We start from the raw sequence: 144,179 nt of genomic DNA on the forward strand, positions 1-144,179 counted from the left end.
AGCAGAACCATTTTTTCTTCCATACAGACAATTCAATGGGATTTATTAACATCAAAATATTCTTTGCCCAGTATAATTCTAATATTAAAGAGCTTCTTCCTAACAAAATAACTAAATTATTTCACTTTTTACAACTGGTGTAAAAAGTTGCAAGAAATTTAAGGATGAATATATTATAATAGTGGTGGGAGAGTTATCAAGCTTTTCTTCCCTAGTGAAATGATTATTGCTATGTCAAACTATAGTTCTTAAATCATCAGTGCTGCTGAATAACTTGCAGTCAATTCTGTTATGATTTCTTGCCAGATGCACAGTTAGACAGCATAAAAATGCACTTGCAATTTTGATAAAATTTCTTGGTACAAAATGTTCAAAGCAACTGAAAATCTGCCACTATATATAGGATATTTTAGGATTAGATTAATGTTAATTTATGTAAAAACTAAATGTTCAAGAAACTGCATTTGTGAATAAACTGAGGAAAAGGGATGCTATTTTGTTAATTCCAAATCAACAGCACTTAAGAAGGTATATTTCTATATCTGTATTTCAACTTAATTGTTATTTGATTGAAATATTAAAAGTCTTGACATTTTATAAAATGTGTTGCTGATTTTGGGGTGGGGAAACCAGTGGTAAATAAATTATTTCATACAGGAACCATCAAAAAGTTCTAAAAAACAGACAAATGATAAAAACCGAAAGAACTGTGCAGAAATTTCAGTTAAAACATGCTACTGATGAATTATGGCTTTCAGCTTCTTTATGTATCTGTGACCGTATTTTCTGGACTACAGCTTGAAAATTTATGTTCAACTAGTAGCTCTTACGCCTAACTCAGAATTTCCTGGAAACCAATCGATAAATGACACAAGTTGTAATGTATGACCATCCTCATGTTTACTTTCCCTTCAAAGTGTTCACACTGTTTGGCATTTTAACATTATAGTCAGAAAGGAAAGGAAACTTTATCCTTTTTGCTTCCTACTCCATCCCAACCCACCCAACGCTGCTACTGCTGCTATCCCCACCCCCAGCCAAAAAATCAGAAAACTCCCCAGGTCAAGGTAACATGTTGGGAGGTGGGGGGGAGAGGGGGAAGAATCCTATTTTGTGTGTAAAATTTCTTAGCATATTAGCATAAATATACTTTGCCAAAGGGCATTTTTATCAAATATTATTCAAGACTATCTAGTTCAACATAATGTTATATCTGCATCAAGAAAGTATCACTAGTGAAAATAACATTAATATAAGATGTCCCATAATTGTTAATGCAGTTTAAAGCTATCTAAGGTACTAAAACTTAAAGCTAAGCTAAGCTAAGATTTTATTTCATCTTTGAGAGTGTGTGTGTGTGTGTATAAGATGTTGTTCTTTAAAAACAGGGTCTATAAAAAACTTTCACATTTTTTTAGATTCCACAGAATTCAATTATAAAGTACAGAATCTAATTTTCTAAGATACTTATTAAATAAGGTAATACTTAAATATTGGATGAACCAAAGAATAACAGAAAAAGCACCTAAAATACTTTAAATCCAATGAAGCAGCAGCTTAAAATTTTTTATTGAATTGTAAAAGTCAATATGTTTTCTACTGGAAGAGATTGGGGAGAAGGCAAATACCAAATGAATATTGCATGCAAGTAGAAAAACAAAACTCCAAGTAGTCTAACCATTCTGTCCCAAATGGGTATGGTAGAGTTTTAAAACATTATTCACTTTTAACTATATAGAAGTAGCAGCTGCTTTAGTTAAATTTTATAACAATTTTTACAAATGACAAAAAAAATTCACTTTTATCAGTTTATGAAAAAGTAAAGTTGTATTTATTTTAATGTGTTCAAATAACTTAGGCTATTCAAGACTAGAAATCACTCTATATACATTTGCCTGAACTTTCTGATGCCAGTTAAATCATAAGATTATTTATTAAAACTTGAAACTATGAGTTATAAAAATCACTATAGATGAGAAGGCAACAGTCTAAATAAAAGAATTTTACCAGAAATCAGTTTATTAAAATAAAAAAATTAAAAAATTTTAAAAGTGCCTTTTAATCCTCAAAAAACAGGAGAAATCAATTTTATAAATTTGTCAAAACACATACCACTAAAATGGCAAAAGAAAATCAAGGGTTACTATGCATAGAAATTTTAAATGTCCCTTTTGGAGTCAATAGTGAAAAAAAAACATAACAATACTGGTTTAAAAATATAACTAATATGAATTTATTATAGTCATAGATTAAGCGATTTTAAGTAGCTATCTGCAATCTTTTAAAACAATGCACTGAAAAGAAGTCTTAATTTCAGACTTTTATTGTATTGCACTAAAGAACAGCAGGATAGTTACACAATGTTCTCTTTCATTTTCTGTTCTGAACATCTAAGGTATAAGTTTCAAGTCCTTAAGAATATCTTATCACTAGATTGTAACAGTAATTTGAATACCGAATTTCTTACTAAGTGATTGCTACAAATGAAAACATTTAAAATAACTTTAAATGCATTCCAAGATAATTTAGTATATATTCTCAATAGATTTACTTATGCTTAAGAATTAAAGTATATGAATTTTAATGAGCTATTATGGGAAATTTCTAGATCATGCAATACACAGGGCTAATATTCAAATGTTAAGAAAAAAAAAAAAATCCCACCATCATTACTTCTGCAAATATTTCCATGTAATCTTCTACATGATATATAAAGAAACTTATGAGGCTTCCTATAAGGTCAAACATATACAAAATTTTCAGTCCTTCAAAAGCACTTGATCTCCAATAGCTATAATCAATATTTCAATAAAACCAAAATAAACTACTATAGGCTCCTGTAAACAAAAAGTTCCAGACTAAGGACAGTAAATAATTAATACAATTATTTAGAAAATTATGGCTGTTCCTAAGGAGTACAAATTCAAACCTGTCAATACCAGAGGTACTCTTTTTTATATTCATTTATACGTAATTCCATTTAATTTGTCTAAAGCATAACATATGAAAACAGTCTTTCCACAAAAAAAAAGTGGAAACATTTGAAAAATAAGGAGTCTTTTTTTTTTTTTTTTAAGTAACATCATATTCCATAAACTAATCTTGCAAACAGGTTCTTCTTGGATAGAATCCTTTCATTTTGTGGCTTTTGCATGCACTTAACAGGACTGAGTCTGTCGTATATCATCTTAAGAACTCACCAAAACATAAATCATGCTGAAAAGAAGAAGAAAAACATTGTTAATTTAAAGCAATTTCTTCCCAATTATGAGTATTATTGGTGACAGTATTCCTTATTGAACAGCAAACTATGAAGGTAAAACAGCTCATTTTCATAGTGGTCCTCTATGTCCTCAAATTTTAACTGTTTAACAGCACTTTAGGATAGACATGGACTTATTTATATAACGAGACTGGAAGACGTAGCCTAAGGGTACACTTTTGTTTTCCCCAAAAGGAATAAATAGAATGGCAGTAGAATAGTACATTGCAAGAATATAGACAACAGTGTAGAAATTTATTAAGCTGAAGAAGCAAAATATAGTATAAAACATTTGAGCAAGTATTAAAGGGATTAAAAAATTTATAGCCATAAAGCTGCATTGAGGGAAGAGAGATAGCTTTGTTAAGGCTCTTCAAATATTCAGATATCTACTTAAGGTCCTATTCTGTTAAAGAAGTGCATTAATCTTGTTGGTAATTTCAGCTTTTACAAAGGTGGTGGAAGTGCTGTCATGGATCCAATTATGATAAATAAGGAAGAACTTATTGCTCAAGTAGAAATGATACTATGAATTCGGTATATATCTGTGTGTGTGTATAGGTATACACAGAGCAAGTAAGAGCACATGAAGAGAGTTAACTATAGCCAAATATCATGCTAAGTCTAAGTACTGAGAAGACAAATTTTAAAGAGATGGACCCTCCCCTCAAAACATTTTTATATTATTAAAAAAAAAATACATTCAAGTGGAGACAATCTATAGGGAGCAATGTTTTGATCTGGTAAATCAAAGGACTATCAAGTAAAACTGAAAAGCTCCCATTAGCTTAAGACTAAAAGTTGGCTCAAGAAGAATGGAAGACTCCAAGGATGAAAAATTCTGTCATTACATATTGGTAAGCAAGTTTTGTTTTTTTTAAAAATATCTCAAGTGTCTAGTTTGGTGCTTTACTTATAAAAGTACTTTATAATCATCCATGCATGTGTTTTGAAAATAAAAAGCTGTAATTAAAAAAAAAATGTAGTATAAGCTTTAACACCAAGTAGTCTAGAACTGATAATTTTATTAGTTGTCTTATCAGAATTGGAAAATTAATGGAAAAACCAGGCATGTTCATTAATTCTGAGAGATAATTTCTCAAAATAAAAGAGTTATGGAAGATCTAAAACTCCTGACCAAAGAATATACTGATGTGTATGTGAAATAAATATTAAGGAAAATCCATATAATAAACAGACATCTTTGGCAAATATTTTTAAAAAATACTTTATAAAGCTTTATTTATGATCCTTTATTTGAATATCTTTTAAAAAAACTTATATTAAAAAAAAAACAACCAGAAAAGGAATACAAAATAAAACAGAAGAGAACATTGTCATGTGCCCAGCAAAACTTCAGGGAGGATTCAAAATATGTAAAAACGAATTACCAGTTCAAGAAAGTATATGTAAGACCACTGTGGCTATATACAAGGAACTCATTAACAACTACAGATTTTTAAAAGCCATTTACAAAAGATGGATGAGCAGGCCTGGATAGGCTGTGATATGAATTAGTGAGAGGAACATCAATACAGACAATATCATATATCTAAAAGTACCTGATGATTTTAAAATACTGTACTTCTCTTTTATTTGTATTTTGTGTACTTCCATCTTTCATACATGGCCTTAAAAATTTGAATTTGTAAACTGCTAAGAAAGTGACTTAAAAGCATATCTTCTGACGCAGTTTCCATATCTAAGCACATAGCCAAAGGAGTCTAAGAATAAAAAAAATCTCATATCAAAAAATATGTAACAGCATTTTTTGTAGTAACAAGAAATGGAAACAAAGATATAAAGGCTTTCTGAGCAGAGTAGAAAGTAGATATATTCTGAAATGAAAGTGATGTAAAAACAAAATATAAATTTATAAATCAAATCTGAGCTTGTTAATGCTTCTTGTGCAGCCATATTTTTTTTCTTCTTGACGACTAAATCCAGTGTGAATTAAGGCTTTCAATAAATACTACAGAAAACAATAAAAAAAAGTCTGCTAAAGCTATAATCAATTAAAGATTGATTTTGAATTAGAAAGAGCCTTAGAAGTCATGAAGTCCAACTCTCTATTTTATATATAACTCAAGGCCTGGCAAAGGGAAGTGGTTTCTTTAAATATCACACAAGTAGTATGGGTCACGATTAGAACTCAGGTTATTCTAAATACTACCTTGCATCAGTAACCAAGATCAGAACCAGAAAGATGTCAAGTCAAGGTCAGGGCTTCCTGCTTTTGACTATATAAGAAGCATTCAGACACATCTATGGAATCTTGCTGACAACTGTCAACTTTTTTTAACGTATGGAAGCTCTGTCATGGCCTTAAAAGGGCTCAGGTAAACTGGGAATTTTGGCTTTGATAGGGCAGTAGCCTTTTTTCTTTCTCAGTCCAGGAATTGTTCATGTTTGTCCCTGGGATTGACAAGGATTATCAAGGTATCAAATGAGTACAACCTCCAAAGTCTTATAGATTGTTTTTATAAGGAAAGAAGGCATAACTATTCCTTTTTGCTACATCATTTTTATCAGGGAAACTAATCTTCAGTATAATCTTCAGTGATCTGACAGGAAACTGAAATCTAAGGCAATTGAGATAATAAATCCTCAATTACTTTTGTTAGAAAAAGCAAAACAATTACATCCCAAGTACTGATAAATTGATATTCTGAAAACTAAAGGTGAAAGTATTAATTTCTTGGAGAAAAAAATTAAAATTTATATTAGGAAGACAGATTTTTGAGTACTTTGTAATAAAAATAACAATTACTCCAAGTCTGTTTCAGTTCATTGGAAACATCTGCAAAGTGCTGCAGTCAGATAAGAATATCTGGGGTTCAAATTCCAATTCTGAGGTTTTCCCCATTGTGGGATTTTGAGGAAATCACCTAATCTCTCAGATCTCAATTTTCTTATCTATAAAACAAGGGCACTAAACTAGACTGCCTTTGAGATTGATTACGGAATTACAGATTTAAAGTCGAAATCTAAGAACTACCATAAATATATGTAGATCTAATCTATTTCAAAAAAGTAATTCAGAACACTGTTTGGTTCAGCTGTTTGAAAGACCAGACTAAAAAAATGTTAATTAATGAACGGATTTGTATTAACTTTAGTAGAAAGCTGGCATGGATAGTCAATATAACATGTCAGATGACAAGAACTGTGTAATACTCTGGAATAATGGGCCACATCTAATGAGATCAAATTTACCACAGGTAAACTCTTATACTTAGGTTCAACTATACAAGGAAATGATGGGGGCTAAACAACAATTCACATATAAAAAGATCTGGAGGAAGAAAAGAATGATAAGACCATCATAAGTATTTTTAAAAAATATACATGACGGGAGCAGCTACGAGGTGCAGTAAATAGAGCACTAGCCCTGAAGTCAGGAGGACCCGAGTTCAAATTTGGCCTCAGACACTTAACACTTCCTAGCTATATGACCCTGGGCAAGTCATTTAACCCCCATTACCTCAGCAAAAAAAAAAAAAACAAAACTGAAGTAGGATTAAAGGGAAACAGACAAGCAGAACAGTTTTGAAGATGATGAAGCAGGGGGCAACAACCTTGGGAGCTCTCAGCATAGAGATGGGAAGGGGGGGATCAAACAATTGATTAGAAGTTATAGGGGACCCATTAATGGCACTGGGTATAATTGTCACTGATTGGCAACTCTATTGTCCATATATAGTTCTGGATTGCAGTTCTAGGGAGGAAAGGAGTACTTTTGGTTGATCAAAAGTGAAAAGGAATCTGAGGAGCGCAGTATTTGTGACTGCAGAGAAGAAGGGGGTCATTCCTTGATAAAGTAGTAACTATATTTCTCTCTTGATTACTTTGGAAGCACCAAAAAACTTTCATATTCCACCCCCTACCCTTTCCCAGCAAGATCCCAAAACAGCAGGACAAAAAATGCCAGAAACTTGGGGCAATACCACCCCATTCCCAGTTGAGAAAAGTCTAACTTTTAACATAAAGTTCAAAGTCAAGAAATAGGTTGGAAAAATGAGCAAACAATAAAAAAATGAACTTGACTAAAATAGGTACTATGTTGGCTGAGCCAACCAAGACATAAAATTAGAAGACAAGTGAAAACAATTTACAATCAAAATCTCAAAGAAAAAAGCTAATTGGTCATTAAGCCCCAATAAGAATTAGTGAAGGACTGAAAGAGATAAAGAGTGGGTAAAGGGGAAATTGAGAAAAGAAATGAGAGTGATGTAAGAAAATAGTGAAAAAAGAATTGAATATCTTGGTAAAAAAGACACACACACAAATAACACCTTGAAAAATAGGCCTAATGTCACTTAATTGCAACTGCCTCAGCAAAAAATAAAAAAAATAAAAATAAAAATTGAAAGGCTCCACTGATCACCTCCTGAAAAGAGATCCCAAAATGAAAATGTCCAAGAATATTATAACTAAATTCCAAAACTCCCAGGTCAAGGAGAAAATATTGCAAGCAGCCAGAAAGAACTTAAATACCATGGAATCAGTCAGTATCACAGATGATTTAGTAGCTTCTACATTAAATGAACAGACGGCTTGGAATATGATATTTCAGAAGGCAAAGGAACGAACCTATCTAGTAAAACAGCTTGGAGGGGAGGAGAGAGAATGGATATTTAGTGAAAATAAACCTTTCTGATGAAAAGACTAGAGACAAACAGAATATGACATTCAAATATAAGACTCAAGAGAAGCATAAAAAGGGAAACATGACGGAGAAAACATAGAGGACTCAATAAAGTTAAATTGCTTATATTCCTATATAGGAAGATCATACATGAAACGCTTAAGAATTCTATCATTAAGACAGTTAAAAGTAGTTTATATAATATAGTCTACCATGTTAGGATGATCTTAAAAAAATAAAGGGGTAAGGAAAAGAGGAACTAGAAGGGTTTAAATTTTGTCCCATAAAAGGGGTGCACATAAGGAATAGCTTTTGCAATGAAGGGAAGAAAAGTGGTGGTAGGTAAAGCTTGCCTCTCACGAGAACTGATTCAGAGGGAAAAATAGGCATTTACATACTCAGTTGAGTATAGAAATCTATCTTATTCAATAGGGAAATAGAAGAAGAAAGAGATAAGGGAGGAAGAGGGAATGATAAAATAGAGGGCTGACTAAAGGAGGTAGTGGTTAAAAAGTAAAATAAGACTTTCAAAGAAGGAGAAGATTAAAAAAAAAGAATGGGAGAAAATGAGATAGAAGGAAATACATAGTAATCATAACTGAATATGAATGGGATGACCTCACATGCAAAATAAAAGGATCAGAAACAATAATTTAATAATATAAGAGAGAAACTTGAAACAAAGACTCATATAGTTACACTTAAGAGAGCAGGATCTAATAAGTTTCAGCTGAAATAAAAAAAAGGCAAGAGATCATGATTTCAGACAAAACAAAGGAAGATTCAATTAAAAGAAACAATCAAGGAAACTACTTTTTTATTAGAAGGTAATCTAAATAATGAAGTCAATATAAGATTTTTTATATTAAGTTCCTCTGATGTAAGACCTCATTTTTGAAATATATAGAGAATTCAGTCAAATTCATAAAAATAAAGCCATTCTCCAAGTGATAAATGGTCATTGAATATATGAACAAATAGTTTTCAGAAGAAAGCAAAGTTATCTAAAATCATAAAATCACTATTACAATGCAAATTACAAAAACTCTAAGGTCCTACTTTACATCTATCAGAAATATCAAATGCTGAAGGTGATAAAATGTACATAACTTTTGATCCAGCAATAGTATTACTAGTTCTATATCCCAAAGAAATTTTTTTAAAAGGAAAAAAGATCTATATGTACAAAAATATTCATATCAGCTCTTTTTATGGTGGCAGAGAAGTGGAAAGAAGAGATGCATATTGATGAATGGTTGAATAAACTGTGGCATGAGGCTGTCTCAGAAAAACCTGAGAAGACTTTTATGAACTGATACAAAGTGAAGTGAGAAGAATCAAAAGAACATCGTATATAGTAACAGCAATGCTGTTAATGATAATAAATTGTGAAAGACTTGGCTTATCTGACTAATAACCATGATCCAAGAAAATTCTAAAGGACTCATGATGAAAAAAATGCTATCCGTTGCCAAAGAGAGAACTGATGAACTCTGAGTATAAAACTGAAGTATAATTTTCTCATTCTGAGGGGAGGAGATGGGAGGAGAGGAAGAAGTCATCTGGCTAATGTGGAAATATGCTTTGCATTATATCACATGTATAACCAACATCAGATTATCTGCTTTTTCAGTAGGTGGGGAAGAAAAGAATTTGGAACTTAAAATTTAAAAAGTTAAAATTATTATTAAAAAAAAGAATAAGAAGAACAACTAGGGAAGATTTGGGAGAGAAAATAACGAATTCAGTTTTGGACATGCTAAATTTAAGATGTCCATAGGACATCTAATTTGAGTTGCCAATAGGCGATTCTACATCTGAGACTGGAGGTCAGGAAAATAGTGTAGGGAGTTTAGGGATGTACAAACAGTTCTAAGAAATATCTGCATAAAAATTGAATCAGAACAGATAGTGGACACGAAGAGGGGACACTTACAGAGAATGGACATGGAATGGATGAAGATCCATAAAAAGGGGTAGAAAAAAGTAGTCAGGAGGAGAACCAGAAGAGAGCAATATCATAATAAATGGGAAGTAGAAAGGAATAAGCATTTAAGTAACTATCATGTCAAAATTTCTTAAGCCCAATATAATGTTAATTTTGATCATTTGAGACAAAGACTAAATATATACAAGTGCAAAGTATTTTACAAATATTTCAATAACCAGAAATAAGGGAAAGAATCAAGGAGAAGAAGGTGATTTACATTGTTAAAGTGGTCAATTAGAATGATGATTGAGAAAATGATATAAAATTTGGAAATAGATAATTAATAAATTTGGAGAGAACTGTTTAAAAAAAAGATATCTGTATTTTTATTTTATGCATTTAAAGCATAATTTGAGGTATTCATAGGCTTCATGAGACTGCCAAAAGGATCTCCACTATAAAAAGATCAAGAATTCTTGCCCTAATGAAAAGAAAATATGTCCACTGGAAACAGGGTGGAAAAAAAGGCAGTAGAAGCTAACAATTACCCAAACTTGCAAAACATGACTAATTTTTTTTTTAATCTTACAAAATTGGTATAAAGGAAACAAACCTTATAGAAATCATTAGGACATGTGAATACTTTCAGTTTCTATTGGGTTATAAAGGAGTCAGATTTTTTTTCCTCTCTAATATCCAACAGCATTCTTTCATTACCATTAAAAAAAAAAAATCAAGGTTTCCCAACATAGTTTTAAATTTCAAACTAGTTCTTCTCCCAGTTTTATATATGTGTAATATGTTTATGTACATACGGATACATGTACACATATATGTTTTAATGTTCATGTCCATTACATCGTATGATTCAGGCACTCTCTATTATTTATGTGCTAAAATTTAAAGTGATAAGCTTAATGGCTACAAAATTTTCACGTACTAAAATTATTCATTTTCATTATATTTTTGCCAACTTACCCATATAAGTAGTAAAAAAATGATAGTAGATAAAAAGCTAATTTGCACCATCCTTCTTTCTGACAGTATGCTAGAATATCTGCATTCATGATGGTTGTAGGATCATAGAGTCCTGGTCCACTCATCACTGGTCTACTCATATACCTGTAATGAATATAGTTTATTAGTCACTCAGAAAGGAAGGTAAACCTTTTTGTAGAGGTTTTCTTTCTCTCAAAACCAGGAAAGATGATGTACTAAATCACAAGCTTCTAATTCCATATAACAAATAAAAAGGAAAGATTTATAATAATTTCAGTAATAAAACTGAACCTTAAAGAGTCAATGTAAATAATATAAGGAGTTGAACAAATCGTCTCTAGTGCCAAATGTCTTCAGAAATCCAAGAAAAAGGTGAAGGACTAATCCAGAGACAACAATATCATTTTAATGTGTCCAGATAAAAATATGAAAAGTTTTAACAATACTGCAACATATCTAACATATATAGGATTGCTTGCCATCTAGGGGAGGGGATGGAGGGAGGGAGGGGAAAAATCGGAACAGAAACGAGTGCAAGGGATAATGTTGTAAAAAAATTACCCTGGCATGGATTCTGTGAATATAAAGTAATTATTAAATAAAAATTAAAAAAAAAAAAAAAAAGAAAAGTTTTAACAATTAGAATTACCCTAGCATATCCCAGTTCTGATTACTGCAATAAAATATTAGATGACTAAATATCCTTTTTGTCATAGATTTCTAAAAAAATTTTTAGTTTTAAATGCTACAAATAAAGTTATATGCCCACCTACTTGATTATTAAAATGAGCACTTATAAACTTTAAATTTGGGCTAATGTAATTATAATAAAAAGGAATATTAGTTTATCTAAATATTACCTCCAAATATGATATGCCAAGAGTGGCATATTGAGACCCAGTGTAAGCCACTCTGCTGCACAGAGAAACATGACACAGAAGAAAGCGTGGATGAGATATTCTGGAAGTACAAGCTGGGAGAAAAATATGTAATCAGTTATCAAAACAGCCTGTCTAGAAGGTTAATGTTAATATTAAACAAATATAAAATTAATTAGGAATAAGGTAGAAACAAATTTCATTCAATTAAAAGCTTCAAGAATTAAGAATGAAAAGGGGCTGCTCAGGATTTTATGTCTATGCTGACTTTTCCCTCAACAGCGGGATTTCTATGTACAAAGAAGACACAGCCTATATTGCTCTGAGGAAGAGACCTAGACATTTTATTACTCATAGGTCACCCAGATTTTAGGTATTAAAAGTTGTTAGGTTCCCAATCCCTCTATTTTTGTCCACCTGCATTTTTTATTTTTTTCACAGGCTAAGTACACTTCTTTTTGGACAGCAAAATAACTGTTAGGACATGTATGCTTATATTGTATTTAATTTATACTTTAACATACTTACATGTAATGGTCAACCTGCCATGGGGGAGGAGGGGATGAGGGAAAGGAGGGGAAAAATTGGAACAAAGGGTTTGGCAATTGTCAATACTGTAAAATTACCCATGCATATAACTTGTAAATAAAAAGCTATTAAAAAAAAAAAAAAAGTTGTTAGGCACATGACTACATCTGTGCAGGGAACATATGGTAACAAACTTCCTTTCCCAAAGCTGATCAGCCCCTTACAATGCTGGAAAAATCCAAAAAACCCTCACTGGGAGGGTTCTCTATCCATTATATTATGCTGCTTCTCCTCATATTTAATAGGACAGTAAGGATAGAACAAGTCCACTGGGATAGGGAACTCTTGGATAGGGAAAACCTTTTGACCAATACTTTTGACTGACAGAGAAACTGCCTGGAACATGGAGAGGTTAAAGGACTTCTCCAGGGTCACAGGATCAGAATTGTCAGACTTGCAGAGCTTCTGAGCTTCAAGCCTAGACCTCTGTCCACAATCTTACACTATTTTCTCTATTACAAAATAATGATATTCAGGAATGGATAAGGGAATGATAATTCTAACTAGATGGTAGCAAAAGTGACCATAATTTTTAGATTATTTTTATACTGTTTTAAAAAATTAGTATATACTAATTTCCATTTCTACTACTACATATGACATAAAATAAAAAAATGAAATATTTGACCACATGCAACGTAATAGATAAAATCAAAGCTTTCCTGGAGTGTGCATGTTTAGAATTTTAAGCTTTTAATTTTTGAAATGCTATATTTACAAACCATATAACCACCTTAAAATTATATTTTCTATGCAGTGATCAGGCAATAATTTCTGCACAATATCATGGGTATCACTATGAACAAATGCAAACAAACTTTCTGCAATGTAGGAGGGAAATTATATCAAAACAATGAAATTAATTACATTTCTTAGTACTGCTAAGTTCATTTATTGGGTAACAACTCAGAAGTTGCATAATGAAAGCATAGCACATATGGACAATATTTATTAATAAAATTTCATTAAAATAAATGAAAATAAAATTTTACTTGGTACATCAAAATACGAATGATGTAAACTTTAAAGCATTATAGAAAATATATGCATGTAAGTAACCTATGTAAATACTACAACTAAAAAAATTTATATTACTTTTATTTTTTATTAAAAATTTTAGTTATATAAATGATTTTAAATGAAAAACTTTTTTAATTAATTAAGGTTAATTTTTAGGCATTCAGCTGAATTGAACTAGGCAACTTCCCTACTCTAAATTTGGGTATTCTCTAATGTCTTTAGTTTAAAATATAAATTCCTTTTGTTGGTGTTCAAAGCCTGACTTCAGTCGAGTTTTCTAGAATATATATGTATAACTGACCTTGATGGTTCAGTGAGGCTAGCCTTCCATCCGTCTTTCACACAGAACACTCCATCTTTGTCTTTTTTTCCCCCCCTAGGTGTTCCCTATTCCTGGAAAGTATTCTAATTTCTGCCTCAAAAAATTCATCTCTTTTTAAAGCACTATCTTCTATAGGAAATCTTTAATTCTGTCAATGCCCTATATCCCCAAGTTGCCTTTATCTTGAGTATCATCAGTATACATCAACATATTGTCTTCTATGATAAATAATAAGCTTCCAGAGTGTAGAGATTATTTTACTTTTTGTCTTTCTATCCTCATGCCCTAGTATATATCAGTTAATTAATATGTTTAAGGATGATTAATTATACCATAACCTTACCTATAAAAATATTTTAAGGCTATACCACACATTTAAGACCATGTTCTAAGAATCCAAAAAGTTTAGCTTTATTTCTCTAACCCAAAACAGTTATAAAGAATTTTAATAACAATAAAACCTAGCTAATAATAGCTTATTATTCTGCTATATAAGTTTTTTTCATGATTCAATTTAGACTAATCTACAATAACAACTAACTCATTGAATAAATCTTTAAACATATATCTATCTTCAAGTTAACACTTATAAGCTAACACACAAATAATTATGTATTTTAAAATCTGACATCTAAAAATATAAAAAGCCAAGCATCTCCACAGAAATGTTCCTTGGATAAAACAAAGACTTCTATACAGTATCTTTATTTTAAATTTAAAAAATATACTCTATATATCTCAAAAAGCTGCATTAGTGATACTAATTAAATCTAAATTATAAGAAGTCCAATTTAAAGATTCAGTTAAAAAGAAAAAATTAAGAATTCTTATTTTAAAGGGTTAAAACACTATAAAAATATCTGTCCTGACTTGTATATTTAGTCATCAGGACAATAATATAGACTGGAAACTATGATTCTAACATAAAACCACTTCTCTCCATAAAAATCTAAAATATATTTAGGAAAAAATGTATTTTCAAATCATTTTTTGTGATCATAGTTTTTTAGGAATTTCAGTTAATAGAAAGCTAATACTCTTCAAAATTACTTCATGCAAATATGATTAAAAATGATAGAATGTTTAATTTAAATATTAAATTGTCCTTTGTTAAAAGATTACACAAATGCAAAAGATATATTATTTCCTTCCCCCATACTTTGGCAGAATGAACTTTCAAAACAAATTTTAAATAGGGAAAACTGTCAGATGCACAACTATTATGTCAACAGTCACTACACTTTCCCATCCAAAAGAAACTATGTGCATCAAAATAATCCTTCTTTTACTTCTTCACTGCAATATACGTGTATTCCAAGAACGTATATATTTTTAATCTGAGAATTTTTCTTTTTATTAAGAGAAACTGTACATTTTGTCATTAATATCAAGCAAGAATTGTTGTGTAAATACTTCTTAAAAAATGAAACATGTAAGAAAGGACAGACTTTACAGCAGTGGTTCTTAAAGTCTGATCCAGAGCATCCTTGGAATCTCTGAAATCCTTTCAGAGAGTCTACAAATTCATAATTGGTTTTTATTTTTAATGTGATCAATATCTATAACTATAACCCACATAAACAAAAACTCTTTGGACAGATCCTCAATCATTTTTAATAGGATAAAGATATTGAGAACAAAAGTTTAAGGACCACTACAGTATTAAATAGTCTTTTTTGTATCTATTCTATATTTGGACCCAGCAAAAAGATGATCATTTAAATAAGAGGGGCTAAAAATTAAATAGAAATTCATAATAAAGTATATATCTTAAAACTATATAGTGATAAGAATGTTTCAAGTACTCCTCCCCTGAAAGCCTATGAACTGTTTTTCCCATAACTCCAAAGAGATATCATTTCCAATAAGTATTTTCTTAGTTTCTAATTAAACACATGTAATCAAGCCTGTTACAAACTAATCTATCTAAAAAAAATAATATCTAGTATTCCTGGCATCAACAAAGTTCCAATTAAGGTATATCTGTTTAGGAATCTCAACAAAGGATTATATATCAGGAATACCAAAAGAAGTTTTCATCACACCTATAATATATGTGGAATTACAGCATAGGCACCAAGTACAGTATCAAAAGATTCCAGGATATTCATGAGGGTGGGAAGGGGAAACTCAAAGCTATAACAGAGGTTAATTTTACACTGTAGATGCCTGTTGCATATGAAAACACACTTACATGGGACCATAATCTTATTATTATTCAGACTATTACTATTAGTTACTTTACTTTGACCAAAATCTCTAGAATTCCCCTAATCAAAAACTAAAGAAATTTATAGAATAACCTAAATATGATTACAGTCATAGCACAGAAAAATAATGTGCCTAAATAAGCATGTAACAGTTTTCCCCACTTGATCAGCAAGCATTTTCACAGAATATGAAAAAATTTGAAATCACACACCTGAACAGGCATGAAAGAACACACCAAACAAAACATTTACATAAATACAATGTTCCTGACCCTCCCCCACAAAATGAAGGTGGCATTAAAACATTAAACTAAAAAGCAGTACACACCTTTAATGCAATTTTGACTCTTTTAATCTTTTTGACCTTTTCAACTGTCTTTGTGCCGACAATGTAAAAAGCAGATTGGGAGAATGTTAGTATGACAGCTGACAAGATCACCAGCAGATTAATAAGTCAGAATATTTAAGCATGAAAGGAAAATTTTTTTTAAAAAAAGTCTGCCTATTTAAATAAATACATATGTACTACTTAGATTAAAAATGACCATTTATAATTATATCAATGTAAAAGTAAAGACCTTAAAAGAAAAATGAGAAGTACTTTGTTATATTGTAACTTACAGGATTGAGTGTATTACATTGGTCTATGGGATTCTTGTAATCAGTCTTCAGTTCATCAAATGCTATAATCTAAAATAAAATTAAAACAATTAGGATTTTTTTCATCAGTGAAAATGTACTTAATAGCTCCAAATAATAAGACAATAACTAAAGTATTTTAACTCTATATCAATATACTAATAAATACTTTGTAACCAACTTAATTTTATAATTTTAAAATTATTCTGGGATCAAAGATTTAAAGATGAAAAGGAACCCCAGAAGCCTAGCTCTAGTCCAATCTCTTAATTTTACAGATAAAGAAACTGAAGATTAATGAACTTGTCCAAGTTCAGGTGGCTAATAAATGTCAGAAACAGGATTGAAACACAGATCTTCCTGCCTCCAAGTCTTGCAGTCCTCTTCAACATAATGCCTCTAAAAATAACTTAAGACATGGCTTGCAAGATTATAAATACTTCTTTTAAGTTACCATTACCAGTATTTCAGCATTACATTGACATTTACATTCGTCTTCATGAGCTCAATCCGTTCCTAATTTCAACCCAACAAGCATTTATCACGCACTTATATGCCAGACACTATACTAAGAACTCGAAATACAAAGGAAAAAAATACAAAAATTGTTCCTTCTTTCAAAGAAACCCATCTATTAATGGGGAAGACTACATGTAAACCAATAGACACATATAAGACACAGAGAGTGTAGAAGGAAGGTAATTTTAGACAGGGAAGTTCAAGTGGATAAGGAGGCATGGAAAGGTCTCCTGCAAAAGGTGATGTTTGACTTAGACCTAAGTCTTAAAAGATACAATGGTGTCATAAGGTAGAGGAAAAAGAGATGAAGTATTGTAAGTGGAGAACGAACATCAAGAACGTTATCATTAGATCATAGAATGTGGAAGGAAGTGAAGTGTGAAAAGACTGGAAAGATAGGAAGGGACTAGCTTGTGAAATTTCACTTTATATGTTCCCTTGGAGTAAAACAACCCTGGATTTTATAGAGCAAGAAAGTGACATAGTCAAATATATACTTAAAGGAAATCATTCTGAATATTGAGACTGGAAGACCAATAAGAAGGCAATTGCAAAACTGTTATTGCAATAACGAATTGTTTTGAACACACTGAATTTTGAGATATCTATAGATCATCTAGTTCAAAATGTTCAACAGGCAGTTGGAAATGTGGGATTTGAACTCAGAAGACAGGCAAGAATTGGGATCTGATAAAAAAAGGAGTTCATATGATCACTAAACACAAGTATAGAAGGAAAAGAAAAAAGGGCCCAGAGACAGATCCTTGTTGGACAGGTACACTCATGGGGTATGACGCTGATGAAGATCTAGCAAAGACAACTAAGGAGGATTGGTCAGACAAGGTGCAGGATAACCAAGAACAGCTACATGAAAACCTAAAGAGAAAAGATTATCTAAGAGAAGACAATTAATCAACAGAGTCAAATGTTTCAGAAAATTCAATGAGGCTAAGAACTGAGGAACAGAATATTAGATTTGTCAGTTAAGCGATCATTAGTAACTTTGGAGAGAGTAGTTTAAGTTGAATGATGTCACAAGCCAAGATGTAGACGCTTAGAAAAGAGGCAAATAGAGGCACCTAAGTACAGACCTATTTTTATTAAAGAACAGGTTTTCTAGCTACCATAGTATAGTACCTCTAAGCATCATCATGCTGACAAGAGAAATTTGCCAGAACTTCCTGGATTAAATTCTGACTTTAAGGAAATCATAACTTTTCCCCCTGAGAAGCCTCAGCTGTAAAATGAAAGCATTGGTTCATGATAATCTCTATCATCACTCTGAGCTCTAAATCTATGATCCTATATTCATCTTTCGATTAGATGTGATCACTATTATTATCAATGTCTAACAATGTTTATCAGTGACTATTAGATTTATCTTTGAAGACATTTTAAAATATTTTTCAATATTAAATATATTAAATATTTCATTTAAAGTTCTTAGAACTTCAAAAGATGCTATGTGAAAAACTAGGCTTATAAATAAAAGAATGCACACAAACATTTTGTGGTACTAAAATGAAGACCAAAAAAAATTATTATTTAAATTTTAAAACATATGGAGAACATAGTTGTAAAGGGAATAATAAAATAGTTCATTACTTATGAACATCAGCCGGCTGGCAACTCTGCATTTTAGAAATAAAATACAGAAAACAAAGTTGTTCTACACACAAAGACTATGTGGGTGAACAGCAAGTTCTGGAAAATTCTGGCAGGCAGACTAGACTTAATTCTGACTGGTCTGGCGATTCAGATTGGGGACTAGAATGAAGTAAGCCATTAGCTGATTATCTAGGAGTTAAAGCCACATGGAAAGGAGAGTTGGCAAAAACAGTGCTGTCAAGTAGAGGCAAACTTCCCTTATACTCCACCTTGCACTATATGAAAATACATCTGATAAGAAGAGTGAGCTGATTCACAAAGCAGTGGATCATCCCTCAAGCTTGAAAAGCACTTATTCCTGAATTTTTTTTTAATAACCCAAAAGGCAGTGAAAGCATGTGAACACGCCCACTTGGCCCAATTAAACCTCAAGGATAGTTTTTCTACTTTTCAGGGGAAAACTAGCTCTGAAGATGCAGAAAATCCTTTGGAGAAACTCGATGAAACTACAGGGCCTTATGATATTGCTCTTATCCTAAACTACTCCTTAATAGTAATATTCTAAAGGTCTTGATCCCAAACATTCAATAACCCTAATTCTCTCATGTAATAAGTATAATAAGTAGCAATGTAAGAGAAATTTAGCGTAGAGAAAAAGAAAAAAGCAACCAAAACAAAGACATGAGGGGGAAAAGACCAATTAGTTAAAGGGTCCCTGGAAGATGCAAAGTAACAAAATGACAGAATATAAATAACAACAAAGAATCAAACCTGTAGTGTGAAAGGTGATTTGGACAATTTCTAATTAATGTCCTGATATGAATTTGTGACAAGTAGAAGGACTATATGGGGCCACAGTGCATACCTCTAGCACAGTCAATGTATATTATAGGTGGGTAAATCATCTTTAATAAAGTAGCTCAGAGGACATTACTTTCTTATGTGGAGCCTGTCCCAAAGTGAAGACTGATACTTAACAGTGGAGGTGTAATTTCTCTCAATGTTTTCCAACCTACATCCAGGACATTTTCCCCTGTGGTGGGCACCCAAGTTCTTTCTGGGAAGGAATTGTTTTTGTTTTTATTTCTTCTTCTGAAAATTGCCTGTTCATATCCTATGTTAAAGTTGGGTCTCATTTTTCCAAATTTGACAGTTACTTAGATATTTGAGAAATGAGGCCTTTATCAGAGAAATTTACTGTAAAACATTTTGATATCCCTCTACTGTCCATGAATAAAATGGAGTTTTCCTGATTAGCTTTTTAAATTAGGTCTATTTTTGCTCTTGCTTTGTCTGAGATCATGATTGCTACACCCAACTATTTCAGCTGATGAATAATTTCTGCTCTAGCTCTTTATTTTAGGTTAGGTCTTTATATTTAGGTTTAGGCCTTTCTGTTTAGTGTGCCTCTTGTAAACAACATACTAGCACTCTGGTTTCTAATCCATTCTGCTATCTACTTATGTTTTATAGGTGAGCTTTTTCCTTTCCCATTCATGATTACTGTGTATTTCCTTTCATCCTATTTTCTTCTGTTTATGGTTCTCTTAATTTTTTTTATCCTATCCCTGTCTGTTTTGCTTCTGATTAAAGCCTCCCTTTTTATCATCTTTCTCATCTCTCATCCCTTATATACTTACTAGATAAGGTAGATTTCTATACTCAACTGATCTCTTTTTGGATCACTTCGATGAGGGAGGTTGAAGCATTGCCTTCTTCTTTCCACTGCAGAAAGTCTTCTTTCTTTGTCTCTTTGAGAAAAATTTTCCCATTCTACCTCTCCCTTTCCTAGTACATTTCTTTCTTACCTCTTTTTTTTTCACCACTACCCCCATTTTGGAGATCTTCCTCTCATAACCTACTCACACTCTGCCCTCTTGTCTACGTAAACTCCTTTTAACCACCCTAATAATGATAAAGTTCTTAGGATTATCAACAAAATGAGCCATGTAAAGTTTAATTTTGAGTCTCTTGACTACTCTTTCATGTTTATCCTTTAATGCTTCTCTTGAGTCTTGTGTTTGAATGCCAAGTATTCTACTTCATTACAATTCCATTTTTTCCCCAGAAGTTTTGCTAGGCATGTTATTCATGTTTTAATCCTAGTTGTGTTGTCTTCTGGAATATCATATACCAAGTTCTCTGTTTATTTAACACAGAAGCTAGCTAAATTTTCTATGATCCTGACTATAGCTCCACAATATTTAAACTGTCTTTCTGTTTGCTTACAATATTTCCTCCTTGACTTAGAAGCTCTAGAATTTGACTATAATAGTCATCAGCATTTTTACTTTGTCATCTTTTTCAGGAGATGATCAATGGAGCCTCTCAGTTTATATTTTACTTTCTGGATCTAAGATATCAGGGCAGTTTTCCTTTATATTCTCTTGAATATGATGTCAAAGGTCTTTTTGGGAACATAGTTTTCACAGAGCCCAATAATTATTAAATGATTTCTCCTTGATCGATTTTCCAGGTAAATTGTTTTACCAATGAGATGTTTTATATCTTCTATTTCTTCATACTTTTGACTTTGTTCTATTGTTTCTTGAGGTCTCACGTGGTCATTAGCTTCCATTTTGTCAATTCTAATTTTTAAGGAATCATTTTCTTCATTGAGCTTTTTGTAAATCTTTTCCCACTTGGCTAATTCAGCTTTTTAAAAAAGGATTTCTTTTCTTCAGCAAATCTTTGTGCTTCTTTTATCATTAAGCCAATTTTATTTTTTAAGGTTGCTATTTTTTTCAGGTTTTTTTGGGAGGGTGTCTCTATTTACTACTTTACCAAGTTGTCAATTCTTTTTTCATAATTTTCTCTCTTTCACTCTCAATTATTTTCCCAATTTTCTCTTTATCACTATTATCTTTTTCTTTAATTCCTTAAGGAGTTGTTGAGCTCAATGTCTAATTAGCACTCTTTGAGGTTTGCTTGTAACTTTTCACAATGTGGTCTTCTTTTGAGTTTATGGCTTGGTCTTTCCTGCCACAAAGTGTCTTTTTTTGGTCAAGTTAATTTTTTATCATTTATTCTTCCAGATTGTTTTTTGAGTTTGAACTTTACGTTAAGGTTGACCTCTGCTCACCTGGGATGGGGAAGCAACTGCTCTAAGCTTCAGGCTTTTTTGTGCTGCTTGTTTTCAGAACTAGTTGGGGAGAAGAGATGGTTTCAGCAAGTTTTTAGAAAAGCTTTCAGGGTAAGTGTAATTTAGGTAGAAGTGTGGTCTCTACTCTGGTCTTTTCTTAGGAAGAGACCCTACACTCCTGAACCTCCTTAGCATTTCTCTTGGCCCTGATGACCAGGTCCCTTGATCTTCTGTAGCCAAAAGTGCCAGTGCTCCTTTCAGCCTTGAAACTGCAACCTAGGCCCCTGCTCCCTCACACTTGGCTTTCCACACTAGAATGATGATCCAGAACTAGTTGTGGGCAAGAGAGTTGCCAATTAGTGCCAGTTGCTCTCAATGCTAGCCAAGAGTCCTCTATAATCTGTTTTTGATCAGTTTTCTGACTCCCTTCTATCTACTGGTTGAGAGTTCTTCAGACTGTTATTATTGATACTGCTAAAATTTTTGTTTTTTCCAAAAAAGAATGTTGTTATATCGAGTTCCATAAAGTATCCTTTTGAAAGTTTGATGAGTAGAGAATCAAAAGCATATGTAAATTAACTTTGGTAGTACTGTCATATATTAGAATAACTGCAAAGTCATATAGCTATGAACACTGAATACTACTCCCGCTATTAAGCTGTCCTTTATTTCTTTAAAAATTACTGTGAAACTAATGTATTGTTGATGGAGTTGTAGAATCAGTCTAACTCTGGAGAGCAAGTTGGAACTACGCCTAAAGGGCTAACAAACTGTGCATACCCTTCGATCAGTAATCTCACCACTAAGTCTGCATCTCAAAAAGATCATTAAAAAGGGGAAAGGACCTACATGTGCAAAAATGTTTATAGCAGCCCTTTTTGTAGTGGCAAGGAACTAGAAATTGAATGGAATGGCTAAGTTACAGTACATACACTCTATAAGAAATGATGAGCAGGCTGATTACAGAAAAGCCTGGAAAGAATTACATGCACTGATGCTAAGTGAAGTGAGCAGAACCAGGAGAACATTATATACAATAACATAAGATTATATGTTGATTAACTGCAATGGACATTGAATCACAATGAGGTGATTCAAAGCATCCCCAACAGACTTGTGATGGAAAGAACCATCTGCCTTGAGAGAGAGAACTATGGTTTGAATGTGCATCAAAGCATAGTATTTCAACCTTTTTTGGTTGTTTTTCTGTTTTTCCCTTTTGATCTATTTTTTCTTGCACAGCATAATGAATATGGTAATATGTTTAGAACTGTACAAGTTTGACCAATGTGGTACTGCTTGCATTTTCATTATACTCTGACCCTCAAAGAGCAAGGACTATTTTTTGCCTTTATATTTCTAGAGCAGGGGTAAGCAAAGTCCAGCAACACCGATTTGCCTAAAATAATTGCAGGCAAGGATGAGCTGAAAGCTAGACACTAGAATCTTCCACTGTTTGAATTCCTTAAGCTGATAATAATGTTATGTCCAAATGGCCTTGGCAGAAAAGTTCTCCCGCCCTACCTGGTACATAGGACTGTAGGTGCTTAATAAATGCTTATGATGTGGCTTGGTGAGGAATCAGACAAAAGATGATTCTAGTACTGAATCCTCCCGCCCTACCTGGTACATAGGACTGTAGGTGCTTAATAAATGCTTATGATGTGGTTTGGTGGGGAATCAGACAAAAGATGATTCTAGTACTGAATCCTTTAGGAAGAAGAAACTCTCAAGAAGGGAAGGCAAGAAGGTGGGATGACCAATGAAAAAGCTTGGAAACAGTAGTGTCCCCAGAGAGGAAAAAAGTAAGGCTATTTGCATAAAGGAGGATGAATTAAAACCCACAAATGCTATATACTCTGGGTGCACATAAACAAGGTTTGTGCTGTCCTCAAAAACAGTAAGAAAACAGTTTATGAGAGAGCCCGGCACAAAGAAGGAACTTAATAAATGATTGCTGACTGACTGTAATTAATGATGAACAGAAGAAACATAGAGAAATATGGCAAAACATATACTAAATAAAGTAAAATGAAACAATATTAAAAAAGTAAGCTGAAATCTGAGTCATTAAAAAAAAAATCTAAGGAGTAGGTAATGAGGCACAAGAAGGAGAATACCACTAAAGCAGATCACTATCAGATGGTTTTAGTTGTTTAGTTATTAAATAAGCATATTTTTTAAAAAAGCCAAATGTACAAAAAAATCTTTGGAGGATGGTCCCAATATGCCAATAAAATAAAATTGAGAGGAAAAAGGACTACCAGAAAATAAGCCAAATTTTCAACATTTTGATAACAATGTATTTTCATTATCAGTGACAAAGAAACAAGTCTCTGTAGAGTTACATAAGGGAGCTGAAAAAGCACTTGAGATTACAGAATTAGGAGGAGGGACTGACTATACAGCATGGAAAACTGCTCAAAGTTACAATTGTGAAAGGAAGGAACTGACTTCAAAGAGAAAATATATCAAAAAAATGTGGGAGCAGGAGTAGGAAATCATGAAAACACTAGTAACTATTGACTTATGTGTATGCTTTTCACCTCCATAAAATTCTTGTGATCATAATTTTTTTGTTTATCCTTGATTAAAATACGGGAAGGGATAAAGCAGGGCTTTCACAAACGATTCCCTACAGCAAACCACACCTTTACAGTCATACAACTGACATAGGCATCTTATGTTAAAAAAAAAAAAAAAAAAATGTTTTGCTTGAGTAAACCATAGCATCAGCAACTGTCCTCTTACAAAGAGTTTATCATGCAAATGTGAGTCCTGGATAAATTCAACCAGAGAGTTGTATCATAAAAAAGTAGGGAGATGTAGGCATTTGAGAGGAACCACCTGCTTCTCTCTGAGACAGGTATTATAGCGACTGAATCAAACTCAGAGTATTATAGGGCATTTTTTGATCAAAGGATAACAATGAACCTAACAAGTCACAGTAGAAACTGAATGAATTAAGTATGTTTATTGTTAAATTATAACATGCAACTGGGCAGCCAATTTATTGAGTTTACATTGGCAAAGAACGTACGTCCATGATATAATTGGATCAGAGGAAAATAGATGAATGGCCTGAAAACTGAACTGACTAATTACTGGTAATTATAAAGAAAACTAAAATTAAGGAAGGCCAGGCACTCTGGATGGATCTTTTATGGAGGATCGATAATAAGGATAAGAATGATATAGAAGAAGGAATGGATAGTATGTCACTATTAAAAGATCCCTTACATATAACCTGGAAGCCTTCTCAAAAAACTTTTTAAAAATTGTTCAGAACTAAACTGTAGCAAAAACAATATTCATCAAAGTTGTAAAACCAAGTAGCACGTTAAATCTATTAATTTTACTTTAAATGCTCATAATCAAGTATCTGAAATTCAATTCATATTTATTAAGCACTCAAAGTACAAGGAACTATGAGGAATCAACCACAAAAACAAAATTAGCCACGCCCTTCAAGGAACTGTGCCTTCTTATCCACTGAGTGATAGAGATCTACTAGGTAAAAGTACACAGGTAAGTAAATACAAGGAGGAAGGCAACATTAACTCGGGGTGCTTAGGAAAACCACCCGAGTACTCTAGGAAACTCACAATAATTCCTATAAAAGGTCCAAAATGTAAATTGCTGTTCCACATCCTGGTCTTCCAAAAGGAGGAGCTGCCAACCGGCAAATTACGAGCTTGGAAAACCTCCCCCTCACTTCCTCATCCCTAAATAGACACAGATTTCCCAGGGATCAGCGGGCAAAAAGCTCCCTTAAAGTCGGAAAGTTAAGGGTTAATTAAAAAAAAAAGCAAACTCAAGTCGTGGGCGCAGGGACCAAAAACGTAAGTCCTAAAACTGGACAAGCGGGGGAGGTGGGAAGGTAAGAGGACTACTTGCACTGGTCCCGGGGCTTTTTACTAAGAATGGGTGGCAGGTTTGTCTGGGGGCAGACAGAGAGGGCGCGAGAGGCGTGAAGTTCGCTACGCTAGCGGTGGCTCCTCCCTCGCCGCACCCGGGATTTCCTCAGGGCCGATTCCCCAAGGGGAGCCGGTGACTGAGTCCCAATGGCGGACCGGAAGCGCCGAAAGCCGCCGCCTTCTTCTTTCTCTCTCCCTCGGCCCCCCAGCTCGCTACTCACGTGCCAAATGGCGAAGAAGATAAGCGCAGCGGTGAGCAACAGCGCCAACATGTAGCAAAAAGCAGCGAATGTGAACGCCATGGCCCAGTGGAAACAGGACAACGGCCGCACGTACTGCGACCTAGGCAAGGGCCGACGCTGGGCCCGCTGGGTAAAACCATTCACTTCCCCCAGGCCGCCACCTCCGCCGCGGCCCTCACAGTCCTGCTGTACTGCGTCTGCGCCACCGAACGCGACCCTAGGCGTGGCCTCCAGAGCCAGCCCTCTAGCTGCGCCCTCTGGCGGCCAGAGTTTGCGGAAGTCCGGAGAAAGTTAGCACGTCTTAACACGTGTTGTATTGTTTGGGGCTGTTGTGAGACTACCTACGGTACTAAGCCATATAAAGGAAAAACAAAGAAAATAGAGTAGTTCAAATGACGTATTTTAATGGAAGAAGGGGGAATTTACAATATAACCCACTGCCTTTGACCATATAAAAATGCCTAGTTGGGACTCAAGTGCAAAAAATGTTCATGTCAAAAGAAGATATCTGGTCTGCAGTTTTCAGTCTCTGTTTCTCTCCCCTTCCTCTTACCTCTTCTCTCTCATCCCCATCCTTTCCAAGGTTAAGTGACTTGTCTAGTGTCATATTCATATGTGTACATATTCCACATTACTTCTTTGATCACCAACTACTGCATTTTTCACTCCAGATAATAAAACAAGCCATAGAATTATAGGAGAACCTTTTCTCCCTTCCAGTTTATAATTTATCATCCTTCTCTCAGGTCTACCAAAGCCTCAATTATCCTTCTTTCTTTCTTTTTTTTTTTTAATATTTTATTTTATTTTATAATAACTTTATATTGACAGAATCCATGCCAGGGTAATTTTTTTTACAACATTATCCCTTGCACTCACTTCTGTTTCGATTTTTCCCTTCCCTCCCTCCACCCCCTCCCCTAGATGGCAAGCAGTCCTATATATGTTAGATATGTTGCAGTATATCCTAGATACAATATATGTTTGCAGAACCGAACAGTTCTCTTGTTGCACAGGGAGAATTGGATTCAGAAGGTAAAAACAACTCGGAAAGAAAAACAAAAATGCAAATAGCTCACATTCGTTTCCCAGTGTTCTTTAATTATCCTTCTTTCAAAGAACCACTGGAGTACAACACAATGCCCCAAATCTAAATAAATAAAATACCTTCTCATTTGCTGGATCTTCCTCCAGATCACACTCTACCCATAGATGTCCCAGAGAGGCTTCTTCTGTCTTGGGCCCTCTTCTCTTCTCCTTCCATATTTCTTCTCTTGGGGATCTCATCAGCTCCATGGATTTAATTGCCATTTCTATGCTGATGATTCTCAAATCTACCTTTCATGCATTAATTTCTCTGCTGACCTACTTCTCACATCTCCAACTGCCTTTCAGTCATTTCAAACTGGATGTCCAGTAGACATTTTAAATTCAGTAAGTCTAAAATAAAACTTTCCCCCCAAATCCTCCTCCCATCTCATCTTCTCTATTACTGGAGAAGGCAATACCATCCTCTCTCTCACTTAGGCTTACAATCTAGGAATCATTTTTTCTCATTATGTCTCAGCCCCTTTTTCCAAACTGTTGTAAAGCTTGTACATTTTCCCTTTTTGATATCTCTTAAATAAGCTTCCTTCTTTCTTCTGACACTGCCAGCATCACTGCCCTCACCATTTCATACTATTGCAACAGTTTGCTGGTGGACTAGTCTTTTTTTTTTTTTTAAATTTAACTAAAGCTTTTTATTTTCTTTTTTTCCTCAAATTTTTTTTATCATAGCTTTTTATTTACAAGACATATACATAGGTAATTTTTCAGCATTGACCCTTACAAAACCTTCTGTCCCACTTTTTCCTTCCTTCCACCCACCTTCTCCCCTAGATGGCAGGTAGACCAATACATGTTAAATATGTTAAAGTATATGTTAAATGCAATATATGTATACATATTTATACAGTTATCTTGCTGCACAAGAAAGATCAGATTTAGAAATAAGGTAAAAATAATCTGAGAAGGAAAACAAAAATGCAAGAGGACAATAATAGAAGGAGTGGAAATGCTATATTGTAGTCCACACTCATTTTTCTTAGCTCTTTCCCTGGGTGTAGCTGTTCTGAATATTTTACTGAATTTTTATTCAGTATTACTGAATAATTGGAACTGATTTGGTTCATCTCATTGTTGAAGAGAGCCATGTCCATCAGAACTGATCATCATATAGTATTGTTATTGAAGTATATAATGATCTTCTGGTTCTGCTCATTTCACTCAGCATCAGTTCATGTAAATCTCTCCAGGCCTTTCTGAAATCATCCTGCTGGCCATTTCTTACAGAACAATAATATTCCATAACATTCAATTAACCACAATTTATTCAGCCATTCTCCAATTGATGGGCATCCATTCATTTTCCAGTTTCTAGACATTACAAAAAGGACTGCCACAAACATTTTTGTACATACAGGTCCCTTTCCCTTCTTTAAGCTCTCTTTGGGATATAAGCCCAGTAGTAACACTGCTGGATCAAAGGGTATGCACAGTCTGATAACTTTTTGAACACAGTTCCAAATTACTCTCCAGAATGGTTGGATGTATTCACAAGTTCACCAACAATGTATCAGTTGGACCAGTCTTCTTTAAGTCTCTCCCTGATCCATTTCACCAAATCAATTTTCCTAAAGCAGAAATCCAACCTTGTTACCTCTCTATTCTTTTTTTTTATTTATTTTTTTTTAAATTTTTATTTAATAATTACTTTATATTGACACTCGTTTCTGTTCCAATTTTTTTTCCCTCCCTCCCTCCACCCCCTCCTCTAGATGGCAAGCAGTCCTTTATATGTTGGATATGTTGCAGTATATCCTAGATACAATATATGTTTGCAGAACTGAACAGTTCTCTTGTTGCATAGGGAGAATTGGATTCAGAAGGTATAAATAACCCGGGAAGAAAAACAAAAATGCAGATAGTTCACATTCGTTTCCCAGTGTTCTTTCTTTGGGTGTAGCTGCTTTTGTCCGTCATTTATCAATTGAAACTCAGATCTCTTTGTCAAAGAAATCCCCTTCCATCAAAATATGTCCTCATACAATATCGTTGTCGAAGTGTATAATGATCTCCTGGTTCTGCTCATTTCACTTAGCATCAGTTCATGTAAGTCTCGCCAGTCCTCTCTGTATTCATCCTGCTGGTCATTTCTTACAGAACAATAATATTCCATAACATTCATATACCATAATTTACCCAGCCATTCTCCAATTGATGGGCATCCATTCATTTTCCAGTTTCTAGCCACTACAAACAGGGCTGCTACAAACATTTTGGCACATACAGGTCCCTTTCCCTTCTTTAGTATTTCTTTGGGATATAAGCCCAATAGAAACACTGCTGGATCAAAGGGTATGCACAATTTGATAATTTTTTGGGCATAATTCCAGATTGCTCTCCAGAATGGTTACCTCTCTATTCAATAAACTCCAGTAAACTGCTCTAGGACCAAATACAAAATACTCAGTTTGGCATTCCCTTCTATCTTTCCAAGTTTCTTATACTTTACTCCCTAATATATTCTTTGATCTGGTGACACCGGTCTCCTGGCTATTGATGATTCATCTCTAGGGCCAGAGCATTTTCTCTGGTCATCCCCCATGCTTGAATGCTCTTCTTCCTCATCTCTGGCTACTGGCTTCCCTAGCTTTTAAGTCTCATCTTTTACAGGAAGCTCTTCCCATCTCCTTAATTCTAGTCTTTTAATTATTTCCTACTTGTAACAGTGCCTGGCACATAGTAGACACTTAGTAAAAGTTTATTGACTGATATAGCTTATTTTGTATATATTTATTTGCATGTTGTCTCCCTGATTAGATTGTAAGCTCCCTGAGGACAAGAACTCTATATTGCCTCTTTTTTGAATCCCCAGCACTTAGCACATTTCTTGGCAAATAGCAGGCACTTAAAACATATTTATTGATGGAATGATTAGCAATGCCATCAAAATTTTAGGGCCAGTGTAAAGAAGAAAAATGTTCCTTAAGAATTTTTACATTAAAAAGAATCTCATGTTCAGGGTGCTTTATAGGTTCACTCTCTCATCAAGAGAAATCCTATACCTGTACACACACACACACACACACACACACACACACACACACACACACTTTTTTTTTTTTTAAGAAAATGTTAAATAGATGTTCAGTAATATTTAAGCACTTTTTGAGGATTGCCAATGAATTTGAGGGGTTATAGGCCATAAGGATACTTGCTGGTCAGGACTCAATGTGGCATGACATAGTGATTGAATGAATCCAGAATGTGTATATACACTAAAGCACAGTGGCTACACAAGAGCTTGATCTGGCTCCTGCAGAGATGAACAGATAAAAAAGGGCCATCAGATGAAGGTTGTAAAGGGTTTTGAATGCCAAGCTTGAGTATTTTCTATTTGCTCCTCGAAGGGAAGCACTGGAGTTTATTGAATAGGGAGATGACATGATTGGATTTGTGCTTTAGGAAAATCGAGAATTGGAGTGGGAGGAGATTTGAAGGCTGACCCACTAGCAGGTGTTACAATATTCCAGATGTGAAGTGATGAGGGTAGTGATAGTGTCAGTATCAGAAGAAAGAAACTTATTTGAGAGATGTTACAAAGGTGAAATCTACAAGCTTTGCAACAGTTTGTGTATGGAGATGAGAAATAGTGAGGCATCTGTGATGACCGCGTTAGCATCCTGGATACCTTAGAATGAGCCGGAGTCAGGATAAGCAAAAGTCCATAGTCTTTATTCTTGGTCTTTAGAGGTAGGATTGAATTGGATGGAAGCAGAATCTCCATGACCTTCCTTCTTCGTCTCCCACCCAGAAGTGACCCTGGCTAGTCTTACTCCCCCTCCTAGTCCCTCTTACAATTCTCTGTCCCTCTTACACCAATTATCGAGCCAGCACAAGATAGTGGGAAGGCCATTTTCCAAGCATATGCTTATAGAATATTGTCCAATCAGTAATTAGCCTTAAGTGCTTGAATTGATTGCACTGGCATCGACTCAAAGAGTTTCAGCCCTTTACAGGCATCCAGGATGACTTGTAAATTATGAGCCTGAGGAATTGGGAGAATGGTGCTGCCCTCTATAATAACAAGAAAAGTAGGAAGGCAGGGCTTAGAAAAAAAGACAATGAAGTTGGTTTTGGACATGTTAAGTTGAATACATATAGTAGACATTCAATTTTTTTTTTTTCTTTTTTGGTCTACAGCAAAATCTCCAGAGATTTAATCATAGGCAAATTTTAACATATTAACTTCTGTCAGAAGATATAGCTAGGAACAATAGGTACAAGTTTCAAAAAATACATTTAATTCAAATATAATAGGAACAAATCTACTATTTCCTAAAAATGACAGCTATTCAAAAGTAGAATGGAAGGATTTGGATTGGGTTGTCTACTCAATTTCTTTTTTTTTTTTTCTCCCATTTTTTATTCTTTGTTTTATTTTATTCTGACCTTCCTTTTTTTTTAAATTATAGCTTATGTTCCATTTTTCTTTCCTTCCCTTTACCCCCTCTCCTAGGTGGCAGGTAGTCTCATATGTTAAACAAGTTAAAGTATATCTTAAATAAAATATATGTGTTCATATTTACACAGTTCTCTTGTTGCACAAGAAAAATCGGATTTAGAAAGGTAAAAATAACCTGTGAAGAAAAACAAAAATGCAAGCAGTCCACACTCATTTCCCAGTGTTCTTTCACTGGGTTGTAGCTGGTTCTGTTCATCACTGATAATTGGAAGTTTTCATTGCTGAGGATAGTCACACCCATCAGAATTGATCATTATATAGTATTATTGTTGAAGTGTATAATGATCTGGTTCTGCTCATTTCACTTAGCATCAGTTCATGTAAGTCTGTTCATGCCTCTCTCTATTCATCCTGCTTACCATTTCTTACAGAACAGTAATATTCCATAACATTCATATACCATAATTTTACTCAGCTATTCTCTAATTGATGGGCATCTGTTCAATTTTCAGTTTCTAGCCACTATGGAAAGAGCTGCCAGTAGACATTCAATTTTGAGATGTCTGAAAAAGCAGTTGGAGAGGTGAAACTGGAGGTGAGAAGAGAGGTTAAATCAAGATAGGTTGATTTGAGATAATCAGCATAAACTTGGCAATTAAATTTATAGGACTAATGAGATCACCAAGTAATGTAATATAGAGGAAGAAGAGAACCCAAGATGAATTGTAAAGGACACCTACAATTTATAGAGCATGATCTGGATGAAAATTCAGGGAAAGATATTGAATAGTAGTCAGATAGGTAGGAGATTCCCAGGAGGGAATCATGTCTTAAAAACCTAGTGAGAAGTAAATACCAAGGAGAGGATGATTGGGAGAGGAGAAAGAGGACTCAGAAAGGTCACTGGATTTGGCATTAAGATATCATGGGTAAAGCAGCAGTCATCAAAATCATATGGTACTGGCTAAGAAATAAGAGTGGTGGATCAATGGAATAGGTTAGATAAACATGACACAATCAATGATGATAATCTAGTGTTCAGAATTCTAGCTTCTGGAATAAGTACTATTTCACAAAAATTGCTGAGAAATATGGAAAATATGTCAGAAACTCGACATAGATCTACATCTCATATTCCATGCCAAAATAAGGTCAAAATGGATAATGCCATATGCAAATTAGGAGAGCAAGAGATAGTTTATCTGTCAGATCTTTGGAGAAGGGAGGAATTTATGGCCAAAAAATTAGAGAACACTGTGAAATGAAAAATGGACAACTTTGATTGCAATAAATAAAAAAACTTTTTGCACAAACAATGCAGCCAAGATTAGAAGGGGAAACAAAGCTGGGGAAAAATTTTTTCACAGCCAGTGTTTTTGATAAAGACCCCATTTCTTTTTCTAAATAGCTTTTTATTTACAAGTTATATGCATGGGTAATTTTACTGACAATTGCCAACCTTTTGTTCCAATTTTCTCCCTCCTTCCCCCCACCTCCTTCCTTAGATGGCAGGATGACCAATACATGTTAAATATATTAAAGTATCAATTAAATACAAAATAAGTATACATGTCCAAACTGTTGTTTTGATGTACAAAAAGAATCGGACTCTGAAATATTGTACAATTAGCCTGTGAAGGAAATCAAAAATGCAGGCGGGCAAAAATATAGGGATTGGGAATTCAATGTAATGGTTTTTAGTCATCTCCGATTCTTTCGCTGGGTGTAGCTGGTTCAGTTCATTACTGCTCTACTGGAACTGATTTGGTTCATCACATTGTTGAAGAGGGCCACATCCATCAGAATTGATCATCATATAGTATTGTTGTTGAAATATATAATGATCTCCTGGTCCTGCTCATTTCACTCAGCATCAGTTCGTGTAAATCTCTCCAGGCCTTTCTGAAATCATCCTGTTGGTCATTTCTTACCGAACAATAATATTCCATAATATTCATATACAATTTATTCAGCCATTCTCCAATTGATGGGCATATACTCAATTTCCAGTTTCTGGCCATTACAAAAAGGGCTGAAAGGCCCCATTTCTAAAAGAACTAAATCAAATTTATGAAGAATGAAAGTCATTCCCCAATTGAGAAATAGTTAAAGGATATGAATAATGAAGAAATTGAAGCCATTTCTAGTCATATGAAAAAATGTTCTAAATCACATTAGAGAAATGCAAATTAAAACAATTCCAAAGTATAGTCTCACATCTCTCAGATTGCCTAAGATGATAGGAAAAGATAATGATTAATGTTTAAGGGGATTTGGGGAAACTAGGATATTAATGAATTGCTGATAGTATTTTGAAATGATCTAGCCATTCTGGAGAGCAATTTGGAACTATGCCAAAAGCAATTTGGAACTGTGCAATACCTATTGATCTAGCAGTCCCTCTACTGGTTCTGTATCTCAAAGAGATCATAAGAGGAGTACGGCTCCATATGTACAAAAATATTTGTAGCATCTCTTTTTGTGGTAGCAATTTATTGGAAAATGAGTAGGTGCCCATCAATTGGGGAATGGCTGAATAAGTTATGGAATATGAATGGAATGGACAGGCTATTTTAGAAAGGTCTGGAAAATTTTCCATGAACTGATGCTAACTGAAACAAGCAGAATCAAAACATAGTACATAGCAACAGCAAGACTGTACGATGATCAACTATGACAGACATGGTTCTTCTCAGCAGTTCAGTGATCCAAGACAATCCCAATAAATTTTGAATGGAAAAAGCCATCTGTATCTAGAGAGAACTATGGAGATGGAATATAAATCATCATATGCTATGTTCACTTTTTCCCTCTTTTTTTTTTCCTCATGGTTTTTCCCTTTTGTTCTGGAAATATGTAAAAAAAAATCAATATACATGTATAATAATAATAAAAAAGATATCATGGGTAACTTTGGAGAGAGTTTTGGTGGAAGTATGAGGGTTAGATGCATTTACTGTAGATAGTCTTTTCTGTCTGTGGAATTTAACATAAATAACAAAAGATGTACCAGACAATAGTGGGGATGGAAGGATAAAATGAAGTGTTTTGAGGGCATGTTTGTAGGCAAGAGGGAATGATGCAATAAAAAGGAAGAGATTGAAAATAAGTTAACATGAGAATGATAGAAAGAACACTATTGGAGATGGTATTAGATTAAATTGCTTGGAAAAAGTAGAGGAGTTGGTGGTGGAAAGCAGTAAGGGTACTTCATCACAGAAAACAGGTAAAGGAGAGAATGACATTAGGTTTATGATACTGAAATAAGGAAGAGAGGAGAGGCAATTCTCAATGAATAGGTATAATTTATTTTTCATAAAATATGAGGTAAGGTACTCACTTGAGAGGTTGGGGGAAATGGGAGCAATGGTACATTTGATGGATAAAAAGATTCTGAAGAGCTGCTATGGATAGTCAGTTCATAAGGGAGGCCACACACAAAGATGGTCAGATTGGTTTTTTACCTTTTCCTCTAATAAAGCAATAACAAAATTGCCTAGCAGGCAGTGAAGACCTAGCTGAGGTGTTCTAACAGATCTGTCATGAACTCAATTAGAATGATTGCATGATTTTCTTTACCTTTGCTCAGCAGGCCATGTATTAGGAGAGAGAGAGGGGCAGATAGTGGGAGTCAATCAAGGCTAAACCTTGGCATAGTCCAATTACTGAAATAAGGAGGTTCAGGCACTAGAGAATAGAATTGAATTGACTCACCAAAAGCTCAAAATGATAAAAAGGAAATTGGACAGTACAGGGGAGATGACTTGGGCAGGACTGAAGGGTTGTAGAATTAAGTCACAGGGTAGATGAAAAGTAAAAGAAGGCAGAGGGAGAATGGAAAGCCAATAGATTATAGTCAGATAAGATTTCAGAATTCTTTACAAGGAGATGGCATATTTGAACAAGGAGATACTAAATGATGGAGGCAGGGAGAAAACCCAGACGTGACAATGAGAATTTCAATTTGCTTGCCTTGACTAATGAGTCAGAGGAAGCTGTTATCAGGGAAATACAAGAGTTCAGTATTAGAAAATGGAAGGAGAGGAAAAGATTTGGGACAAGAGGAAATTTGTTATCTATACAACGTCTGCAAGTATGTCCATTTATATGCATATTATAGACACAAATACATGTACATATATATAATATATGTGGTGATTTTCTTCTTTTAGAATAATAGTTCTCTCTGGGAGAAGGTTAGTTTCTCGGGGGAGGTTTTCTGGAGGCAGCCTTAGTTTCAGTTAAGAGTAATAATCACCCAAAACACAGCCAGGTGTTAAAAGTTCAGGTCTTTTATTGCCTCCAATATAGCCCGGTTAGCTTTTTTTTTGAGGCCTCTCTCTCTCCTTGGTTCTAAGAGCTCTTGCAGCTTTGTCCTTTGCTTCTGCCTCTGCTTTCTTCAGCCTCCAGAGCCAGTACCAAGTTGAATCTGTCTTGCCTCTAAGAGAGGGCTTCTGGCTCTCAATCTCCCAGAGTGCTCCTCTCCAACCCCAGTCAATGTTCCGAAGTAAAAATCCTCACTCAGAGAGGGCTTCTGGCTGAATTCACTTGATGCTCTCCTCTCAATCTAAATTCAGCTGAACTCCCTTCACTGGGCCTCTGCTTTCTTCTTATATATCAAAGAGTGGGATTATAGGTTTTCTTCCATAGTGCTCTCTGGCCCTAAGAGCTTCAAGGGAGGTGTGAATTTGGACATCTCATACTAAACCCTGAAATCTCCCAAACATGTGAACTCCAATGAGTAAAGGTGTGAACACAAGCATTGTATCAATTAGTTCTACTTAGTACCTTGTTTCAGGTTCTGGCCCAAAACATCTTCTTGTAAGATTAGATCAATAATCTATCAACTCTAATGAGTTAGCAGTTTGTACAAAGATTCCAACAATATATATTAGAAAAAAGCTCAACTACAATGAGAAAATAAAATCCAAATACTATAAAGTGCAATAGTACAGGGAATAGGATTTTAATCTTTATCAGATGTTATTGAGTATAATTTTTAGATGTCATGAATTTCATTAAGTTACTGAATATAATTTTTAGATGTCATGAGTTTTATTAATTTTGAGTGGAACTTTGGGATAGGAATATGGAGTTGGGTGGTAGTAGGGATGGGATTTTAATCATGAGAGATTGATAATCATTGGGATGTATAAGGGTATGACTAGGTATGAGTATATCAATAAGAAAAAGGCAACATTCCTTTTCCCAAAGGTGGCTGGAGATTGCGCTGGCAAGCACTAAAGCATGAGATGCAAAGCACATAATCAATTGGTCAGATATGAGGTCTGGTTTTACTACTCTTCTCTCTGAAGCTTGGAGATTAATTAAGCAGAAAAACAGCATTAGTGAATCTGCAAAACACTAGTCCCACTCTCCACTGACATTCCTCTTCCTCTTTCCCTTTTCTAAAAAAACAGGCACAGGAGATACAGGGCCTGAGGTGAAAAAAAGTTCTCTGCACTCAAAAATGCCTATGACTGTAAAAAGGTACCCCAAGCAAAGATTTCATTTTTTAAAAAAGTTTTTTCATTTAGTTGGATTTTATTGAAGCTAAACATATACAGAGATAACAAAATCCACTTGAAGTTCCACATACAGAATCGAACTTGTCAGTGAAGTTACTAATTTTGGATATTTTCACTGCTACAAATTACAGGTAAGGTCAGCCACTAATTTTATTGAGAGTAAAAAAATTTGGGAGAAGACTGATTCATTCAGTCTTTGATTCAGTAATTTATTTTACAGAGATATTCATGCCACATTGTATATACTGCACTCTTTTGAGAAAAAGGCAAATGAGAAGAAAACTGCTGTTAATATTTTTGAAGGTTGCAGCATATTTAGTCTACAACATATTTATGGAAATGACTTGTAAGCTTTTGCCTTTAGATTACATATCTAAGGTTTTATTTAAAGTATTTAAGATATTAAAAAACAACAAACACTTTTCATGAGGCAATAAGAGGTCACAATTTTCATATATACATATAGTTAATATTTACAATAATAGAAGGTGCAAGCATATCCATGAAAGGTGAGAAAATATTAATATCACATTATATACAGATATACATATTAGTGAAATACCCCTTCCATACATTCATATGTGTATATGTAAATCTGTATATCTATATACACACACATATAAGTATATGTGCGCATGTGCACGAGAGAAGGAACAATAGAAGTTGGCCTAATTCCCACTTGTTATGTAACCCTTGTCAAATCTCAAAGTCTACAAATTGTATAACAATTGAAGAGAATTGGTTTTATTCAAAATATAATTTTTAAGAGCTAAATGACATACCTGTAAAGAATTAATATAACCTCATTTTATTTCACATTTGCTAAATAACCCAGTTATAAAATCTTGTCTTTGAAATTAGAGAGTCTTCTACTTGTTACAACCATTGGTTCAATACTCTATAATATTGGCCCTCAAAGAAATGACTACTATTCAAATTCACTAGACAATCAGAGATTTTTTTTTCCTGGAATATTCTCTGCCTTTTGATTCCTTACCTCTTTACAACAAAAGGTCAAATCTTTTGACCAATATTCTATTCTGGTTCTATTTATAGATAAAATTTTAACTTCTAGGCTAACAGTTTCTATATAGTGTGTTATATAAATGAACGATTTTGACATCTGGGGAAAATTTATAAACCTCTTTACAACTTGAAAAAAAAGTTTTTTTCCTACCTTCCCATTACTCTACACAATTCTCCTTTTCACTTACTTACAAAAGAAGCTTGTGGTATCCAATTACAATACTCCTAGATAAGTTATTAAAGATTTCAAGTGGTGGAGGAAAAAAAAAGATGAAACATTAAATTCTTTCATGTTAACATTTTATTTAAACCAATACATACATCATGCTTAGCTAGAGACCATTTAAAATAAACATGCAATATGAAATAGAGAAGACTGACATAATGTAAGAAGGTTGAGCCAGTTGATATTGTTAAACAACTACATGACACTATTAAGATATGTGAGAGTGAGTTTAATGTTTCAAGCTTTCTTAATAAGGTTGTATTTAAAACATTTCTATCACTGTAAGCATAACTCCAGCATGTCAGAATTCTCAAAATGTTCAAGTAATCTTTCTGGCTATAGAAACTTATACTTTCAATGAAAATTTAATTAAATCCTTTAAATCTAAATATTGCAGCTATCTAATTATTTTTATATGTATGAAGGCATAAGAGGAAACAACCTTAAGTTTTGTTTAAATACATTCTACTTAGGACCCTAATTAATTGTTACTAGATAAAAGGTTGATTTCCCCCTCTCCCCTCCAAATATAAAATACAATTTGACCCAAGGATTTTGAGATTCATCTTTATAAGCTGTGAAGGCTCAAATTCCAGACTCCATAATGGTCAATCTAATCTAATGAATTAACAGAGATAACACATGGTACTAATGCAGTAATCACAAAACATGAATTATACTCATTTCCACCAAATACTAGCATTCGAACTTTTATGAAAATATCCAAATCACTAGTTCAACTTTATGGATTGATAATTTACAATTATGCTTGCTGGCCATTTTTTATTAGTAAATGCTTAAAAAAGCCCCACAAACTTTATTTATTTACTCAATGAATTTTTAATAGTAAAATCAAACTTGGTAACGAACTCCCAATATTAAAGATTTTATTCAAGATTCAGACCTGAGCACACCAATTTTTTATGGCTGTCTGACTCCTGATAATAGGAGTTTTTAATAGGGAGAAAAAGTGTTGTCAAATCTTTTGCTACAAAGGCTATTATTAATATTATTATAAAAATATTTGTAATTGCATCAACACTTGCTTAAGTGTAAGAGGGTACTTAACTGTATTAAGTATATATACATTTCCAAAAACAATAAGACAAAACTCATATCTTAAAAAAAAACCCTGAAATTAAGTATAATAAATTAATGACAAACTCTTTCTTAGATTTGCTCCAATATCAGAAAAAGAATGATACCCAATCCTTGGAGAACATTTTGACATTACTATACTGCAATCAATTAATCAACCACCAATCATTTATTAAGCATCTACTATGTGCCAAACTGTATAATATTTAAAGATAGGTGACTTTCCCACACAAACTTAACATAGAAGGGGATAATTAATTTGTCCTATCTTTACAAAATATACTCTTCCTGTAATAATGCAAAAAGTAAGACAAAATGAATTGCTATTACTATTGCAAAATAAATGCTTTGACAGCAAGTAAGTAAAGTCATGCTTGTGAGGCAATTATTTCTTGGAAGTGTGATCAGTATCATTCCCAACAGTCTCAAGGTCTGAAAGTGCTACCAGATGAAGGATATGTTAGGAACTATTATGTATAAAGATTAGATTACGAACTAGATGGGATCAGTTTTTATTTGGAAGGTGGGAAATATTTTAAAATGAAATGGAACCATAAAATAATGAAGTGACAAAGGAGAATCTGGCCCAAATTCTAAGAACATTTTAACTCAAAATGTCTCCACTAAAAGCACTGTGCTATGGTCACAGATTTAATGACCACTTATCATAGAAGAAAAAAAAAATCACTTCCATTGAACTCATTACTACAACTAGCTGTCTTTAAATGTATGTATGCCATTGGTCACAAAGGGAAAATCAAGTTAAAGAATCTGGATTGTTTATAATCCAGTGCCACAATTAGATAAAAAATAAAAGCAACAATTTCACTGACAGGAGGTTAATAAATTGCTTAAAGGATCTTAGTATAAAAGACAAAAATTTCCTATATTTTAAGCTCACAGCAGGTAAAGTAATTACATTCTTTGACAGCATTACTTCCTTTTATTGCTGTGACCTGAGACAAGACTATTACTTCTTCAGTCAAAAGTATGCTTGCAACTAATATTAGCATAGAAGGTAAAACTCCTGCTGATTCTGGAATCTAGGTTGTGATTTGAGTCAGTGAACTTCTTAACTTCACATTTCTCATTATAAAATGAAGAGGTTGGACAAGATGACCTGTAAAATCCCTTCCAGGTCTAGATGCATGATCCTATGAATTTAAATGATATTTCATTTAGGATTCTAGATTCATTAGGATTCTGAAGAATCCTAAAATTCTCAAGTTTTTTTTGAAATAATATTTTATCTGGAAGAAATAAAGAATCTTTTCTAACTCTTATACAACCACAACAAAAATCTCTCTTTTCCTTTTTTCATCTGTTTTATATCCTCTTTTCTTTAATTTCTTGCTTTCCTATTGAGGAAGACACATAGAAGAAAATCTTAATGTTAATCTCTAAATGTAGTTGGCACATACATTTGACAGAGAGAAATTATTAAATAGAATCCATTGTAAATAGAAAACCATTGTTTTTGCTTATTTTTTTAGAAAATGACAGAGACACAAGATGAATCATTTACTTGGTTGTACCACTGGACTGAGGACATTTTGGCAAGTCTTTGTAAAATGTTCAGTTTTCAACATTTTAAAGCAATTTTATTGCTTAAAAGTATACTTCATAATAGGATTTATGCTGATGACATTTATAAAGACTAGATCAACTATTCTTTATTTAGCCTACAATGACACTCTGATAACTAAAGTATTATAACATCAATATGAATTTAATTGACATATTACTTTTGTTGCCTACAACCAAAGTTTAAGGTTAATACTACTTCTGAATGATACAAATCTAAATCAGACACATACAAAACCCTAACTTTCAACTGCCAGGCATTCACCAATGCAAGGAAATGGCTGGAATTTACAGAAATGTAGTTGGTTTTATTACAAATTTCATTTATAGAATTAGACACTATAAAACATTTTACTTGGACCTTTACAAAAGTATTAATTTCACCAAGTCTGGATTATTGGTGGTGTAAAACTCTCAAGATAAATTTTAAAGCTAACAAATCAAAGGCACAGTATTAACAGGTTTAAAATGACTAACATTCATATGACATTAGGAGATACTCAAGTTTATAACTCCATAGGACTTAATATTGGTTGATAGTTATGTATATTGGAAGTTATGGAATAAAAATGTAGGAAACTAAATAAGTTCCAGAACTAATGAAAAAGGACTTAGAACACATGATACTCTACAATCTTATTATTTATAGGCTCAAATTTGAGTCATTCTAAATCCTGGAATCAGGAGGACATGAGTTTAAATTTGGCCTCAGTTACCCCAGGCAAGTCACTTAATCCCAAATGCCTTGAAAAAAGAAAAAAAGGGCCATTCAAGCCTTTTAAGCATTTCACATATTTGCCAAGTAACAATATGTTAATATCCAGTATTTGTCAAAAGGAGGCAATGATTGCTCATACAAGCAAAACACCTACTTTCCAATGATTTCTGAAAATAGTAACAATTCTGAACCAGAAGTTATAGAAATTAGTCACAAAGAGTGCAAAAATTCCCTGCAGAAGTATTTCACTAAACAATTACAAAATACGAGGAAATGCTTTTAAAATTTTCATTACTATAAGAAGAATCTTCTCCTTTATACAAACTTTATAACTGAAAGTTTTTTAATTTACTGCAGGAAACAAAAATGTAAATAACAGTGCATTTTTAGGCATAAATAAGTATTTATGTCTGGTTCCAGTATAAATCAGGTTAGTATATAAATACCACATTAATGGAAAAATCCAAGTTTTTCACATAACCATTCTTCAGTTAGGTCTTCAGTATTTCTTATTTCAAATACCTTGAAAGATAAAAACTTCAAGTTAAAATGTAAAACTCAGAAGAAATGAAATAGTACATTGTTTATATCAAACTTTAGTTTCATTTTCCTAATCTGACCTCTATGAATAGCAAATTTGGTCTCTTTTGTAATGTTCAATTACTGATATTTTATGTTTGGAAAAATTAATTTAAAGTATTCACTAAAGCTTGAAAGAACTGGAAAAGGTGTCAGTCAGGTATGTCCATTAGCTGGGTCTACTCTGCCCTTGATCAAAAAATTACTGCTTCAAGGTAAAAGGTAGAGAAAAAGTGGCATAAATGAAAAGTAATGGTGGTAAGCCTCAAAGGGAGATGGAAGTGAGCAGAAAGAGGAAGTAGAAGAAAAGATCACTGCTACTATATTAAAAAAACAATCCCCCCCCCGTTAATCTATTTTTATTAAGATAACAAGAATAAAAAAACTATCAACTAAAAATTGATATAGGAAATTGAGATCGAGAAACATAAATTTTTTATTTTAGTCTTCAATAAGACAGTAGTTATTAAATCTTACATTAATTTCCTAGTATAAGAAAAATGGTGTATCATTTAAAAAATCATTAATAATTTTAGTTAATCTTGGATTCTAAGAAACTATATAGTCTTAGGTACATTTAATTGAATAGTAGCTTACTATTACTAAGTAGCTTACTTATTGAACTGGATTCATTTCAATATCAATAATAAATTTTCTAATCTTCTATAATGACTTAACTTTAGTTGGTATATTCTCAACAAACAAGTCAAATATTAAAACGATACCTTGGTTAATTCAGCTGTTTGAACTAGTTTATTCTTACTCCCAGCATACATCATCTGTTGTTCAGGCTTACATCCTGTAGTTCAGAAAATGGGTAAGCAGGAAATATGAGAATTTGAGAAATAAAAAGTAAAGAATTGATTTTTTTTACTTACATTTAATGTAGTTACAGAGATATACAATTTTTGATATATTTTTTTAATTTAATTTTTATTTAATAATTACTTTATATTGACACTCGTTTCTGTTCCGATTTTTTTTTCCCTCCCTCCCTCCCCCTGCCCCCTCCCCTAGATGGCAAGCAGTCCTTTATATGTTGGATATGTTGCAGTATATCCTAGATACAATATATGTTTGCAGAACTGAACAGTTCTCTTGTTGCATAGGGAGAATTGGATTCAGAAGGTATAAATAACCCGGGAAGAAAAACAAAAATGCAGATAGTTCACATTCGTTTCCCAGTGTTCTTTCTTTGGGTGTAGCTGCTTTTGTCCGTCATTTATCAATTGAAACTCAGGTCTCTTTGACAAAGAAATCCACTTCCATCAAAATATGTCCTCATACAATATCGTTGTTGAAGTGTATAATGATCTCCTGGTTCTGCTCATTTCACTTAGCATCAGTTCATGTAAGTCTCGCCAGTCCTCTCTGTATTCATCCTGCTGGTCATACAATTTTTGATATTAAGAAAAATTAAATTCACATGTTCTATATTTTGAAATTTTCATTAAAGTATATACATGAGATGATATAAAAAGATATGTTATCATCAGAAACTGGATGTATAGTGAGAATGAGGAACAAGGAATAAAAGGAGGACAGGCTTGTATCATTGTTACTCCTACAGTGTCAAGAGATAACAAGTGCTGATTTTAGCACTAAGTGTTTATAATACCTTTTACGAACATCTTTATTTGACCCTTAAAGCCCTGTGGAAAATGAATTTCTTGTGTATCCATAACTACATCTTTTTCTTTCTTGTCAGAACTTTTTTTTAGTATCTTCAGAATTTAATTCCTCAGGTATTTCCTTCAGACTTTCCCTACAAGGCTGACTTCCTCTATAAAATTTTAGTGCATGGGATTCAATCTATTCTCCTGCACTTTTTGAAATCTGCCTTTCTAATATCTAAGGAACATGTAGAAGTAGCATGGTATAAGGCACAGAAAACTGGCCTAGGAGCCATAAGTACTTGAGTTCAAATCCTGCCTCTCATACTTAGTGGCTGTGTGACCACTTGCTACCGACATAAACCCTCTAAGACTATATTAAGGACTTTTATTCTTCTTGTTAAGGTCTTTGTGTACTGAAAATTTATTTCCCTATAGATCTCAGTTAGCATGTTTTAATTTGAATCCCAAGGGGAAAACCATAAAAATATCTTTAAACTCCATGGCTCATCACTTGAAAGAATAATCCAAGGCTATTCTCCTGACATTTTCCAAATAATTTTTTTTTCAGTTCTATCCATATCAGTGAACATGTATCCAGTAAGTGTTAACAGTCTTTTTATTTTCACAACTAAAATCATCCCCTCTTTTCCCAATAATATCTTCATAGAAATGTCCATCCCCTGGACAGAAGCAGCTACACCCAAAGAAAGAACACTGGGAAATGAATGTAAACTGTTTGCATTTTTGTTTTTCTTCCTGGGTTATTTCTACCTCCTTGTGCAACAAGAGAACTGTTCAGTTCTGCACACATATATTATATCTAGGATATACTGTGACATATTTAACATACATAGGACTGCTTGCTATGTAGGGGAGGGGTGGAAGGAGAGAGGGGAAAAATTGGAACAGAAGTGAGTGCAAGGGATAATATTGTAAAAAATTATCCTGGCATGGGTTCTGTCAATAAAAAGTAATTATAATAATTAAAAAAAAAAAGAAAAGAAAAGAAAAAAGAAATGTCCATCCCATCAAAGGGCTCCAGTGTGCCTGGCATCACATATGCCAAAATACCTCCCGTACTCCCCATATTAGTTCATTTTGAGTAAATAAGATAACACTGCAATCTCAATACTCTCATCTTCCTCAACCAACTCTTTAAGAATAGATCTAGAAGCACAGATAACAGAGGATAAATTTCTCCCTACTAACCACAAAGCTAGAATACCCCAAAGATGGGACCATTTTTAACATGTCAGAAATGGGACTTTTCCTTTTTAAAAAAAAAAAATCAAAAGCAGGGGCAACTAGGTGATGCAGTAGATAAAGCACTAGCCCTTTGGTCAGGAGGACCCAAGTTCAAATCTAGTCTTAGATACTTAACACTTCCTAGCTGTGTGACCCTGGGCAAGTAATTTAAGCCCAATTGCCTTAGAGACACACACACACACACACACACACACACACACACACACACACCCCAAATCAAGCTGGTAAGCCATTTTTAAAACTGTCATATCATTCCAATATGACAAACTACTACACCATTCCCCAGTCTAGAAAAAAACTTGGAAACCTGTAGCATTATAAATATAATATAATAAATAAAATAAAGAATATTCTCTAATAAATCTCTTTAGGATGTCCCTTTTCCTTTACTTAGTAGAAAAACCAAGTTACTACATAAAACATTCATTTGAAGGAGCATATACCATCAAAAGTTAGATTAAACTAACCAAATTAACAGGAAATAAGTGACAAAACAAAATCATTAGCTCTTTGTATTACTGATGTGGAATTAGCATATTTTGATTTATTTTAAAATAGAGACATACATTTTAAAATTGAATTGTAAAGAAAAAAATCTGCCAAAATGTTTGTGGCAGCCCTGTTTGTAGTGGCTAGAAGCTGGAAAATGAATGGATGCCCATCAATTGGAGAATGGTTGAGTAAATTGTGGTATATGAACGTTATGGAATATTACTGTTCTGTAAGGAATGACCAGCAGGATGAATACAGAGAGGCTTGGAGAGACTTACATGAACTGATGCTAAATAAAATGAGCAGAAACAGGCGATTATTATATACCTCAACAACGACACTGTTTGAAGATGTATTCTGATGGAAGTGGTTATCTTCGATAAAGAGAGCTAATTCAATTTCAATTGATCAAAGATGGACAGAAGCAGCTACACCCAAAGAAAGCACACTGGGAAATGAATATAAACTGTTTGCATTTTTGTTTTTCTTCCCGGGTTATTTATACCTTCTGAATTCAATTCTCCCTGTGCAACAAGAAAACTATGTGGTTCTGCACACATATATTGTATCTAGGATATACTGTAACCTATTCAAAGGACTGCTTGCCATCTGGGGTAGGGGGTGGAGGGAGGGAGGGGAAAAATCGGAACAGAAGTGAATGCAAGGGATAATGATGTAGAAAATTACCCTGGCATGGGTTCTATCAATAAAAAGTTATTAAAAAAAAAAAAAAAAGAAAAAAAAAATCTAGAATCTGCTTTCAACAAATATTTCATTTTAGTAACAACTGTTTCATTTAAAAAATATTTAAAGTAAATGTAACATTTGAACTGTGTATTTATATAGTATATATACACACACACACACACACACACTTCTTTTAAAATAATACTTTAGTAGGAAAAACTACTTTTAAAAACTATAAATATATTTATTTGAAAAACAACCACTTTCATCAAATTTCAATTTATTGTACATAATGCACTTAAAAAAACCTTACCAATAATACTTCTATAATTGTTACATCTACAAAATATCACAAACAGACTCAAAATTTCAGATTAAGGAAAAAATACTAATTCAGTATTTTGAAAGGTGCTATCTGTAATACAATTATATATTATCCTTTCTAATCCTACAGATTAAAAATTACTCTGAACTCAAATAGGCCAGTATATGAAATAGGATATTTGCAAATGGAATGGCCAATCTCTAAATAAGCAAACAAAACTTACTATTTACAGAGAAAAGTTTTGAGAAATTAGTTTTGATTATTTTAATTTTTTGAAAAATTCTCTGAATCTGAGAACAAATTTTTTTTTTAATTTTATTTTATTTAATAATAACTTTGTATTGACAGAATCCATGCCAGGATAATTTTTATACAACATTATCCCTTGCAATCGCTTATGTTTCGTTTTTTCCCCTCCCTCCACTCCCCCCCCCCCCCGCCAAGATGGCAAGCAGTCCTATATATGTTAAATATGTTGCAGTATATCCTAGATACAATACATATTTGCAGAACCCAACAGTTCATCTGAGAACAAATTTAAAACTTATAGTAACTGATCTTGAACTCAAGAGAAAAATTCATAACTCAATAATTTTAACAAATAAAACAAATAAAAATGTAGTTTAAAGTTCAAACTTTTCTACTTGGAAAAAGTTCAAATTCTACAGTATATATCTCATTTAGCATACATGTTGTTCACAAAGTCTATGCCATGGGACGACCTCATAATATACTTCATTAATGACCCCCCCCCGGATGAAGTTCAAAATAGGCTGACCATAAAGAAAACTCTGTTGTTTTTATCATATACACAATATGACAAATTTAAGAAATTTTTCGCATTTCATCTTCTATATATTACTCAATATAATTCACCTTTCTAGAATGGATTTCTTTACATACATATATACATTATATGACAATAATACTTACCAACAGGACTAGAAAATATAAAGCATAGAGGGTATGAAACTCTTCCATCATCATGTAGATATTTATAACTATATACAATGAAGGTTTTTCTTAAGTTAAGGAAATGAAAGAAAAACAACTATTCTAGTACTTAGGAATCTTTTTAAAAAGAATACTTGATTAGAAAAATTAGACTCCTTTTTAATCAATTTAAACTAGGTCCCTATACATCATTTTACATTCTTCCATGATATTATAAAATAGTAACTTTAAAAATGAATATTGCAAAATAAAATTATGATACAACAGAAATGTACAATAATATAGATTTTTTCTGAAAGTACAGAACAAATAAAAAACATATTATGTGTACACCCAAACATGGAAAATTTTTCTCCCAGAAGAAAAAATAACTACTTTTAAAAAGAAAAATGAAAAGGATATCGAGGTTGTCGTTCAGGTAGTTCATCTTTAAGCTCATCTGGTGAAATGCCCTGGCAATTTAACAAAAAGCAGAGTTCAAGAATGTTTTTGCACATAAGTAATTAGTAGAATAAAATGTAACAATATAATTATAGACTTACAACCTTCGGGAGTAAAGCAAAACTTGACTAAACTGGACATCTACAGTAGGAACTAATAATTTCTAGGTGAGAATAGATAAAGTTCTTTTCTATGCAGCCAAGCATCTATTCTAACCACTATATATTCTAACCTCAACTATGCTGACTAAATAACAAGCTGATACACAAATATAAACTCTGCTAGGTCTTCAATTTCAAGACCCTATTGCTGAATGAATGAATATTCTTTCTTCTTCAAGTAACATGAAAGTTTCACTTTACTAAATTGATTCTTTTTGAAAAAGTCAAATCAAAATGAAATTAAAAAAAATTTTAACTTAGTTCATAAAAGGGCAATGAAATTGGCCTTGGAATCAGGAATACCCAATTGAGTTTAATCTGGCACTTGACAAATTGTAGCTTAGTAGTAATTGTCACTATGCCTGAGTGAAATGGTGATTTGAATTGGTGAACTGTTTTTGAACAAAATCCCAGGCACAATTCCTGTCTGTAATTTATAGAAAGTCAATTCATACTGGCTGAGCAGAAGTTCAACAAAAACTTAACTTAAGGGCTTGTTAATATCTCATTTGATAAAGGACTGCTTTCTTGATTATGTTTATTAGATGAGATTTCCTTAACACTTAAAATAAGATAATTTTCTTTACTTGGCAAAACAATATAATTATTACAATTTTTTTTCATGTAGTTACCACACATTTGAAAAAGATAACTAAATTTTATATGGGAAAATACATATAATTTAGATGATATTTTCAAAAGATAATATAATGAAAGATTATCTCTAATTAATTTGACAAACCTCATGCTCTTCATCCAGTACTACCAGCCGTTTATCCTTGTCAATCTTCACTATAATAAAAACACAATATATATGAGTGTGTATACCTAACATACGTTTAACTTTCCCATCTCTTGGACTTATTTTCTTAGAATTTAAACTGGAAACTGATCAAAAAACATGAATCAAACTCACTGATGACATAGTATTCTAATAACTGTTCTCTGGGATAGTTTATATTTTTTATACAGTCAAATCATGAAAGCAAGAATCTCACAAATAATCAAGTTTGTTGGTAGTATCTGTAAGTAGGTTTGTTTTATGAACCAATGATACTTAATTTTTTTTTTAAATATTGCTGTCTTAGCTACCTCAATATATTTTAAAATACCAATACTTTATTTTTCACCCTAATCCTGGGAAAATCTGAAAAGGGCCAAACTTTGCACCAGGGGGAATAATTCATACCCAGCATGGAATGAATGAGCAGGAGACAAATTTGACCTATTTTGGACAATGTGGAGAAAAAGAATGGCTTACTCAATCTTCCTGAATTAGAACATCAATACCACCTCTTTATTTTATTTGACAATTTCCCCAAGCATCAGATATCTACATTCAAATATTTGGACTGATACACATTCCAAAGTCAAATACATACAATTTGTTAAATTCGTTTCCTTTGGTGCAAACAAGTATTAAGGAAATGAGGGGAAAAAATCTACTACTTTATTTAAGCAAGTGACATTATGTCAAGCCTTTATTTTATTTGAAGTAAAGTCTCTTATAAAGTGTTTCAAATAGACATTATAAATCAAAAAGATTTGGAATAGCTTCCCTTTTTGGGGTAAAAACTGATTTTATTATAGCAAAAAAAGCACAGTTTCATTTTTCACAATTGTGTGCTTACACTAGCTTGGAATTTTTAATTTGTAGCATAAGTATAGTCACAAAGTTATTACTATAAATTTGCTTTAGATAAGCACAAACCACAGAATTTAAATTCTCCTCCTTCTTGACCATCGTTTTTTCATCATTACCAAATAGTACAATTTCAGACTCTCAGATTACCAATGAAGACGAGTCTTAAAAGTCAAATTCACTGTTGATGAGAAATGAAGGAAGCAATGCATAAACTACTATTACCATTTTTGGTAGATTTAGAAAAAAATTATTTATTGTTAAATAGTAGCTAGTTACTACTTCTGAAAAAAGTGAACATGCTTCCAAATATCTAGATAAAGCTAGACCACATCTCCTCTACTCTTGGAGAAAAAAACACACTTAAAAGTATTTGAGATACACATATATTTTTTATATTAGAACATTTCAGTCTCAAATAGAAGGGAAGCCAAAAGCCATTTGGAATGAACATAAACTAGTTTTTACTATGAGTTGTTACAATTTTAGAGTATCATTCTTCCCATTTTGTGACTTTTAGTTGTTTTCCTGTGAAAAATAAAATGAAAAGAAAAAAAATTGGGAAGGGAAATTACTTTAGAAAAATTTAGGGAAGGATTAAACAAGTATAAGACTATAACTTTGCTGACAATAATTGAGCTTACTTATAATAGCAGCATTGTTAGTTTCTTTGCGAAAACGAAACTTTCTCAGTTTCTCCACTAGATCTTCAGCAACATCACAAACCACCAGAGATTCACTCTGGGAAAAAAAAAACACACACACACACACACATACACACAAATGAAATAGTTTTAATATGTAATTTTAAAAGTCATACATGTAAATAAGCAATATATACATGGCTAGACATTAGTTTTAAATGAACATGAATACCATATATACAAAAGTGAAATAGCTGAAAAGTTTTAAATTTTTCATAATTTTAACTGTTAATAACTTATCCACACAAACTTTTTTCCTAACTGATATGATAAACTATGTGGAGATGGATAGGATTACTTAATTCTCCTTGCCCTGATCAAGGTGGATAACAAATAGTGGATATTTTCCATGTGGAGAAAAAATTCCATAAAAATAAAACTTCATTAGAAAGTTTTCCTATAGTAAAAGGACAAGGGTTTAAGTGAAGTGGCAATATTTGGGATTTAAAAAAAAATTCAGAAATCAAGCCATTCTCCAATTGATAAATGGTCAAAAGATATGAACAGACAATTTTCAGATGATGAAATTGAAACTACCTCCACTCATATGAAAGTGTTCCAAATCACTTTTGATCAGATAAATGCAAATTAAGACAACTCTGAGATACCACTACACACCTGTCAGATTAACTAAGATGACAGGAAAAAATAATGATGAATGTTGGAAGGGTTGCGGGAAAATTGGGACTTTGATGCATTGTTTGTGGAGTTGTAAACGAATCCAACCATTCTGGAGAGCAATTTGGAATTATGTCCAAAAAGTTATCAAACTGCATACCCTTTGATCCAGCAGTGTCACTACTGGGCTTATATCCCAAAAAGATACTGCAAGAATGTTTGTGGCAGCCCTTTCTGTAGTGGCTAGAAATTGGAAAATGAATGGATGCCCATCAATTGGAGAATGTCGGGTAAATTGTGGTATATATGAATGTTATGGAAATTATTGTTCTGTAAGAAATGACCAGCAGAATGAATACAGAGAGGCTTAGAAAGACTTACATGAACTGATGCTGAGTGAAATGAGCAGAACCAGGAGATCATTATTACTACAACAACAATACTGTATGAGGATGTATTCTGATGGAAGTGGTATCTTCGACAAAGAGAAGATCTAATTCAGTTCCAATTGATCAATGATGGATAGAATCAGCTAGACCCAGAAAAGGAACACTGGGAAATGAGTGTAAACTGTTTGCATTTTTGTTTTTCTTCCCAGGTTATTTTTACCTTCTGAATCCAATTCTTCCTGTGCAATAAGAGAACTGTTCGGTTCTGCATACATATATTATATCTAGGATAGACTATAACTTATTTAACACGTATAAGACTGCTTGCCATTTAGGGGAGGGAGTGGAAGGAGGGAAGGGAAAAATCAGAACAGAAGTAAGTGCAAGGGATAATGTAAAAAATTACCCATGCATATGTACTGTCAATAAAAAGTTATAATAAAAAAAATTTTCAGAATACATACAAAAACCCATAGACATAAAAAATAATTTATAACTATAGTTATACTTTATATATAGTGCAGCAAAATTCAAAAAGGGTCTTTGAAAATATCAATGATTATTAAAGATTTGGAAAATAGACCATGTTAGAAAAGACTAAAGAGAGTTAATATAGTCTGAAGAGAAAGGAAAATTTGGAGCTACTATAAGTTTATTTAATGTTGGAAGTGAACCTTAGAAATGAGTTTAACTTCCTCATTTTTCAGAGGAGGAAACTGAGACCTAAGCGATTTGTGCTTGGTCACCCAAATAGTTAAGAGCAGAGTCAGGATTAGAAACCAAATCCCCTAAGACTGAAGCTTTCCAACATATCAGAATATCTCTTAGATAGTCTGAAAACTAAAAAATTTATTCTGTGCAATGAAGAGGAAAAAAAGTGGGGGTGGAGGTGGAAAGAGGGTTTAAATTTCTATTGAAGGAATTTAATTGGATATCACAAAGAACTTATTTCCTAACTAAAACTATACCAAGAATAATTATCAAGTAAAGTCATGGAATTTTCTTCATCAGAAATTCTTGAGGAAGTAGTCAACAGCTATCATTTCAGAACAATTGAAAAAGTTTTCAATTTTGATCATTTAAATTTAAAAGTTTTTATGCAAACAAAAACAAGATTAGAAGGGAAGCAGAAAATTGGGGGAAAATTTTTATATCCAAGGTTTCTGATAAAGGCCTTATTTTTAAAATATATAGAGAATTGATTCAAATGGATAAGACTATATTACATAAGAATAAGTTATTCTCCAGTTCATAAATGTTCGAAGGACAATTTTTGGATGAAGAAATTAAAGCCATTTCTAGCCATTGAAAAAATGCTCTAATTCACTATTGATTACAACTCTGAGGCAGGTTGACTAAGAAAACAGGAAAAGATAATAATTGTTGAGGGAATATGGGAAAATTGGGACACTAATACATTGTTAGTGGAGTTGTGAACTGATCCATTCATTCTGGAGAACAATATGGAAGTATGCCCAAAGAGTTATCAAAGGGTACATACTGTTTGATCCAGCAAAGTACAAAGAGATTATAAACAAAGGAAAAGGACCCACATGTGCAAAAAATGTTTGTAGCAGCCCTTTTTGTAGTGGCAAGGAACTAGAAAGTGAGCAAATGCCCATCAGTGGGGGAATAGTTAAATAAGTTATGGTATATGAATGCAATGGAATATTACTGTTCTATAAGAAACGATCAGCAGGATGATTTCAGAAAGCCCTGGAGAGACTAATATGAACTGATGCCACGTGAAGTTAGTAGAACCAAGAGAACACTGTAAACAGAAATAAGAAGATTATACGATGATCAACTGTGATGGAATTGGCTCTTTTCAACAATGAGGTGATTCAGGACAATTCCAATAGTACTGTGATGGAGAGAGCCACCTGCATTCAGAGAGGATACTATGGGGGGTGGGGGGGTGAGAGGGGCACTGAATGTGGATCACAACATAATGTTTTCACCTTTATTGTTTACTTGCTTTTTTCTTTCTCATTTTTATCTGATTTTTCTTGTGCATCATGATAAATGTGGAAATATATTCAATAGAACTACACGTTTAACTTATATTGGGTTGTTCGTTGTCTAGGGGAGGATGGATGTAAGTGGAAAGGGAGGGAGAAAAATTTGAAACATAAGGTTTTGCAGAGGTGAATGTTGAAAACTTATCTTTGATGTATTTTGAAAAAAATGAGAAGTATATTTTAACAAAAGAAAAGCAGTTTTATGACAGAACTAGTAAGGAAAAATATTTTAAAACTATTAGAAAAACTAAAAGGGTTAAATTGTTCTGGATTAAAGGGACATATTTATTGCTTTTTGTTTCTCTTCAAGATGCTTTACTGAAGTGTGAAGGTGACTCTCAAAAGGCTTTACTAATGGAATGTTAGCTCTGCCTAGGTTTTACCATCCTGGTAAGGCTTCATTCTGGATCTTAGTAACAGATTAAGTATGGATGGGTTAATTACTAGTATACCAACCTGTCATTACATAATAAATTATATGGCTATGGCAATTCATGTAACAAAGAACAATACAAATGTCTCATTCCTATATGGCAAAAATAATAGGGCTTCTATTACACTTAGAGTTTGTGAAGCACTTTATAATTATCTCATTTTATCCTCATCACAAACATAAGTGTTATTATCTTTATTTTATAGATCAAGGAATTGAAGCAGACAAAAATTATGTGAGCTTCAAAAGATACTTTTGTTTTTGGGGTTTTTTTTTTTTTTTTTTTTTGAGAGATAATTGAGGTTAAATGCCCAAGTATACACTAAGGTCAAATTTGAACTCTCATTCTTCTGACTCCAGTGCTGGTACTCCATCTAGTGTTCTATCATTGTACCACCCTATCTGGGATATGTCTTAAAGCTGGATTTGAAGTTAGTTCTTCCTGGTTTGCTGCCTATGTGCCTCCTTCCTGAGGTTATAAGAACAAGAATTAAGAAAAGGAGGCAGAGAATATCAATTAGTTTTTAAACTATTTGTTAACATTAATTTAATTGTTGGTACTGCAAATATGAAATCCTTGTCTAGGGACCAATTAGCTAACTTATTACTAGAGGAAATGAATCTTAAGAACATTGACAGTTTCACTATAAAATGAAACTGGAAAACAAAATGAAGTTGCAGCTAAATGAAAAGTTGCAATCAGGTTCCTCAGGAATACAAATAATGGAATGGACAGAGTTTGTTTTATTTTGCATACAAAAGAAAATAAACATTTCAAAAAACACTTGGGGGCATCTTGTATTTCTTGATATGTTTGCAAAAAACCACAATAAAAATACCTGCAGTTTGTGGATCAAATTCTAATGAAGATAATAAAGTATAGAAGGAACCTACTAAGAGCTTTCAAATTAAACTGAAAATACACTTTAATACTTGCTAACTTAAATGCAAATATAGGTACGAGGAAAAAACATCAAGTAAGCAAATTAATAAACAGATAACAGAAAATGTATTCACAATTAAGAAATGTACACAGATTTTCTCACAGATGCATATCATGAATACCAAAATGAATACCAAATAACTTTTAAAAAATGAAATTAACTAAACCACAAAAACAACTAGTTAAAAATGAATTAGCTCTGTGCAACATGGCCATCCACTTGTTAGAATGAAGATTAAAATCAATACCAGATTTAGAAGACATAGCATAGTTAAAATAGCTCTAACCTATCATATTTATACAAACTATTGATGATGAAAAATAGGAAATGGATAAAAAATAGACATCAACACAGATTATTATCATTTCTAAAGGAAATAGTAAACCAATCACTATAATGAAATGGCCAAGAGAGTTTAAAAATTACTTCAGCAAGAATGAAATCAGAAAAATTATCCTCTCAAAAAGATGAAAAATGGAAAAGATTTCTATAACAAAAATTTACTCTCCATCTATGACATGGATGATTCTATAGCCACCATATCTGGATTGTGTCATAGTTTCTATTGTGCTGTAGAAATAGTACTAAGAAAAATAAGTAGAGAAAGAGTAGCTGGGACTAGACTAAGGGTAAGAGAAATTTCTTCAGGATGTGATACAATTTGGTGAGCATTAAGAAACCAGTCGTTGAGCTACTATCTGAATGACAGGATGATATCAACACTTGGAGAAAATCATGATTATTATTTTTTTTCCTTTTAAATAAAACCAATCAAGAAAGAAAATCTTTAGGAGAATTATCTACAGCTACCCAGGGTATCTTTCGAGGGAGGTATGAAAAAGAGCAGGCTTTCACAAATATTCTAAAGCAGACCTAATTTTTAATCAGATATAATTTGCTGAAAGATGCAAAGAATATATTGTTGGAATCCTTACAAAGTGCTAAGTCATTAGAGTTGATAGAGACAATAATTATCTAATTTAGCATGGTTCAGTATGATTAATCTAATCATACAAGGAGATGTTATGGGCCAGAAGAAACAAGGTACTAAGTGTAACTGAGAAACAATGCTTGTGTTCACACTTTTACTCATTGGAGTTCACACATTTGGGAGATTTCAGGGTTTGGTATGAGATATCCGAATTCACATCTCCCTTAATCTCTGCCTCCAGAAGGAGGAGTCAGCCTTTGGGAGATCACATAGATAAAGAGGCTCTTAGCTTCGGGTTAGAGAGTTTTACTTTGGAATATTCCCAGGGGTTGGAGAGGAGCACTCTGGGACAGACACAGAGCACTCTGGGAGATTGAGAGCCAGAAGCCCTCTCTCCGAGGCAAGGCAGATTCACCTTTGTGCTGGCTGAAGGCTGAAGAAAGCAGAGGCAGAAGCAAAGGACAAAGCTGGAAGAGCTCTTAGAACCAACGAGAGAGGCCTCTAAGAAAACTAACCGGACTATATTGGAGACAATAAAAGATCTGAACTTTTAGCACCTGGCTGCATAGTGATTATTTACTTTTAACTGACACTAAGGCTGCCTCCAGAAAACCTTCCAGTGAAAACCATTATTTTAAAGAAGAAAAACACTACAATATATAATTACACTGTGCTTATTATTTTTTGCTGATTTGACTCAATAGAGCAAAATGCCATTAAAAACTTAAAAAACAACAAAAAAAAACCCTTAAAAATTCTTCTCCAATAAAGGAACTCCTATGCTTGGTGTTAAATTTTGCCTCATAAGAGGTAAGATACAAGAAGTAATTTGGATACCCTCTGATTATGAATATCAAGCACTATATAAAAGGTATTCTCACCAAAGATGGTTTTATGGAAGATGTTCTGTATGGAGTTCAAGTGAAAGATTACCTGCAGATCACCGAATCATAAACCTTAGAGGTCACTCAACTCATATATCTAAAAAAAAGATGATGAGGGTCTTCACATGTTCCTCTTTGTAGATCAAATTGTGCTAAGCATATGAAGAACTAAAACACTGTCCAGTCTCTTAAATATGATTCATAATCACTCTAAAGACTTGGGACTAACTATCCATAAAGGGGGGAAAAAAACACCACAAGTGAATAAAGGAGCTCTCTTATCTAAGCCAAACATCTTCAATATTTTTTAATCATATAAAGACTTTGATCTTTTTTTCTGATCAGTAACAAATTTTTGATATCCCAATATGTTATTTATAAATCATATACAATCATCATTCCAGTATATTATATACATAACAAAACACACAGAAAATAGAAAAATTTAAACAATTTTATTTCTAAGCACAAAAATCTTTTATCCTCATTAAGATATTTTACTAATATAATAGTTTTTAAGATCAATATGTTTAAATATACTTCATTATTTTTTAAGACCTTGGCTTAACACTTTATGACATAAAATTTATCTATTGTAAATTCATAGCTATCATGGCTAAATAATGTAGCTCATGTAGCCCTACAATGAAGAAGTACATTATTATCTATGCTGATTAAACACATTTTAAAGGTTATCTGTCTCTAATTTCATTGGAGGAGGGGAGAAAGAGGTAGCAACTTATTAGATCCAATGTGACTGACAGTGAATAGTATTTTCAATCTGGGATTTCTTTGCAGGAATCTTTTTGAAACTACACATACAATTGAGCACGTTTATGCTAAAAGCAAATTAAACCCCTCTATTATTACAAAGAATCTCTTTTTTAATACCAATAGTCTTTTAAGAATGACATCATATAGCTAGGAATTACAGGATACCAGAGTCTCTAATGAATTAAAGTTAAACATATTAGTGGGTGAATACCTCAAGGAAATCAAGACAAAAGGAAGTAACAATAGCAAAAAAAATGAAAACAAAGGAGGCATACATTAATTAGAAATTAACCCTAAACCAATACAGAATAAAATAAGCAGAATCAAGAAAATACACAAAATAACCACAATAACATAAAGAAATATAAAACATCAATGAAATGACCAATCTTGAATTTAGAGAGTGGAAAATGATTACCTTACTACTTTCTGAGATAATCTACAGGTGTGGTGCAATCTTATGGTTAATGTCAGTTAGGGAACTGGTTATTGGGAACTGACAGATTCTTGTATGTGTTGTATACACACACATATACATATTCTTAAGCACCAATAAAATATATTTTAAAAATCACAGGTCATCCAGTAGATATAAATAGCTTATTACTTAGCAAGGCAGGTGTTAAAGATATTGGCAAATACATAAATGACCAGAAAATAATATGAATCAGTTAGGTGGAAAGAGTAAAGATGGGTAATACAATTACTTCACAGATAATCCACATACAATGAGGAAATCCAGAGGCAATTTGGAATGTTGGAAGATTAGTGGGAGAATATGAATAAAAGATACAAAATGAGTACATGACTAGGGGTTATGTGATTTGTACTATTAAAGAGAATAACCGTATGGATGAAATCATTTGTTCATTGAAGCACTAAAGAACTATCCCTAAAATTTGTTTTTTGTATTTTTTTTTGGAACAGTTTTAGATATATGTCTTTATTTCAAATACAAACATATAAATTTCTCAACTCAATATTTACTCTCCATAAAGAAACCTGGATGGATTATGCTTTAAAATTGATGAATGAATTAAAATGATTTGAAGGATACAAATACTAGCCAAAGAAAGGAATCACACATTCTGACCTTTGAAAGCTAATAGGACTATGTGCATTATGTGTGCTCATAAAAGAAACTTAAATGCACTTAATCATTAATATAATTAGTTAGATCAATTTAAATCTAGAACTGAAAGGGAGCTCATGCAATCGAGCTCCCTTATTTTATAGAAGAAGAAACTAATGTCCAGCAAGATAAAGTGACTTGTATCAGGCCACACAAGTAGTAAGTGTGCTTTGAATGTAGGTCTTGTGACTCCAGAATGAGTAGTTTTTCCACTACTATTCTAAAAGCTGAATTCAGATGTTTAAAATGCTCAATTATTTTAATATGCTTAACCTATGGCTTAATAACTTCCAAAATAAAACATCACTTCTTAAGTTTCCAAACAAGCACTGAGAACTAATAATTAGAATAGAAAATATGCCACTATAAAAAGTAAATTAAAATTTACTTTCATTTTTTGTGAGGTAGAATCTCATCTCAATAACCCACTCAGTTCGGTAATTTTCTTTTTTTTCCTTTTCCTTCCTTCCTTCCTTCCTTCTAAAATTGGGGTCAAGTGACTTGCCCAGGATGATCACACAGACATGAAGTGTTAAGTATCTGAGGCCATATTTGAACTCAAGTCCTCCGGACTTCAGGGTTGGTGCTCTATCCACTACACCAACCAACCATCCCTGTCCCGTCCTCTTCCCCTGTTCTCTCCCCCACCAATAATTTTTAATAGGCATTACAAAATACTTGTGAAATCCTGATTTATTATCTAAATGATTTAATATTTGCCAAAGTATCTTAAAAAACCCAAAAATTTCTTTGCCCTATTTGCAGATAACCACTCATTAAAAAAACTTAAAAGATATTTAAAAAGGAACCTGTCACAGAATCATTTTCTAGTAGGGTTACTATCTGCCTGGTCACATGGGTTAAGAGGCTGTCTTTTCTGTGAAAGATGACAAGGCTATTCCTAGGTCTTGACTGGCCCAGAGGGTTATATCTCAAGCTGTGCCTCCAATGAAACACTTTTTTTTTTTTTTTTTTTTTTTTTTAACACCTAAAGGCATAAAAAGAGCTCACCTATATTGGGTCAAGATTCATCAGCCTTGGTTCCCAAGCCCATGTTTCAGAGGGCAGGGAAGGAGAGGGGTGGCAGTATTGAGTTATATCTATTCAAGCCAATCCTTGTTGAATAATACATTTCCTGTATTAAGCTAAAGCTAAGTAAACCTCATTTTGTTCAATAATGTTGAATGCCTCATTTCATTTCAACATCCAATCTAATCCAACAGGATTCTGGCCTATTTCAGGAATACTCCTAAGAGAACTGTCACCTGCCTCCTATGCTACTTATCATACACTCTATCCACATTTAATGAGTCATACAAATAAATATAAAATGTACCTCCCATCAAGTGCTGTCATTACTGAAGGCTCCAAATGAATAGCAATAATATAAAAAAATTGAGAAGAGATAGGAAAACATTAGAAAAAGGTATAATGAAAAAGGCAGGAGGTAGTAATTCATTTTAAAAAACCAAAAATACTATTAAGAAATGGGCTATGCTAAATAAGATAGAATTTCGTGATTTTAGCAGCACTTAAGGTAGACCTATATACTTTTTGAAAGTTACTAAGTTAAAACTCCCAACCCTGACAATTACAGTTGCTTAATTTTAGTTGTAACATTTTTTGGGTCAATTGTCAATTTATTGGTAGCAGGAAATTTTTGGTGAGGAAACCCCCTCTATCAATTAGAATTCAACTGCTCTGTAATTTGGTCTTATAAAGTTAAAGTTAAATAACTTGCCTAGAGTTAGGCAAGCAGCATATGTTCTATGTGTTAGAGACTTGGAATCATCTTCCTGTTTAGCAGGTAAATGCTCTATCCACACATTACATTTATTTCCTACTCCCCAAATGCTTTGCTACGAAGATGAGAAACTCTAAATAGAATGTTTAAACCTTTCATTTTTGGAATGCTGGGGCCTTGATGGTTTCTTTCACTGTTACCTATCTCTTCTAGCCTACAATCTCAGGAAGGCATGATGGCCATTTCATTTAATGCCCTACTCCACAGCCATGTCCTCACCACATGTGTTTGCCTTAGCATAGATATCTTCCTTACCCCATTTTTACTTGTCCAGTTCTGAAAGGATGATCAGATCAATTTTCCCATTACTCCTATCAGGGATATGTCAAAATGTTCCCTAATAGGCCTACTCACCTACCCAGTAACTTTCCGAGTTCCTTCTTATACACAATTAACTCCTTAATTCATGTTGCCTCTCCCCATGAGAATGCAAATACCTTATGGGCAAAGGAAATCTTAGCTTTCGAATTTGTTTACTTAGTGCATAGTATATTATGTGTAATAAATGCTTTTTAATTCATGTTTTGCTTTTCAACAATATTTCAATGATTACAAACCATACACTCTCTAAGAGTAAAATTAAAAACATTTAAATATATAGTGTGCAAAGATTTAGGAAGAGGGGTGTGGGGAGAGGGGTGAGATAAAAAAGCATTAGTTCCGGAGTTAGAGAAGCCTGGTTAAAATCCCACTTCTGCCTCTTACTCTTATTCCGATTGTTCAGTTCCTATTTGAAATTTTCTTGGCAAAGATACTGGAAAGACTGGCCATGAGGAAGCTGAGGAAAGTCAACTTCTTGCCTCAGTTTTTTCATCCGAAAAATGGGACTAAATATTGTTGTTATGAGGATAAAGTGCTTTAATGTTATTTAAATACTAATTAGTAATCCTATTACCCTTTCCAAATTCTAAAATAACTTCCATAGCCGAAATTAAACCTAAAACGGTTAAGAGGAGTCAATGCAATTTCCTATGATATTTAAAACCAAAATACCCAGATGATCAAGCCGAGAGAGACACGTGGGCTTGAAGCGTTACAATAACACCTCAATTCTATACTTTCTTTCTCGGGGAGAGAAAGACCCGGATTAAATGACACGAAGACCAAGTCACCGAAGCCCACTGGGCAGTTTTTGCTACCACTTCAGGCGCTCCTTGGCTTCGGGTGGCGGATGGCTCTCGGCCAGTACCTATGAACAGGAGATCAAGAGAGGATGGGCGGAGGCACCGCGGAGCAAGGCGGGGCTGGGAAAAGCATAAAGCACGAGACCTCTCCCCCCTTCCCCTCCTCCCCGAGCTCTCCCCTCTTCTGTCTCCACTCTCAATCTCGGATTCCTTTCTCCATCTCCACCCCATGGAGGCGCCAAGGAGCCCGCGACAGCTCGGGAGCCGGAGAGTCGGGAAATGTGGTCTCGCTAGAGGCCACATCTATTAAGAACCGGGAAACCAAAGCCTCAGGGCCCATCATTTTGCAAAGATGTGACTGCTGCAGCCAAAGGGGAAAAACCCGGGCACACCAGAGCAGAGCCAAGGCCTAACGAGGCGGAGGAGGTTCTCCCGCAACTTCAGGGCGGCCCTGCACTTCACAATCGAATCCCGCAGACCAGAGAAAGCCCTATCAGCCAGCCTAATCCTTCGCCTCCGCCCCGCTTCCCAGGCGGCAACTCACCATTTTCCTTCCGGTAGGATAGCACCCGGCCAGAGACCTTCCCTTGATCCTTTCAAGAATGGAATCTCCTACCGCCTTCTTTCCGGCAATGGGCTATCCGGAACCGACGCCCCCCATCCAATCAACAAGCGGAGGTTGGGCGGAGCCTGCGGTTGATGACCAGACGGTGTGCGGTACTGCTCAAAGTTAGCTGATGGGCGATTTCTAAGTGAAATTACCGGTTTGGTTTAGTTTTTATTCTCTAAAGCCGTTATCTTCAAACTTTTTTGATCCTGAGCATGCTCAGTGGGAAATTTTAGGACGCCCCTTCATGTGTTTGTATTTATTTGTGTATAAACTTTGTAAAACTAGAGTCAGCGCGGCAAAGTATATTGGAGAGTCAACCTTGAGGGCAGAAGGACCTGACGCTATTGACCCAGTACCTCTGAGCAAGACTCTTAACTCTCATTGCTCCAGGCAACCGTGAATAAGCCTGTGAATTACAGAAAAGGGCCAATCTACGTCAGTAAAGGGTGTTTCCTCACCCAGGAGTTCTATAACAATGAAATCACAGACCTACTTCCTGTCTCTAATTGTTATGTAACTTAATTTTTAAATAATAGAAAATTTTAAAAAGGATTAGATAATGATGAAATATTTCATTTTGGAGTCAATAGGAAGCCACTGAAGCTTATTGAGCTAGAAGGAAATATGTCAGATCTGTCCTTCAGGAAAATAACTTTGGCAGTATTGTATACGATGCAGTATGGCAGTGAGAGACTCGAGAAAGACCCAGGGTTTTGGGGAAAATAGAATGAGTTCAGTCATGTCACAAAATCCCAGAGAAGAGAATAGTATCTAGGATGAGAGAATAGTCAACAGTATCAAATGAAGAAGAAAGGGGGAGAAGTTTGAAGATTAAATTTAATTTGTCAATTAAAAGTTGGTAACTTTGGAGAAAGCAGTTTTAGTTAAGTGATGAAACGGGAAGCCAGATTATAACGAGCTGAAAAATAAGTGAGAAGAAATGGAGGAGGCAACTATGGATAGCTTTTTCTAGAAAGGGGAAGAAATATATAAAATAGCAACTTAAGGGAATGGTAGAGTCTAGGATAGACTTTTAAGGGTAGAGAGATCTTAAGGATAAAGAAACATTTTAGGAGTGAAAGAATTCATTCATTCCTGAATTATTAGTTGTAAAATGAAAGTTTATTGTTAGATAGAAATCAGTTTACCAAGAGACTGACTTCTATAGTGACAGATCTATGGAAAATGGAGTTTTGGCACTGAGAATGCTTTCTCAGTGGGCAGAAGGGTCCTGGCAGCTGAGTGCATTATCTAAATCCATCTGCAAAAGACTTCCTAAATGGAAGCTATTATATTGGGTGTCTTAGTGGGGGCTGGGATAGCCCAAGCAAGTCAGACCCAATGGGGGCTGGGGCACCCCAAGCAAGTCAGATCCAGTGGGGGCTGGGACAGCCCAAGCAAGTCAGACCCAATGAGGGCTGGGACAGTCCCATCTTCTATTGGAATTAACAATACTTCAAAGGGGTGCTTTTTGACTAGAATTTCTAATTGAATCAAAGGGTCTGGCATCCTGCAAAGATAACTTATCTAGGGGCTTATGCCTTCCCCAGGAGGGGCTGAGAATCTGAAAGGGATCACAGATCAATAGGAAATACAGTTTCTTAAAGGAATCACCATCTGTTTCAAATCCACTTGCTTAAACAATACCTGATAGTAAATGAGCAAGTCCAGTGTGGTGGAGGTGACTCAACGGCATGGAAAGTGCTCCCCCTCTACCCCATAACTACTTCACTCTTATCCCTTCACTAGGAAAAAAGCCCTATGGCACTTGATCAACAAATCCTATGAGTACTTGATTAATGGGTGACCCTATCTTCACATTAAAGGAGCTGCCTGTGAAATCCATTCCTCAATTGATTACCCAACATAGGGCCAATGAAAGACCATCAGGATATTTGGATATCCTCTATTATCTAATCTATGACAAGCTTTAGCTGAAAGTTCTCCTGAATGGTCAAAATAGAAATCTAACAACCAATGAGACTTTGTATTTTACTTTGCCTCTTCTGTGTCATAGTCTGGGTAGCAAGTATTTAATACAAACTTATTTTACTTAAAAAATTTTTTTTACTACAAAACTAAATTGTTAAGAAAAGAGGGTATCTCGGATCATGATGAAGATCTGAGATTTCCTTCATTGGACAGGGGCGTGGACCATTTAATAAAATGCTATTGGCTCAGAGCTCTGCCTCAGTTTCTTTTATTGTAGATTGAATCCCACAGGTTAAAGACAGTATAGAAGAAACCTCTATTATTTCCCTCTCTAATCAGTTTTCCACATAGCTGCCAGATTCATATTCCCAAAGCAAAGGACTACCTGTCAGTACTCTATTTGAGAAGCTCCAATGCCTCGCTTGTCTCTAGGATAAAACATGAAACACCTTCTTTGGCAATTAGAGCCCTTTATAAAGTTCTAGATCCAGAGTATTGCATAATACTTTCATAAGCTCAAAGTTTTGGTCAATCTGGTCAATCTAACCTCCTTGTTCTTCTTTTTATACAATATTCTATTTCCTATCAGTATGCCTTTGCATAGGTTGTCCTGTGATGAGTAGGGGACAGGATGATCTCTCAGTCAATGCTTACAAGAGTCCTTGCCAGAGTCCTCTGACTGATTCTTTATTTGGAATATGGTCATCTCCCTAAGAACCAGTGTAGCTTAAGAAAGGACTGAGGAATGGTTGATACGGTGTTTATGTTCACTTCATGATGATGTGATTGCTGGATAATGCTAGATAATGGATGATGCTTTTGTGATTTCCCAGCATCAATAGAGTGAAGCAGGCCTATTTGTTCCTCCCATGCTTTTTAGCATGATGTTTTCAGCGATACTGTCAAATATCTTTAACAAGGATGAAAATGGCATTAAGGTCAACTAATGCACTTTTTTTTTTTTTTTTTTTTTTGGCTGAGGCAATTGAGGTTAAGTAACTTGCCCAGCGGCACACAACCAGGAAGTGTTAAGTACTTGTCTAAGGTCAGATTTGAACTCAGGTCCTCCTGACTTCAAGGCTGGTGTTCTCTCCACTGTGCCACCTAGCTGCCCCAACTACTGCACTTTTGATAAATTCTTTCATTTGAAAAGGCTATCAGCTAATGAAAGTGCAAGAGAGTTGACTTTTTCTTTTTAAATGATTGTACACTCAATGCTGCCTCTGATGCGGAGATGCAACAGAGTATGGCTAGATTCTCTGCTGCTTGTGTCAATTTTGGCCTCACAATTAACACTAAGAAAACAGAGATTCTTCACCAGCCAACACCACACTAATCATACATAGAAACATGGGTTACAACAAATGAGAACTTTTAAATGCCGTTGAATAGTTCAGTTACCTTGGTAGATTTTCTAGGGATGTACACATAGACAATAGGGTTGATGTACATATTACCAGAGCTAACTTGGTGTTTGGAAGGTTCAGATAGAAAGTGTGAGAGAGCAGTATTAGACTGCCTACCAAACCGAAGATCTGTAGAGCCATTGTGCTGACCTCATTGTTGTATTCCTGTGAAACATGGACAGTATATCATTAATATGCCAAGAAACTGAATAACTTCCACTTTAATTGTCTTAGGAAGATTCTAAAGGTCATTTGGCAAAATAATTACTGGACACAAAGGTCCTCTTTTGAACTGAATTACAAATGTTCAAATTCTGTTGCAGACTACACAACTCAGATGGACTGGCCACATTGTTTGAATACCAAATGTATATTTTGCCTAAAAGATACAAGGATCAGATACTTCATTAATACATATTAATTGCTTGAAGGCAGCAGTTTGAAATGGGGTGGGGGTTGGAAAGCCAATGATAGTAAAGAATCCAGGATGATTCCTAGAGTTCAAGTCTGGGGGACTGGGAAGATGCTGCTGCCTTTTACAGTAATAGGGAAAAGGATGGGGAGAGAAAATAATGAGTTCTGTTTTAGACATATTAAGTTTAACATGTCTATAAGATATCCAGTTCAAGATGTCTGACAGACAGTTACAAGTGAGAGATTGAAAGTTCAGCAGAGAGATGGGGACAGGAAAGATAGACTGAGAATCATGAGATGAATGTTTTACATAATTTCACATGGGCCTTCTCGATGGGGGAGGGGGGCAAGGGAGAAAATCTGGAACTCAAAAGTTTTAAAAACAAATGTAAAAACTTGTTTTACATGTAACTGGAAAAATATTTGTGTACACACACACACACACATATATATATACACATATATACAAAAACAAAATGAGAATCATAAGACGATAATACCTTTGGTTCCTAATGAGGATCATCACCAAGTGAAGTAGCTTAGAGGGAGAAGAGAAAAAGATTCAGGACTGAACACTAAATAGTGGAGTAGTCAATTATAATGAATAAAACACTACCTTCGCAGAGAATATGGATCAAATCTGAATTCAAGAAGACTCATCATCTTGGATTCAAATCTGGCTTCAGAAACTTACTAGCCATGTGACTCTAGGCAAGTCACATATATCCAATTTGCCTCAGTTTCCTCATCTATAAAAATAAATTGTGAAGACAAAATTCTGCAAGTTAGTGCCTATGTGACCTTAAACAAGTTACTACATTTTTAAATGCATTTAGAAATGGATTGGTGGGATTGTAAAATAATTTAACCATTCTGGAAAGCAATTTGAAACTATACCCAAAGAGCTATAAAACTACAAATCCTCTGATCCAGCAATGTCACTATTGGGCCTATATTCCAAAGAGATCATAAAAGAGGGAGAAGGACCCACATGTGCAAAAATGTTTATATTAGCCTTTTTTGTAGTGATAAGGAACTGGATACTGGGTAGATGCCCCTCAATTGGGAAATGGTTGAATAAGTTATAGTATATGATTGTAATAGAATATTATTATTCTATAAGAAACGATCAACAGGAAGATTTCAGAAAGGCCTAGAGAAACTTATATGAATTGATGCTACGTGAAGTGAGCAGAACCAAGAGAACAGTGTACACAATAACAATGAAATTATGTAATGATCGCCTGTGATGGGCTTGACTCTTAGATTCAACAATGGTTCAAGGTAATTCTAATGGATTTGCGATAGAAAGAATTATCTACATCCAGAGAGAGAACTATGGAGACTGAATATGGATCAAAGCATAATATTTTCACCTTTTTTTTTTTCTATTGTGGTTTGTTTATTTTTTCCTTTTTAATCTGATTTTTTGTGAATGTGTGCAGCATGATTAATATGGAATTATGTTTAGAAGGATTGTACTTTTTAACCTATATTGGATTGGTTACTGTCTTGGTGATGGAGAGAAGGAGAAAATTTGGAATACAAGTTTGTTGAAAACTATTTTTGCATGTATTTGAAAAAACAAAATACTATTAATTTTTAAAAATTTTAATAGCTTTTTATTTACAAGTTATATGCATGGGTAATTTTACAGCATTGACAATTGTCAAACCTTTTGTTCCAATTTTTATCCTCCTTCCTCCTCACCCCCTCCCCTAGATGGCAGGATGACGAATACATGTTAAATATGTTAGAGGATAAATTAAATACAAAATAAGTATACATATCCAAACCATTATTTTGCTGTACAAAAAGAATCGGACTCTGAAATATTGTACAGTTAGCCTGTGAAGGAAATAAAAAATGCAGGCAGGCAAAAATATAGGGATTGGGAATTTGATGTAATGGTTCTTAGTCATCTCCCAGAGTTCTTTCTCTGGGCATAGCTGGTTCAGTTCATTACTGCTCCATTGGAACTGATTTGGTTCATCTCATTGCTGAAGATGGCCAGATCCATCAGAATTGATCATCATATAATATTGTTGTTGAAGTATATAATGATCTCTTGGTCCTGCTCATTTTACTCAGCATCAGTTTGTGTAAGTCTCTCCAGGCCTTTCTGAAATCATCCTGTTGGTCATTTCTTACCGAACAATAATATTCCATGATATTCATGTACCACAATTTATTCAGCCATTCTCCAATTAATGGGCATCACTAGGTTGCTTATTAGGAGTCTATATCAGTAAACCTGATGCTACTGCTTCTCCTGGGTGATAAGTCACACATTGTCTACCTGTATTAGTGACTGGGATATTATCTACACATTCCCCAGTTTCTCACATCAGTGTGTGGATGGATACTGTTTTGTAAGTGCTCTCAGGAGGTGAAATAGTCAAGCCTACTGTTCCTGGAGGCAAGGGCTCCATAGGCTGGAGAGGAACAGATTTCACCTCTCCAGGGGGTATCTCAGTTGTCCCAGATGCATACAACTCTATTTTCCCCAATTATTATTCCTTTCTCCCATCAGATTGTTTTCTGGCTGGTTGATTGTGTAATCCCCTTTTCCCATCAGATTGCTTCCCGGGTACTGAACTTCTAGGCACTCTCTGGGTGTAGCAATAGCTGCCATCATGCCCCAAGTATTTTTTTGTCTTAGGTCCTAGCCTGGGCCCCTCATCCCATTTCCCTGAATCAGTATACATTATGAGGCCCAGTGGAAGCCTCTATTGCATTTTGGACATGGGGTTTTGGGTTTTGTTCTGCTACCCTGTTTTCCCACTCTGTCTCTAGGCCAACATTGAGCTTTCAGATGCCCTACTTTACCACACTGAAAGCATTGACGAGTCTCTTTGGAAGTCCCTTGCTAAAAGGGACCCTGTCTCCCCATGTTTGAATTTTGGGAAGTCTGTATCATAGCCTGGCTATAAAAGGCATTTGTGCCCACTATGGCACAGAGTCTTATGAGCTCCTCTAAAGGAGCATCCTTGCGCAGTCCTAGTATAATTCTTCTACAAACCTCATTAGCATTTTCCTTAGCAAGTTGCCTTATTATAATGTCTGTTACTGCATTTTCACCATTAATTCATACGACAGCAGTCTGTAGACGTCCCACAAAATCAGCAAAGGATTCATTTGGCCCTTGTGTTATTTTTGTGAAGGCTTCACCCTTGTCATTTTCATTGGGAAGCAAAGTCCATGCTTTGATAGCAGCAGCAGCAATTTGCCCATATGTTGCTAAGGGATAATTAATCTGTACTGAAATTTCTGCATAAGAATCTACACCTGTTAGTTGATCACAGGTGATTGGAGGATTAAGTCCACTTTGACTGTTTTGTTGGGTTTGTATCCTACAGAGCTCACTATATTCAGAAAGCCACAACAAGTTTTGTCCAGGTTCTAAGCATGTCCTCGTTATAGATTTCCAGTCCCTAGGGCTTAAGACTTCATAAGCCAAATTCTGTAATAACATCTTAACATAAGCTGATGTAGCCCCAAAAAGAGTGCAAGCCTTTTTTAGGTCTTTGAAAATTTCTATATCAAAAGGAGTGTATCTTCTATTTTCTTGACCTGCAGAGTCAAACTCTTGAATCATGGGATACATTTCCAGTTGCAAATCACTTAAAATCTGGCCTTCTTCCGTGGCTTAACTACTGCCTTTTGTAATCTAGTCATAGGAGGGAGTGATTTTTTTGGGGAAAATGCTGGTGGTGTCACAGCCCTTCCTATTACTCCTTCCCCCTCCCTCCCAGAAGGTGAAGTTGATGGGGGTGTGTCAAGAACCAGTTCAGGTGTAGGTGGGGTTGAAGCTGCTTTGTGAGAGCCAGAATCACCATGCCCTTCACCCTACCCTTCACCACGCCCTTCATCCTCACTTAACCCCTCATGCCCTTTGGTGATATCGCTGTTAATCCCTCCTTTGTCCTCATTTTCCTCACACTTCCTCATCTGGCCATTTTTAGAATGTTCCTTTTTTCTATAACTAGCAGGATTTTTTAAAGGCCAATTATATTATATTGCATATATATATATATATATGTTTCTTTGGTAAGTGAATCATAACCATTGTCATTATAATATTCGCAGAGTTGATTTCCTACAAGTTTCCAATTATCTAAGCTTATCTCTTCTTCCTCAAAAAACCAAGGGGATGTACATTCTAATGTCTCCACGAATCCATCAATCTGCTCTCAAGTCATAAATAAGCCCTGTCTCTTTATCAGTCTGAGCATGCTTCCCACAGATCTCCTTTGGGGTGGGGTTGGGATTGGGGCTGGGGCTGGGGCTGGATCTTTTCCTAATATCTGCCCCATTGTAGCTAGAAAAGGTTACTAGTTTAGCCCTTAACAAAGTAAGTTCCCTGTTTGTCTATTTAAATACTCATCCTATTTACTGGTTACTGGAGACTTCTTCAGAGAAGTTAGGGTCCTTCGTTCCCACCAAATGTAATGACTGCGCCTAGTATCAGAATTAGCCGGAGTCAGGATAAGCAAAAGTCCGTTTTTATTCTTGGTCTTAGACTCAGGATTGAACAGGATGGAAGCAGAATCTCCGCGACCACCTTCTCCCTCTTCTACCACTGAGAGTGTATCTCTGGCTAGTCTTACTCCATCCCTTAGTCCCTCCCACAATCCTCTATACGGCAATCATTGAGTGAGTACAAAGAGTGGAAAGTACCATTTTCCAAGCATATGCCCATAGAGTACTGTCCAATCAGTAGTTAGCTTGAAGTGCTCAGCAGTCCTGATCTCAGTGCTTTGATTCAATAGTTCCAGCCCTCTACATTATCCCACCACATTAATTATAGAAAGCAGCTATGTAAAAGATGAATGGGAAATAATTAATAGAAGTACTAGAATAAGGAGGAATTTGGGAAAGTCTTTCTATAGCAGTGGGGATTTTAGCTGGGACTTGACAGAAACCAGGGAAGCCAAGAAGTGGAAGTGAAGAGTGAGAACATTTCATGCATAGAAGACAGCTAGTGAAAATGCCCAGAATCAGGAATTGGACTGTCTTTATCAAGGAAAAAAAAACCAGTGTCACTAGATGTAAGAAAACTTGGGAAACAGAGTGTAAAGGTGATGAGATTAGGGTTAGGATGGTCAGGGGGTTAAATGATGAGGTTAGTGGCGGGTTCAGGTATCAGTGGACCAAATGAAGAGATTTGGCTCCCCTAAATTCCTTTTAGGATTCATTACATAGCAGGGAGTTGCCTTCTGATGGCTCAGAGGTCTTTCATAAAGGAATTTACCAATCCAAAAGCTAGACTGATAAAAAGAAGTTTATTATTGGCATTGGGAAGTCAACCTTTTCTATGCATGAATAGAAAGACTGAATTCCTTAGTGGAAAGGTCCCAGAAGAGAAGTAAAGTTTCTCATAGAGAAATCCCAACAGAGAGGTATAAAGTCTTATTAAGGAGATAAGTAAGAAATTAAAGTGAGGGTAACATTGAAAGAGAATATCATTTCAGTGGGCAGAGGGTTCCTTGGTATAGGATAGCATGGCATGGCATGTTAGGTCCTCTGCAAGGATTGAGCACAAAGTTGCTGTTTTTATAAGGAAATCTGAGACAGAAGTTTCAATTGAATTAGATTCCCTCAATGCTGTCACTGCCCCCAGGCCTAGATGAGACCACTTACTGGGAGTGGTTTTGAGTCAACAATAAGGGTCAATAGAAATTAAGATGTCCAGCTAAATGAGATTACTTCTTTATTTTGGTTCCTTGGGGTGGATCTCAAAGAGTCAGGGTTCAAGAAGAATTTCTCCTTGAAGGAGTTTTAGAGAGTTTCAGGGCTCCCCTCTTCAAAGGAAGATGGAAAAGGTGGAATTAGATATTGGTTTTGAATGTCAGACAGATTTTATATTCACTTGCTAAGAGGCAGCTCTGGTTAGGCCCTCATTAATCAGACATTAATAAGGCAAACTCAGGAAAACAAGACTTAGAAGTTTATTAGTCTACCAAGGCAGCAAATAGTTAAGAGTGCAGTTAGACTGGATTTCAGACTGCTGCTGCTTTTGTAGACAGGAGTAGACTTCCATATAAAGGCAAGAGTACTTGGTTGGAACACAAATTATGAGAAGATGGAGTCAGTTCCTTTTCCATAACAGTGTTGATGTAGTAAATAAAAGCACAAGAAGTGATAATATGAAATAGAAATATGAAGTAGATTTGGGAGAGCATAGTACTTAGCAACATGGAGCAATCATGACAAGCCATCCATCACAGGTAACAGAGATTTACCATTTATGTGAATTTATGTGAAATTTCTCATAGACTCAACCAACCACAACAAAGCAAGACAAAATCATAAGTGACTGAGCAACTTGCTTTTTGGGAGGGATGCGACTTTTTACAGCTCAGAGGGAGGAGGGGAAAATAAGGGTGAGATCTAGGGAGTAACAAGGTTATATATTGAAGTGTTGAATTCCCATCAAGGTTGTCTCAAATATGGTAATCAAGATAGCCTAAAAGATTGAAGACTGAATGGATGGATTAAACAATGGACTCTGGCTTCACATCATTCTATGCAAACAAGAAAATCTGGGAGATTTTGTGATTAATAAGAACAGGATTTGCCCGTTTTAGCAATTCCTGAGAATAAGCTGGTTTAGGGTTCACATTGATACATTTGGGATTTAGTGAAAAATAATGAGATTGATGGTCAGGAACAAAATGTTAGGGTTTGGTCATGTGAAATATTCACAATGGCCATTTTCTTTGCTAAAAGATTTTTTTTTTAGCTTCTTTTAGCTAAAAAGTTAAAAACAAAATTTTTTTTTATTTAGGAAAAAAAGGTTACAGACAAAATAAAGAGATACAATTAGACACCAAGAACAGTAAATATGAAATAGAGTTAACAATTAACAATGGAAAAGACAATTTCCCTAGTGGAACTCACAATTAACCAGGAGAAAGGTAATATGCCATAAGTATGCCTTTAACTGAAAGGCTAAATACACAGAGGAGTTTAACACCCTAAAAGAGTTAGTTATAAGAAAGAAAAAGATACCATGAGGCAAGAGAAGAGTGAGGAAAAAGACACTATAAGGCAGAATGTCATGGTGGTATTAAACTAAAGAGGTCCAGCAAAGATGGCATGGACTGTGGATAGATTTTTAGGGGAAATTTAACCTCGGTAGTTTGACATTTAATTTGAATTTGACTGGACACAGTAAGGTAGGGCTACCTCCACAGAAATTGGGACTATAAGATTAAACTGATCACCATCAGTTCCCTTCCTTGCTTGCCTCAGGGAATAATTTTATCAATACTTCAAGCTCTCTCTATTAACCCCACTTAGTAATCCAGGACCTAATCATTTCCCCATTCTTTTAATTTGTTAAAGAAATCTTTAGCAAAGTAGGTTTCCTAATAATAGGAAAGTATTAGGGGCCCTACATAGGAAGGGGTTTAGTAGATAGACACTAAAATTTTAGAGACTCAGTCCTGAGATACTTGTTAAGTAGTATTTAAGAAGCTGGAAGTGAAATACAGTGGTCTGAGGGGAGGGAGTATTACAAAGATGAATAGAAGCCAAAATTTGGTGACACCATAGGGCTTCAAAATTGGTTATTAGGGCACAATAACAGAGATTATCACAGGGTCAGTTTGCACCTTACTGGAAGCCTACTCAGATTCTGGCCAATATTTTGCTGTGGTCCATTCACCCCAACAATCAATTTCCCCACAAACAAATGGGACTCAAAGTCCTTTGTGTTAAGGGGCAATTATCTTATTTCCTGAAACTACTTCCTGTTAGGAATGGATGTAGAAATGAGTGATCCTACAGGATCTGAATTTGCCACATGTTTATTTTGAATGTTTGAGGAGTGGGCCAGCATTCAGTGAATTCTAAGTCAGATCCTTGAAGCTGATTGATACAACTATCTAGTTGTGATCATTCCGACACTAGAATATATCTAGTCTAGAAAGACTATCAGTCTAGAAGAAAACAAACCTAACAAGCAGAAGTTAGGGACTGGCTGAAGGAGTTTCCTGTTTGAAGACACTTCAAAAATATTTAGAGAAAGCCAGTAGTTTGACCAAAAACTTGTGAGAGCCCACAAAGTGAGGCAGACGAGAGAGAGAGAGCGAGAGAGCAAGAGCGAGAGAGAGCGAGCGAGAGAGAGAGAGAAAGAGAGAGAGAGAGAGAGAGAGAAAGAGAGAGAGAGAGAAACCTTTTAGAGGCAAAACCTTTATTCTTGGGCAGAATAGACTTCTATAAAGAGCTAGATGTCTCTCTCTCTCTCTCTCTTTTTTTTAAAATAAAGACTACATTATTTGTAAGGAGAGACCTTGCACTCAGTTGATAAAGAAAACCCAGAAGTAACAATTTAAAGGAGAAGGGATGGAGTAGAGCCTCCAGAGACTTCCACCAAAACAAAAAGTCTACTTAAGAACAAAAACCCACTTAAGTCTGGGATGATGTTAGAAGTGGGGTTCCCTGGTAGGTTGCCACTTAAAGAGAATTGTCAAGATCCATACAAAGGAGACTGTGTTGGGGAGATGAAGTAAAATTTAACTCAAAAGCAATTTTCAGAAAGGAAGATCCCACCAGACTAAAGAGGTATTCACAAAATCCTTCTTTAACAGGTCTTAGGTCATTCAGTGGCTGAACAAGCTCACAAATTATTGTGTACAATCTAAACTATATTTGGGCTGGTATGAAGGCAGGCATTTTCATGCCATGCTTTCTTTTCACATGTACATGAACTTGCAGTTAACCAGAAATAAAAAATATCTAACAAACTTTTCTTAAAAGTTTCATTGCTAAGCAGTGGAAGTAGTAGTAATAGAAGAAGTAGAAGAAGAAACACTATACAGTATCACAAATGACTTTGCTTTAAAACAACCACAGACTAGAGATGTGAAATTAGCCCTTTAAATAATGGAAGCAAATTAAAAGTGAAGAAATTTCACCTAACTAGCAGGGGATCCAGAAAAGGGTTTGAGCACCAGTGAGTACAGGTTTTTCTCACCTCCACCAATCAATGAAGGCGGAAAAGCTCAGGTGGGCTAAAACTATACTCAGTGAGAGAAGGCCAACTAATCTAAAATAAAACCATGAAATGATGCAAATAACAGTAAATAGTTTTCACCAATCTCAGATTAACTTCCAAAAATCCTAATCAAGAGTTTTCAAAAATTTAAAGGTAAAGAGATTTCAAAACTATTTCACCTTTGTAAAGGAATAGTATCTCTAATACCAAGTTTTTTTCCTAGGGCTGATGCTAGCAAGAGCAGAGAAGAACTAAACCTGAGGCTGAGAACCTGGGTGGAAGGAGGAGGAAAATGCATCCTGTTCAAGCTTTTCCTTTCTGTCTCTTTAAATAAATGTCTACCTTTGTTTAAGGAAGAAAACAAAATATCTTAAAGATAATCTTAAAATTCAGAACTTAGACTATAATTAAAATCATTTTGGGTAAAACTTATACCACATGTCCATCAGGGCTGACAGAATTTTAAAACATAGCTCATAACAATTTTACAGATTGCACAATATACAATTTAGAAAGCAAACATGTGTTAGGTTAAGTTAGTTATCAGAGAATTTTGCTTAAATACAGATTTAAATTTTCAATAGTAATACTTTAATATTAAAGATTGATACACACATATTTCTAATATCTTATGCCCAAATTAATTCACAATTGTAGAATCTACCTGTTAATAGTGATTCTAGTCTCATACAATTTAGAATCACATTTCCGATTTAAATACATACAAATTTAAAACTGCTTCTTTGGGAGAAACTTTTTGAATGCCAATTTTTTTCCAAAGTGTAGGCCTTCACTTTGAAACTTTCTAACATTCCCATTTGTTCTCTTGAAGCCCCCCCATTTTTTTCAGTGACAGTAAACTATTTGAAGCCTGAGATGTAGATACAGGTCTATACCTGGGGATAAAATGGCAATGGCTCTGATCTCTTCCCAAACCTTGTGGATGGCTTATATTCTCCCCTCAAACCATGTGGATGGCTTATATTTTTACCCTCCTGTCTATTCATCTGGAGAGAAGGGAGAAAGATCCTAAAAAGTGCTAAGCTGCCTGCCCAAGCCAAGATACACTCTTGTCTAGAGAAGTAGGGAAGACTGCTTCTGTCTTTTATATTGGAAAACTGAAAAGATCACATTCTTCTATATTCTTGGAGTACCTTGAGGAAGATTTTAAGACTATAAATTGGGGACATAGGAGGTAGCCATCTAAAAAGAAGCCAAGGGTGATTCCAGATCATGGGCTGGGGAAAGGTGTTGGGAAGCATACCTTTTATTGGAGATACTATCTTACAAATGGGACCTAATCATCAAATCAGAGCATTGGCTTAACAATTTCACAAATCTCTTTGAGAGAAGTTAAAGAAAAGAGCATCCCCCTTTTCAAGCTGGTAGTCTAGGAGGATAAGCCTTTATCTCTTGAAAACTTAGCTTTTAAGAAAATGCAGGTTAATTTAAAGCACAAACAAAAGGAGACTGTCACAGAGACTCAAAGAAGGCAGTCAGGCAGACACAGAGACAACACAGAAAGTGAACATTTTAAATCCTAGATGGCCAGATGTTATATTAGTTCCTCTTTGCAACATGGGGGAGTGCAAACTCCCCTAAAAAAAACAAAATCCTACTATAAAGTGGCCTCATCCATTCATCTAGCATCCTGGTTCTCTAACTGGGGATATGCAATTATTCTCAGAAAAGGACACAGCCTATTCGGGAGGGATCCCCCTACTTTAGATTTATCACTTACCAGTTTTCAGAGCAAAATGATAACAAGTGTACTCCAAGATTTTTTGGGTTCCTGGTTATTCCCCACTTTAGTTGAGGAGTAGGAAAAATATTGGGATGTACATTTTTTACCTTTTGTCAACAAGGCCAGAGGGGTTTGAACACTAAATGGTGGGATTAGTGCACATGATTGTTTCCAGATTGCTATATTTTGTAAGTTGGTTGTGAAAGTACTTAAAACCTGGTTGATTGTTGAAGAGGACCAAAATGATATCACTATGTTAGAGTTCAGTTACAGTGTGTTTGATTGTGGCTGATTAGACCAATATGAACTCTGAATACTCTACCGCAGATCAGACACAAACAGTACCTGTAAACATTTAGGGTGGTTTCTCTAACTTTTTGTGTAGCATGCACTTCTTTTGAACTAATTCAATTCTGCTTTGCTCACAGAGTACAGCACCTTTTCTAATGCGGTCACACCATACTTGGTGATTCTGTGCCAATATCTCCCATGTCATATAATTGGTTTTAAAGTTCTTAAAAGAGATCTTGAGAGCATCCTTTATCACTTTTTCTGACTACCTTGTGAGCACTTGCCCTGTGTAAGCTTTACATAAAACAGTTCCTTTTGGCAATTTTATATTTGGCATTTGAGTAATGTGGTCAGTCCAACGAAGTTGTACTTTCTGCAGTAGAGTTTGAATGCTTGGCAATTTAGTTCGAAAAAGGACCTCAGTGTCTGATATCTTATTTTTTCATCCATTTTCTAACTCTATTTTATCTACTTTGATCACTTCAGATGAAAGAGCGACGGAGAAAGACAGAGACAGAGAAAGAGAGATATCATTGTGCCCTCTGATTCTAAAAGATCTGAGTGGTTTTCTTTCATGATCACTTCACATAAAATATCCAAGCTCTCTTTTATTTTTGGTTATGGCTTTCAGGTCACTACCTGAGAGATTATTAAATTATTTCTCCTTTGATCTGTTTTCCAGGTCATTAAAAAAATTTTTTTTTACATTTTCTTCCAGTGCTTCTGGCAAAATTGCTTTCTCTTAGCTGTATTCTAAATAAATAACTACAGCCTCAATCAACATTTATTGGAAGTTACTATTATTTATTAAGACAAAATAAATATTTAGAACAAAAAAGTAAATAATTCCTCCTCTTCACACTCTTCCCCCTGACCAGTGTCCAAAAGAGAAATCTTTATTATGAAAGAATACTACCCTGCCCTATACAGAACTATTATTTTGAGATCTGTAGCCTAGGGTATTTCATTAATATATATTACAAAATAGGATTTACAACTGCATTAAGCCTCTATTTGTTGCTTCTGCTCTGAGTCCTAGATAGTTCCTTTTCAGTTGCTCTATTATTTATCTAGCTCTATTATTCTTCTGCTTACCCCAACTGGAGTTGATTCCTTCTTGGATTTGTCACCTATATTCAGAATATTGACTTTTAAATGTCACTCTGAGATATAACTTTTTGTATCTAAAAGTAAGTTCCAGAGTTAGGCAAGATAGGGACTTCCTGGTGGCAATCCAATTTTAATTAAGCCACATAACTTTTGTGCAGTTTATGTACTCTGCTAATCACCTTGTGAAAAGTGGTAAAAGTTGCACACATGTCCAGGCTATAAGCCACACCACTTCTCACTTGTTTTGGTAAGATGAAATCTCTTATGCAAGTGTAAGTGGCAGAACTCTGGAAAGGTATATTTGAATCAAGGACAGCAGAGTGCTTATAGTTAAGAACCTACTCTGATGGATGGAATAATGGTTCTCTAGTTAAACATATACTTAATATGTAATGATGTAATTACTTGTAGTTGGCATATACTTAGAGTGATATAATGATGTAATGGGCAGTTGGCATATGCACAGTTGTTGTAGTGATGTAATCGTACTGAGGTATTTAAGGGCTGAAAGGACTGGGAACTGGGAATCTCAGTCACAGACATAGAGAAAACTTGTCTTGTGGTGGCTCTCCTGCCTTCATCACTCCTTTACTAAGACCAAAGACTCAGGCTAGTCTAGAAATCCTCTAGAGAGTTAGTCCGGACATTACACTCGAGTGCTACTGTTCCTCTACATTTCACTTTCTGTGTAGCCTGGCTTCTGTCCAAATCACAAAATCAGTTGTCTTTTCTCATTCATACTTATTAGATGAATGATTGAATGTTTCTTATAGGTTTCATATGTTTCTTATGGAATTTCACTGTCACCTAATTGATTTTCTAGATTTATAAGCATTCTTGTTATGTTATGTTGTGTTCATTAGCCTGTCCTTTTGATCCTGCATCTATATGCCTCTCAAATATTGGCTTTCCACCAATATTTTCCTCTTTTCTAGACTAGAGATCTGCCAATTCTGTAGTGAACTAATAACAGAGTTTTTAACAACGATTAACTAAATTTTCCATGGAACTTCCCCAAGGAGACATGGTTCTATTTTTGGAAAGATTCCAAGATTGTGATTTTGATATTCTTTTAGAACTCAGTTTCTCCCCCAGAAGATATTTTCTTATTTTTCTTGGAGGATCTGGTTTCAGTCTAATATATATGAATAGCTTCCTTTTTTGGCTATGGGAATCTTTGTCCTTCTTTACAAATGAGTTGCCATTTTCTGACTTAATAACTTCTCTCAACCTTTTTGTTATCAGCTTCTCTTTTCCTCATTAAAGTTTATACTTTATCTTATACATGAATTGCTGATAATCACAAATTGGGTTCAATGTTTTAAGAGAATTAGCATTTAAAGAAGATTCTAGTTTTTAAAAAAATAAACTTTTATTGATATCTTTTGTTTTTTATGTAACCTAAAATTTCTTCTATACTCTTCCCCCTCCTCTTGCCAGAGTGACATCCTTTATAACAAATATATATATTTAAAAGAAAAAATAAAAACAAGAAGATAATAAATTTAATAACAATCTGCAAAGCATATTAGTACTTTTAAAAAATGGACAATATATGCATTGTTTTACACCTATGGATCTTTGCTCCCCCATTACTACAAAGGAATAGGAAGAAGTATCATCTCATATCATTTTTTTTTTTTTTGAGGCCAAACTTGTTCTTTGTAATTTTGCAATATTCATTTTAAAATTTATCTTCTGATAGTTATTTTCACTTACAGTGATGTACAGATTATATTTATTATTTTCTTAGTCACTCTATAATAACTCATAAATCTTTTGAAGTTTCTTTTTATTCATTATGGTTGCCATTTCTGACAGCAATCATAGTATCACATCATATTTATGTAATTTGTTTGGCCATTTTCCAATTGATGCTTTCAATTATCCTCTTACTTTTTACTAAATCCTAAAGACATTTAGTTCTAATAGCCATGACTGAAATGTTTTCTCCTAAGTAAAGAAACATTTTCTTACAATAATCATTGTCCTGAAGTTTTCTGGCTTACCTCAGGAAAGAGTTCTTTGTTACTGAAAGTCTTCAAGAAAAGAAGGAAGGACTTTTTATTGTGAATTCCTGAGTTGGTTCTGTAACCCAACTTCTTACATAAAATCTAAAGCTTTCTCTTTTAAACATTGATGGGAGTTGGGAGCAGAAGTTATTTATCTTTTTTTTTATTCTAAATATTTGTTTTATCTTTATAAATATAGTAACCAGCAGCAGAATTGTCTTGAATCATTGTATTGCTGAAAATGATATTTACAGCTGATAATCTTATAGTTTACTGTGACTTTGTGTACACTACATTTCACTTTGCATTAGTTCATGAAAGTCTTTCCAAGTTTTCTGAGAGCATCTTACTCATCATTTCTTATAGTATAATAGTATTCCATCATAATTATATGCCACAATTTATTCAACCATTCCCCAATTGATAGATATCCCTCCATTTTCCAATTCTTTGCCACTAGAAAAGAGCTGCTTTAAATATTTTTGTACATATTTTATACTTTCTCTTTTTGTGTTTTTATCTCTTTTGGGATTCAAACCTAGTATTGGTATTGCTAGGTCAAAGGGTAACCATGGTTTTATAAGCTTTAGGGCACGGTTCTAAATTGCTCTACAGAATGGTTGAATCAATTCACAACTCCAGCAACAGTACATAATGTCTCATTTTCCCCTCATCCCCACCAGCATTTGTCATTTTCCTTTTCTGTTCTAGTAACCAATTTAATAGATAAGAGACAGTATCTCTGAATTGTTTTAATTTCTATTTCTCTAATCAATAGTGAGAACTTTTTTTCCTTCATATGGCTATAGCTTTGCTTATTTCATCTGAAAACTTAATATCTTTTGATCATTTTTCATTGGGGAATGGCTTTTATTTTTATAAATTTGATTTAGTTATCTATATGTTTGAGAAATGAGGTCTGAATCAGAGAAAGTTGCTTCAAATTTTTTTCACATCTATGATTGCTATATTTCTCTCCATCCTATTCTCCTCCATTCTGTTTATTCTATTTTCTTTCTTCTTTCACCCTGTCCCTCCTCAAAATTGTTTTGCTTCTGACTGCTCCTTCTTCCAATCTGCCCTCCCTTCTATCAACTTCTCCATCTCCCTCTCCTTCTCCTATCCCCTTTCTCTCCAACTTTCCTGTAGAGCAATATAGTGTATATGTCATTCCCTCTTTGAACCAATTCTGATAGAATAAGGTTCACTCATTTTTCCTTACCTCTCCTATCTTCACCTCTTTTATGTGAGATAATTTAGCTCATTTTATATCTCCCTTTCCCATTCTCCCAGTGCATTCTTCTCACTACTTAATTTTATCTTTTTCATTCATTCATTCATTCATTCATTTATCTATCTATTTATTTATTTTTTGCTGAGGCAATTGGAGTTAAGTGACTTGCCTAGGGTCACACAGCTAGGAAGTGTTAAGTGTCTGAGTCCTCCTAACTTCAGGGCTGGTGCTCTATCAAATTTTATCTTTTTTAAATATTATTACTTCATATGCAACTTACATCTGTGCCATCTGGGTCTAAATATACTCCTAACTGCCCTAATAATGAATAAGTTCTTATGAGTTATAAGTATCATCTTTCCATGTAAGACTATAAACAGTTTAACCCTTAAGGTTAACTGTCTCTCATGATTTTCCTTTCCTATTTACCTTTTTATGCTTCTCTTGAGTCTTATATTTGAAAGTCAGATTTTCTATTCAGGCCTCTTCCTCAAGAATGCTTGAAAGTTCTCAGTTTCATTGAATGTCCACTATTCCCCCTGAAGAATTATACTAAGTTTTGCTTGGTTGAAATATTAGCTCCCTTGCCTTCCAGGAAATCATAATCCAAGTCTTCCAACCCTTTAATGTAGAAACTGCTAAGTCTTGTCTATCCTGATGGTGGCTGCATGATATTTGAATTGTTTATTTCTTTCTGTTTACAATATTTTCTCCTTGACCCCAGAACTCTGGAATTTTACCATAATTTTCCTTGATTTTTTCATTTTGGGATCTCTCTCAGGAAGTGATCGGTAGATTCTTTCCATTTTTATTTTACTCTCTTATAATATCAAGGCAATTTTTCTTGATAATTTTTTGAAAGATGATAAATAGGGTCTTTTCTTGATCATAGCTTTTAGATAGTCAATAATCTTTATCTTAAATTATCTCTGACTTCTATTTTCCAGATCAGTTCTTTTCCCAATGAAAGAGTGTTGGAATTCTAGTGTTAACTCAACTTGAAACAAGATGATAACTCAAGGGAGATGTTAGAATCTTAGTGTTAACTCAATGTAATTGATATAATGCTTGTGTTTACACCTTTACTCATTAGAATTCACAAGTATGGGAGATTCACAAAGTTAACTGTGTAACTTTGTGAATTCACACCTCCCTTAAAGCTCTTAGGGCCAGAGAGCACTCTGGGAGAAAACCCATAATCCCGCTCTCTGCTATATAAGAAGAAAACAGAGTCCCAATTAGGAGAGTTCAGCTGAATTGCATTGGAGAGGAGCACGCTGGGACAGATGCAGAGCACTCTGGGAGATTGAGAGCCAGAACCCCTCTCTCCAAGGCAAGAGAGATTCATTCCATTTTCCACTTGGCTGGCTAGGCTGAAGGATAAACCTTTGGATTTGGAGACATTTGGAGGGAGCTCTTGGAACCAAGCAGAGAGATAGGCCTCTAAGCTAACTAGGCTATATTGGAAGCAATAAAAGATCTGAACTTTTTATCACCTGGCTGAGTTTTGGGTGATTATTTACTCTTAACTGAAACTAAGGCTGCCTCCAGAAAACTTCCCCGAGAAACCTGCTCTCTCCCAGAGAGAACCATCTTATATTATTATTATAAAGAAGAACAAGACTCCAACAAAAGAGTTCAAATTATCTTCTATTTTTTCATTCTTTTGTTTTTGTTTTACTGTTTCTTGATAGCTCATAAAGTCATTAACTTCAATTTGTTCAATTCTAATTTTTAGGAAATTATTTTCCAGTCAACCCTTTTCTGCTGACCTTCTAAGTTTTTTTGACTGGAAAATTATTTCATCCCATCCTTTTGTTATTTCTGCTACTTCAAGAATTGTTTTATGGCATTATTTAAAAGTGCCTTTTCTCTGCCATTTTGGCTTCACTCTTGATCCCCACTCCCCAATTTCCAATTCTTTGACTGAACAAAAAGTACTTCTATAAATATTTTAACATATATGGCAGGTTTATTTGACATATATACCTAGCAGTGGAAACTCTTGGGTAATGCCACTTTATTTGAATAATTACAAATTGCTTACCCAAAATGTTTGTACTAATTCAAGGCACCACTTTAAATGTATTATTGTTTCTCTCTTTTCAAAATCCCTTTAATATTAATTATCCCCATCCTTTGTCATTTTTGCCAATTTGCAAGATGTGAAGTGAAACCTCCAGTTTATTTATATTTGCACATTATTTCTTCTGAGTGATTTGGAACATTCTTTCTGGATTGTTAAAAGTCTGAAATACTTTTTTCTGATCTTTTTGCTTCTATCTTTTGGATTAGGGAATGTCATCAGGCATTTTAGATTTTAAACAGGATATATATATTTAACCTAAAGATATTAAAATAATAGGGGAAGGTAGGTGATACAGTGTATAGAGCACCAGTCATGGAGTCAAGAGGACCAAAGGTCTTAGTAATCCTAGACAGTATAGTAAGCCAATAGGAAATATTTTTTTGAAGGGAACACTGCAAATGTGTTTCAAATAACAAAACAAGGGCAATAGCTTATCTTAACTCTGCATAAAACCATCTTTATTTTTTTTAATTTTTATTTAATAATTACTTTATATTGACAGAATCCATGCCAGGGTAATTTTTTTTACAACATTATCCCTTGTACTCGTTTCTGTTCCGATTTTTTTCCCCTCCCTCTCTCCACTCCCTCCCCTAGATGGCAAGCAGTCTTTTATATGTTGGATATGTTGCAGTATATCCTAGATACAATATATGTTTGCAGAACCGAACAGTTCTCTTGTTGCACAGGGAGAATTGGATTCAGAAGGTATAAATAACCCGGGAAGAAAAACAAAAATGCAGATAGTTCACATTCGTTTCCCAGTGTTCTTTCTTTGGGTGTAGCTGCTTTTGTCCGTCATTTATCAATTGAAACTCAGTTAGGTCTCTTTGTCAAAGAAATCCACTTCCATCAAAATATGTCCTCATACAATATCATTGTTGAAGTGTATAATGATCTCCTGGTTCTGCTCATTTCACTTAGCATCAGTTCATGTAAGTCTCGCCAGTCCTCTCTGTATTCATCCTGCTGGTCATTTCTTACAGAACAATAATATTCCATAACATTCATATACCACAATTTACCCAGCCATTCTCCAATTGATGGGCATCCATTCATTTTCCAGTTTCTAGCCACTATAAATAGGGCTGCTACAAACATTTTGGCACATACAGGTCCTTTTCCCTTCTTTAGTATTTCTTTGGGATATAAGCCCAATAGAAACACTGCTGGATCAAAGGGTATGCACAATTTGATAATTTTTTGGGCATAATTCCAGATTGCTCTCCAGAATGGTTGGATTCGTTCACAACTCCACCAACAATGCATTAGTGTCCCAGTTTTCCCGCATCCCCTCCAACAGTCATCATTATTTTTTCCTGTCATCTTAGCCAATCTGACAGGTGTGTAGTGGTATCTCAGAGTTGTCTTAATTTGCATTTCTCTGATCAATAATGATTTGGAACACTCTTTCATATGAATGGTAATAGTTTCAATTTCATCCTCTGAAAATTGTCTGTTCATATCCTTTGACCATTTATCAATTGGAGAATGGCTTGATTTCTTATAAATTTGAGTCAGTTCTCTATATATTTTGGAAATGAGGCCTTTATCAGAACCTTTAACTGTGAAGATGTTTTCCCAGTTTGTTGCTTCCCTTCTAATCTTGTTTGCATTAGTTTTGTTTGCACAAAGGCTTTTTAATTTGATGTAATCAAAATTTTCTATTTTGTGGTCAGTAATGGTCTCTAGTTCATCTTTGGTCACAAATTTCTTTCTCCTCCACAAGTCTGAGAGATAAACTATTCTATGTTCCTCTAATTTATTTATAATCTCGTTCTTTATGCCTAGGTCATGGACCCATTTTGATCTTATCTTGGTATATGGTGTTAAGTGTGGGTCCATGCCTAATTTCTGCCATACTAATTTCCAATTATCCCAGCAGTTTTTATCAAATAATGAATTCTTTTCCCAGAAGTTAGGGGCTTTGGGTTTGTCAAACACTAGATTGCTATAGTTGACTATTCTGTCTTGTGAACCTAACCTTTTCCACTGATCCACTAATCTATTTCTTAGCCAATACCAAATGGTTTTGGTGACTGCTGCTTTATAATATAATTTTAGATCAGCTACAGCTAGGCCACCTTCATTTGATTTTTTTTTCATTAATTCCCTTGAGATTCTCGACTTTTTATTGTTCCATATGAATTTTGTTGTTATTTTTTCTAGATCATTAAAATATTTTCTTGGAAGTCTGATTGGTATAGCACTAAATAAATAGATTAGTTTAGGGAGTATTGTCATCTTTATTATGTTCGCTCGGCCGATCCAAGAGCACTTAATATTTTTCCAATTATTTAAGTCTGACTTTATTTGTGTGGAGACTTTTTTATAATTTTGCTCATATAATTCCTGACTTTCCTTTGGTAGATAGATTCCCAAATATTTTATGGTATCAACAGTTATTCTGAATGGAATTTCTCTTTGTATCTCTTGCTGTTGGGTTTTGTTGGTGATGTATAAAAATGCTGAGGATTTATGGGGATTTATTTTATAGCCAGCTACTTTGCTAAAATTATGAATTATTTCTAATAGCTTTTTAGGAGAATCTCTGGGGTTCTCTAGGTATACCATCATATCATCTGCAAAGAGTGATAGTTTGGTTTCCTCATTGCCTACTCTAATTCCTTTAATATCTTTCTTGACTCTTATTGCCGAGGCTAGTGTTTCTAATACGATATTAAATAATAATGGTGATAGTGGGCAACCTTGCTTCACTCCAGATCTCACTGGGAAAGGTTCCAGTTTTTCCCCATTGCATATGATGCTTACTGATGGTTTTAAATATATGCTCCTGACTATTTTAAGGAAAAGTCCATTTATTCCTATGCTCTCAAGTGTTTTTATTAGGAATGGATGTTGGATTTTATCAAATGCTTTTTCTGCATCTATTGAGATGATCATATGGTTTTTGTTTGTTTGGTTATTGATATAGTCAATTATCTTAATAGTTTTCCTAATATTGAACCAGCCCTGCATTCCTGGTATAAATCCTACTTGGTCATAGTGTATTATCCTGGGGATGATTTTCTGTAGTCTTTTTGCTAATATTTTATTTAAGATTTTAGCATCAATATTCATTAGGGAGATTGGTCTATAATTTTCTTTCTCTGTTTTCAGCCTACCTGGTTGAGGTATCAGTACCATGTCTGTGTCATAAAAGGAGTTTGGTAGGACTCCTTCAATTCCCTATTTTTTCAAATAGTTTATTTAGCATTGGAGTTAATTGTTCTTTAAATGTTTGGTAGAATTCACATGTAAATCCATCTGGTCCTGGGGATTTTTTCTTAGGGAGTTGATTGATAGTTTGTTCTATTTCTTTTTCTGAGATGGGACTGTTTAGGATATTTACTTCTTCCTCTGTTAGTTTAGGCAAGCTATATTTTTGGAGGTATTTTTCTATTTCATTTAAGTTGTCGAATTTATTGGCATAAAGTTGGGCAAAGTAACTCCTAATTATTGCTCTAATTTTCTCTTCGTTAGTGGCGAGTTCTCCCTTTTCATTTTTAAGACTAACAATTTGATTTTCCTCTTTCCTTTTTTTAATCAGATTTACTAAGGGTTTGTCTATTTTGTTGTTTTTTTCATAGAACCAACTCTTAGTTTTATTAATTAATTCAATAGTTTTTTTACTTTCAATTTTATTGATCTCTCCTTTTATTTTTAGAATTTCAAGTTTAGTGTTTGACTGGGGGTTTTTAATTTGTTCCTTTTCTAGCATTTTTAGTTGCAAACCCAATTCATTGACCTTCTCTTTCTCTATTTTATACAAATAGGCCTCTAGAGATACGAAATTTCCCCTTATTACCGCTTTGGCTGCATCCCATACATTTTGGTATGATGTCTCATTATTATCGTTTTCTTGGGTGAAGTTATTAATTATGTCTATGATTTGCTGTTTCACCCAATCATTCTTTAGTATGAGATTATTTAGTTTCCAATTATTTTTTGGTCTACTTCCCCCTGGTTTTTTGTTGAATGTAATTTTCATTGCATCGTGGTCTGAAAAGGATGCATTTACTATTTCTGCCTTACTGCATTTGAGTTTGAGGTTTTTATGTCCTAATACATCGCCAATTTTTGTATAGGTTCCATGAACTGCTGAAAAGAAAGTGTACTCCTTTCTGTCTCCATTACATTTTCTCCAGAGATCTATCATATCTAACTTTTCTAGTATTCTATTTACCTCTTTGACTTCTTTCTTATTTATTTTGTGGTTTGATTTATCTAATTCTGAGAGTGCAAGGTTAAGATCTCCCACTATTATAGTTTTACTGTCTATTTCTTCTTGCAGCTCTCTTAATTTCTCTTTTAAGAATTTAGATGCTACACCACTTGGTGCATATATGTTTAATATAGATAGTGCTTCATTATCCATGCTACCCTTTAGCAAGATATAGTGCCCTTCCTTATCTCTTTTAATTAGATCAATTTTTGCTTTAGCTTGATCTGAGATCAGGATGGCTATCCCTGCTTTTTTGACTTCACCTGAAGCATAGTAGATTTTGCTCCAACCTTTTACCTTTAACCTGCATGTATCTCCCCGCTTCAGGTGTGTTTCCTGTAAACAACATATTGTAGGATTCTGGCTTTTAATCCATTCTGCTAACCACTTCCTCTTTATGGGGGAGTTTACCCCGTTCACATTTATGGTTAGAATGACCAATTCTGTATTACTTGCCATCTTGTTAACCCCGGTTTATGCTTTTCTCCCTTCTTTCCCCTTTCCGCCCTTTCCAGTATTAAGCTTGTGAGCACCACTTGCTTCTCACAGCCTTCCCTTTTTAGTATCCCTCCCCCCGCCTTAGAGTTCCTCCTCCTATCTTACCCCTTTCCCTCCCAGTTTCCGTATTCCCTTCCTCTTAGCTTATTCCTTTCCTTTTCACTTTTCCCTTCTCACTTTTCAATGAGGTGGGAGAAGTTTCACCATAGATTGAATATGTCTTAAGATTTTTCACTTAAAGCCAATTCTGAAGGCAGTAAGATACCCACTATATTCATCCCCCTCCATTCTTTCTCTCAGATATAATAGGTTTCCTATGCCTCTTCATGAGATGTACTATCCCCACTTTACCCTTTTTCTGGTACCATGTCCTTTCCACATCAATTTCTAGAACAAGGTATACATGTATTCTTTATACATCTATATAGTCGAAATATAATTCCCAAGATTAATCTTTACCTTTTTAGATTTCTCTTGAGTTCTATATTTGTAGATCAAACTTTTTGTTAAGTTCTGGCTTTTTCATCAGAAATAGATGAAATTCGCTTACTTCGTTGAATGTCCATCTTCTTCCCTGGAAAAAGATGCTCATTCTCGCTGGGTAAGTTATTTTTGGTTGCATACCACGTTCCTTAGCCTTTCGGAATATCATATTCCAGGCCCTTCGATCTTTTAATGTGGATGCTGCCAGATCCTGGGTGATCCTTATTGTGGCTCCTTGATACTTGAATTGGGTTTTTCTAGCCGCTTGCAATATTTTTTTCTTCATCTGAGGGTTCTGGCATTTGGCCACTATATTCCTTGGTGTTTTGATTTTAGGATCCCTTTCAGTGGGTGATCGATGAATCCTTTCAATGTTTATTTTTTCCTCTGTTCCTATGACTTCTGGGCAGTTCTCTTTGATAATTTCCTGGAAAATAGTGTCCAGGCTCTTTTTTTCATCATGATTTTCTGGAAGTCCAATGATTCTCAGATTGTCTCTCCTGGATCTATTTTCCAGGTCTGTTGTCTTCCCCAGAAGGTATTTCACATCCTTTTCCATTGTTTGATTTTTTTGGATTTGCTTGACTGATTCTTCTTGTCTCCTCGAGTCATTCAATTCCAATTGTTCAATTCTGATTTTCAGTGAAGTATTTTCTTCACTCACTTTTTAAAAATCTTTTTCTAATTGTCCCATTGAGTTCTTTTGTTCTGTGGAATTTTTTTCCATTCCGCCAATTTTGTTTTTTAGAGAGCTATTTTCTGTTTCCAGTTCACCAATCCTATTTTTCAAGGATTTTACTTCTTTATCCACTCTCTCTTTAACTGACTTCTCCAGGCTCTTTTGCCAAGCCTCCCTCTCTTTTTCCCAAGCTTCCCTCTCCTTTTGCCAAGCCTTACTCTGCTTTTCCCATTTTTCTTCTAGCTCCCTTGTGAGAGCCTTTTTAATTACTTCTATGAGGTTCATCTGTGCTGAGGAACAGATGATCTCCTCCTTTGGGGATTCACCTGGAGACAGTCTGTTTTTAGTCTCCTCAGGATTTAGAGTCTGCTCTCTATCTGTATAGAAGGTGTCAAGGGTTAAAGTCCTCTTCAGTTTCTTGCTCATTCTGTCTAATAATCAAAGACAAACTAGCAAAGAAAAACAGAAAAAACTGGAGTCTTTCTTTGGGGGAGGGGCTGGGTGGTGTTACCGAGCTTCCTCTACAGACTGCGGGGGGCAGCAGTGAGGCACTAGCCCGCCTGTGCTGCGCTTGTGCTCTGAGATCCCTGAGCGTGCTGAGTCACTGTGTGGGGGAGAAGGGGGGGGGCGGCCAGGTCCCGAGAGACTCCAGCTGTTTGGGGTTGTATTCTTCACCCCCCGTGTTTTTAGCTTCTCTGCTGGGCTGCTGACTTGCTGCCGGAGCAAAGTATCCAGTGTTGTAGCGAAGCTCTCCCCACAGAGACGGCTGCGATCACTCCCCACTCCCTCTCCAGTCTGCTCCCGGGCTCTCACTGCTGCTGCCCGCCGCCTGCACCCAATCTAAAACCATCCCAGCCCTCCAGTAAAGACAGACCTTTCTTGTCGAATCTCAAGGATGGCTTCTCTTTGTAACTATTTGTGGGTTTTTTTTCAGTCAAGCATTAATTCAGAGGCTTGTAATGAAATGGATAGTGAGAGAAAGTGTGGAACTACACAGCTATGTGCCTCCTCTCCGCCATCTTAACCGGAAGTCCCATCTTTATTTTTTTTAATTTTTATTCTGAACTTAGTAAAAAAATTTCCATGACATAGAATAGAAAAAAAAAATTGTACATGAAACAGCAAATCTATTAAATGAAACTTCCTATTCTTTTAAATATATGATTAAGTTATCATATAACACTTTTTTCCTTTTTTTCTTCTTTCCCACATACCTTAAAGAAGGCTACCATTAGATACAGATACACACACACACACACACATAAACACACATATACATATGTATGCATGTAAAATCATTCTACATATATATTTATTGGTTCTTTCTCTGGATGAGGATAGTGTCTTCCTCCATAGATTCTTTATAGCTAATTTAGGTATTTATAGCTAATTTAGGTATTTATAATAGCCAAAAAGTTAGTCACTCAGAATTGTTCTTAAAACAATATTTTTGTTATTGTCTACAATGTCCTCTTGGTTCTCCTCATTTTGGTCTCTGTTATTTCATGCAAGTTTCTCCATGTTTTTCTAGAGGCACTGAGTTCATAATTTCTTATAGTACAGTAATATTCCATCACAATCATCTACCACAGTTTGTTCAGCCTCTTCCTAAGTGACAAGAATACTCACATGCTCCAGTTTTTTGACACAAAAAGAGAACTATAAATATTTTAGAGCATACAAATTCTTTTCCTTTTTCCCTCTTTGAAAACACATCTAGTGATATTTCTGGGTCAAAATGTATAGGCAGTTTAATAACCCTTTGGGCAATGTAACAAAATTAACAATTTTACCTAAACTAATTTACATATATATTCAATGCTATCCCTGTTAAATTACCAACAATTATTTTATTGAATTGGAAAAAATGAGATTAAAATTAAAACAAAAGATCAAACATAACAAGGACCAGACATTAAACTATATTATAAAGCAGTAATCATCTTTACTTCTTAGAATGCTTATACATATTACCAGGGTTATTTCTTACATCTTAGACACAATTCATGATTAAATTGTCTTGAAACAGTTGTCTCTGAAGATGTCCTGTTTAAAACACTGAATTTCAAGAGAAACAAATAGTGGCTGTAGTACTATTTGGATGTCAGAGTAGCCTTTCTGAGAGAATTTAAGAAAAATATTCAGAGAGGCAAGATGGCAGAGAGGAGACACGTCTTTTTCTGAGCTCTCCCCAAGACTCTCACACTAACAGCAAATCCAGCTTCTGAACTGGTTTTGGAGTGACAGAATCCATGGATATTGAGAGTGTAACAAATTACCAGCAGAAGACAATTTTGGAGATTTCCAGAAAAGATCTGTTTCAATGGAGCACAGAAGACGGCAGGCCAAGTGCAAACCTTCCTAGCATAAACACTGAGTGCAGGCAGCACACAGGTGATGTGGGCTCCCCACACCAGAGAATCTACTGGGAGATTTCTACAGCAGTGTTGGCTTCTCTGCCCTGGTTGTAAGCCTCTAGATCAGCAAACGTTATAAGACATCCAAACAAATATAAAAAGCAAATAGTGAACTCTCAAAGGCCAGAATTTCATAGGATTTGGCCACACCCACCCAGCACTGGAAGTCACACAGTACTGACCCCAGTGCAGCCACTGTGGCTTGTAGAGGAAGTTTGGACAATCCCTTGCCCTAAAAGCAGATCTCAACTTTAAAAAAAAAAAAAATGAACAAAAAAGCAAAAAGAACTCTGACCATAGATAGTTATTATGGTGAAAGAGCAGATTTTAAATCCTGAGGTCAATAAAAGCAGATCATTTTCAGATGAAGCCCCAAAGGGTGACATAAATTGGTCCCCATTTCACAAGGCTCTCTTGGAAGAAATTAAAAAGAATCTTAAAAGAGAGCTAGAAGAAAAATGGAAAAAAGAAATGAGAACTCTGCAAGAAAGTTTGGAAAAGGAAACAGAAATTATCTGAAGAAAACTCCTTACAAATTAGATTTAGTGAAATGGAAAAAGCATATAACTCCATTCAAAATAAAATTGACAAAATGGAAAAAGAAAACAATTCCCTAAAAAACAGAATTTGTGAAATGGAAAAAGAAAATAATTCCTTAAAAAACAGAATTTGTGAAATGGAAAAAAAATCCATAGAACAAAACAACTCATTTAAAAATTCAATTGGCCAAATATAAAAAGAACTTAAAAAGGGAACTGAAGAAAATAATTCACTAAAAATCAGAATTGAACAAAAGGAAATGGAATGAATACAATTGGGCAAATACAAAAAGAACTAAAAAAAATAACTGAAGAAAATAATTCACTAAAATTCAGAACTGAACAAATGGAAATCTCATTTTTTTCAACGAGACATCAATAAAGAGTCAAGCAAAATTTAAAAAAAAATGAAAAATATAGAAGAAAATGTAAAATGCCTACTTGGAAAAACAATTGACCTGGAAAATAGTTCTAGGAGACACAATCTAAAGACGGACTTTCTGAAAACCATGATAAAAAAAGAGCTTAGACATAATCTTTCAGGAAATCATCAAAGAAAACTGCTGTGTTGTCCTCGAATCAGAAGGTAAAATAGCCATTGAAAGAATTCACCAATCACCTCCTGAAAGAGACAGCAAAATGAAAACCCCAAGGAATATCGTGGCTAAATTTCAGAAATATTGAACCAAGAAAAAATAGTGCAAGCAGCCAGAAAGAAACAATAAACTATGGAGGAGCCATAATCAGCATTACCCAGGACCTAGAAGCTTCTACTTTAGAAGATCAAAGGGCTTGGAATCTGATATTCCAAAAGGCAAAAGAACTTGGAATACAGCTAAGAATAAACTACCCAGCTAAATTAAGCATTTTCTTTCAGGGAAGAAAATGGATATTCAATAATTCAGATGAGTTTCATTTATTTCTGATGAAAAGACCAGAGCTGAACAAAATATTTGACCTTCATATATAAATCTCAAGAGAAGCATAAAAAGGTATAAAGGGAAGAACTCTTGAGAACTGTATCTCAGTTATGGGTATACATAGAGAATGCAGGTATAATTTGATTTTATTGTCATAATATAAAAAAGAAACTAGAGGTGAAAAGGGAATTGTACTTGAAAAAGGGGGAAATTGAGGTAACATGAGGGAAATCACATCTTATATAGAGGTAAAGAAAATCTATTATAATTTAGGGAAAGAAAGGAGGGGGATAAACACTGTGGGAATCTTACTCTCATCAGATTTGGCTCAGAAAACATTAGACATTTGTTTTCACAGAGAAACTTGTCCCTCCTTATAGGGAAGTGGGAGGGGAAAGGAAAAAAGAAAGGGGAAGGCTAATAGGAGAAAAAACAGAAAGAGTAGGGGAAAGGTATAAGAAAGGGGGATGGGCTATAAAAGGAGAGAGATGTTTGAGGGAAGTGGTAATCAGAAGCAAAATTCTTGAGAGGAGGAAAAGGAGGAAAATAAAGAAGCATAATATGGGGTAAACAAGATGGTGGGAAATACAGAATTAGCTGTTTTAACTGTGAATGTGAATGAGGTGAACTCTCCTGTAAAACGGAAGTGGATAGCAGACTGGATTAAAAGACAGAATTCTACAATATGTTGTTTATAAGAAACATTTAAAGCAGTGTGATACATACAGAGTAAAGGTAAAAGGCTGGAGCAGAATCTATTATGCTTCAGCTGAAAAAAAAAAACAAAACAAAAAGCAGGGGTAGGTATCCTGATCTTAGATCAAGCAAAAGTAAAAATAGATCTAATTAAAAGAGATAAGGAAGGAAACAAAATCTTTCTAACGGGTAAATAATGAAATAATATCACTAAACATATGTGTACCAAGTGGGATAGCATCTAAATTCCTAAAGGAGAAGTGAAGAGAGCTGTAAGGAGAAATAGACAGCAAAACTATAATAGTAGAGGATCTCAACCTTGCTCTCTCAGATCTAGATAAATTGACTACAAAAATAAATAATAAAGAAGTTAAGGAATTAAATAGAATATTGGAAAAGTTATACATGATAGACTTTTGGAGAAAATTGAATAGAGACAGAAAGGAATACACTTTTTTCTTGCTGGTTCAAGGAACCTACACAAAATTGACCATCACATCAGGGCATAAAGACCTCAAAATCAAATGCAGAAAGGCAGAAATAATAAATGCATTTTTTTCTAAATCATGATGCAATAAAAATTACATTCAATAAAAGGCCAGGGGAAAATAGATCAAAAATTAATTGGAAACTAAATAACCTAATCCTAAAGAATGAATGGGTAAAACAGCAAATCATAGATACAATCAATAATTTCACCCAAGAGAATGACAATGTGACAACATACCAAAATTTGTGGGATGCAGCCAAAGCAGTAATAAGGGGAAATTTTATCTCTCTAGATGCTTACTAGAATCAAATAGGGAAAGAGAAGATCAATAAATTGTGGGCTTGCAATTTAAAAAAAAAACTAGAAAAAGACCAAATTAAAAACCCCTAATTAAATACAAAACTTGAAATTCTAAAAAATAAAAGGGGAGATTAATAAAATTGAAAATAAAAAAGTATTGAATTAATAAATAAAATTAAGAATTGGTTTTATGAAAAAACCAACAAAATAGATAAACATTTAGTTAATTTGATTAGAAAAAGGAAAGATGAAAATCAAATTTTCAGTCTCAAAAATGAAAAGGGAGAACTTGCAGCCAATGAAGAGGAAATTAAAACTATAATTAAGAGTTACTTTGCCTAACTTTATATCAATACATTTGATAGCCTAAATGAAATGGAGGAATACCTACAAAAATATAGATTGCCCAGATTAACAGAAGGAGAAACAATTATTTAAATAGTCCCATTTTAGAAAAAGAAATAGAACAAGCTATTAATTAACTCTCTAAGAAAAATCTCCAGGACCAGATGATTTTACAAGTGAATTCTACCAAACACTTAAAGAACAATTAACTCCAATACTACACAAAGTATTTGAAAAAAGTAGGGAAAGAAAGACTCCTATCTAATTCCTTTTATGACACAGACATGGTATCGATACCTAAAAAAGCTAGGATGAAAACAGAAAGAAAATTATAGACCAATTTCCCTAATGAATATTGATGCGGAAATCTTGAATAAAATATCAGCAGAGATTAGAGAAAATCATCCCCAGAATAATACACCACAACCACCAAGAATGTAGGGCTGGTTCAATATTAGGAAAAGTATTGGCATAATTGACTATATCAATAACCAAACTAACAAAAACGATATGATTATCTCTTTAGAAGCAGAAAAAGCATTTGATAAAATCCAACACCCATTCCTATTAAAAACACTAGAGTATAAGAATAGTGGAATTTTCCTTAAAATGATCAGTAGCATCTATTAAAAACCATTAGCAAGCATCATATGTAATGGGGACAAACTAGAACCATTCCCAATAAGATCAGGGGTGAAACAAGGTTGCCCACTATCATCATCACTATTCAATATTGTATTAGAAATGTTAGCTTTGGCAATAAGAGAAGAAAAAGAGATTAGAGGAATTAGAGTAGGTGATGAGGAAAAATATGGGAGGAAAAATAGGATAAATCCATGGAGGAGGAAGAAAATTATTATTCTTTGCAGATGATATGATGGTATGCTTAGGGAACCCAAGAGAATAATAACTGACTTAGCAGCTTGTAAGAATTCTAATACATGACTATAGTAATTTAGTGTCTGACAAACCCTAAGACTCTAGCTTATGGAATAAGAACTCACTATTTGATAAAAACTGCCAGGAAAATTAGAAACTAGTATGGCAGAAACTAGGCTTTGGCCAACATCTAACACTATATACCAAGATAAAGTAAAAATGGGTTCATGATCTAGACAAAGAATGATATTATAAACAAACTACAAGAACATAGGATAGTTTACTTTTCAGTTCTATGAAGAAGAAAGGAATTTGTGACTAAAGAAGAACTGAAGATCATTATTGATCACAAAATAGATAATTTTGATTAAATTAAGTTAAGAAGGTTTTGTACAAACAAAACTAATCCACATAAGATTAAAAGGAAAACAGTAAACTGGGATAACATTTTTACATTCAAGAGTTCTGATAAACGGCCTCATTTCTAAAATATATAGAGAATTGACTCAAATTTATAAGGATTCAAGGCATTTTTCAATTAATACATGATCAAAGGATATTAACAATTTTCAGATGAAATTAAAATGATTTCTACTCATATGAAAAGGTGCTCTAAATCATTATTGATCAGAGAAATGTAAATTAAGACAACTCTGAGGTACTACTACACACCTGCCAGATTGGCTAAGATAAAAGGAAAAAATAATGATGAATGTTTCAGGGGATGTGGGAAAACAAAACTACATTGTTGGTAGAATTGTGAACAGATCCAACCATTCTGTGCATACCCTTGACCCAGCAGTGTTTCTCCTAGACTTATACCCCAAAGAGATCTTAAAGGAGGGAAAAGGACCCACATGTCCAAAAATGTTTGGAACAGCCCTTTTTGTAGTGGCTAGAAACTGGAAACTGAGTGAATGCTTATCAGTTGGAGAATAGCTGAATAAGTTATGATATATGAATATTATGTAATATTACTGTTCTGTAAGATACGATAGCAGGATGATTTCAGAGAGGCCTAGCGAGAGTTACATGAACTGATGCTAAGTGAAATGAGCAGAACCAGGAAATCATTGTACACAGCAACAGCATGATCAGTTCTGAGGGACGTGACTCTCTTCAACAATGAGATGATTCAAACCAGTTCCAATGGTCTTTTGATCAAAAGAGTCATCTACACCCAGAGAGAGGACTGTGGGACCTGAGTGTGGGCCACAAGATAACATTCTCACTCTTTGTTGTTGGTTGCTTGCATTTTATTTTCTTACTCAATTTTTTTCAGGTGTAATTTGATTTTTCTTGTGAAACAAGATAATTGTATAAATATGTATGCATATATATTGGATTTAACATATATTTCTACCACCTTTAACAGATATTGGACTACCTGCCATCTAGAGGAGGGAGTATGTGTGTGGGAGGAAGTGGAACACAAGGTTTTGCAAGGATTCATGTCGAAGAATTATCCATGCATATGTTTTGAAAAATAAAAAGCTTTAATAAAAAATATAAAAAAAGAAAAAATACTCACTTACCATTTAGTTTAAAGTCACTTTAATGATTTAGGTGCTAGAGCTACTGAATTTAAAAAGAAATATGGTAAATAAATAAATAATATAGCGAATTTCAGCTTGCTTATGACTATTAATCTCAATATTTATCTATACAGAAACAGCTTAGAGGTTTTGTTTTGTTTTTGTTTTTTCACCCAATACCTACCACATAAGCAAGTGCTCATGAAGCTCATTTTTAAAGATGAAATTCCAGTTTAATATCATTTTGATATATTATTTAACAATTGTTTCCATTTTAATCCTGATTGTTTTTCTAATAATTGACTTCAATCTCTGATATGTTGAATTACAACTGCCTTTGTGTTTAAGGAGTAAGCTCTCTGATTATGGACAAAGCTAGAAAAAAGGACAACATAATTTATCAGGAAAAATAAGAGCTCAAGAATATTAAAAGAAGTAATTAAAAAAATATAGAAGGCAGCATGACAGTTCCATATTTCAAACTATATTACAAAGTGTTAATCATCAAAACAATTTGATATCTTGAAGCAAACTTTTAACTTTTTTAGTTTTCTTTTTTTTAATAGCCTTTTATTATTATTATTATTATTTACTTTTTGCTAAGGTAATTGGGGTTAAGTGACTTGCCCAGGGTGACACAGCTAGGATGTGTTAAGTGTCTGAGACCAGATATGAATTCAGATCCTTCTGACTTCGGGGCTCTATTCACTATACCACCTAGCTGCCCCAGTTTTTTATTTTCAAAATATATGCAAAGATAATTTTCAACATTCACCCTTCCAAAATCTTGTGCTCCAATTTTTTCCCCCTTCTTTCCCCCATTCCCTCCCCTAGATAGCAAGTAATCCAATATATGTTAAACATGTGCAATTCTTCCATACATATTTCCATAAATATCATGCTCCAAAAGAAAAAAAAAAAGATCAAAAAGGAAAAAAAAGAATCATTTCATTTTTGAAAAGAGTCAATCAAGTCCATCAGAATTGATCATCACACAATCTTATTATTGTTGTGGATTATGTTCTCTTCACTTAGCATCACTTTATGCAAGTGTTTCCTGGTGTTCATATACCATAACATAGTGTTCCGGTTGGTTTTCTGGAGAAACCTTCATTTCAACAGAGTAATCACCACAAGAATAGCCAGGAATAAAGTCCAAATTCCTTATCTCCTTCACAATCTAGTTTCCTGGCCAGGGACCTAGTCTAGCTTTCTTGGAGGCCTCCGGAGTCTTGGTTTCAGTGGAAAAATGAAGGAAGACAGGCCTGCCACCATGGTGGTGTGAGATGGAATGAATGAAAATGGCTGTTTGTCCCAGCTTATACACTAATTATAATTACATCATCGTAAGTGTGAATCTTGTAGAATAGGTGTCAATCTTGTAGAACTATATTAAGTACTAAGTACATGTACTAAACTAGAGAACTATTAATCACCATGCTAAACTGGATAACCATTGTCTTATCAATTCCACTGAGTTAGCACTTTGTAAGAATCTGATTTCACAGTTTGGGCCCATTACACTATAACTTATTTAGCCATTCCTGATGGGTATCTACTCAGTCCAGTTTTTTGCCTCTATAAAAAGGGTTGCTAAAAACATTACTGCATCTCTGAGTCCTTTTCCCTTTATTATATCCCTTTGGGATAGAAGCCCAGTGCAGACACTGCTAGATCAAAGGGTATGCCCAAAAGGGCATAGTTTCAAATTGTTCTCCAGAATGGTTGAATCGATTCACAATTGCACCAACAATGCATTAGTGTTCCACTTTTCCCACATTCCCTCCAACATTTATTATTATCTTTTCCTGTCATCAGCCAATCTGAGAGGTGTGTAGTGGTATCTCAGAGTTGTATTAATTTGCATTTCTCTAATCAATAGTGATTTAGAGCATTTTTTGATATGACTAGAAATAGTTTTAATTTCTTCATCAGAAAATTATCTGTTCATATCTTTGACCACTTATCAATTAGAGAATGATTTATATTTTTTAAAAATCAATTTGAATCAATTCTCTATATATTTTAGAAATGAGTCCTTTATCAGAATTCTTGAATGTAAAATTTCCCCCCAATTTTCTGCTTCCCTTCTAATTTTGTCTGCCTTGCTTTTGCTTGTACAAAAGCTTTTAAATTTAATATAATCAAAATTATCTATTTTGCATTTCATAATGAATTCTGTTTCTTCTTTACCCATAAATTCCTTCCTTCTCCACAGATCTGTAAGGTAGTTTATCCTTTTAATTTTAATATCTTTTAATTTGCCTATAGTATCACTCTTTATATATAAATCATGAATCTGACCTTATCTTGGTGTAGGGTGTTAGATGTTGGTCAATGCCTAGTTTCTGCCATATGCATTTCTAATTTTCCTAGCAATTTTTGTCAAATAATGAGTTCTTATCCCAGAAGCTGGATCTTTGAGTTTATCAAACTCTAGATTAATATAGTCATTGACTATTGTGACTTGTGAATCTAACCTATTCCACTGATCCACTATTCTATTTCTTAGCCAGTACTAAATGGTTTTGATGACTGCTGTTTTATAATACAGTTTTAGGTTTGGTACAGTTAGGTCACCTTCTTTTGCATTTTTTTCATTAGTTGCTTTGAAATTCTTAACTAAAATTTTGTTCTTCCAGATGAAATTTATTACTATTTTTTTCTTGCTCTGTTAGGAGTTTTATTGGCATGGCACTGAATTTTTTCTTTTCTTTTTCTAATCATATTAACCAAGGGTTAATCTATTTTTTTTTTCATAAAACCAAAAACAATTTTGGTTCCTTTAGTTTTGCTCATTAGTTTATTGAACTTATTCTTTGTTTCAATTTTATTAATCTGCCCTTTTATTTTCAGAATCTCAAATGTGGTATTTAATTAGGGGTTTTAAATTTGTCCTTTTTTTAGCTTTTTTAGTTGCATACCCAATTCAGTTATCTTTTCTTTATCTATTTTATGCAAGTAAGCATTTAGAGATCTAAAACTTCCCTAAGATCTTCTTTGGATACATCCCTTAAATTTTGGTATGTTGTCTCATTATTGTTATTCTCTTGGATGATATTATCAGTTGTGTCTATGACTTGTTATTTCATCCAATCATTCTTTAGGATTATATTATTTAGTTTCCAATTAATATTGGTTCTGTTTTTCCATGGCCCTTTATTATATGTAATTTTTATTGCATCATGATCTGGAAAAGATGCATTTACTATTTCTTTTTTTCTGAATTTGATTTTGAGGGTTTTTTTTTTTATATATATACCCTAATACATGGTTGATTTTTGTGTAGGTTCCATGTAGCACCAAGAAAAAAAATTATATTCCTTTCTGTCTCCAATCAATTTTCTCCAAAAGGCTATCATACATAACTTTTTCTAAAATTCTATTTACCTATTTAAGTTCTTTCTTATTTATTTTGCAGTTTGATTTATTTAATTCTGATAGAACAAGGTTGAGATCCCCCACTATTATAGTTTGCTGTCTTTTTCTTCTTGCAGCTCTTCTAATTTCTCCTCTAGGAATTTGGATGCTATACCACTTGGTGCATTTATGTTTAGTATTGAAATTACTTCATTCTTTATGGTACCCTTTAGCAAGTTGTAATTTCCTTCTTTATGTAAGGATTTAAGTAGATTTAATCTAATCTAATTTAAGTAGATCTATTTTTGCTTTTGCTTTATCTGCTTTTTTTTTTTTTTTTTAATTTTAGTTGAAGCATAATGGAGTCTGTCTCAGCCTATACTCTGTCTGTTTCTCTTTGCTTTAAATATATTTCTTGTAAACAACATATTGTAGGATTGTGGCCTTTAATCCAATCTGCTATTTGCTTATTTTATGGGAGGGTTCAACCCATTCACTCACAGATAAAATTACTAACTGTATTTCCTGCCATCTTATTTTCTCCAAGTTATATTTTTCTCTTTCCTTTCCTCCTTTTCCTCCTCACCAATATTTTCCTTCTGACCACCATCTCTATCAATCTGCCCTCCCCTTGTATAGTTCCTCTCCCCTTTCTTTTCTCTTTCCCCTTCTACTTCTGTTCTTCCTTCTCGACCTCCTTCTTTTCTTTCCCTTTTCTTTTCCTACTTCGATTTAGGATAAGACTAGTTTCCATATAAAACTAAGTTTTTTAGAGCACTTTTTCATATGACTAGAAATGTTTTCTATTTCTTCATCTGAAAATTGTGTGTTCATAACTTTTGACCATTTATCAATTGGAGAATGACTTGAATTTTTATAAATATGAGTCAATTCTTAATATATTTTAGAAATTAGGTCTTTATCCTTGATGATTTCTTGAAAGATGTTGACTAGTCTCTTTTTTCATCATGGTTTTCAGGTAATCTAATAATTCTTAGATTATCTCTCCTGGATCTATTTTCCAGGTCAGTTGTTTTTCTGATGAAGTATTTTACATTTTCTTCTATTTTTTCATGTTTTTTGATTTTCTTTAACTGATTCTTGATATCTCATTGAATCATTCACTTCCATTTGTTCAATTATAATTTTTAGTAAATTATTTTCTTCAGTTAGCTTTTTAATCTCCTTTGCATTTGGCCAATTGAACTTTTAAATGAATTGTTTTGTTCATTGTATTTTTTTTTTTTCATTTTTTTCATTTTAGAAATTCTGTTTTTCAAGGAGTTGTTTTCTTTTTCCATTTGGCAAAACTGTTTTTAAAGGAATGGTTTTCTTCAGACAATTTCTGTTTTTTTTTTCTCCCAGAGTTCTCATTTTTTTCCCCCATTTTTCTTCTGTCTTTTAAGATACTTTTTCAATTTTTTCAAGAGAGCCTTTTGAATTGGAGACCAACTCATATCACTCTTTGAGGCTTCATTTGAAGATGGTTTCACTTTAGTGTCCTTAGGATTTGACGTTCTATTCTTCCCTGTCTCCATAATAGCTATCTGTTGTCAGAGCTCTCTTTGCTTTTTTGCTCAGTTTTAAAGATTGAGGTCTCCTCTAAGGGCAAAGAAGAAATTATCCCAATTTTCTTCTACATGTGACAGTGTCTTCATGCTGCCCCTGGGGATGATGATACTGGCTTCCTTTTAGTGCTGGATGGGTGTGGCCAAGTCCCACATTATGTTGGGGTTCAGGGATTCACTATTTGCCTTCTGTAGTTCTGTTGGAGGTTTCACAGCTGGTTTGCTGATTTACTGGCTTCTGAACCAGAACAGAGTAGCCAGTGCTGCTTTATTTTGGCTAAGAGCCTCCCACTATATTCCCCCAGTGCATGGCCTAGGCTTTCCTGTGCTGCGCTGTGCCTATGCTTAGGCCACATCCCCCTGCCTGATTGAGAGAGACTTTTCTTGAAGTCCTTCCAAAATATCTTTTGCTGGAAATTTGTTACAGACCAAATATTTGTTGGTTCTGTCACTTGGAAACCCGTTTAAAAGGCTTGATTTAGTGTTGATTGCATGGTGGCAGGAAGAGCTCAGGAAAAGACCTGTCTATTCTCCACCATTTTGGCTCCCTTTTCTCTGTTTTCTTTGGCAACTTCACTAATATAGAAATATGTTTTGCATTTCACATGTACAGTTTATTGCTTTAGAAGGGAGGAAGAGAATTTGGAACTCAAAATTTTAAAAAATGTATGTTAAAATTTTTCCAATTGGAAAATATTTAATGAAATATTAGTGAAAATATATTTAAAATAATTACAGGGACTGCTAGATGGTGCAGTGGATAGAGCACCAGCCCTGAAGTCAGGAGTATCTGGTCTCAGACACTTAACACTTTCTAGCTCTGTGACCTTGAGCAAGTCACTTACAAGCAGTTGCCTCAAGGGAAAAAAAATTAAATACAAAGCTTTTTTGCTGAGCCTAATCTTTCCATAAAAGAAAGTTCTTTCTTTTTTTAATAATTGTATTTTATTGATGTTGGCATATGGCAGAGGGACATGTAATATTATTCCCTCTGATATATTAAAGATTAATTTCATTGAAAGTATAATGAAGATATATACATCGGATGTGAGTAGGCTACATTATATAATCAATAAAAAATCATAAAAGACAACAAATCATGCAAAAATTTAAATGACAAAAACTGAAGATAGGCTTGATCATGTAATAAGAAAGAGTGGTGCTCCACAAATACTCTTGAAGTACCTAGAAAGATATGAGTCTCTGGTATATAGGGTAGAACTGTGGTGAATTTTGAGGAGAACATGGACATAAGTTGTATAGGAAAGGCAGGCATGCTCATATTTCTTCTACTTAGGGCTCATCAATATCATGGCACACAAAATCATCCATAATCCCTGCAGCAAAAATGCCCTTTCTTAAGGGTTTCTTAGATGGAAGGGCAGTAAAAGAGCTAGTGATGGGTAGAGCATCTCTCCAAATTAGGAATGTCTGTTGAAGAATTTAAAGAGCACTGAGCTGCCTCTTCTTCATGAGAGTGTTTTTCTAAGATCTCTGCAGCTCCTGGGATTTTGACTTTAAGATTCATAACAATTGCAGCAATTTGGCACAGCTATGCAAAGGATAGCTTCAAGTCTTCAGTGAAGTACAATCTATATAACTATTGTGATAATTTCTTGGGCTTCTGAAGTGTCATTCTCAGGGACTCCCAGTTTCACTAGGGTTGGGATTAGTGTGAAGAGTAATTCTAACTGGTCATTCATACTTAACTTTCTGGTTGAAAGGATTGCAATAATTCTTGTCTAGCCTAGTTCACTTGGTGGCAGAGATTTTAAAATAGTATAGTCTTTGATGGCATTGGTAACTTCAGTAGGAGTCTTAGGAGGAGTTGCCACAAGAAGTTTGTTAATTAATTTCTTCTTTTTTAAAAATTATATTTTATTATTTTCCAAATTGCATGTAAAAATAATTTTGAACATTCATTTTTTTAACTTTCAAGTTTTAAATTCTCTCTCTTCCATTCACTTTCTCTGAAATGGTAAGCCAACTGATAAGAGATTACATATGAGCAATCTTGCAAAAATTTCTATATTAGTCATATTGTAAAAAAAAAAAAAACATACAAAAAACCCCCACAAAAAGTTTAAATACTATGCTTTTATCTGCATCCAGACTCTTTCAATTCTTTCTCTAGATGTAGATAGTATGATTTTTTTAGTATTCTTTAGAGAATATAGACTATTTTTGTTAAGGACCAAGTCTAAGTGCAAAACCCAGAAAGCCTGTAAAGGGTTAAAGGGGACTGTACCATTAAGGAGAGGTGGGTTCTCCAGAAAGCCCCCACAGCTATGATTTATAATACACTTGAAAGATCATCTTTTATTGACACAGATGTTGCTTGTGAATTGGGAATTAAATAAATTGGAGGCAAGGGGGAAGAGGAGAGAAATCAGAGAATGCAACTGCCTCTCAGTCTCCTTGTGTTGTTATCATACTCTCACATAAAAGGATCTATTCTGCTAGTCAGAATTAGATCCCTAGCAGCCACTAGCAGGTTGCTCCCATAACATAGATCATTTTATCATCCATGATAAGCAAGTTTTATTTCCTTGTTGCCTATTCTAATTCCTTCAATTTCTTTTTTTTTTTCTGTTATTGCTATAGCTAATATTTCTGATGCAATATAGAATAATAGTTGTGATAATTAATACATTTGCTTCAAGTCTGATGTTATTTGGAAAGCTTATCCTCATTAGAGATGATCCTGAAGATTTTATAGATATTATTTGTTATTTAAAAGAAAACTCCACTTATTCCTGTGCTCCTTTAAAAATTTTTTTTTTTATTCCTGTGCAAAATTTTAAATAGGAATGGGTAGTGGATTTGATCAAAAGCTTTTTCTGCATCCATTGAAGTAATCCTATGATTTCTGTTGATTTTGTTATTGATGTGGTCAGTTTTGCTAATAATTTTCTTAAATATTGAGCCAGTTTTGCATTCCTGGGATAAAACTCAACTGGTTATAGTATATTATACTCACAATATACTGCTGTTATTTCCTTTTTAGTGTTTTATTTAAAAAATGTTTGCATCAATTTTCATAAGGGAAATTGGTCTACAATTTTCTTTTTCTGTTTTCTCTCTACTTGTTTAGGCATTCAGCATCATATTTGTGTCATAAAAAGAATTTGGTAAGACTCCTTTACTTATTTTTTCATATAGTTCATATAGTGCTGGAATTAATTTTTCTTTAAATGTTTGATAGAATTAACTCATAAACACACCTGGCCCTGAGTATTTTTTTTTCCTCAAGGAGCACATTGATAACTCTTTAAATTTATTTTTCCAAGATTGGATTAAGTATTCTATTTCCTCTTCTATTAATCTGAAAAAAATGTATATTTTTGAAACTACACCCATTTTGTTCAGAATGTCAGATTTATTAACATATAATTAAACAAAATAGCTCTTTAAAATTGCTTTAATTTCCTCTTCATTGATGGTGAATTTACCCTTTTCATTTTTTATAGTAGTAATTTGGTTTTCTTCTTTCTTTTTTTAAAAAATCAAATTGGGGGACTTCCGGTTAAGATGGCGGAGAGGAGGCTCACAGTTGCATAAGCTCCGCGCTTTCTCTCACTATCCACTTCATTACAAGCCTCTGAATCAATGCTTGACTGAAAAAAACCCACATATAGTTACCAAGAGAAGCCATCCTTGAGATCCGCCAAGAAAGGTCTGTCTTTACTGGAGGGCTGGGGCGGTTTTAGATCGGGCGCAGGCTGAGGGCAGCGGCAGTGAGAGCACGGGAGCAGAGCTGAGAGGGGGTGGGGAGTGATCGCAGCCGTCTCTGCGGGGAGAGCTTCGCTACAGGTTTGGATACTTTACTCCAGCAGCAAGTCAACAGCCCAGCAGAGAAGCTAAAAACACCAGGGCTGAAGAACACAACCCCAAACAGCTGGAGTCTCTCGGGACCTGGCCGCCTCCCCCTCCTTCCCCCCCCACAGTGACTCAGCACGCTCTGGGATCTCAGAGCGCAGGCGCACACAGTCCTGCTAGTGCCTCACTGCTGCCCCCGCAGTCTGTAGAGGAAGCTCGATAACATACCCAACCCCTCCCCCAAAGAAAGACTCCAGTTTTTTCTGTTTTTCTTTGGTAGTTTGTCTCTGATTAATAGACAGAATGAGCAAGAAGCTGAAGAGGACTTCAACCCTTGACAGCTTCTATACAGATAGAGAGCAGACTCTAAATCCTGAGGAGACTAAAAACAGGCAGTCCCCAGGTGATTCCCCAAAGGAGGAGACCATCTGTTCCTCAGCACAGATGAACCTCATAGAAGTGATTAAAAAGGCTCTCACAAGGGAGCTAGAAGAAAAATGGGGAAAGCAGAGTGAGGCTTGGCAAAAGGAGAGAGAAGCTTGGGAAAAGGAGAGGGAGGCTTGGCAAAAGAGCCTGGAGAAAGTTAAAGAGAGAGTGGATAAAGAAGTAAAATCCTTGAAAAATAGGATTAGTGAACTGGAAACAGAAAACAGCTCTCTAAAAAACAAAATTGGCGAAATGGAAAAAAATTCCACAGAACAAAAGAACTCAATTGGACAATTAGAAAAAGATTTTAAAAAAGTGAGTGAAGAGAACACTTCACTGAAAATCAGACTTGAACAAGTGGAATTGAATGACTCGAGGAGACAAGAAGAATCAGTCAAGCAAATCCAAAAAAATCAAACAATGGAGAAAAATGTGAAATACCTTCTGGGGAAGACAACAGACCTGGAAAACAGATCCAGGAGAGACAATCTGAGAATCATTGGACTCCCAGAAAAACATGATGAAAAAAAGAGCCTGGACACTATTTTCCAGGAAATTATCAAAGAGAACTGCCCAGAAGTCATAGGAACAGAGGAAAAAATAAACATTGAAAGGATTCATCGATCACCCACTGAAAGGGATCCTAAAATCAAAACACCAAGGAATATAGTGGCCAAATGCCAGAACCCTCAGATGAAGGAAAAAATATTGCAAGCGGCTAGAAAAACCCAATTCAAGTATCAAGGAGCCACAATAAGGATCACCCAGGATCTGGCAGCATCCACATTAAAAGATCGAAGGGCCTGGAATATGATATTCCGAAAGGCTAAGGAACTTGGTATGCAACCAAAAATAACTTACCCAGCGAGAATGAGCATCTTTTTCCAGGGAAGAAGATGGACATTCAACGAAGTAAGCGAATTTCATCTATTTCTGATGAAAAAACCAGAACTTAACAAAAAGTTTGATCTACAAATATAGAACTCAAGAGAAATCTAAAAAGGTAAAGATTAATCTTGGGAACTATATTTGGACTATATAGATGTATAAAGAATACATGTATACCTTGTTCTAGAAATTGATGTGGAAAGGACATTGTATCAGAAAAAGGGTAAAGTGGGGGTAGTACATCTCATGAAGAGGCATAGGAAACCTATTATATCTGAGAGAAAGAATGGAGGGGGATGAATATAGTGGGTATCTTACTGCCTTCAGAATTGGCTTTAAGTGAAAAATCTTAAGACATATTCAATCTATGGTAAAACTTCTCCCACCTCATTGAAAAGTGAGAAGGGAAAAGTGAAAAGGGAAGGAATAAGCTAAGCGGAAGGGAATACGGGAACTGGGAGGGAAAGGGGTAAGATAGGGGGAGGAACTCTAAGGTGGGGGGAGGGATACTAAAAAGGGAGAGCTGTGAGAAGCAAGTGGTGCTCACAAGCTTAATACTGGGAAGGGGGGGAAAGGGGAAAGAAGGGAGAAAAGCATAAACCGGGGTTAACAAGATGGCAAGTAATACAGAATTGGTCATTCTAACCATAAATGTGAATGGGGTAAACTCCCCCATAAAGAGGAAGCGGTTAGCAGAATGGATTAAAAGCCAGAATCCTACAATATGTTGTTTACAGGAAACACACCTGAAGCGGGGAGATACATGCAGGTTAAAGGTAAAAGGTTGGAGCAAAATCTACTATGCTTCAGGTGAAGTCAAAAAAGCAGGGGTAGCCATCCTGATCTCAGATCAAGCTAAAGCAAAAATTGACCTAATTAAAAGAGATAAGGAAGGACACTATATCTTGCTAAAGGGTAGCATGGATAATGAAGCACTATCTATATTAAACATATATGCACCAAGTGGGGTAGCATCTAAATTCTTAAAAGAGAAACTAAGAGAGCTGCAAGAAGAAATAGACAGTAAAACTATAATAGTGGGAGATCTCAACCTCGCACTCTCAGAATTAGATAAATCAAACCACAAAATAAATAAGAAAGAAGTCAAAGAGGTAAATAGAATACTAGAAAAGTTAGATATGATAGATCTCTGGAGAAAATGTAATGGAGACAGAAAGGAGTACACTTTCTTTTCAGCAGTTCATGGAACCTATACAAAAATTGGCGATGTATTAGGACATAAAAACCTCAAACTCAAATGCAGTAAGGCAGAAATAGTAAATGCATCCTTTTCAGACCACGATGCAATGAAAATTACATTCAACAAAAAACCAGGGGGAAGTAGACCAAAAAATAATTGGAAACTAAATAATCTCATACTAAAGAATGATTGGGTGAAACAGCAAATCATAGACATAATTAATAACTTCACCCAAGAAAACGATAATAATGAGACATCATACCAAAATGTATGGGATGCAGCCAAAGCGGTAATAAGGGGAAATTTCATATCTCTAGAGGCCTATTTGTATAAAATAGAGAAAGAGAAGATCAATGAATTGGGTTTGCAATTAAAAATGCTAGAAAAGGAACAAATTAAAAACCCCCAGTCAAACACTAAACTTGAAATTCTAAAAATAAAAGGTGAGATCAATAAAATTGAAAGTAAAAAAACTATTGAATTGATTAATAAAACTAAGAGTTGGTTCTATGAAAAAACCAACAAAATAGACAAACCCTTAGTAAATCTGATTAAAAAAAGGAAAGAGGAAAATCAAATTGTTAGTCTTAAAAATGAAAAGGGAGAACTCGCCACTAACGAAGAGGAAATTAGAGCAATAATTAGGAGTTACTTTGCCCAACTTTATGCCAATAAATTCGACAACTTAAATGAAATAGAAAAATACCTCCAAAAATATAGCTTGCCCAAACTAACAGAGGAAGAAGTAAATATCCTAAACAGTCCCATCTCAGAAAAAGAAATAGAACAAACTATCAATCAACTCCCTAAGAAAAAATCCCCAGGACCAGATGGATTTACATGTGAATTCTACCAAACATTTAAAGAACAATTAACTCCAATGTTATATAAACTATTTGAAAAAATAGGGATTGAAGGAGTCCTACCAAACTCCTTTTACGACACAGACATGGTATTGATACCTAAACCAGGTAGGCTGAAAACAGAGAAAGAAAATTATAGACCAATCTCCCTAATGAATATTGATGCTAAAATCTTAAATAAAATATTAGCAAAAAGATTACAGAAAATCATCACCAGGATAATACACTATGACCAAGTAGGATTTATACCAGGAATGCAGGGCTGGTTCAATATTAGGAAAACTATTAGCATAATTGACTATATCAATAACCAAACAAACAAAAAGCATATGATCATCTCAATAGATGCAGAAAAAGCATTTGATAAAATCCAACATCCATTCCTAATAAAAACACTTGAGAGCATAGGAATAAATGGACTTTTCCTTAAAATAGTCAGGAGCATATATTTAAAACCATCAGTAAGCATCATATGCAATGGGGAAAAACTGGAACCTTTCCCAGTAAGATCTGGAGTGAAGCAAGGTTGCCCACTATCACCATTATTATTTAATATCGTATTAGAAACACTAGCCTCGGCAATAAGAGTCAAGAAAGAAATTAAAGGAATTAGAGTAGGCAATGAGGAAACCAAACTATCACTCTTTGCAGATGATATGATGGTATACCTAGAGAACCCCAGAGATTCTACTAAAAAGCTATTGGAAATAATTCATAATTTTAGCAAAGTAGCTGGCTACAAAATAAATCCCCATAAATCCTCAGCATTTTTATACATCACCAACAAAACCCAACAGCAAGAGATACAAAGAGAAATTCCATTCAGAATAACTGTTGATACCATAAAATATTTGGGAATCTATCTACCAAAGGAAAGTCAGGAATTATATGAGCAAAATTATAAAAAAGTCTCCACACAAATAAAGTCAGACTTAAATAATTGGAAAAATATTAAGTGCTCTTGGATAGGCCGAGCAAACATAATAAAGATGACAATACTCCCTAAACTAATCTATTTATTTAGTGCTATACCAATCAGACTTCCAAGAAAATATTTTAATGATCTAGAAAAAATAACAACAAAATTCATATGGAACAATAAAAAGTCGAGAATCTCAAGGGAATTAATGAAAAAAAAATCAAATGAAGGTGGCCTAGCTGTACCTGATCTAAAATTATATTATAAAGCAGCAGTCACCAAAACCATTTGGTATTGGCTAAGAAATAGATTAGTGGATCAGTGGAAAAGGCTAGGTTCACAAGACAGAATAGTCAATTATAGCAATCTAGTGTTTGACAAACCCAAAGCCCCTAACTTCTGGGAAAAGAATTCATTATTTGATAAAAACTGCTGGGATAATTGGAAATTAGTATGGCAGAAATTAGGCATGGACCCACACTTAACACCATATACCAAGATAAGATCAAAATGGGTCTATGAACTAGGCATAAAGAACGAGATTATAAATAAATTAGAGGAACATAGAATAGTTTATCTCTCAGACTTGTGGAGGAGAAAGAAATTTGTGACCAAAGATGAACTAGAGACCATTACTGATCACAGAATAGAAAATTTCGATTACATCAAATTAAAAAGCCTTTGTACAAATAAAACTAATGCAAACAAGATTAGAAGGGAAGCAACAAACTGGGAAAACATTTTCACAGTTAAAGGTTCTGATAAAGGCCTCATTTCCAAAATATATAGAGAACTGACTCAAATTTATAAGAAATCAAGCCATTCTCCAATTGATAAATGGTCAAAGGATATGAACAGACAATTTTCAGAGGATGAGATTGAAACTATTACCACCCATATGAAAGAGTGTTCCAAATCATTATTGATCAGAGAAATGCAAATTAAGACAACTCTGAGATACCACTACACACCTGTCAGATTGGCTAAGATGACAGGAAAAAATAATGATGAATGTTGGAGGGGATGCGGGAAAACTGGGACACTAATGCATTGTAGGTGGAGTTGTGAACGAATCCAACCATTCTGGAGAGCAATCTGGAATTATGCCCAAAAAATTATCAAAATGTGCATATCCTTCGATCCAGCAGTGTTTCTATTGGGCTTATATCCCAAAGAAATACTAAAGAAGGGAAAGGGACCTGTATGTGCCAAAATGTTTGTAGCAGCCCTGTTTGTAGTGGCTAGAAACTGGAAAATGAATGGATGCCCATCAATTGGAGAATGGCTGGGTAAATTGTGGTATATGAATGTTATGGAATATTATTGTTCTGTAAGAAATGACCAGCAGGATGAATACAGAGAGGCTTGGAGAGACCTACATGAACTGATGCTAAGTGAAATGAGCAGAACCAGGAGATCATTATACACTTCGACAACGATATTGTATGAGGACATATTTTGATGGAAGTGGATTTCTTTGACAAAGAGACCTGAGTTTCAATTGATAAATGACGGACAAAAGCAGCTACACCCAAAGAAAGAACACTGGGAAACGAATGTGAACTATCTGCATTTTTGTTTTTCTTCCCGGATTATTTATACCTTCTGAATCCAATTCTCCCTACGCAACAAGAGAACTGTTCGGTTCTGCAAACATATATTGTATCTAGGATATACTGCAACATATCCAACATATAAAGGACTGCTTGCCATCTAGGGGAGGGGGTGGAGGGAGGGAGGGGGAAAAAAAATCGGAACAGAAATGAGTGTAAATATAATGTAATTATTAAATAAAAAAATTAAAAAAAAAAAAAAAAAAAAAAAAAAGAAGAAGGGAAAGGGACCTGTATGTGCCAAAATGTTTGTAGCAGCCCTGTTTGTAGTGGCTAGAAACTGGAAAATGAATGGATGCCCATCAATTGGAGAATGGCTGGGTAAATTATGGTATATGAATGTTATGGAATATTATTGTTCTGTAAGAAATGACCAGCAGGATGAATACAGAGAGGACTGGCGAGACTTACATGAACTGATGCTAAGTGAAATGAGCAGAACCAGGAGATCATTATACACTTCGACAACGATATTGTATGAGGACATATTTTGATGGAAGGGGATTTCTTTGACAAAGAGATCTGAGTTTCAATTGATAAATGACGGACAAAAGCAGCTACACCCAAAGAAAGAACACTGGGAAACGAATGTGAACTATCTGCATTTTTGTTTTTCTTCCCGGGTTATTTATACCTTCTGAATCCAATTCTCCCTATGCAACAAGAGAACTGTTCGGTTCTGCAAACATATATTGTATCTAGGATATACTGCAACATATCCAACATATAAAGGACTGCTTGCCATCTAGGGGAGGGGGTGGAGGGAGGGAGGGGGAAAAAAAATCGGAACAGAAATGAGTGTCAATATAAAGTAATTATTAAATAAAAATTTAAAAAAAAAAAATCAAATTGACCAATACTTTATTTTATTGTTTGTTTTCATAGAATTGGTTCCTAGTCATATTTTATTAGTTCAATTGTTTTCTTACTTACTCCTTTGATTTTCAGTATTTCCAATTTGGTGTTTAATTGGACATTTTTAATTTGTCCTTTTTCTATTTTTAAAATTTACATTCCCAATTCATCTCTCAGTTCTTTCTCTATTCCTATAAACATTTAGAGATATAAAACTTCCCTAAGTACTGATTTGAATATGTCTCATAAATTTTGGAATTTTATATCATTATTGTCATTCTCTTTGATTAAATTATTGTTTGATGATTTGTTATTTGACCTAATCATTAGATTATTTAGTTTTCAATTAAATTTTAGTCTCTCTTTCCATGATCCTTTATCAAATTTTATTATTATTATTATTTAATATTATATATTATTACATATAATTAGGATCTGAAAAGATTGCATTTAATATTTCTGTTTTTATGCAATTGGTTGTGAGGATTTTTTATTTTTGGGGGTATCACTTAGCAAGAGGTATATTCTTTTTCTATCCCAATTCAATTTACTCCAGAGGATCATATCTAATTTTTCTAAAATTCTCTTCACTTCATTAATTAAAAAAAAAAGTTTTTGTTTAATTTATCTACTTCTGACAGGATAAGGTCCCCAACTAAGTAGAGTATTACTATCTATTTTCTCCTATAACTTGTTTAGCATTTTTTCAAAAAATTTGGAGCCAAATCATTTGGTGCATATATATTTAATATTGATATTATTTCATTGTTTATGGTACCTTTTAGAAAGGTATACTTTTCTTTCTTATCTCTTTTAATTAGATCCATTTTTGCTTTTGCTTTGTCTGAGAGCATGATCACTACCCTTGCTTTTGTAACTGTAGCTGAATCATAATATTCTTTTCTAGTTCCTTACTTTTATTTTGTATGTGTCTCTCTTCTTCAAACATGTTTCTTTTAAACAGCATGTCAGAATCCGGTCTTCTATCCATTTCCATTTTATGGGCGAATTTATCCATTCTCACTGATTTATTCTCTTTGTGTGTCTTTCTGTCTCTGTTTCTTCTTTCCCTCTTTCTCTCCCTTTTCTCACCAGTGTTTTGCTTCTAACTATTGCCTACCCAAATCTGCCATCTAAGTGATGGGATGTAATATTCTCTTTAAAATGTAATGTTCTCTGTTGAGGTTTTCTTGGGGTTTCTGGGAGCAGCCTTTGTTTCAGTTCAGTAATCACTATATGAGTAGACAGGGGTTAAAGTCCAAATTCTTTATTGTCTCCAAAATCTTGTCTCCTTCACTTGGGGCTTGGCTAATTTTTTTAAGAGTCCCATCTCTCTCCTTGGTTCTGAGAGCTTGAGCTCTGGCCTGCCTTCTCTAGCTTCTGAATCTCCCCCACTGAATCCTGGCTGAGGCTTCTAGCTCAAATGCCTCACACTAAGTATAAACCAATCATTATATCACTAGGAAATCATTATTTGTTGTAGGATTAAATCAATGCTAACCTATATTTAATCACTGTCTCCTCAATTCCACTTAGTACCTTGTTTCAAGTTCTGGCCCATAACATTTCCTTGTAGGATTAAATCAATCATACTGAACCATGCTAAATTAGATAACTATTGTCTCTATCAATTCCACTGATTTAGTACTCTGTAAGAATCCTTTGTTTCAAGTTCAGAGTTCTGGCCCATAGCATCTTCTGGTTTCTTTTGTTTTAGAATATAGGTGGTCATGATTTCCCTGATTTCTCAAGGAGGTGAGAACCCCCCAAAATGAGGTGATCACGCCTTCCCTGACTGCTCAAAAAAGGAGTGAAAACGCCATAAAATGAGGTGATCACACCCTCCCTGATGTGTCAGGAAGGAAGATGAAAACATCAAAGAAAATGGGAAATCAAATCAGATTAGCGGGTTTCTGAAGGGGCTCACTCTTAAAACAGATATACATAAATCCATCAATCTGGGAGGTATTACACATAATTACATAAATTACATAAGCACATAGTAACACAGTCTAGTAGTGATATAATAAATAACATGAATCAACATGAGGAATTATATATATCCATAAGTCCTAGAAATAGTCCCAAAGGAATCTATTGTCCATTACTTGATGTGTCAGGAAGCCAATGATTCCTGCAAGTTTTAAAGTCTCATTACCAGCCATGCTCTTTCTGTGTCAGATGTTTCTTAGATCTTCTCCTTTGTTTCAAGATTTTTCTCTTTTTCTGTTTCTCTCCAATGGACAAAGTGAATACAGTTTGTTGGCACCCATCTGATTTCTTCTTCATCTGTAGAAATACAAGCAAACCCTTTCTCCCAAGCAGTTAACCTATCTAGTCCCTTCTATTTACCACTTTCTAGATTTCTCCTTATCACCTGGCAATTACATTGGAGCTGCTTGCACTGGACACTGCCCTTCTGTTGGGTTAAAAAAAGCCTGTCTTGTCCCCAATGGTAATCCCTTTCTGCCATCTGATTGCTTTTTTATTAATTGAGCACATCAGAGTCCTGAACTTCTAAAGGTGTAATCTCAGCTGCCATCATGCCCTATCTGTATTTTGTATGAGGTTTTGGAGTTGGGCTCTGCCTCTCATTTCCCTGGGTTAATCTACATTCTGAGGCCCAGTGGAAACTTCTCTTGCATTTTGGACATAGGGTTTTAGGTCTTCTCTTACCCTGTCCTCTCACTTTATTTCTATACCTACACTGAGCTCTCAGATGTCCAACTTTTCCACACTGAAAGCATCGACAAACCTCTCTAGAAGTCCCTTGCCAAGAAGGACCCCGTCTTCCCATGTTCATCATAATCTGGGTATAATAAGCATTTGTAAATGGCACAACATCTTATGATCTCCTCTAAAGGAGCATCTTTGTGTATTCCCCATATAACTCTTCTGCAAACCCTATTAGCATTTTCCTTAGCCAGTTGTCTTATCATTATTTCTGTAGCTGCATTTTCTCCAATGATTCTAGTGACAGCTGTTTGCATACATCTCACAAAATCAGCAAAAAGTTCATTGGGACCTTGCTCTATTTTCGTGAAGGCTTCCCCTCCATCTTTCTCTGGGAGAGTACCCCAAGCTTTTATTGTAGCAGTAGCAATTTGCTCATATGCTGTTACGGGATAATTTATCTGTGCTGAATTCTCTGCATACTGACCTTCACCTGTTAGTTGGTCAAAAGTGATCTGTATGTTAACTCCAGTTTGCTTATTGTATTAGGCTTTTATCCTGCATAATTCACTATACTCTGAAAGCCACAACAACTTTTGTCCAGGTTCTAAACATGTCCTTGCTATGGATTTCCGATCACTAGGGGCTAAGATTTCATAAGCCAAATTCTCTAGTAACATCTTAACATAAGATTATGTAGCCCCATAAAGAGTGCAACCTTTTTTCAAATCCTTAATTTTTTCCAGACCAAAAGGAGTATATCTTTTCCTTTGTTGACCTGAAGAGTCAAGCTCTTCAATCACAGGGTATGCATTTATTAAATCAGATATATTTTCTCCTTCATTTTTTGCCTTAATGCCTTTTCTAATCTTGTCATATTCTGCTTCACAGGAGATGCTGATTGTGTTATTGCCTCTCCCCCTCCTCTTTCTCCCTCCATCCATGAAGGGGTAATTGAGGGAGGTAGGTCAGGAGATGAGGGATGACCTAATTTCTCCTGCTATGAAGTACCACACTCAAAATTGTACTTAATTCTTATCTGATTCTTCATCCTTTTCACCTAGTTTATCTGGATCCTCCCCCTCCTGCACGTTCTTCTTTTTCCTTATTCTGTAACTTATATAATTTCCTAAAACTAGTTGTATTAAATTATATGTATAAAGTGTTTCTTTGGAAATTGAGTCAGGTTCATTATCACTGTAGTATTGACATGGTTGCTCTCCTAATTTCCACTCCTCTGGATTCAATTCTTTTTCTTTAGAGAACCTATGAGATGTGTACTATACTGTTTCTAAAAGTTCAAGGATCTGCTCCCAATTTACAATTAAATCTTGATTTTTTTGTAAGTCTGACCGAGCTTTCGACAGTTTCCTTGAAGAGGAAAAGAAGGATGTTTTCTAAACATCTGTCCCATTTTAGCTGAAATACTACCCTTAACAAAGTTTCCTTGTCTATTTTTGTACTCACCCTAATTTCTGGGTCACAGATGAAGGTTCTTGATCCCATGTTCTGGTGCCAAAATGTAATGTTCTCTGTTGAGGTTTTCTTGGGGTCTCTGGGAGCAGCCTTCGTTTCAATTCAGTAATCACCACACGAGGAGCCAGAAGTTTCTAGGAAACTATTATTTGTTGTAGTATTAAATTACTGCTAAACTAGATTTAACCATTGCCTCCCCAATTCCACTTAGTACCTTGTTTCAAGTTCTGACCCATAACATCTCCTTATAGAATTAAATCAATCATATTGAACTGTGCTAAATTAGATAATTATTGTCTATCAATTCCACTGACTTAATACCATGTAAGAATCCTTTGTTTCAAGTTCAGAGTTCTTGCCCATAACAATGGGGTATATAAAGGAAAGGAAGGAAAAAAATTGAAATTAAAAAAAAAAAAGAACATTAAAATTTTTTGCGTAACTGGAAAAAATATTATTAAAAAAGGAGGATTCTGGGAAGAAAATTCTAAATCATCTAGATTTCCCCCACAAACAAAACAAAATCATTCCTCAGGGTGAATATAGATTGGTGAAAACAAATAAGAATTGGGGCAGTACAGTGGTCCTCCTGGGACAACCAGAGAAGGTCCGGAGAAAAGACCCCAGGACAAAGGTTTGGCTGGTGTGAAATGAAAACATCTCTAGGCTATCTCTCCTGAAACAGCAAGCATAGAGCCATAGAGTTAGCTGAGTTCAGAGGCAGCCTCATCCCTGAATGGCTCCAGGTGAAGATTTCTCAAAAGTCCATGAGATAGAATAGGTCAGACCCTAGGCCTAAGCTTCAGAAAGTAACATGAATCACAAAAAGTAGACAGCATTGCTCACCATTGGTCAATGGTTACTTCCTTTTCAGTCCATTTTTTAATGTTCTCTCTAAAATGTAATGTTCTACAATACAATATGATGATCAATTCTGATGGACGTGACCCATTTCAAAAATGAGATGAACCAAATCAGTTCCAATAGAGCAGTAATGAACTGAACCAGCTACACCCAGGGAAAGAACTCTGGGAGATGACTATGAACCACTACATAGAATTCCCAATCCCTATATTTTTGTCCACCTGCATTTTTGATTTCTTTCACAGTCTAATATTTCAAAGTCCAACTTTTTTTATACAGCAAAATAACTGTTTGGATATGTATGCATATATTGTATTTAACATACTTTAACATATTTAACATGTATAGGTCAACTTGCCATCTGGGGAAAGGGGTGGGGGGAAGGAAGGAAAAAGTTGGAACAAAAGGATTTGCAACTGTCAATGCTGAAAATTTACCTATGCATATATTTGTAAGTAAAAAGCTATAATAAAAAAAAAAAACACATTAAAAAAAAATAAAATGTAATGTTCTCTGTTGAGGTTTTCTTGGGATCTCTGGAGGCAGCCTTTGTTTCAGTTTAGTAATCACCACAAGTACAGCCAGGTGTTAAAGTCCAAAACCTTTATTGACTCCTTCAATGTCTTGTCTCCTTTCCTGGGACCCAGTTAGCTTTCTTAGAGGCCTATCTCTCTCCTTGCTTCTGAGAGCTTGAGCTACTGCCTCCTTCTCTGGCTTCTGAATCTCCCTGAATTCCAAGGGTTTATGCTTTAGCCTCCAGCCACAACAAAGTTGGAAGATGGAATGAATCTGTCTCAGACTCTGAGAGCTTCTAGTGCACTTGTCCTTTCTGGCCCTGAGAGTTTCTCCCTTATATGTTCCACGCTGAGTATACATCAATCATTATATCATGAGGAAACCATTATTTATTATAGGATTAAATCAATGCTAAACTTGATTTAACCATTGTCTCCTCAATTCCACTTAGTACCTTGTTTCAAGTTCTGGCCCGTAACATTTCCTTGTAGAATTAAATCAATCATACTGAACAATGCTAAATTAGATAACTATTGTCTCTATGAGTTTCACTGACTTAGTACCTTGTAAGAATCCTTTTGTTTCAATTTCAGAGTTCTGGCCCATAACACCATCCACTGAATCCAAGTCTTTTGCTATTTAGCTAATTCACATTTCTGGTTCACCACCAGACACAATGCTGGGAGATGGGACCGAAAGGCTCTGTGTCTGCTTAGGGAGTGTACTTGGACCTCTCCTTGACTGAATAAATGCTTCCTGTTTGTGTCTGAAGATGCCTCTGAGTAGTCAATTTGGGTAAGGGGGTCTAATGTAATGCCACAGTCTCCTTGAACTGCCCTACCTCAGTCATTCTGCCCCAAACCTCAGGTCTCACACTACCTCATACCACCCTTCCCTCTTGATCATCAGAATAATTGATAAAGATAAAAGAGCTTATATTTTAGAATATCAGATGTTGCTCCTCATTCCAATGTATTAGAATATCAGATATCTTTTCCCATCAGAATATCAGAAAACCTTCTCATTTCCAGTGCCTCCCCATTATGTCACCCCATCCACCCCCCATTATGTGATTTGCTTCTGACTCCCTATAAAGAATCTCTATACCCCACATTCGGGACTGGATACTTGGAGACGAGAGTCTGATCCAGTCAAATGACTTACTCTCTAATAAATTAAATTATTATAACTCTCTAACCTCTATCTCTCCTCAGTTTCTCTGGCATTACACTAACACTTGTTCCACCCAGTTTATAGGGGCTCATTCTGGGATCTGCAACTTCCCAGAGAGATGGCTGTAAGATAGGCGCTGGGTTGGGTTTTCTCTGACCATCCTTGAGATCACACCCTGAGCTTCACTTTCTGTGGAGTATGGGCCTGAAGAGATGTGCTCAGATAGAGGCAGAAGAAAGTCTTCAAAGAAGCCTGAAGGCAAGTGAAATGGCCAGTCAGGTAATTTGTGCACCATAATCTAGAGGTAAAGGGGAAGGAACAGTCCCAGAGCCCAGAACTGCTCTACCCAGAGTTAGCACTGCCTGTGTCCTTGGACTGTCCTTAGGCTGAAGGGGACTCTGGGATCATCAAGGCTTGGGGATCCAAGGCTAAGGGGTGCCGTTTAGTAAACCTGAAGGAAGTGCTGATATCCCAAGCAGGGGCACTGCTGGATGGGGGTGACCCCTCCAGGCTTGGGGATCCGAGTCAAGATATTGGCACCGTGTATTACAGGATCTCAAACTATGAGATTGGAGCTGTCCTCCACAGAGGGAAAGGAGAAGAAGCAGTCCAAACCCAAATCTTTGGAGCAAAAGTACACTTGATGAGATATTGCTGTTTTGTGTGGGGAAGGGATAATTCTCTTCCATATAATTTGTGTCTTTGTCTGTGTTTGTGTTTTTGTGCAGAATGTTTGTCATGTCTTTTCTGTGAGCTAGATTTTTTTTTTTTTTTAAAGAAGAAAAAGAAAAAAGAAAAGGCCTGACTTTTTCCTGTGGGCATCAGCTCTGGTCAAGCTGGAGGCGACAGAAAAAGCTGATTTTTAAGAGCAATGATTGGGGAATTTGGCAATTGGTCATTTTGAAGTGGGTGTGGTCCCTTTAAGAAACTGCATTTGTGATGCCTTTCAGATTGATTTGTGATTCCTTTCAGATTACTCCCAGTCCCTCCTGGCTGATGCATTACCAGTTCAGGAAGTCAGGACCTTTGATTCACAAATCCTGGTCAAAACCATCCCTTTGAATTCCAGTAGGAGATCCCGGCTTGTCCCAGCCCCTGTTAGATCTGAGCCAACTTGGGCTGTCCCAACCCCCATTCTGATGATCTACTCGGGTTTCCCAGCCCCCACCAATCAAATTCTAGCCCTAGCTGAAACCCAGTGAAAAACCATCTTAGGACTTCACCCACGGGCCCCCTTTAGCTAAATCTCTCATTCTAATAGCCAAACTAAAATCCTCTCTTTGCAGAGGTTTCAAACATGCTAGCTATACCATGCTTGGTATCGCAAGGAGCCTCTGCCCACTGGAATACTTTTTTTCCAGTGCCATCTTCTCTTTACCCTCACCTATTTCCTTAATCAGACTTTAATCTTACTTCCAATCCCCATAATAAACCTTTTTTATCAATCTAGGTTTTCGGATTTGTAAATTCCTTTACAGAGAGAATCTATGCTTGGGCCAAATCCCAAGGGATTTCAGGAGAGACAAACTCCTCCATTTGATTCCCTGAACCCCGAACCTACCACTAGACCTCATTTAACTCCCTGACCACCAGAAACCCTAATTTCATTTGGGTTCCCTAAATCTAAACCTCATCAACTTCAAGATTGAAAAAGTGCTTAGCATAAAACAAATGTATATGAGTGTTAACTACTTTATTGAATTTAATTGCTTCATATTTGGAAAATATAGGTTTTTAGATGTGACCAACATATAACACCAATGTTGAGATAAATGAATTTTGTATGTGTGTATGTAAAGTAATTTAGAAGCAAATTCAACTAAATTAAGGCTTCCATGAGGAGGATAGTGCATAGAATAAAGGGACCAGTGGAGGAGAGAAGGAAGAGAGAGAGAGAGGAGGCAAGAAAGGGAAATTGGAAAGAAGGGTGGGAGGGAAAGAGAAAATATGCTCAATCAGTTCAATGAAATTTGTTATTTGAGATATGATAGTAAAAGCCGTTTTATACAAATTGTAATATCTTTGCAGTGACTATATTAACAGAAGTTTTAGGAGGTAGAGAATGTTGGGAAAAACAGAAAAGCACTCAGGCAGTTTGCTGCCAGATTTTAAAAGCAGCTAATCCACAAGCCTTTTCTGATTCACAAAGAAAGAAAAAAAGAGCTCTAAGAACCTTATCTGGATCAGGTTTGCATTTTAAAAGCCTGGAGACCTGAGAATATGCAATTCTGAGTGGTGGGGAAGGTAAAAGAGAACAAAGAAACCTGGTGTCAATCAAAGAAAGTAAATTGTAAATTTGTTAAGCTTCTTAAAACTGGAAATTTGTAAGTAAGGTTATTATCTCTGAGAAATAACTTGTTAGAGTTAATTAAGTGCCAATGAAGGAATGAGTTTACTGATAATCTACAACTTTGTTAAATAGGAACAATTGATAATGATTGGCTTTTACATCAGAAATGTTGAGCTTAAGGTCATCTGTCTTAGATATCAAGATGAGTTGTAAATTTTATATGATGAATGTCTTACTATTACAATTATTTGAGAAAAACTATTAAATGGTATGTGCTAGAATTGTATTTGTTTACTTTTAGCAGAAGATTTTGGAAATTGTGTACAAATATTGATTTGATTTTAAGTTGAAGCTTAAAAAAATAGGTTATTAACATAAAGTTCTGGTAACTTACCTTAGAGGGTCACATGTTTGTTTCCCCTAATTAGATGAAGTATGTTGCTTTCTAAAATGTATATTGGTTAATTTGTAAAAATTATGAGCTTTGCTTTAACATTTTGTCAGCTCTGCTGGACATATGTATTAGTTTGTGGGGAATAGAGAGAAAGGTGAAGAACTTACAGGAATGTATGAATTCTTTTTCTGTATTTTATTATTTCTGTATCTCCCCTATGACCTGTATAATATGTGCAGGCTCATATTTACTTGAGTCTTGGTTAGCTAGAAACATATTTACTTAACCTGAGCTGATGACATTTATTGGTATTTGACATTTATCGATATTTAGTCTATTAGCTGGACCACTATCTGCTTGATTAAGCCTGAAGGCCTGATTTTTTGTTTCCTAGAAATCAGGCGATTTCAAGGAAACAGAAACCTTCCTTTCCAATCTCTCCGAACAGCAACAATTAGATGCCTCCCCCTACCCTTCTCAATGCTCTCTTACTTATGATGTAATTTCTTATATAAAAGCTATGATATCTTTACTACTTCTTTAGCCCTCTTACCACGAGCTTTCTCTTTCTTATCTCGAGATGGGATAGCTCATCCTCTGGAGGTTTTTAATAAACAACTTTTCTGTCTTCTACTGAGTGATCTCTGAGTAATCATTTTGAGTAAGGATCTTCTACATCCCTCACAGTTCCATCTCCTTTGAGGAAACAAAAGCAGGAATTGGGGGAAAACATTCTTTGTTATTCTAGGAAAAGCTGTCTGGATGAGAGATATTCATGATCGCCTCATCTCCCCCCTTCCACTGTTCCCCGCCCCAGTCTTCCTCTGGGTGGGGTTCCTGGTCACTGTCCCTAGTAACCCTCATAGTAACTCCACTTTTATTCATTCTTCTTTTGTTCATATTTAGTCCTTGCATTTTTAATCTACTTATGAAAGTTGTTTCTTCATGACACCAAGTCATGAAATTCCAACTACATGGTCAACCTGAAATCACCTGAGACCTGAGTCTGATATTCAGCTCCAGATGCTGCTGACTTCACCTACAAGTCACTTGTTTCCCCTCCTCAGTCTGGACCCCACTGGGCAGGGCCAGCTTTACACCCCTTATCAGCCTGAAGCAGCTCCAGAAGATAAGACCTTCATCCCTTTGTCCCAAATGAATCTGGATCTGGACTGCTTGAAGTGGGAATGATGGATAATGGACCTGAGCCACAACAATGCTGTAGTTCTGCAGAGAACACTGGTTGCCAGAGTCAAGACTAATAGTGGGAGTTGATGGAAGTGACATCTCTAATTCCTCCTCTTTGTTTTAAGGAGCAATATTCTACCACCCAAATATGCACTTAATCACCAGAGTAGTTCAAGATTTCTTGGCTAAAATGGTTCCTGAAAGCTTCAACTGGTGATTGGGTGTTGGTTATAAATGGTAAAGGGTTGGTTATAGTTGATATTAAAGAGAGGGAGGAGCCTGAAGGCCTAGATAACAAGGATGTCCTAGTGGAAGAAATATATCAAGATTGATGTGAGGAATCTTCAAATGTATGAAATAAAGAGGAGGGAATGAATGGGACTAGGTGAAGATTTCTCAAGAGGGATATAGGGCAGAAAAAGTCAGATCCTAGGCCTAAGCTTCAGGAAGTTACATGACCCACAGAGAGTAGACAGCATTGCTGACCAGTGGTCAAAGGTTACTTTCTTTACAATCCATCCAATGAATCCAAGTCCTTTGCTATTTAACCAATTCATTGTTTCTGGCTTGCTACCAGGCACCATGCTGGGAAATAGGACCTGAAAGACTCTGTGTGTTCTGATCTCTACTTCCAAGGACCAAATAAATACTTCCTATTTGTATCTAAAGATGCTTCTGAGTAGTCAATTTGAATAAGGGGCTCTAGCACCTGTCCTACACAGCAGAGTTAGGAAAATAGAGGGAACCTCTATTGATAAGGAATGTTAGACCTAGCTGTGCTACTGAGACAAGGTCCTGGATGAGACGGAATCAGCAGACCTCATGAGTGCAGAAGCAGTGGAGCAGAGTAGCTGCTAACTTCAGTATTCGCAGGAGGGGTGAAATTCTTGATTTTGGGTTCCAGGTCAGAAGGGAGAACTGAATTTAAGCCAGCTCTAGAGGTGATTACATTAACAAGCTCTTTTTTTTTTTTTTTTTTTTTTAATGAACAGGAAAAGGAGAAAGAATAGGAAAGACTAAGATTCCTCCTAAGAAGAAGATGCTGAATTTAAAAAAAAAAAAAAAAAAAAAAAAAAAACCTCTCATACTCCAAAGAATAATGTTAAATGGGTACCTGCTCAAAAAGAATTCATAGAAGTAAAAAAAAAAAAAAAAAAAAAAAAAAAAAAAAAAAAGACAAGAAAATTGAATAAGAAATATTGAAGAAAAACTAAAGTAAATAAATAAAGAAAAGAACAATCCAATAAAAGCAAGAACCTTATGAAAAGAAATTTATTCAACTAGAAAAGGAGAACCAGAATCTTATGGAAGAAACTGACTCTGAAAATTAGAATTGGGGAAGAGAAAACCATTGAAGTTATGAGATCAAGAATTATTAAAATAAAATAAAAATAATAGAAAAAATAGAAGAAAATATGAGACATTTCATAAGAAAAACAAAAGATCAAGAAAACATAAAATAGTTGGACTATCTGACTACTATGACCAAAAAAAGAACCTTGATACACTAATATAAGAAAATTATTCTGAAGTGATAGAACAAGAAAGATAAATAGAAATAGGAAAAAACTCACCAATTATCACCTACTACAAGGAAAACATATAGGATCATCATTGCTAAATTTCAAAACCCCAGATCAAAGAAAGTTTTACATGTACCTACAACATATAAAAAAACAACAACAACAAAAAATCAAATATGCTGGAGCCATAAGTATAATTAAACAAAACCCTTCCGTGGCTATAACAAAAGACCACAGGTCCTGGAATACTACATCCTGACAATCAAGAGAACTAGAGTTATGGCTGGAAATATAACATCCAGCAAAATCAAATATAATATTGAATGAAAAAAATGGACATTCACTGAACTTTCATATTTTTAGCATCTTGTCATAAACAAACTTAAACTCATTAGAAAATTCAACATATAAGAGCAAAAATCAAAGACAAATTTCAAGGGACTCAATAAGGGAAAACTGTTCACATTTTATACATGGAAATGTAAATAAATATATGTCTAAGATTGTGATTAATAATTGGGTAGTCCAAAAGAAAGACTGGGATAAAACTGAGTATGACATGACTTCAAAAAGCAAAACCTTATTTAAAAAAAAGGTAAAAAAAGAGTAATTATGTTTAAGAATGAGCTGGAAGTACAAGAACTAAAACAAAGGAATTAAATTGGAGAGGAGAGCTGGTAGTTTTGAAATCCTTGTTGTTTTTTCCTTTGTTCTGGGAGGATGGTGATGCTATCACATGCAAATGTTAGAAACATGCTTTTGACACTGAAAATCAGATATCAAGGAAATTTTATTAAAGAAGACTCGACATTTCTGGCTAGAAGCAGACTCTTCAGAAAGAAGAAGTACTGAATAGGAGAAACTTTATACTTGTTAGCTTGGGTTAGCTTTGTCCCTCTTTTCAGAAAACGGATTGGTCTACATCTTTCTGATAAGCCCACTATATGTTTTCCCCTAAATATGTACAAGCATGTGCCTTCTTTGTCATCATACATCCCATGTTCAAAATTGGCAGAAAATTCCTCCTGCAGAGTATGTTTTTTAATATTCAATTAGTGTACAAAGCCAAGTAATAGTAATTTGGTCAAGTCAGGTCATTGACCCCAAATAGTTTGGGCAGGATCAACTATTATCTTAAACTTGTGGCTATCTCAAAACCACAAGACTCTTTCTGATTGGCTGAATCCATCTGTGCCTTCCTAGCTCCCCAATTTCTTGTTTGCTCAAGGCTTCTATTGATCACTTAAAGGGGTCCTCAAACTTTTAAAATAGGGGGCCAGTTCACTGTCCCTCAGACTGTTGGAGGGCCAGACTATAGTAAAAACAAATATTTTGTTTTGTGGATCTTTAAATAAAGAAACTTCATAACCCTGGGTGAGGGTCCTCAGCTGCTGCATCTGGCCTGCGGGCCATAGTTTGAGGACCCCTGAGTTAATTGTTCTGTGGAATCCTAATCTTCCATTCTGAAAATTCTGAAAATCCATCTCTTATATTCTGAAATCCTCTTGTCAGTGGTCTATTCTACACTACCTTGAAGCTTGCAACACTGTGGAAATCCAATTTTTCATTATTTCTCACACAAGTGAACTGGATTTAAGTGAAGGAGAGCTGTGCAAGGTCATCTACCTCACTTCTACCTCTAAAGCTATCTGGGTACAGTGGCCAGATATAGATCAGGATGACAGGAGATGGCCCTGGATGCAGTGGGAGACTTTGGCCTTTTTAAGATAAGGTCTTCGAACAGACCTCAGTTTTACTGAGGCTGCACCCATTCCTTGATTGTGGTCAGACTATGTTCTAAATGGACCAGCAGATCAGAAGTTTAGGGAGGCTCACAATTCACTTCTTGAGTGAAGCCGCCTGTGATAGGATGAAGTCAGGGGTAGAATGACTGGCTGACCATGGGCAAGTGCCCTTCTTTCCTTGGCAGCCACTCAGGACAAGGGTGCGAAAAATACTGAAAAGTTGGGTTTCCACAGTGTTGCAAGCTTTGAGGTAGTGCGGGATTGGGATAGTGAGTACCACAAGCCAAGAGGTTTTCAGAATGTGAGAGGTTAAGGAATATTAGGATTCACAGATCAATTAAATGATCAATAGAAACCTTGAGCAAACAACAAATTAGGGGGCTAGGAAGGCACGATGGATTCAGCTAATCAGAAAGACTTGTGGTTTTGAGAAAACCATAAATTTAAGATAATAACCCATCCAGGTCAAACTGGGGTTGAGGTCAATGATCTGATTTGACCAAATCACTCAGCCTGATTAATAGGCTAATTGAATATTAAACAATATACCCAAGAGGAGGAGTTTTCTGCTATTTTTGAACATGGGATGTGTGATGGGGGGGATGTTTTATACATATTAAGGAGAAACATATAGTGAGCCTATCAGAGACTGTAACATGAATAAAATGGACCAATCCATTCTCTGAAGGGAGGAGCTGTATCATAGGAGCAAGTATAAAGGTTCCCCCATTTCTGTACTTGGTACTTCCTCTTCCCAAAGAGGAGTGGGGCCCACTTCTGGCCAGAAACATTGGTGATTCTTTACACTTCTTCTTTAAGGGGCAGCTAGGTGGTGCAGTGGATAGAGCACCAGCCCTGAAGACAGGAAGACCTAAGTTCAAATCTGATCTCAGACACTTAAAAACTTCCTAGCTGTGTGACCCTGAACAAGTCACTTAACCCCAATTGCCTCAGGGGGAAGAAAAAATTCTTCTTTAATAAAATTTCCTTGATATCTGACTTTCAGTGTGTTATTTTTAACAAGGGGAAGACCTTGATGGAAGGCTATCACAGATCCAACCTCTCAAAAGGGAGGTGATCTGGGAAGACAATGCATCCTGCTGTGGAAACCTGTCTAAGAATGACTCTCCCAGAGAGGGATAGGGCTTCTGTCAATACTCCTCATCTCCTCCTGGCTTCCCTGGCTTCCTTCAGGTCCCAGTTGAAAGGCCAGTTTTTACAGAAAGCCCTTCTGATCCCCTCTTTATTCAAGTGCCTTTTCTCTTGGGAATTTTCCCATTTGAACTCGTTTATAAAAAGTTTCCACATTATCTACCCCATTAAAATGTGAGTTTTTGCCTTTCTTTGTATTCCAGCACTTAGCACAGTGCCTGGTAATACAAGACGATGCATAATAAATATTCATTGACTAATTACTGCCACAGGACTGAGCTAATATCTAAGCTTAGGACAAGCTTCTCCTGACCTGCCTTCTCCTATTACCCTGCCCCCCAACTCCATTCTGGTGTTCAACTTGAAGGGCAAGGGACTTCACCTTTGTTATTTCAACACCCTTGTAACTGAGAAAATTTGTTCAGCACACACGTGATTAAGAAAGTGTTGAAAAGTTTAGTAATCATGCCATTTTAAAATAAGTTAATCTAAACTACAAAGACACAAACCAAAAAACTGTTGGTCATGGCTTTGGTATAGATGACATTTTATTATCCCTTAGGAGCCTTAATGGTGTGGAGTCTATAGGGTCTTAGCGACTACAGTTGGAGATGGATGGGCTTGGTGTTGGACCAGAGTCCCTTCTTGTGCTTGGAGTCAAAGATGGTCAGCGCAAAGGGCCCTTCACTTGGGGGGGGAGAGGAGGCATCAACGGCTTCATTTGGTGAGGCAGGAGTGGGGATGGAGATGTTGGGTCAGGTAACCACTCAGATCCCTTCTTGGACTTTTGGGTTGTAATAGTGCAGGAGGGGGCCTCTAGAAGGAACAGTTGGTCGTCTTTTAAGAAGTTTCATCTATTTATTCCTTGTTCAGGTGAGTGACACAAGGCAGTGTGATAGACATTCATTATAATTTCCCTCAGTTTCATGATTTTCATGTCATGCAGGATTCTGAAATAAAAGGTATTTGATAACATCTGCATGTTGCTTCCTGCTTTAGTTCTGAAATCTTACTCACTTTAGGAATGGGTTAAAGAGGAAGGATTAGGGTGGGGGGAGAAGATAAAGGAAGAATCCTTATGGTGGGAGGAGGTAAAATAATAAGATAAGTTAAAGGGTAGAAGTAAACGAATTATTAGCAGAGTTAGGAAACAAGAGAGAAACACAAAAACAATAACCAAAAGTAGAATTTATTAGGAAAAACAAAGTAGGGGTAGTAACCACTGATTTTAGACAAAATCAAAGTTTAAAAAGATTTAATGAAGAGAGATCTATATTATAGCTCAGGTTTATTAACATTGTTTTAAATGTGTGTGTATATGTGTGTGGGTGTGTGTGTGGGTGTGTGTGTATGTGTGTGTTTATATGTATGCATGTAGGTGCATATATAATATCTCTATATTTATGTGAGAGTACATATGTGAATATATATCCATGATGGGGGTGAACCCTGAAACTATGTCCCCTTTAATCTGTAAAAGAAGGAAGATTCCGGGTCTCAAGATCTCCCCTGAGAAAAGCATACCTCTCCCAGATAACGCCCTCTTAAGTGGTTTCATTCAGTTGGAAATCTTGGCTGAGACTAGTTATACCCCCTATTGAGGTGAAGATTAGCCTGGGACTACTTCCAGTCCCAGTTAAGTGGGCTCATTCAGTTGGAAATTCCAAAATAAGTACTCTCTTTTCAACTGGAAATCTAAGCCCAGGCAGTGACTATATTGAAGGAATCTCATTCAATTTTGAATGGAAGCCCTAGCCTCAGACTGCTAATAAAAGACAATTCTGAACTCCATATCTCTGCAGAAGTCTGAAACAGAAACTTGCTTTGCCAATGAAGCTCTCTTCTTGGCAAAGCTGCCTTCCAGGACTCCTGCCCACTGTGAAGATATCCTCTACTCAGTGTTAACCTTTGTTATTTCTCTGACAGGACCTACCCACTGAGAAGTCTGTCTTCCTAGCAAAGCTGGTTTCTCAGTGCCAACATTAAAATTCCCTTTTTAATTGGGACCTGAGTCCCGACCAGAGGAGATTCTGTAATGCCGGAGAAACTGAGGCAGGAGAGAGATTAGAGAGTTTTAATATTTTATTAATGGGAGAGTAAGATTGACTAGACAGGACTCTCGTCTCAGATTATCCAGTCAGACAGAGATAAGTATACTGGGACCAAGGAATCCATATTGGTCCCAGGGCTGGAGGACCCAAAGAATCCAGTGTCCAGCATACAGCTGCCAGACGCCATTCTCCAGCCATGAATGGAAGAACCCCAACTTCTTAAATACCTTTTTGGAGACAAAGAAGAGAAAGGGAGGGAAAGTTTTTATCAGGGAGGGGAAGCCATAAAACTCTAAAAAATCCAGAGACAAAGAAGTAAAGATATCATGGGTTAATCTTGGAATATTCTAAAGGAATATTGTAAATCCATAAAAGAATCAGGAGATCTACTCTTTTATCTTGCTAATTTATAACCTGAGAGCTACGTGACAGAACAGTAAAGGAAACTGGGACAGGGAAACTGAGTCAGGACAGTTAAAGAGAACTGTGGCATAACATTCCACACTCTTTCTCTCCTAAATATTCAAACCTTTGAATCTTAGCACCTTCCTCTAGATACCCAGGAGGTCTTTGACCCACCTTATGTAAAGCAAATGAGCCAAAAATAAAACTAGAAAAAATGTAAGGACTCATATGGCAAGAGCAAGTCTCTCCCTGATAACCCCAGAGTTAACAGCTGTACAAAGGCTCCCTTGTTGCAAGCATGTCAGGTCCTTTCCAGTTCTGGAGCACCATCTCAGCCAGAGAATCCAGTTTGAGATGGACAGTTAGATCTGTGGTCATTTGTGCACTTAACTCAGTCTCTGCTTACAAAGCAGCAGGGTCCAAGGCCCAGTCAGAGAGGCAGCCCTCTCCATGGGGGAAGGATGAGGCTTGTAGTAGCTCCACCCGTCCCTACCCAGAGAAACAGGACTGCTATTAGAATACAGATTTCTGAGCAGATTATGCATAGTTAGACCATCAAGGCAGGCAAACTCCAAACTTTTTAGGTGCCTCAAGCCAAACTTCAAGGTACTTTGAAATCCTGAAATACTTAATGAACTGGGGTTACAGGAATGGAAAAACAGATCAGAGAGACTGCCAGTGTCAGGACAGGTGTCTGATTTCTAAAACTTTTCTAAAAAATAATCTCCAAAACTGAGTCTGCCAGGGAAATTTTAACAAAATAAGGGATTCCAAAGCTGGAACATCCAAATTCAATCTGAACTAGTGAGATAGGGGGTGGGGCAAAAGTGCTTAAGGCAAAGTGAATTAGGAGCTAAGGGTTCCCATTCTTTCAGGTATTTTGAAAAAAATATACCAGTTTCCCCTATGTTCTATCTCTACCTCCCCTTTTTTTTCTCACGGAAAGGAATTATCAAATGACCATTCCCCATATAAATCCCAAGAGCAAATCAAAATCCCTACACATAACAGACTAATACAGTAGCATTTCCTAAAAAGGCCTAAAAAGCCCTCAAACATAACAGCAATAATTACACAGTTTTAACAAATCCCATCCCAAATCTTAAAACACACAGTAATAGATGATCCAGGCAAGGTTTAACAGTCAGTCATCAACCATTCCCAAAGTCCCTCATATCAGTCCAAAGTACAGTCGATGCAGGGTCCAGTCCATGGTCTCATTTTAAAACTGCTGCTTCAGGCTGTGAAGTGATAGGAGGCTCTCATTCCTTGCAGAGTGGGTGTGTGCCGTGGTGACAATCAAAGCTGATCAAAGCTGATCCAGGTTCCAGAAGCAAGTCAATATCTGTAATCTGACCAAAATCTAGAACAAAAACACAAATCTAACACAAAGATTAGATCAGTCTCAGATAGACTCAGTTCACCAGACTGTTGCAAAACATGAGGAGGCCAAAATGGATTGGCCAGCAGTTTCCTGTGTGAAGAGACGAGTTTGCTTTACAGGCCAAGCAAACAGGTGCAGTCCCATAGACTCCTGTTAATTGTCCACTTATCATGTAGAAACACAAATATCCAGTAACAGACAGATGACCAGGCGAAATACTCAGTTGCCCAAGCATTTAGGATACAACGATTACATATAACCAACCAGACTAAAATAGCAAGGCATGACATAATTGAATTGCATTAACAGTTCTATTGACCATTGCTCTGATCAGAGAGAGATCAGTTACAGAAGGAAAAATTCAAGAACATAACTATAATATAACATAAGCAGTTGAGTTTTAACAGCTTATCAATCAATTGTCCCAGTAACTGTCACAGGGTGGAGCTTTAAAACTCCCAAATAGCATTAGCTAATTAACTCTAAGCCCAAACACTTTTACCTCCAATAACAAATGTCATTAATCAAATTTCTGATAAATCTTAAACAAAGAGTTACCATAACCTTACAGTAATAACAGAAAGAAATTTCGCCTCAGTAAGTTCACAACTTAGAACAATTATCATATCTAGGTAGATGTTACATGAGTGAACATTATACATACAAATCCATTTTGCTTTTAAAATACCCAATACATAGAAAAACATCCCAAATTGCACATTGTCCATAACAGAAACATTTTCAAAAGGACAAAGAAAAAACTTATGTCCAGAGGCCCTTTAAATAACCTCAGAATGACCCAATACAATCAATTTAAACTTATACAAAAGACCCAATTCCACATAAAAGAATTCAAGAAGGTTTTTTTTTTTAACATAGCAATTAAACTCTTAGAAATATTTCTACCAAAATATGGATCACATTTACGACCATTTTCTTTTAACCAAAAAATATTTATGGATCAAGAAACAAATATTCAATCAATTAACCTAAAAGTAAGCATGTCCTTAAAAATCACAGTTAGCTGCACTGCCGCAATCAAGATAAGAAAAAAACGGCAGGAACACACTTTAGAGGGGTGAGGAGAGGAGAGGATTCCACGTGGCCACCCTTCCCCCACTCCTGACCCCCTAGAAAAAAAATTTCCCTCAGCTTCCCCACTCAGTTTCCTACATGGGGATCCTTTTCAAGATTTAACCCATCAGTTTCCCAGTATCAGGTTTCTTCCCAAATCCACCCATTTCCAACTTTCTCTTTCCCCCTGACTACATACTTAAACAATCTCCTTAAAGAACTTTCCTTCCCAGATGCTCCTTTGGTAAAGTAGCAGAAGGCAGTGGGGGTGGGTGATTCCCTCCCCCACCTCTTCACCTACTCCCAAAAGTCTTTCACCTTCCTAAAACCATGCAAACTTCTAATTTCCTCTACAAATCAGTCCTTCCTAAATCACCTGTATTCCTCTTTCCTTTTCCCTTCAAAAACCTGTAAGATTCACACTATAGTGAATAACCCAAACCTCCACAAAACCCACACATGTCCAGCAGAGCTAGATTTAAAGTATAACTTACGTTAACAAATAACTCAATATATTTCAAAAGGTAACAAACTGAATCAAACTAATACAGCTGTTTTTAAAAGTTTTTTTCTTCTACCACATTTCTTCTAAAAGCTATTAGCATTTTATCTCTAGAGCTTTTTATTGCCCAGGCCAGGCTAAGCTTGAATTTTATTGCTCTTTACTCTAGTAAGCTTTTCCTAAAAAAAATTTTTAAATCACAAGCAAATTTTCCTTAATCATTGTTCTTAAAACTTAACAAAGCTTTTAAATCAGCAAAAACAGACTAGGGGCTTTTTCCAGGATTCCCCACCCTCAGAGAGAAGTTTGTTTCCCTTTTTCTCTTCTAGAATCCAAAGGGGCTTCTGTGAACTTCCAAGCCCATTTAGTGCTTTTCTCTGCCTTCACAGAGAATGCCTAGATATTCTATTCAAACTTCTTTCCTTTAAATGTTAGCATACTGCTGTATATTAACTTTCCAAACTTTCAAATCCCTTTCAATCTATTTTTTCATTTCCCTTTTTTAAAAATTTCTTCCTTTCTCTCCCTTTTCTCCTTTTTTCTCACAGGCTGCTGCAGTCAGCCAGAAACAGAAGAGAGAGAAAGATTTTTCAAACTTCTTGATATTTTCTAAGCCTGCAACACAGAGGCTGAATTCTTATCTCTTACAAGCTTACTAACTTTTAACACAGACACACACAAACATGGAGCTCCAATTTACTATGCACAGTTGCAACGTTGTTTTCCAACCAACAACATAACAGACAAACCACACAGAACATAGAACATATATCACACAGACTACACAGTTACAACATTAAGCAAACATACCCAGAGGATATTTTCCAGCGTCCCAGAAAATACCCATCTCAGAATTCTTAAACCCGTCGGTATTTATTCTGAGACCACAGGTTGCTAGCAACAGAACAGACCAGAACCAGAACCAGAACCAGAACCAGATGGTACCCCGAAAGGTACCCAGACAGACTTACTCTCCTAAATGCTGAATCAAATGCCTAATCGATTTCATTGTCTACTGTAGGCCGGACTGAGGCTGAAGAACCGCTTCCTTTTCCTAGGAGGCTCTGGGGGTAGCCAGAGTGCTGGTGATCCAGGTCCTGAGCCCCCCTCAGGCCTAGGTGGAGAAAGAGAGGTCTCTAATCTCTAATCCAGTTCTCAGTTTCTATTATCTCTCTGGGGCCTCCAAATTGTAATGCCGGAGAAACTGAGGCAGGAGAGAGATTAGAGAGCTTTTAATATTTTATTAATGGGAGAGTAAGATTGACTGGACAGGACTCTCGTCTCAGATTATCCAGTCAGACAGAGATAAGTATACTGGGACCAAGGAATCCATATTGGTCCCAGGGCTGGAGGACCCAAAGAATCCAGTGTCCAGCATACAGCTGCCAGACGCCATTCTCCAGCCATGAATGGAAGAACCCCAACTTCTTAAATACCTTTTTGGAGACAAAGAAGAGAAAGGGAGGGAAAGTTTTTATCAGGGAGGGGAAGCCATAAAACTCTAAAAAATCCAGAGACAAAGAAGTAAAGATATCATGGGTTAATCTTGGAATATTCTAAAGGAATATTGTAAATCCATAAAAGAATCAGGAGATCTACTCTTTTATCTTGCTAATTTATAACCTGAGAGCTACGTGACAGAACAGTAAAGGAAACTGGGACAGGGAAACTGAGTCAGGACAGTTAAAGAGAACTGTGGCATAACAATTTCTCATTTAATTCTCTACCACTAGCACTGCATCATACATATATTATATCTATATATATATATATATTTGTTTGTATGTATATATAATATCTACACTTGTAGCCTGCTTGAAAGGAGGGGGAATGAAAGGAGAAAAATGAATAAAGTAAAAAGAGTACATAGCAGAGAAGAAAATAATAAACTACAAGGAAGCACAGAAAAGATGAAAAGTCATGAATATAATGTTTTCTATTGTGTATGTTTTCTTGAAATGGAAATTTATTGACTTCTCCCTTATTTTCTGTTGTGCACATGATAATTTTTTTTCTTTTTCTGTTTTTTCCCTTTTTTGTATTTGTTTTAAGTAAAACAAAAAAAAAAGAGTTCTTTATTAAAACAACAACAGCAACAACTAAGATATTGGTCCCATAACTTCCTGCAAATAGAGGGAGAAAAAAATGGAAGCAATATCAGATTTAATATCCTTGATCTTAAAGATCACTGCAGCCTATTACTGCAGTCATGACATTAAAGGAACTTGCTCTTTGAAAGGAAAGCTATGAAAAATCTTGATGGCATACTAAAAAGCAGAGATACCAATAAGGGTCCATAGAGTTAGAACTATGGTTTTTAAAATAGCAATGTATGGCTGTGAGAATTGAAATATAAGGGAAGCTAAATATTATAGAACTCATGCTTTTAAATTGTAGTGCTGGAGAAGACTTTTGAAAGTCTTTTGGGTAGCAAGGAAACCAAATCATTCAATAGTTAAAGAATTTAATTCAGGCTATTCATTGTGAGGAAAATTGTTTTTCTATCATATTAAATTAGGACTAAGTTTCTTAATCTTTATTTCTTTATTCAGGGAACAGCTCCTGTAGATTAGTTAGTCTCTGACAGACAAGGCTGATATATGTTTGGCCTATCCTTGAGATATATGCTCTTCGATCTTGGGTGGGACCCCATCCAATTTGGAGACCTTACTTCTATTTAGAATGTAATTAATAAAATCTAATCTAAGTTAATTCTAGCCTTAAAGGATTAAACCTATATCCTTGTATTCCTCTATTGGAGTTCAGGATAAATGAGCTCATAAAGGAGAAAACAAAGCATAGTGATTTGTTTTTGGTTTTTTTTTTTTAATATTTTATTTTATTTTATAATAACTTTATATTGACAGAATCCATGCCAGGGTAATTTTTTTACAACGTTATCCCTTGCACTTGCTTCTGTTCCGATTTTTCCCCTCCCTCTCTTCACCCCCTCCCCTAGATGGCAAGCAGTCCTATATATGTTAGATATGTTGCAGTATATCCTAGATACAATATATGTTTGCAGAACCGAACAGTTCTCTTGTTGCACAGGGAGAATTGGATTCAGAAAGTAAAAATAACCCGGGAAGAAAAACAAAAATGCAAATAGTTCACATTCCTTTCCCTGTGTTCTTTCTTTGGGTGTAGCTGCTTCTGTCCATCATTGATCAATTGAAACTGAGTTAGGTCTCTTTGTCAAAGAAATCTACTTCCATCAGAATACATCCTCATACAATATAGTTGTCGAAGTGTATAATGATCTCCTGGTTCTGCTCATTTCACTTAGCATCAGTTCATATAAGTCTCTCCAATCCTCTCTGTATTCATCCTGCTGGTCATTTCTTACAGAATAATAATATTCCATAACATTCATATACCACAATTTATCCAGCCATTCTCCAATTGATGGGCATCCATTCAATTTCCAGTTTCTAGCCACTACAAACAGGGCTGCCACAAACATTTTGGCACATACAGGTCCCTTTCCCTTCTTTAGTATTTCTTTGGGATATAAGCCCAATAGAAATACTGCTGGATCAAAGGGTATGCACAATTTGATAACTTTTTGGGCATAATTCCAGATAAAGCATAGTGATTTGAATAGAAATGGATTCTTTTATCCAGATTACTGAGGTGGCTGAATCTGATGATCGAGCCATAATCTCAGCAAGAGGAGCTAAGACTTTTAGCCCACTTCTTCATTAGTTGTTCATTGATCAGTGTTGATTTTAAACTGCTGAGCATCAAATTTTTTCTTTTTCTTTCTTTCTTTCTTTCTTTCTTTCTTTCTTTCTTTCTTTCTTTCTTTCTTTCTTTCTTTCTTTCTTTCTTTCTTTCTTTCTTTCTTTCTTTCTTTCTTTCCTTTACAATTGGGGTTAAGTGACTTGTCCAGGATCACATAGCTATATCAATTTATTTCTGTTGAGATAACAAATTTATTCTCTCATTAGTTTACAATGCCATAAATTTATGCAAAGGAAAGATCTTTTCTCTTTTATCTCTTTCTATTTGTATTCCCAATCCATCCAGAGTTAGGAACACAAAGATAAAAGTCTTTTTGAAAACATTCAAACTTTCAGCATAAAAAAGTTCTTATTATTTTTCTGCCTATTCTTGAAACTTATCTCCCATTGAAATTTTACTCAAAGGGTCAGAGAAACTTCCCAAGCTGTTTTAGATTAACCTAAGCATACATGATATTTTAAAGTCAAAAGATCCTCCCTGGAATCAAGAATGTTTTATTTCAGTTAATACAATCCATACATATATTTCACAACTTAACTAGATCAGAGTACTCATATCAAGAATAGATTTGATCAAAAATAATGTAACTTTTGAATCTACATACAATTTCCACAAACCAGAATTACCAGAACCAGATCAGAGTTACTAGAACATGAAAGATCCATGATAATCATTGAATACTGAAAATGTAATTGAGATGCCAGGTATATCATTAATGATAGGGATCCTGCTAACCACTTAAGATTTACATTAAATCCAGATCAGGTCAGATCTACTCAGGAATTTAGGCCGGAAGGTTAGCCAGGATGTTACAGTAATTACAAATGACAGATAGACAAATATATAAATCTAGTATCGCTGAGATTTTTCAGAATAGGACTACAATTTTACTGGGCAGCTAATTTTTCTTGCTTATAAATCTCCTTAGTAAAAATTCTACCTCACACATCCTGAAGAGTTACTGAGCTAGAAAACTAAATTTATATCCAATTTATGGTGCAGAGAGAATGACTGTAGTTTTTGTTTGTAGAATTACATTCATGTACCACTGTAATGTTCTGGTTAGCTTTCTGGAGGGCCTTCAGACCAACCTTGGTTTCAGCAGAATAGTCACCACAAGAATAGTCAAGGATAAAGTCCAAAGTCTTTATTGTCTCCTTCACAGTCTGTCTCCTTTGCCTGGGGCTAGGCTAGCTTTCTGGAGCCCTCAGAAATGGGTCTTGGTTTCAGTGGAGGAATGCAGGAGGCAGGAGAGCCACCAGGAGGCTGGTTAAGTCTTCCCTCTCTCTGACTGAGTTTGTCCCCAATTTATATACCCCATTACAATTACATCATTACAGTACACTGAGTATAAAACAATTATTATATCACTAGGGAACCATTATTTGTTTAAGATTAAATCATACTGAACTAGAGAACTATTAATCACTATGCTGAACTAGATAATCATTGTCTTATCAATTCCATTGAGTTAACACCTTTCTCCAGAGTTCTGGCTCATTAGATATCACAATTTGCTTAGCCCCAAAGTTATCTAAGAAAAACTAGTAGGATCATTTAACTACCTTCTATTGGAGCAAATCCAAAACTAGGTATGGTGGATTCCATGTCTTAATCTTCAATTGCTTCAACTGAAAGCAGAGCCATAAAAAGAGAATAGCTTTTTCTAATTAACAAAATTTATTTCAGGGCAAAGCAGGGTGAACAAGAAGATTGGAAAAGGGATAGGATTGTGGGAAGAAAAGGACAAAAGTGAAAATGATTCTTACAATGTCCTTTCTTTTATGAAAAAGGGAATTTTTTCTTTCCTGTTTTAATTTCTTATGAAAACTCTGATACTATATTACACAAATGGGATTATTACATTGTTCCTCACCAACCAGCAGTTGGTTCAATTTCAAATTTATCATGCATGAATTTGCCAATTCCCCTGAACATCATTGTGTCTGAGAAATTTCAGAAGGTGATAGATAAACTCATTCAGATTAAGGAAATAAAAAAAAAAAGAAAAGAAAGGAAGGAAGGAAGGAAGAAAGGAATGATGAAAGAAAGAAAGAAAAAGAAAAGAAAGAAAGGAGATAGTGAAAGAGGGGGAAAGGGAGGTAAAAGAAGGAAGGGAGGAGGGTGGAAGGAAGACAGAGGAAGGAAGGAAGGAAGGAAAAAGAAAGGAAGGAAGAAAAAAAGAAAGAGACACAAAGAAAACCCCAAGAAACAAAACAAAAGAAAAGAAAACAAGAGGCTGTGGTGGGCTTTTTTATGTATGCAATATTTACCTGATTAATAGGATTATTGAGTTGGGATCTGGGTAGATTAGTAACTATACCTAATCAAGCTCCAACTTGTTTCTCTAAACAGTAAAAGACTGACATTCATTACTATCACAGAAGGAATGTGGTTTTATTAGTTTGGACTATCAACAAGAAAAAGTCAGTGATGACTGATGTGTATTTATGGGTTTTTTAAGTTTAATATTCTAAAACATCTTGTTTAAGAAAACTCTTTGAGAAATGAAGTGTGGGGGGGTGGAGCCAAGATGGCAGAAAGGACATACGCTTCTTTCTGAGCTCCTCTTTTATCCTTACACTAAATATGAAATTCAGCCTCTAAAATAGTGCTAGACTAACAGAATTCACGAATATTAGCAAATATTCCAGCAATTTACCAGCAGAAGATAATTTCAAAAATTGCCAGGAAATGTCTGTTTTGATCAGTCTTGGGCTCAGGAGGAGGCCAGGCTCTTGCTGAGCAGACTGGGGAAGGGGGATAGTCTCCATGTGGCAGAGAATCTACAAGGAGGATTCTATCATAGTGGTGGCTACTCTGCCCTGGTTGGGATCTGGCCAAGCCCACCCAGCACTAGGAATGACTCAACATGATCCCAGTGCAGCTGCTGACCCCAGCACAGCTGCTATTATGTCCTGGTCTGTAGAGGAGGTTTGGAACCTCCTTGCCCTAAAAGAAGATCCCCCCCCCCCTTTTTTTTTTAATGAGTAAAAAGACAAAGCAAGCTCTAACTATAGATAGCTTCTATAATGAAAGAGAGCAGATTTCAAACCCTGAGGAAACTAAAAACAGATTGTCTCCAGATAAGCCCCAAAGGGTGATGTAATCTAGTGCCCATCACACAAGGCTGTCCTAAAAGAAATTAAAAAGGTTCTTAAAAGAGAAATAGAAGAAAAATGTGGTAAGGAAAGAAAAACTCTGAAAGAGAGTCTGGAAAAGGCATATAACTCATTTAAAAAAAGATTTGATAAAGTGAAAAAAGAAAACAACTCCCTCAAATGTGAAATGGAAAAGGTAAAGAACTCCCAGGAAAACAGAATTTGTGAATTGGAAAAAGAAAATAACTCCTTAAAAAAATTGTGAAATGGAAAAAAGATCCATAGAACAAAACAACTCATTTAAAAACTCAATTGGACAATTACAAAAATAAGTAAAAAAAAAAAGTAAATGAAGAAAATAATTCATTAAAAATAAGAATTGAAGAAATGGAAATGAATGTCTTGAGACATCAAGAATCGGTCAAGCAAAACCAAAAAAATGAAAAACAGAAAAAATGTTAAATACCTGCTTGAGAAAACAACTGACCCGAAAAATAGATCTAGGAGAGCTAATCTAAGGATTATTGGACTCCTTGAAAATCATAATGAAAAAAAGAACCTAGACACTATTTTTCAGGAAATCATCAAAGAGAACTTTTTCTGTTTGATTTTGATATTTTTATGGCCTATTACATGGCTTATTTTTGTGTAAATGTCATAGAATCAGAAGGTAAAATAGCCATTGAAAGAATTCATCAAACACCTACTGAAAGAGATCCTAAAATTAAAACTCCAAGGAATATTTTGGCTAAATTTCAGAACTATCATACATACATAAAAAAATATTACAAGCAGCCAGAAAAAAAAAAAACAAACAAACAATTCAAATACCGGGGAAATACAATAAGGATCACTTGCGATCTAGCAGCTTCCACATTAAAGGACTGAAGGGCCTGTAAACTGATATTCCAAAAGGGAAAGGAACTTGGAATGCAGCCAAGAATAAGCTACCCAGCTATGCTGAGCATTTTCTTCTAGGAAATAAAATGGGCATTCAATGAAATAGGTGAATTCCATTTATTTCTGATGAAAAAACCAGAGCTAAACAAAAAATTTGACCTCCAAATAGAGGACTCAAGAGAAGCATAAATAGGTAAAAATAACTCTTGAGAACTGTCAATTTCTCATATATAGAGAGTGTAAGTGTAATTTGATTTTACTGTTATAATATTTTTTAAAAAGGAATTAAAAGTGGAAAGGGGATTGTATCAGAAAAAGGGAAAAGTGGTGGTAAAAAGAGGGAAATTACATCTCACGAAGAGTCAAAGGAAACCTATTGTATCTGAGGGAAAGAAGGAAGGAGAACATTGTGTGAATCTTATTCTCATCAGATTTGGCTCAAAGAGAAAATATTAGACATATTTGGTTTACAGAGAAACTTCTCTTGCCTCATTGAAAAGTGGGAGGGCAAAAGTGAAAAGGAAAGGGTTAAGCTAAATAGAAGGGAATACAGAAATAGTAGGGGGAAGATATTAGGAAGTGGAAGATGTAGAGGGCTGGAACTATGCACTGAAATCGGGACTGCCAGGACTGCGAGCGCTTTAGGCTAACTTCTGATTGGACGATACTCTATGGGCATATACTTGGAAAATGGTCCTTTCCACTATTCGTACTGGCTCAATATTGGTATATAGAGGATTGTAGGAGGGATTAGGGGGTGGAATAAAGCTAGCCAGAGACACACTCTCAGTGGTGGACGAGGGAGAAGGCGGTTGCAGAGATTCTCTTCCATCCCCTTTACTTCTACCCCTGGGGACCAAGAATAAAGATGGACTTTTTGCTTATCTTGACTCTGGCTGATTCTGGGGTGTCCTGGGTCGTTACAGGAAGGGACTCTAAGGGGAAGGGATTCTAAAGGGGGAGGGCTGCTTGAGGCAAATGGTGCCCATAAATTTAATACTGAGAAAAGGAAAGAGAAAAGTATAATTTGGGGATAATAAGATGGCAGGAAATACAGAATTAGCAGTTTTAACTGTAAATGTGAATGGGGTGAATTCTCCCATCAAGTGGAGGCAGATAGCATACTGGTTTAAAAGCCAGGATCCTACAATATGTTGTTTACAGGAAACACATTTAAAGCAGGGTGATACATACAGAGTATCTGCTGGAGCAGAATCTATTATGCTTCAGGTGAGGTAAAAAAAAAAAAGCAGGGGTAACCATCCTGATCTCAGATCAAGCAAAAGCAAAAATTTATCTATTTAAAAGAGATAAGGAAGGAAACTATATCTTGCTAAAGGGTACCATAGATAATGAAGCAATATCACCATTAAACATATACATACCAAGTGGCATAGCATCTAAATTCCTAAAGGAGAAGTTAAGAGAGCTGCAAGAAGAAATAGAAAGCAAAACTATAATAGTGGGAGTTCTCAACCTTGCTCTCTCAGAACTAGATAAATCAAACCACAAAATAAATAAGAAAGATGGTAAAGAGGTAAATAGAATACTAGAAAAGTTAGGTATGATAGATCTTTGGAGAAAACTGCATGGAGACAGAAAGGAATACGCTTTCTTCTTGGCAATTCATGGAATCTATACAAAAATTGACCATATATTAGGACATAAGGACCTCAAAATGCAGAAAGGCAGAAATAGTAAATGCATTCTTTCCATATCATGATGCAATAACAACTACATTCAATAAAAAGCCAAGGGAAAATAGACCAAAAAGTAATTGGAAACTAAATAATCTCATCCTAAGGAATGAATGGGTAAAACAGCTAATCATAGAACAATTAATAATTTCATCCAAGAGAATGATAATAATGAGACAACATACCAAAATTTGTGGGATATAGCCTAAGCAGTAATAAGGGAAATTTTTATATCTCTAGAGGTTTATTTGCATAAAATAGAGAAAGAAAAGATCAATGAATTGGGCTTGCAACTTAAAGAGCTAGAAACAGAGCAAATTAACCCTCTCCCCCCCAATCAAATACTTAACTTGAAATTCCAAAATTAAAAGCATAATTCCATTTTTAAGTCCTCTTTCTGGAAGTAAACAGCATCTTCCTTCAGAGATCCTTTGTAGTTAATTTGAATATTCATATAACAAAATAGCTTAGTCTTTCGGCTTTATTCTTCAAATAATATTGTTATTATTTACAATGTTCTCTTGAATTTGCTCATTTTGCTCTTTGTTATTTCATACATTTTTCCATTTCCCTCAAAATCCACCTGCTCATCATTTCTTAGAGCATAATAGTATTCCATCATAATCATATACCACAACTTGTTTGGCCATTCCCCTCCATTTCCAAATCCTTGCCACCACAAAGAGGGCTGCTACAAATATTTTAGAACATATAGATTCTTTTGATTTTTCCCTGATCACCTTGTCAAACGATGTGAAATGTTGATCTATGTCTACTTTGTGTCCTATCATTTTCCAATTTTCCCAGCAGTGTTTGTCAAATAGTAAGTTTTTATCCCAAATGCTAAGGTCTTTGGGTTTGTAAAATATTAGGTTACTATGGTGATTGATTACTGTGTCTTGTGTGCAAAGTCTATTCTGTTGTTATGTGATTTCAGGGAAAAGTTCAGATTTACTCCTATAAATGACGCTCTCAGACTCAAAGTGAAAGTAAAATTTAATTATGTAATACACGGAATAGAATGCTTACAATAACAACTAATACAGCAAATAATACATAAAAGACAAAGAATAATGAGGATTATGATTAGGATAGAGGAAGAAGAGAGAGAGAACATCACCTATTCGAGGGAGCACCAAGTGGCAGGGGGCCCTGTTCTGCAGCCTTCAAACTCGATCGGGAAAAGTGGGTCCCAGGCAGATCATCATCAACGTGGGTGAGGCTCCAAGGATTCCTGGGAAACCCAGGGTTTATATAGTGGTTCAAACAAAGAAGGCTCTGAGCCAGACAAAGACATCATATAAGACAGGGAAGTATCAATAAGGCTCCAGATGGTTGTAGTTAAGTGTTGCATCGACAAGGAGGCCAGTCCTTATCCACAGCAACTGTTCCAAGGAGTGGTGAGATCCTGGAATCATGTATTTGGAACTAAAACACATGTGGTATGTTCCCAGCTTATAGGTTAAAAATCGGTCAAGCTCTCACGGGA

General features: G+C 35.0%; 2 protein-coding genes across 6 annotated transcripts; both read right to left on the reverse strand.

Moving 5' to 3' along the window:
• Positions 1-2,307: 2,307 nt before the first annotated feature.
• On the reverse strand, positions 2,308-26,067 carry CNIH1 (cornichon family AMPA receptor auxiliary protein 1). Of its 4 annotated transcripts, none has more exons than XM_051977934.1 (6): positions 25,844-26,067; positions 16,479-16,547; positions 16,186-16,233; positions 11,700-11,812; positions 10,819-10,962; positions 2,308-3,216 (listed from the first exon to the last, which is right to left on the reverse strand). In XM_051977934.1, exons 1-6 carry the CDS (start codon positions 25,922-25,924, stop codon positions 3,189-3,191), a joined length of 483 nt encoding a protein of 160 aa, XP_051833894.1. In that variant the 5' UTR covers positions 25,925-26,067; the 3' UTR covers positions 2,308-3,188. The 4 variants fall into 4 exon arrangements, with proteins under 4 accessions (XP_051833894.1, XP_051833895.1, XP_051833896.1 ...); XM_051977935.1 differs by lacking the exon at positions 25,844-26,067 and adding an exon at positions 25,311-25,389; XM_051977936.1 differs by lacking the exon at positions 16,186-16,233 and having other exon boundaries at positions 25,844-26,061.
• Positions 26,068-38,210: 12,143 nt separating this feature from the next.
• Positions 38,211-64,274, reverse strand: GMFB (glia maturation factor beta). Of its 2 annotated transcripts, XM_051977939.1 has the most exons (8): positions 62,019-64,274; positions 59,883-59,904; positions 50,361-50,457; positions 48,817-48,866; positions 47,875-47,924; positions 47,452-47,534; positions 42,858-42,931; positions 38,211-42,075 (listed from the first exon to the last, which is right to left on the reverse strand). In XM_051977939.1, coding segments are annotated over exons 3-8 (330 nt in total). In that variant the 5' UTR covers positions 50,362-50,457; positions 59,883-59,904; positions 62,019-64,274; the 3' UTR covers positions 38,211-42,003. The 2 variants fall into 2 exon arrangements, with proteins under 2 accessions (XP_051833899.1, XP_051833898.1); XM_051977938.1 differs by lacking the exon at positions 59,883-59,904.
• Positions 64,275-144,179: the final 79,905 nt, after the last annotated feature.

Source organism: Antechinus flavipes, chromosome 2 (assembly GCF_016432865.1).
Source record: "Antechinus flavipes isolate AdamAnt ecotype Samford, QLD, Australia chromosome 2, AdamAnt_v2, whole genome shotgun sequence".
Taxonomy (NCBI): Eukaryota; Metazoa; Chordata; class Mammalia; order Dasyuromorphia; family Dasyuridae; genus Antechinus; species Antechinus flavipes.

What these genes read in the sequence shown, in the direction of transcription:
- CNIH1 (XM_051977934.1), bottom strand. Translation starts at nt 25,924, where the DNA reads ATGGCGTTCACATTCGCTGCTTTTTGCTACATGTTGGCGCTGTTGCTC. An exon ending in AATGTAATACACTCAATCCT is followed by an intron (nt 16,234 to 16,478) that starts GTAAGTTACAAT and finishes GTCGGCACAAAG; the next exon opens with ACAGTTGAAAAGGTCAAAAA. An exon ending in TTGGCATATCATATTTGGAG is followed by an intron (nt 10,963 to 11,699) that starts GTAATATTTAGA and finishes TATTCATTACAG; the next exon opens with GTATATGAGTAGACCAGTGA.
- GMFB (XM_051977938.1), bottom strand. An exon ending in CTACCTGAACGACAACCTCG is followed by an intron (nt 47,535 to 47,874) that starts ATATCCTTTTCA and finishes CTTAAGAAAAAC; the next exon opens with CTTCATTGTATATAGTTATA. An exon ending in AAACAGCTGAATTAACCAAG is followed by an intron (nt 42,076 to 42,857) that starts GTATCGTTTTAA and finishes TTATCTTTCAAG; the next exon opens with GTATTTGAAATAAGAAATAC.